Genomic DNA, 134,656 nt, shown 5'->3' with positions numbered 1-134,656 from the left:
ATTCACCTCCTGGTGTAATCTTCCCTAGAATATTTAAGAACTATGCTGTCTGTAGATAAAATGAGAGTTCCTGTGGACAGGATTCTCACCTGGCCCTGGTTGACTAGCTCACTGCACACCTGTGGGCAATTCATGGCTGTTGACTCTATATAAAGAGCTCTGCCCAGTGCTTTGGGCGCAACACAGTGGCAGGGCTGCAAGGCTGCAGGAGAGCAGAGCAGAGGCTGAAGTGGTGGCAGCGCCGAGGACAGAGGCCCAGATGACAGCTGTGCAGGACGACTGTACAGAGAGGCCCAGAGGACGGCTGTGTTGTCCAACAGAGGGGCCCAGAGGCAAAGACCGGCTTGCTGCATACAGACTCGCTCTGAGTGAATGGGATTCTAGTGACTGACCTGCCACCTGGAAATAAAGTTGGGTATAACCCTTTCACCCCAAAGAGCATTCTACTGTCAATTTTCTTTGGTCACATTGAATCCATAGTGAACTTGCCTGGGGCTGAAACCCATTGGCAAGACACTGTCCAATCTGGGAGCCGATAGCCACTTGTCACTATTGAACAATTAAAATGTGACTTGTCCAACTTGTGTTTACAATGCACACCAGATTTCAAAGACTTACTACAAGAAAAAAGACTGTAAAATGTCTCAATGTTTTTATTGACTGCATGTTGTAATTATTTTGTATACATTGAGTTAAATAAAATATTAAAATCAATTCACCTGTTTCTTACTTTTTGAATGTCACCACTAGAAATCATTTAATTACATATGTAGCTCACACTGTATTTGTTGGGCAATGCTATTCTAGACAGAAGTTATAGCTTACATTCTACAGAGGGGATGAAGGTACTAGTAAACAAGAGCACAGGGAAACAATGAGACAAGTCAAAAACTGGAACATTTTATAAGACATCTGTCCTAGACATTGAAAAAAATAAAAGGAGCCATTCTAGATTAAAAGAGACAAGAGATGTAACAACTGAATGCAATTCGGATTTTTTAAGTCTTTTTAAAATATATTTTAAAGACAACCTGGGAAAATGAAATATAGATATGATAGTAGATGATATCATAGAACTGTTGATTTTCTTAGGTATGATAATTGTATGGTGGGTATGTAGGAGAATGTCCTTCCTTATGCTTAGATTTCTGCTGAGGCTTTTAGTAGTGAAATGATACTAATATTTGCAACTTACTTTCAAATAGCTTGGCAAAAGAAAATGTGTGTGTGTGTGTGAGTGTGGAGAGAGGAAAGAAAGAGCAACTTTCTAGCAAAATGTTAATTATAGAATCTACAAATGTTTAAAAGTATACATTGTACTAAATCTTTCAACTTCTCTGTTTGAAATCGTTCATGATGAAAGGTTAGGAACAGGAGATAAAAAAAGAATGAATGGGAGATGCCGAAGTGGGGACAGTAGGTGGAGACAACACTTTGAAGTTTAACCTTGAAATGAGTGGGCAGGAAGGGTCAAGGAAAGTGTTTTTTAAATGGAGCATTGAAAGGGTTTAAATGCTAAGTGGGAAAGAGCCAGCAGAAAGGTAGAGAATGACAGATACAAGTTATTCTGGTCAAATTTCTGACTCATACCTGGGGAGATTCTGCGAGATTCAAGATCTCCCCAAGAAATGTTCTATCCCTCTCTCCCTGGCCCACACCTCCTGTCTCCAGGAGCGGTGAGACAGAAATCTTGGTGGTGACACCTAGTGGATTCAGAGGGCGCTGTTTAAATTTGTCACAACATTCAGCTCATCAAGTGGGCATCTAATTATGCGGGTATTCCTATCACTCTGAATTATTTCCACACTCTTGTTCATTGCTAGACCAGATTGGTGATGAAACGCTACAAAGTAAGTTCATCCTCTCCCCACACAGCAGTCTGACCACCTCTCCTATCTCTTGGCCACTCCCCACAGAGAGGCAGAACCTGGTTGGTGGGGGGAGGGACCAGAAAGCATAGTCCCCTCAGCTAAAGCCAGGTCTCCACTGCACGTGATAAATGCATAGTGGCCACTTTTCAAGGTCCTGGGGCTGTGTGGAGCTTAAACTGTGGGCTCTAGAGCCACAATAAGCAGGCTCAAATCCTTGCTATCTGTGAGATCTAGGGCTGGGGTCTTGGCTTCTCTGGGCATCTGATGAGAAATCTCTAGACATCAGTTCTCATCTGGAAAGTGGAAGTGATAGAGCCAACCTCCTAGGTTTGTTGGGAAGATTAAATGAGAAAATGCACATAGAGCCAAGCTTAGTGAGTGGCAAAGGACAGTCTTCCAAATGTCAGTTATCACCATCATCCCCAAAAGGGAGCAGATGCCTGATGGATCCAAAGGCAGCTGAGGTGGGGCTAAAGGGAGTAACACATACCACTTTCTCTGCCCTTCTGGAGAACGGAAACAGGGACAAAAGGACCGGGTCCCCATGATCCTGCTCCAGGACATGGAGCCCTTGATTGAGGGTGTGACCAGCCCCCTTTGAGGAGGGAAAAACCTGTCCAGCCTCCACACTTCTGGCCGCCCGAGTGACCAGTCCAGCAGAGACAGCTCTCAAGGCTGGCAATGCCCCCCAGTGCCACAGCCCTGACCTTCCACTTCCACACTTGGATCATCAAACCCTTTGCCTGTGTCAAGTCCTGGCTCATCTCCTCTAAGAAGCTTTCTCCTGTTGTCCCGCACCCCCCACCCCCAGCCCAGTAGTGAATCTCCTTGGCTTACTTCCTAGAGTGTTTATCCTCTTGTGTCTTGTCCCACTCACAGGGCTCCTATTTCAATCAACCTAATTTATTCATTCAGCAAATACGTATCGAGTGTCTTCTCTGTGCCAGGTACTGTTTTAGGTACTGTATGGTGAACAAGACAGACTCACGGAGCTAACATTCTGGTAGGGGAGTAAGCAAATGTACAAAGAACTATGGATGCTGTCAGGTGATGAATGTCTTAAAGAAATTACACGAGAGTAAGGATACATACAGGATAAAATACAGGAGAGAGAGGGATGGGATGGGGCCGGAGTGGTCAGGAAAGGCTCAGGGAAGAGCAAGTGATTCCCTAAACAAGAGGGGGTCAAGAGGGGACGGTTTAGGAGCAATAAAGTGGTCAGAGTGGCTGGAGTGGAGCATATGAGAGGAGAGGGGGTAGGAGAAGGGGGCAGAGAGAGGATTTTGATTTTAATTTTTAATCTAAGTGTTACTGAAAACGGGAGTTATGATCTCGTTCTAATTGAGTTTTAACATAATTACGGTAAATGTATAAATCTCACAATTCAGTGCACACACAAACCCACACACATCTGCATTACTACCTCCAGGTCAAGATACAGAATAGTTCTATCACCACAGGGGACTTCTGCATGCCACTTCCCCATCAGTACTCTCTCCTAGCCCCTTGAGTAACAACTATTTTATTTTTTATAGTTTTCTTACATTTATTCCCTGTCATTTGAAATGGATATATGCACCCATTTGAAATTTTAGTTTTTACATTTTCACTGACATATATGTTCTACACAGAATGCCAAATTTTCCTTTTTTGATGCATATCTTTTTTTAGGTACGTACAATAAAATGCACAAATTCGTGTATAGCAATAAATTTTGACATGCGTTTGCACTCATGTAATCATCACTCAGATCAAGATACCAAACATTCTCACTAGTTTTCACTATTTTTACTTCTATGCCAATAGGTTGATCTTGCCTGTTCTTGAACTTCTCTTAAATGAAGCCATACAGTATGTCATTTTATGTGTCTGGCTTCTTTTACCCAATATTATGTCTATGAGATTCATTCATGCAGACGGCAGTCATTTGTTCTTTTTTATTGCTATGTACTATTCCATTGTAAGTATATACCACAATCGATTTGCCCATTCACCTGGTGAAAGACACTTGGATTTTTTTCCAATGCCTTTATCATGAACAAAAGGCTGTGGTTGTTGTGCATGTCTTTTGGTGGACATAAGCACTAATTTCTATACACCCAGGAGTGGTAATTTAAGATCACAGGTCAGGTGTACATTTAGCTTGAGGAGATATTGATAGTTTTCCAAAATTGTTGTGCCAACTTACACTGTCACCAACAATGTAGAAAGGTACTCATTGCTACATATCCTCACTCATACTCGGTATTGCCGTTCTTTTTAACTGTAGCCATGTATGAGGTGATTCAGGTTTTTAAAAGAGCACAATGGCAGCAATATGGAGAACTATCTGGTGGGATTAGGAGTGGGTTAGAGAGAGGAAGCCGAGAGACCAGGTAGGAAGCTAGCATAGTCATCCCGGGAATACACGAAAGTGGCTTGGACTAAGTGATAATACAGGAGTCACAGAGAAGTGAACCAATCAGGATATGTTCTAGAATTGTAGCCCAAGGGATGAGAGAAAGGCATCAGGGTGAGTCCCAGATTCTTGCCTTGAAAACCTGGGTGAATGAAAGGACCATTTTCTGAGATGCCGAAGACTGAGGGAATAACAGATGTAGGACAAGGGAAGGACAAGGGCTCATCTGAGCAGCTGTTTGAGTGTATGATGTCTCCTGGAGCTTGGGCTCTGGATGTCCTACATCTCAGTGTAACAAGTAGGTATGGGCTGTGTGACTAGTACATGCTGTCTGGGTAGTGGCTAGAGCAATGTGGATGCTGTCTGCAGCAGGTGGATCTGCATTAGGAGTCCAGGTCTGTCCCCTCACTCACTCTGGAACTTGGACCTTTTGCTGAGACTGGCCAGCTTCCATCTTCCACCTTACGGTTAGACTTCATCAAGATCACATGTCTATGGCACCTGGAACATGGAAGAACTAAAACATTCACTTCTTCCTAGTTTCAGGCACTATGTAGCATACTCATGAGTTTGACACCTTGTCATCTCATCCACATTTTCAGAGTCACTCCAGAACAGCCCTGCTGAAGGGCCCAGTGTGCTGAGAGGCGGTCCCCTCTCCCCACCTCAGCCCTTCCCCAGCCTTGAAGAAACAGAATAGAGAACAGCAGGCATGTTGATTCATAGATTTTATCGGCTTTTTCTCCACCCAGCGGTTTCTGCAAAGACAGCTGAGCCTGTACAGTATACACAGTTCACTCTGTTAAAGCTGTGGGGAACAGGTGGAGTCCGGGAGGCAACCCAGGGCAGATGTCAAGGCTAGGGGCAGCCAGCAGTCAAGACAGGACCAGGGGGTCCCAATGTCTGAGGTGGCTGCAGGAGCTGGAGTGGGAAGGCTGCTGAGCAGGATCAGGAGGAAGGGTGACTGCGGAGGGATGGGCACATCAGCAGTTGCAGGGAGGGGAGGGAGCAGAGGCCATGGTCACTGTCTGTAAGGGATGCATGGGCAGCACAGGGCGCCTGTGGATGTGGGGTAGGGGTGGGGAGTCCAGAGACAATCATTGCAGCAGGAACAAGACAGGCCACTGTATAAAAGGGACTATACAACATAACCTATGATACAATGTTTACATATGATACAAGTCTCTTCCTCTTTGAGTTTTAAAAAATAAATTTACAATTCCAGAGCTTTTGGTAAAAACTATGTACACCCTCAGAGCAGGAGTAGCAGCTGCTGCTGCCCCTTCAGAAGGGAAGGAGGTGGTGCCAGAGAGGAGGGCGAGGCTGTGTCAGAAACCCTAGCCCAGTAGCTGCCAGGAGCCCTGGGCCCTCATCCCCGGAGGGTGGGAGAGCGAGGGGAGACAGAGAGGTCAGAAAAGCATCGCCAGGGTCCGGTTCTGCCTTCACAGTCTCTGCCACTCCTACCCCCCTCATCTGGGGGCTGCCTGTCCAGGTAGGAGTCCACCCCACCCCAGGGGGTGTCAAGACAGGGAGAAAGAGAACACATTGTTGGTGTCCCATAGGCATGCCAGAAGGGGGGTGATAACTCCCTTCTTAGCAGTGGGACACGCTAAAATCAGGAGTGTGGGCAGCAGGCACCCCTAACTCCTGATACTGCCACACCCCCAATGACTGCAATGCAGAGGGAGGATCCTGTGGGCAGCTTAGGCCTGTGTTTCCCTGAGCATCTTTTACCCTCTCAGCAGGGCCCACCAGGGACCTACCAGAGGCCTGAGTGGGGCCCACACAGGGCTGATGGACAACCTCTCCCACCTGCTGCCACTCCTTGCCCTTGAGAGCAGTTTGGGGCATGCAGGGCAGCAGGAGGAGCAGAGCAGGGAGCACGCCGGTGGGGCAAGCGCCCTGCATCATCCCAGGGGCAGAGCAGACAAGGGTAGCACCAAACAGAAGGACCCCCCCACAACACACATACAACAACTTCCCTCAATTGCTAGATGCACTCCTGCTCCTTTAAAGGGGACACACACACACATAATATTCTATTATGAAACAATATAATATTCTAGGGGTCCTAGCCCTGACCACAGAGAAGCTGGACAGGGGCAGAAAGGAAGGCTGCCAATCCCTTTTACAATTCTGCTCTGTGAGACAGGATGGTGGGCAGCTTTCCTTCCTGCTTGAGAAGAAGAGACTAGAAATTCTATCTCCAGAATAGACCTTGACCAGAGGAGACAGAGGAAGGAACTCTCTCCCCCACTTCCCTGCAAGGGCAGGAATCAGCTGCGTGTGGTTTGGGCTTGAAGGAGCGGGGAGAGAGGACTTCAGCAGGATGAACAGGCTTGTGAGTCTGGGGGTAAGTCCATCCAACTCTTTTTGGTGGGGAGAGAAGTTGCTCCAGGGGGAAAGGTGTCAGAGATGGATTAGGACATAGTGCAAAGTGCTTGAGTGTCAGGTGCCCAAGGACCCTCGTGGGGGGCCAACCAGAATTCTGTTCTCACTGACTGTTAGCCTCCAGCTTGTAGGAGAGCTCAAAGAGGAGGTTCTGGTTGTCTATGACCTGGAACTGGCGCACATAGGCCTTGGTCTGCAGGTGATGGGGTGAAGCCTCCATGTCCAGGCCTGGAGGTGTCAGGAGAGAGAGGTGTTCAGGTCCCCAGCCTCCCTTCCTCCTCTATACACAAGCCGGCTAGAAGAGAAGGGTGAGGACTGGGACAGACTTTGGGCAGGAGGGCCCCTGGGGAGGTCAAGGAGAGAATGGAGAACTGACAAGTCTAAGGAAATAAACATCTGAGCAAGTTGTCCACTCAGTCAAAGCTCTACCTGTAATGCTTTGAGAACCCTGGGTACTCACAAAGGGCTCGGCTCCTGTATTTGCGGATTGTCCTCACTTTTTCAGCCACTGAATGCTGGAAGATGATGGAATGAGCCTTCAGAGGGGCACAGAAAGATGTTCCCATCTCCTCTATTCTTCAACTATGTTGGTTTTACTCCCTCCAGTCCCCAGTCCAGAAGGGTCTCCAGAGGACCAAAGGAGGGGGTGTAACAGGGTGATGAGTGAGGGGGAGGTAGAGTGGCCCCCTAAGCTGCCTGTCAGCTTTGCCACCCGTGGGTTGGTTGCCACAGCAATGCCACCAGGGAGATAGTCAGGAGTCTGTCAGGCAAGCTGGGTGCCACAGAGGAAGGCTGCTGTCTTTAAGGGGTGCCAGGAGAGGGGGAGGGATGTCAGCCCCCACTCACGGGACTGGAATTGGCAGTGCCACTCACCAGCTTCTCAATATTCACCAAACCATCTACAAGGGTCCTACTCCCCTCGTGCAGGAAAGTCAGATCTAGAAGACAGGGAGAGAAGCAAGCATGAGGGAAGGATGATAGAGGAGGTCCAAGGGGCCCCTCACCTTCCCCAGGACCCACACAATCTGGGGGCTCCTCTCCAGGTGGGCACTCAGAGCCGAGGTGAGCAGGGATTACAAGTCAGACTGGGGCATGGAGGGTTTGGATAGAAGAGCACAACTTGGGAGTGACTCTTACCTTTGAGGATAAGAGGCACGAAAGGAATCACCGGGGGCTTCATCTTGGAGATCACTTCTCGGTAACTTTTGTGGTTCCTGCAGGGGTCCTAGCATTCCGCAGAAGAGGGTTAAAGGTACAGATAGGCTCAGAGTATCACAAAGATGACCCCCACTCCCTCCCTCAACCTCCTGCCCTAGATACATCTTTGATGAGAGAGAGTGTGCCTGGGTGTCTAGCTGGGGGTGTGGTGGGAAGGGGTTTAACTGTTCTCCCGTCTCCTCCAGGGAAAACAGGGGAGCACCCTCCCACCGTTCTCCTCTCAGTGTGTCTGCGTGTGTGGTTAGGGGGTGGAGGGCAGCACTAAAAACCTTGAAAGGGAAGCTTGAGGAGGAAGGTTTATCGGAACAGAGAATCTCTGGGATGCAAGTCCAGGAGCAGATAAAAGAGCTGAACCCACTTACTGTCAGGTTCTCAAATTTGCGGAACAAGTTCTTGAACTTTCCTGGCAGCTTCTGCAGAATTTGAAGGAAGAAGGAATGTCAGAATGGAGCTTCTTGGGTTTCACAGGAGCCTCTGGCTAATCCCCAGGTGTTAGAGGGGGAAAGGGCCTGAGTGTCTTGCAAGTTGATAATTGGAGAAGCAGGGTGAGGTCTGGGGAGCTTGAAGCAACCAGAGGAATGAATTATTCTAGGGAAATTGAGGCCTCTGCTTATGCATATGCCCTGCACCAAGGTGTCTTCCTGAGTGCTGGTTGAAATCTAATAGCCAAGTCTGCCACCCGGCCTGGGCTGCCTGCCCTGACTCAAGCCAGGATACTAACTTTTAACTAATTTGCACCAAGCTGTGTGCCCTTGGGCTGATCTGCCAGAAGAGGGCGCCTCCTTCCTATTGGCACGAAGGCCCCCATCTGCTAGCCTGAGTCACAGGAGGCCGCACTGGGGTGAGCCCAGGAGGTCAGGACCGAGGCTGAAGGCCAAGCTCCCTGAAGTAGGTCAGCACAGGTGGGAGGAAAGGAAAGAAAAGAGGTTCCTCACCTCCCAGGTGAGCCTCAGGCGGCTGACCGCAGCGTTGTCCAGCCCCATGACCACGGCGTAGAAGGACAGCAAGTCCTGGTTCTGCTTGCAGCTGCGGGGATGGGAGGCGGGGTCAGTGCGCAGTCAGGTGGCGGTGCGAGAGCCGCCTGGCCTCTGCACTCAGCGGCCGCGGGCTGACCGCACTCACATGGCCGCGATCTTGATGAACTTCTTAAGCAGCTGCGCGCGCTTGCCCGGGGCCTCACAGAGCAGCACCTCGGTGGCAACCCAGTGCGTGACCTCGCTGCAGCGCTGCAGGAGCAGCTCCAGGTTGGCGGTCTCCCGGCGGCCGCGCTCCCCGTGGAACACGTAGTCCACGAACTCCAGCTGCACCCACAGTGGCGGAGGGGCCGCCAGGGCATGGGGCGGGGGTGTGTGGATGGGAAGATGGCAGTGCAGGGCCGTGAGGACAGAAAGATAGGAGCGTGGGGGCCCAGAGGTGGAAAACAGGAAAAAAAATGGGATAGAACAACATGTGACAGACATGGGGGAAGAAACAACGTACATTAGCCATACTCTACCTTCTATTGGGCACCTATTAAGTGTCAGGCACCTGGGTCATCTAATAGTCATTATTGTGGCTGCCTTGTCTTATTTCTTGAATAGTGAATAGTTTTTCAATACCAACCATGGGTCAGGTTCTGGTAAGCAGCATTTGGGCCCAGAGCCACCCTGCTAGGGGGTGTCTCTTTACTGTTTGTTTGGGTTTTTTTCCAATGAGGTAAGAAAGGCTTAAGAAGGTTCTGGCAATGCATTGCCCAAAGGCATGCTACAAGCTCAGCATTTTAATCAGGAAGTTCAGCTGCAGAAGGCACCTGCCCCTAGACCTCTATAATGGCACATTTCTCCCTCAGGCCCCAGCCCAGCAGCAGCCGCAGTCCCCACCTCGTGCACACATCGGAACAGCTCCCAGTGGAAAGAAGTCAGGTGGTTGGCCACATCCTCAGGTTCCACTCGGTGGATCTCCGTGTCTCCAGGGGAGACCTGGATCTCCTCAGGGAGGGGCATCTGGTGGCAGGCAGGGGCATGGGCTGGGCTCCGCTCTAGGCTTGTGAGTTCCTGCTCACGGACCCTTTCAGCCCTGTTCCCTGACAAGGCCTTGTGAAGGAGTTCTTACCAGGGCCTCATAGCTGTCCCGCGTGCAGGCAAACAGGTGGCTGTTGATGCCCAGCGTAGTAAAGACACAGTCTTCAGTTGGCTGGAGAAGAACCTTCTCTGCAGGAGAATGAGCTGTTCTGCCTCAGCCCTGGCCACCCGAACCCACACACACCCTAGGCACTGTCACCATCCCATCCAGAATCTCCTAACCCCCACAAGGACGCATTTTAAACTAAAGGGACTCAGATTATCACCAGTTTATGCCATATTTATCTGAAAATGTTCAAATCATGATTTCTTTTGCAGGTATAACCTTCTTTTTACCCACAAGTCTTTCATAGCTCTTCTCTCATTCTATCATCCCTGTGACAATGGAAATTTTTTGTCCTGCCTTAGAGGAAAATAAGGCTCTGGCTACACTGTAGACATTGCCTTCCCACAGGGATTGGAGGCACACCTGCGTCTTGAGCCTAAAAAATATAGTATCTTAAGATGCTCAAGGAAGTTAAAAGATCATATCCCAAGGTGAGTAAGAGGCAAGCATCCAGGTCAGAATCCAAGTGTCCTGGACCAGTGCTTTCCAAACTTTAATGTGTATAGGAATTGCCTGGGAACTTGTCAAAATACCCATTCTGATTCAGCAGTTCTAGCGTGGGATCTGAGATACTGCAGTGTTAACAAGCTCCCAGGTGATGCTCATGTGGGTGGGCCCGGGACCACACTTGGAGTAGCCAGGACCTAGCATTCAGTCTTTACCCTTGCCATTGGGCACTGGGCTCGTGAGAGAGATGTGACAGAGATGGGGGAAAACTAATTTGCACAAGGATAGGGCCCATTAGCCAAGCTGTGGGCCCTGGGGCTGGATCTGCCAGAAGCTGAGTTGAGCAGGGATTTCAAGTCAGACTGGGTCATGGAGGGGGACTGTCATGTCTCCTCTCCTGGCTCCCTGGCCCAGCTCTTCCTGACCCTCACCTCCAGAGGAGGCCACAGCTACCAGGATGAGGGAATCCTCACGCCCTGCAGGCTCCTCCGAGTACTGCAATTTCTCTGTCACCGAGCCCAGAATGTCCTGCACAGACGCTGAGAGGCGGCTGCGTATGGTCACGTAAGAGTGGTCAGGCATGTAGACCCGGCAGAAAACTGGACAGAGACAGGAAGGTGGCTTTTCATCAGAGGGCAGAATGGCAGAACTGGGATAGTCCCTTCCAGGGCAGCTCTGTTTCCCACCCCTTCCCACCCCACCTCTTAATTGGTTGGCCTTTGAAAAAGATGCTGCTAAAGGACAGGTTTTACTACACAGGGAGACTTCACTGAGGATGCCCAAGATCCAGAGACCCACAGGGCCCCCTGAGCCACTCAGGAAGACCTTCCCCTTTAATTCCCACACTCACTCTCATCGGAGCCCCGGAAGGCCACTCGAGTCTGTAGACAGGAGTCTATCCGGCGGAAGTGGCGGAAGAGTGGCTTCACCTGCTTGCTGGGTGGCTGGCTTTCCTCTGGAACCCTAGCATGGACACTGGGCATCAGGAAGTCCTGCCAGGCATATGGGGTACCAGGCAGGCAGTATCAAGCAGGGATACCAGAAGTGGGTCAAGGATGCACAGCAACAGGCTCAGAAAATGGTGAAGGAGGTCGGAAGAGAGGATAATGACAACAATCCAAAGTGACCCAAATCAAATGCCACCTCTTCCATGAAATCTCTGATCCACTCACCCACCAGGAAAGGTCACTTTTTTGCATCAACCGCTGTAGGACATTGGACTAGTATTTGTTTATGCTCATGTCTTATATTTTCTATGAGATTGAAAGCTTTTGAGGCTAGGATTAGTTCTTACTGAATTTTTTTTTTCATCCTCCAGGCCTAGCACACTGCTTGGCACATGGCAGGTGTAGGTCATCAGCTGTTTGCTGAATTTTGCCAACAAGGACTTCACAGTCTGGGAGGGAGACAGACATGCATACAGCTACTTCTAACACAAGGCAGGAGGTGTTAGATGATATAACAAAGGTACAAAGAGTTATGTTGGCATGGAGGAGGGAGAAAGCTACTCCAGAAAGGAGGATCTAGGGAACATTCATTGAGAAGATGGCATTTGACCTGGGCCTTGAAAGACAACAGGAAGAGAAGGAGTTGTAGATACTTCTAGAATGGACCATATAAACGACAGCAGGAAGTTGGGAATGCACAGGAGTTCAGGCAATGTGGGGTGTGTGTAGGCAGTGCCATGGGTGGAGAGGATGTGGGAAATGAGATGGGAAGGATCAGCAGAAGGCATTAGGATGTTGCAACTCTGTCTTGTGGGCAGTGGGGAGCCTTGGATGTTTTTGGAACAGGAGCATGATGTCGTCAAGTTGGGAAGATCTTTCTTGTTGTCAGTATAAGGAGGGAGAGAAAGACATAAACCCATAACCTGAAGTCCTGGATAGGAGACTGTGCCAAAAATCCATGTGAGAGAATGGGGGTTATGATTGAGGGGATGGAGTGGAGAGAAATTGAAAGGGCCACAGGGATGGATAGATGGATGGCTGTGTAGATAGATGGATGGATGGATGCAGTGGTGTCCTGAAGCTGGTTCACACTGGCTCATAAGAGTGGATTGCTAAATTCTGGGGAATTTTGCCAGCTGGTTTTAAAACAGCTATTAATATATATGTGTGTTTTATAAACTTACAGCCAAACTAATACCAAAAAGTAGTTTTCTGATTGTTTTACTACATTGTACTACAATTTATGCTTCTGAGGTTATTTACATCTATTGTATTTGTATGGTGAAAACACCATATGTGCCGGCTACCACACATCTCTTCCCAACTTCACATTTAGGGATGTCATGGTGGTAGCCTGAAATCAGCCATGGTGGAGGAATTTACACCATGCGAGTCAGCAAAAGGTACAAATCAGGGCTCTTTTTCCTGAAGCACTGGTTGTTAAATATTTATCAGTACACCATTGGATTGACAAATAAATGGATGGGAAAATGGACAAAAAGGTGACCAGAGACTGTGCTTTGTGATACTCTCCAGTAAAAGAAAAGGCTGAAATAAAACTGGAGCCAAAAGGCTACAGGCAGCCCCTGTAATGGAGGAACGTGGGGGACTTCTTTCCTGTCCCTTCCCCCAGCCCATCCCCTCACTTCAGCTCCACTGTTTCCACAAGCTGGTGTAGCCTCAGTGTGTCCTCTCGGAGGTCCTGGTAAAGGGATTCATCCTTCATAATCAGCAGGTAGAGATCCTGCAGAGCAGAGGAGAGGGCAGGTGAGAGCAGGGGTCTTAGCCTAAGCATCACTCTGCAAGCACTGGGGTCTCCCTACCTTTGAGCAGAGAACCATGTAAGCTAAGGCCCACTGGCATCTCTTCCTTCCAGATACCCAGCTTGGGGAGTATGGCTCCTTCAAAGGGGCCCCCTTTCAGAGCTAATAGCTTGCTCACCCACCTTCTCTTCCCAGGCCCACCTTGATGATGCGGCCAGCCCCTTCTTCCTCCTGCAGCAGCCCCTGGTAGGTGTCCAAGAAATGAAGGAGCATGGCTAGACAGGCCTGCTTTCGGCCCAGCCCCTCGGGGCCCTCCATGCCTCCTGCCCAAACAAAGCTGACCCCTTAGTTAAGAAAAAGCCCTTGGCAGGCACAGTTGAGGAAACTGGGAAGGGAGCTGGGAGGTAATGGAGGCTTTAAACCACTCCCAGTTTTGGGGGCCTAGAGATTAGGAAGAAAGGAGGTCCGGGCCTTGCTGCAGCCAAGACTCCCTCATGCCCCAGCCCAGGTTTTTGCTTAGAGTAGGTAGGGATGACACCTCCTTGACCACACCCAGCTCCCCTCTGTTTGAATTTCACTTGAAGATACCCTGCCTGGACCCACCCACTCTCTGACAAGCCCATGGCCTGGAGCTCACAGCAGGCTGATAAAGGCCAATGGTGCTTACCACAGACCTGACCATACCTCAGTGTAAGACCTGGTCCTGACATTTGCAATTAGGTCCTAAAGTAACTCAGTGAGAGACCCTATGCTTACATGAGACCCTATGAGTAGCCCAGCCAGTGACTTATCTCCAGCAAACCCTACTAAAGCACAGCCATGACTTGATGTTTACAGCAGACCCTGTAATAACTCACCGGGCAGCCAGATGTTTAGAGCAATAATTCAGTGGGGAGAGATGCACTCTTAATAGATTAATAACACCTTGCATTTGTACAGGGCTCTGTAGTCTGCAAAGTATGCCCACATCTGCTATCACACAGATCTCCCCAGCAGCCCAATGGGAGGCAGGGCAGGTGTTATCTACCCCTTTTTAACAGAAGAGGAAACTGAGGCCCAGGAGGCTAGGTGATCTGCCCAACATCACACAACTGGTGAGTAAAAGACCTGGAACTGAAACCCAGGTGTGTTTTGTGGGGAAGGGCTTAGGCTCTGACCTCACATGTTGGGTCAGGGAGTTGCTCCCTCCTGACCTCCCCTTTTGCAAGGTCCACAAAAGGATATTACTGGTGTAGCTCCTGCAGGAATTTCTCCGTGGGGAGGAAGAGAGAATGGGTGAGGACGATGTCGTCCAACAGGATATCTGTAGAGATAGATCAATTGGTGCCACTGATGTCAGGAGGGGCACTTCTAAGACCCAGCTGGACACTCACACTCCCTCACCTGCCTCTGAGGGCAAGTTCTCATTAGCCAGAATGGAGTCCAGCCACCTGCCCCGTCATGCTCTGCACATGCGGGCACACACGCACGTGAAGGTTCTGGGCGGCTGCTGTGGGGGTGGGGTTGGCAGCTGCCAAGACAGCTGGAAGGAAGGAGGGGGTGCTCTTTGATGGCCATGCCTACTTCTCTTCAGTGTGTGTGGGAAGCTGGTCAGATAATCAATCAAACTTGAGATCTGCCCGAAAAAAAGAGGTAGACCACAGAAGTGTCTCTATATAAAGAAACTTCCAAACACAGGTTAGGGTCAGTAGAGTGTGTGTGTGTGTAGCCCTCTTCCTTCCCCACCCACTCCCTACCTAACAGTTTTGAGTTACAACTAGGCAGGTAAGAACCAGCCCTATTAAAAAGGAGAGGGGAGCAACTGCCATTTCTTTAATCCCAAAGCCTTTGACTAGAAACCCTGTGTTCTCTGGATGCCCAGAGATGGAAGGGTTAATTACAGAAGGGTGGTGGGGAGTGGTTCTCCTCACCACTCTTTTCCCCTCCACACCCCCATCCGGGCCTGGCTCAGCCAGTCAGCCAGGTACAAGGTCGTCCAGACTTGCAGCCAGCCCTGGGGTGGGGCAGGGCACCCTGGCACACACAGACAGGCAGAGTGCAGGGATGGAGCCAGGTGTCCTCACCAGGACAGGGTAGGGCCAGCTCTCCAGGCACTGCCGCAGGACAAAAGCAAAGCTTCTGAAGGCCCTTGGTTCACCATCCCCTGGCTTCCAATTCTAGCCATGAAGATAAAGGAGGAGAACCACCAAGATCCTCAACTTAACTATTTCATTTCACAAATGAGAGAAACCAAGGCCAAGAGATGGGAGGGACTTGCCTGGAGCCACAATAAGAACCCAGACTCTTGAGTCTTTGTTCTTTTCTCAGTATGCCTAAGGCAAGCAGTGTTAGGGTAGAGTACAGTGGTTAGATGAGGTTGCTTAGATATTTGAGGCTTTGGCCAGTTTGGGGGTCCCTTCGTAAGTACCCTCCTCCCACTCACCCTGGGAGGAAACCAAGATGGCTCAAGAACACTGGTTATATTGGGGAATATCAGAGTGGCAGGTTAAACTGTTTCTCATTCACTCTGAAACCAGTAACTCTGGGGATCCAGCTTGCCAGGCCAGATAATATGGTGACAATCCATTCAGGAGTCTTTCCCCAAAGGAGACTGAGCAAAGTCTGTGGTACTAGGCACCTGTGGAAGGAGAAAGACAGTTTCTCCCCCTTCCTCTCTGCCCAGCTATCCTGCTGAGTTCTTAAAGTGAGTCTCAGAGCCCCCCATGCTGACCCCCAGCTCCAGGGATGGGGACTAGGAATAGGGATGTCCAACATCTTTCCGATATTGTTATCTCGCAGGAGAGCTAAGCCAGAGCAAAGGAAGAAGAACACAGGGCAGAGTGGGAGAGATGCTGCTATGGGGGCTACTGTTTGGCGTCTGTCTCTTCCAAGGCAGGCTCTGGTCCAAAGCACAGCCTCCCCAGGGAATGTGTCATAGAGACAGGGTGTGTGGTGTAGGCGGGAAATTATGGTTAGGAGAGCTGTGTGTGTCTGATATTTTTTCTAATTAAATCCAAAAGGTGTCAGCTCCCTAGGGCAACTACAGCCTGAGCCAAGGAGAGGACCTAGGTCTTAAGAAAAATCTAGGAGAGTGGAGCCTCATCCCACACACTGAGGTTAGGGCTCCCTGCAGAGTTTTGAAACCAGTGTGAAACCCCCACCTTTAGGCTCTTAGTCAGGGCTCTCAATCCTCAGATGCTGCTGGGCTTAGTGAAATGCCCAGAGCTATGCCTAAAGACTCATGGGTCTTCTACCTCAGCCACTAACCAACAGTTTGGGACCTCAAGTTTCCTCAAAGTCCGCTTTGTAGGGGTGCTGGTGGGGAGTGGTGAAATAGTATTATCGTTTAGGGAATAAACTTCTCAGGGTGTGGTTATTATTATTTTTTTAAGAGGCCATGTGCCAAGATCTGCCACAGGAAGGGCAGGGGCTGGGAAGGCTCTGAGCCCCCTGGATGCTGCAGGGCCCTGATATCTCCTCAGCCACCTCTCCTCGACAAACACCTTCTGAGTCAATCCCCTACTAGAATGCCTCCCTCCCCGCAAGCTGCTGAGGACAGACAATGCATCCCTTTGCCTGAGCCCAAAAGGCAGCTTGGGCCCTGTGCCTGTCTGGCGCTGCCTGGCTGAGTGGGCCAGCCCTGTGCTCCAGGGCTTCTAAACAGAATCAGGGACTCCTGGAAGGTCTTTCAGCGCTTGAAGTGTGGCACAGGCTGCTCAGGGCAGCTTCCACCTTAGTGTGTCAGGCCTTAATTTTGGGCCACAGAAAGAGGCAGTCAACATCAGGGATCCATGAGTCTGTGAATAAAATGACCAGGGTAAAGGAAGCATGGCTTAAGGAAAGGAAGAGGTTCAGCTTCTCCAGCCAGTGGGTGAGGCTGCTACAGGGAGAAAAGTGGCAGTGCCACTTCTCTACTGAAAAAGGTTCGTTCTGTTCCTCCCATAGGCCTCTAACCCACTTCAGCTGACTACTCGGCCCCACACCCAGGCTCCGGCATAGCACCACCCCCACTCTCCAAGGGCGAGGAAAAGGAACCAGTGGCAACCCCCTACCCCGAGATGGACGAGCCAGCCCACTGCTTACCTGACGCTGCGCTGTCCCTGGTGGCCCCTCCGGCCAGCCGCTCCAGAACCCGGTTCAGAAGATGCTCCGGCCGCTCGGGGGCGCCCAGGGGGGCCCAGGGCGGGGAAGACAGGGGTTCGCCTGGAGACAGTTCATCTGAAGAGTACGAGGAAGGGGAGCGCAGGGGGCCCCCTCCCCCAAACGGCCCGGGCCCCGGCACCTCCTCTAGCTGCAGCCAGCAGGGCCCCCCGCTGCCTAGCTCCTCCGCGACTCCCGCCGGCTCTCCCCCTTCTTCCTCAGGGGGCGGCTCCAGCCCCGGCTCGGTGGGGGGCTCCCGGAGGAAAGCTGGGAGCAGCAGGCGAGACACGCTCTGACGCCGCTGCAGCGGCCGCAGTCCCCCGGCTGGACCGCCGCCCCCGCCAGGCCCCCCGCCCCCTCCAGGCCCGCCGCAGCTCCCCGGACCTCCGCCCGGACCTCCCGCCACCGTTCGCCCCGCCAGTTGCGATGTCTGCTTCTTCAAAAATTTCTCCAGCGGCTTCATGTCCACCCCCCCCCGCCCCTCTCCTCAGGGCCGCCGGGGGACTCAGGTGTCCCTGGCGCGGGCGGGGGGGGGCAGGGACGCGATGCTCAGAGCCGAAGGGGCAGAGCGGAGGGCCGTGCCGGGTGCGGAACTGGAGGCCAGAGATGCTCGAGGTTCGCTGGCCAGGGTCCAGTAGCCAGTGGCCGGGGAGGTGCCAAAGGGAAGGAGCGCCCGCTCTTAGTGACCCCCCATGCCGGCTACAGCGGCTCGCGGCCCGAAGAGTGGGTAGGCTGCGGGGCCAGTGCCCCCGGCTCTGCGCTCCTGGGCGGGCTGCGGCGGCAGTAGCAGCGGGCGGAGCGCAAGCCTGAGAGGACGCGGCGGCGGCAGCGGCAGCGGCGGCTGCGCTCCTGACCGGTTGGGGGTAGGTGGCAGGGCTCAGACCGCGCCCCCTCCCCCAGTCCCCGCCCAGTCCCCTCCCTTACCCTCCCAGGGCCCGCCTCCTGGGCCGCGCGAGGCTTAAATTTGGGAGCTGGGGCTGACTGGGAGGGAAACATTAAGGGACTGAATGGGATTAGGTATACAGCAGATGCAGAAATTAAGGGCCAAGGTGAGGGGGTGATTAAACAATGGAGAGGGGTGGTTCCTGTCTCTAAGGCTTACAAGGACTCTTAATATCATTTCAAAGAACCAAGGCAGGTTTGTGGCCTGCATGCCTTGACTCACCTACCTGTACTCAGGTACGGCCTACAAAAGATTGCTAATTTGGTGTCTATCACTCTTAACCCTGACAGTATGCTCTACGACCATACTCACAAGAATATGTAGTCTTTATCTTCCTTCTCTTAACAGGGGCAGGGAAGGCCTTTCAGTGGATTGGCATTGAAACTGGGAGTGGTGCCCATCTGCCCTTTCTGGTAGGGCACAATACGTGGGGAGGGCCTGCACTGTGACAGACAGGTACTGGCAGGCAGGCAGGAGCCAGGCAGGGAACAGCAGGCTGTGGCAGGTCTAGTTGGGGTGAGGAGAAGACAATAGGTGGGGGGAGGAGACCAGGAACAGAAGGGCTCCTGAGCCCAGCTGGCAGCAGGAAGAAGCAGGGCCATGGAGATGGGTGACAAGTTCCAGAACTGCCAACCAGCATCAGGCATAGCAAGCCCCTCCAGAGTTGACATAGCCATGGAAAGCAGAAAGTGGTGCCAAATTTGCACTCCAAATAATCCTTATTCTTGATGCCTGTGTCAAGAGCATTCTCTCTCTTTGGGTACAATACCTCAGAGGGAGGATGGGGGTATAGCATAGAAGCATGCTCAGTGTTAGCACATCAAGGTTAAGGTAACAAGGTGAGGGAGTAGCACAAGGTTTGATGGGTTAGGGCTCCTTGGACAATGCCCCACCCGTTTACTGTGCACCAACCAGGCAGGGACAGGAATGCTTAAGTCTGGGAGTGGTGATAGAACTGAACAGGGTGTGTACTACACACATGTCAATGTGTGCATATCTGTTCCTATGTATGCTAGAGCATGTGTTCACAGAAATAAAGCTTTGCACACCCATCTGTATATTTGGAAAGGAAACAGTTTTAGGAAAGAGCAGTTTTGGTTAAGAAGCTGGAACAGACATCTGAGTATCAGTTTCCTGGGCTTTCTTTATTGGATACCCTGATATCCAGGGGTTCAGAGGGGAAACTGGCTGGAGTGGCTTGGAGCTCCCCAGGCATTTTATGAACCAAATAAGAAGAGGTGAGGGCTCTACTCCCAGCACATGCCACAGTTACCAGATTAAGCTGGTTGCCTTGGTAACCTCCTCTCTGGGCAGGATTTGGGATTGTCGGTTAGGAAGGGGGAAGAACTGGGGAGTTGTGAAGGCTGGAAATATAAGGGGCAGAGAGACTTCTGGAAACTGGAAGCTTGGGGAGCAGGACTCTAGCACCCCTCCAACTCCTCAAGGATATCAGAGACTAAGTTTTAGACCTTGAATCAGGGAGGAAAGCCAGCATCATGGTCCTCCTAAGACAGCAGTGGTTTTCACCTGACTGCACATCACAATCCAGGGAACTTTTCAAAAATACTGATGCCCAGGCTACACCCAAATCAATTAAATCAGACCTTTGAGGTGGGGCCAAGTTTATGGTATTTTTTAGAAAAGTCCCAAGTGACTGAAATAGGCAGCTTTGAAAATCACTGCCCTAGGACAACTCAACTCAAGTGGCCCACAGATGCCAGGACACAACTTGAGGCCTCTTAAGTCCTTGCTGTGCTGAGTCTCCCAAAGGTAGAGGGCCTGTGTGCTTGACCCCAAGGGTAAGGAGGGTTGGCAGGGCATCTACACTCTATGAAGGCAAAAACAGGGAGAGAAGGTGGTATGTTTATTTCCTGTGAGGATATGAAGGCAAAACACTTTTGAGTGCCCAGCCCATAGGCCTCTAGAAGGGGATGGGGCAGGGCTACCTACAGAAAGTTGATCTCTCTGCCCCTCTCTTTCTGCCCATCAAGAGGCAGGATGGTAGGGCAGAGAACCTGGGGGGCTTTGCTGAGCTTGAGTTTCTTCTTGCTGAGCTGGTTACCAGGGCAACCGAGAGAGCAATGGGATCTAACTGCAGGCCTGGGGAAGCAAGAGGCCAGGGTGAGGGGGAAACATACTAACATACTCATTCCTCCAGTAGCCCATCCCCAAGGGGGGCTGGCATTCTTTGCATGATCCCAGCAGATTGGGCCCATAGTTACCCATCACTCTATGTGGGAGAAGGGGAGCAAACTGTTATGATTAGTAGTAATTAGCAATGGGGTTCAGGAGAGGCATGGTCCCCCAGCTATAGCAGCAGAACCAAGGTATCTATATACCAGGAGTTCCTACCATCATTTTTCAGATGCACCACTATGCCCATTCCCACAGTGTACAAAGATGTGTGGGACCCAAGAACACATATCACCAACTCCACGTTATATTCAGTTGCTCCCCCACACTGGGGACAACCTCTGTAGTAAGGTTCCACCCCATCCAGGATCTGGAGGACAGTTGACTTAAAGCTAGGAACTGCCCTGTACACTTTAGAGGCCAAGTGGCCTAGGTAACTGGGATGAACCACAGCTGGGGTCTTTCAATTGCCCCTCCCCTTTACCTATACTAAGACAGATGGGAGCCTTTCTTAGACTGTGGTCCTGGATACTTTAGTGCCAATTTGAGCAGTTACTTCTCAAGTAGCTAGCTAGCTACTTCCTTCTCATCTAGGACCTAGTACAATTGTATTACTTGGTGCATTACCTTGGGAAACTTGCTCATCAAATATAAAGGCATAAAGGATATGAGATGTTCATGTAGGTAAGCAGCATCTCACTAGTTTTTCTGTCCTTGAATTTCAATCTAAGGGACTGCAATGATATCCTGGTGTCCAAGTGACCATGTGATTAGAAAGGATAACTGATGGGGATATAGACGGACTTGCAGCCTTACAGAGGACCCTCATCTCTGTGGGCTTCCATTTCACAAGTCAGCTGGTTCAAGTTGTGACCGTGACTCTGTGGAACCAGGGGGGTCCTCTTCCTTCCTTCACGACTCAAGACTCATGCAAAACACTGGCAAAGAGGCCAAGTTTACAGTCTAAATTTTATTATCTCCAAGTCACAATACTTATACTTATCACAAATGTACACCCTTTAAAACAGTAACAAAACAACAACACACATGAAGAAATTCTTGCAATGAAACACAGCGGGCCAATAGAGAAAACTGTCACAGTGTCTTAAGGTCTGGGAATCTGGGCATGCTGCCCACAGGCTTGAGGAGACACCTTCAGGTTTAAGGCAAAGGGAACAGCCTACAAAAGGCACAACCACCAGCTACCCCAAAGAATCTCTTAGTTATTTCCTCCTTGGGGGTTACAGATTGAGTGCCTCTCCCCCCTCCCCACCCCACACCTGTGACTCAAAAGCAGTCAGGCCAGCTGCTAGAGAGAAGGAATAGCAATAGACAGTGACATTACTTGGGGAGACACAGCCACCACCTTCTCCCTTGGGTTCTGTAGGACAGGGATAGTGGCCAAGTTAGCCCTGGCAGACACAAGTGCTGCGGTAACAGCAGTCTCATCCATAAAGGCAGAAGAAGAGTGGTTCAGAGCCATGGATAGGGAGGAAAGGGAGGAGCCCTTGTCCCGAAAGTGGCTAGCTTCCTTAGGCCTTAAGCCCACGTATGGTATCTTCTGTTTGCAAGGACAGGAGAACTTAGGAAAATAACGTAGTAACATATAAAACATGTGTAGCAGGAAGGACATGGAGAGGAACAATTACAAAGGACAGGTTAGATGCTTGCTGGATAATATTTGCTTTGAGAGAGATGCATTGGTCCACAGCAACTGGAAAGGGGGTGTGGTAGGAGGATGGAAATAAGAGAAACAGAGCCATTTAATTCCATTTACCTCAAAGACTGAGCCCTGAGGACTGTGTGAATACATACCCCTAAGCTGTAAAGGCTCTCCCTCCACCCCACAAAAGCATCTGGTTTGCCCTCTGCCTCCACTGTAGAGACTCTGCCCTCAGTAGAAGTCTGAAGCCACCAGAATACTGGGACTGATAAGAGGCTCAGACTCCTAAAAACCAAAGTCAAGAAGGTTTCCTACCACACAGTTTGAGCTTTTCTCCACAATGGGACACTGTGCAGACAGCTATGTTTCCAAAGGGTTAAGAGAACCCAAGTATACAAGAACAGAGGTGGCCAGCCAAAAACAACAGGCCAGCTTTTTGAAGAAATGGTGAGGAAGACTGGTTGGTAAATTCTCAGTTATCTGGGATGCAGGAAGAACAAAAGAACCCAGAGGAGATAGCAAATCAGAAAAATCAACCTGTCTTTAGAGAGAAACAGAGAGAGAAACTAAAAGAATATTAAGAATAGCAAGCCAGGCTTTAAAAACGAACATCTTAGAAGAAAAAACAAATAGGAAGGAACTTCCCTGGGAGAAGACACTTGAATTTCCCAGGAGAAAGTGAAGACGAGCAAAAGACATGGGCTTCTAGATATAGACTTAGAAGCCTGGGATATCTGGACTTCTGCTCCTCTGAGCACAGCCAACTCAAGTAGAGTGGAGATGGGAGAAAGTCTATTCATTTCTCCCTTTTGCCAGCAAAGCCTGTCCTCAGAGGAAGGCAGGGGTCCTCCTCATTCAGCTGCTTGCTGTTAGGAGCCACCCTGTATCTTTGAAGCCCTCCTGGTAGTAGAGTCAGTTGTATTCTCTTCTCTCCTGGGTTCTCACCTCTGCTGTTCTGACAAGGGTGGGGAAAAGGGTAGAACCTTAGTGGTTCTAGCATTTACAAACTGTTTTCAAAAAGCCACATTTCTCAATAATGTGGTTTTTAAAGCAGTATCTCTGAGAAAACAAAATGACAACAAAAACCCACTTTCTCCTCCATGATGACCCTTAGAACTGGCTATGCTCTAACACCTCAAATTTAGATTGCCCTCTTCCATTTTTAACTTTCAGCATCCCAAATGAAGTTCTGTCAAGTTAACAATGGTTTCTACTTCAACCCTGGCTCAATGCATTCACAAAACACACATAAAGAAATTAGAAGATCTTGGGACTCCTTTAAGCCTCCTCCCAAGATATTCCACGATTACAACTAAAAGCATTAATTAGAGGATTGTGTGTCTTTTAAGCAAGTAAGTGTGTGTATTGGTTTTAAGAATGTTACAAGAGTCATCGTGAGTTGTGCACTTACTTTCATATGATGTTAGATTTAAAATATTCAGAAACTCATATTAACTGGAACCCCTGCTTACAACCTGTAATAGTAAAATTGAAATTTATCAGTTCATTAAAAACAAAACTTTTTTCCACAGAAACACATTCAGAAAAAGAGGGACATCTTCTGGGGAAAAGGAAAAACCACTAATGTAGGATGTGTTCTAGGCATAGGAAGAAGCTCTCATACCTCAGGTGGTGGGGGCTTGATGGTGACTGGCTGGGGAGTCCTCCGGGGTGGGGAGGGCTTTGGCTGTACCTGCTGCTGGGCGGGATTATAGTAGGTAACTCCTCCATATACCTGCGATGGAGCCTGGGACCCCAATAAGCCAGGAGAAGAAAAAATTAGGCATTAATTTATCCTAACTATGAAGAACAAGAAACAAAGTATGAGTACTGAGGAATTTATAATTTTTAAATTGCTAAGCTGCCCCCGACTCTTAAAGTGATTATTCATTTCTGCCTTAATAAGTCTGAATTATGCTCTGGTTCCTACTTCTTCAAATTACTGCCCATTTTTTTCTCATTCCCACCATCAGCTGACAAGCGGAAGAGGCTGAGCTCAGTGGTGACCTTCCATAGCCCAGACGGTATCATCCTGTTGAGAGTTAAGCAGTAGCACAGGGAGGGGTAGGGTGGCAAGTAGAATATAGCTTCTTTATACAGTTCAGTAAATAACACACATGGCCACCTAAGACATACCAAAACACTTGAATGAAAACACCATTAAAGAAATGGAAGAGAATAAACAGATGGGCATTAAATAAGCTGCATTTCCAGCTCGTGACCACCAAGAGGCAGCCTGGTGCCACATACAAATGAGTGACACTGAAATGTTCTCTCAAATTCCTTGAGCATCCTCCCCATAACACATTCCTATCTGATTTGAAGGATGTGTACCTAGAAAAATCTGCTCATTAGTCATCTCACCTGCGTGTTAGGATATAGATGAGGAGGTGGGGGGGGAGGCAGAGCCCCTGGAGCATATGGGTAACTTGGACTGCCAAAGTTCATGACGCCTGGAGCAGAAAAGTAAGCAGGAGCAAGCAACTGCTGAGGTGGTGGCTGTCCTGGAGACATGGACACTGGTGGAGGATAGAGGCCCGGATTGGGCAGAGGTGCCGGTGTCTGGTGGGGATGTAAACCTGAACAAGGACAAGAAATCAAAAACTGAGATAGAAAATAACATCATTTCCATGGGATGGCCTGGCTAGACTGCTCAGCACAAACAGGCTCAGGATAGAAGTCCTCAGGGTGGACCCAAAACGAGTGTATTGCCCAAGCGGCAAGGGTGGCCAGCTTCATAGGCAAGCAGAACAGAGCTCAGGAGGATGGGGTTTGTGAAGCCTCTCAACACACATCCTCAAGCATACAAGCAGAGGTGTAAAGCTTACCTGGATGGGGAAGGTGCATTTCTGGCTGCACAATCATGCCCTGAGGAGGCAGTGGGGCAGGGGTGTCACCATGGGTATAGATTGGTCCCTGGAACTGCACTGTAAGATACCACGTTGAGACTCTCATAAACTCTCACACTTCATATCCTAAGTCTCCTTGTCCCCCAAACCCTTTAAAAGATGTTCTTGATTATCCATGTGAAGAAAACAGCAACCAGACGATGTTTGATACCCACTGTGGGAGGTCAGAATGGAAACTCTGGAGGCAGCAGGCTGGTCTCTTAGTTCAGTTCACCCTACAAGAAATGTACCCCAACAAAAAAACAAACAAAAAACCCTCACAACTCACATGGATCATAATAATGTCCTTCCATGATACTGATGTGCACAGGAGGGGCAGGAGGCTCTGGCACAGGTCTTTGCCGCTGAGATGAATAGCGTTTGGCTCGCCCACCCTGGACACCCTGAAATAAAAATAGAGGTCTGAACAAGATCAGAGGGTGGACTCTCTTATTGAGTCCCACCCTCCTCCTCTAGGTGCTGCAAAACACTTAGTACATGTGAAGTATTTAAAAAGTATTTGCAAAATGGATTTAAAAACCAATGAAAAACATCAAGATTTGAACTTAAACCTTCTACCCTACCTTTCTGGAGACCCCTCCACCCCCCAAAAACACACATGGGGGTAATCAATGGGAAACTGACTTCAAGACCTTTTCTTGGTTTAAACAGTGAACCAGCTATCATATGCAGCCCCCTCCCCCATCCACCCTTTTCCCTTCTGTACCATTTCTTCTATCCGGTTAAACTGAGGTGGAGGTCCTGCTCCCATGTGTATGTGGTTGGGCATACCTGTAATACACCAAAAGAGTCACTGCTGTGGAGAAGACAGATGTGAATGGGACTAAAGATACCATCAAGAAAATGACAGGTTAAAGAATCCAACGAGGGAAATGGCTTTCTTCTTTTAAACTAACAAAAATTCCTTTTAAACTATCTCTGCTTTCTGTCAACACCAGCACTTGGAAATTTGCCTTCACTGCCTGCAATCATAATATAGCCATAATGCCTTTAAACATGAAAACAAATTGTTTCAGTGAGAAAATGCATGTTCAAATTTTTTCCCACCAAGTACTCCCCTTTATAGAATCGTTGAGATGTTGTAATTAGCACATTACATTATCAAACATACTGAAAAACCTCAGCTCTAAAGCTTCTTGAGCAACAACTAGAAAAGGGAGGGATGTTTTGTAAATCTGCCTGATTATTCCTGCCACAGTGGTCTGGACTAGAGTCTGGGAAGTGAGAAGATTCCTTTCTGGCTGAAAATGACTCATGACAAAAAAAAAAATGTTCTAGATACTGTCTTCCAATGGTAAGATATGGGTAAGAGCGTATATTTCTCTATTCAAAGATCAACTCTAGGTCCAGTTTAGGCTATGCTGGTTTTTGGTGCTCAATTATCATGCACATCAGAGGATACCTAAACTCCCAATCAAATGAGGATCTCCAATCTTTTAAGTTCAATTTAGATTTCAGAAACTAAGGAAAAGATCCTTTGAAGTACCTGATCTGTCAGCCCTAGTTTCTAAAACTATGCTGTCCAATGTGATATCCATTAACCACATGTGGTTATCAAAAGTTCAGTTCTTCAGTCACTCTGACCACATTACATGTATTCAAAAGTTCTTACATTACAGAAAGTTCTACTGGGCAGCTTGGCTCTAGATTAAGGAAATTAGAGAGACTTCCTTTCCAAAAAGATTATAAAATTCTCATCCAAATTAAAATGAGTTAAGTTTCTGCATTCAAACATTTAACCGTTAGCTCAAATAATAACACTGCTGACTCCTTCCACCTTTTCTATAGAGTGGTAAAGGATTCTGCACTCAGCAGCTCAGTATCGACAACTGATCAGTTAACAGTAGGCCAAATAGTGGGGGCAGTCTTGGGTAAAGATAAAAACTGCTCTCAGGTCTTTGGATCAATGTATCTATGAACTGTTTCTTCCAATTAGTGAAAACATAGATATTTGTCAGACAGTACATCCCTGAGAGACCTAAGTTCCATGTCCCTAAACCCAATGATGCAAACGGAAAATGCTATTCACTAACCCTAGGGTAGGTACCTACCCCGAAGCTCACGTGGTTGCAGGAAGGAAGGCTGCCCTGGACTCCAATTCTGTTCTGTTATATTTAGTTGTGCCACGTCCTGCTCAAGTCCACTGGTAGTAGAATCCACTGGAGTCTCCCAGTTCCCAGTCTTAGCAGGTGGAGGAGGAGGAGTTTCTGGGACTGAAGGTGCTGGAGTCAGCCCTTCAGGTGGAGGGGGCATCTCCTCTGCAACCTTGACTGCATCGCCAGCTTTGATTCTGGTTCTTCTTACCCGGGAATAGGATTTCTTCTCAATAGGCCTGTCAGGGGCTGGTGGTACAGTGTCAGGAGTAGGAGCTGGTACCTCTGAAACCTCCTCTTCTTTCTCAGGACTGCCAAGCACTTGACCATCTGTTTCTGGAGATGCATCCCTCACAGGAGTCTGCTCCAGGCGCCGTGACCGGTAACTAGTCTCGTGTTTAACAGTCTCACCAGATCGGCCACCACGCTGCCCACCAGCCTCCACAGGTCTAAAACCAGTACGACCTTCCTTGAAGCTCCCAGATCGAGAGTAATTCCTGGGAGCAGACATGCGGCCAGTACCTGCAGCATTCCTGTTGATAAATGTCCTTGGTGGTAGGATGCCCCCAGGACCCTGGTGGCGATGGGACTTGTTTGGCCGCTCACCAGTCCAGTTTGGATCTCTTTGTGGAGGACTCCCAAATCTGAATAAATGGAATGAAGAAAGTCTTAAGAAAGAAATAACAAGACACCAGTAGGGATGTAAAATGAAGGTCAGGGAGACTTCCCATATTCCTAACCCTTCAATTATGGGTTGGAATGGCATTTTAAAAAGCAGAGCTCCTTCTACAAATATCAGTAGTATAGGCTCCAAAATTTCTTCACCTGGGTTTCCGGATTCTTCGAGGTTTGATGTCATCGGGATTGTGAGCTGAGCGGATATCATAGCCATAAAGAGCAATGAGCTCCTGTCGGGACTTGGGAGCCTGTTCATCTTCCCGGAACTTGTCATGCTCCCAGCGACCTTCATCCTTCCATAGCTTTCGCTGACGACCCTTGGGTCTGAATAAAACCAGGGAAACGTGCCTTAGGTTGTCAGACTCTGCCAAGATGTTCACGGAACAAACAGGGTTGGGCAGGAAAACAGCAGAAACTTCATGTAGTCTCCCCATCTCCCAGAGAGATTATACAAAATGGGGTTTCCAAAAGTAAGAGTGGACCTAAGGGCCTGCTGGACTCAAATGTAACAGGAATAGAAATGAGGAAAGACTTCATTTCAAAAACTACTCAGCACCTTGGAAACACCTCTCAAGTAAAAGGCAGCCTATGTAAGTACTTATTTCCAAGCCCTTGAGACTCAGATTAAGGAAGGCAGTGGAAGTGCATCTGGATCCCAGCTCCTCCAGTTACCAAATTGTCTAAGCTCCACTTTCCTCATTTGTACAAAAGCGGCAATGTAATATTTACCCTAAAATACTGTGAATAGTAAATGAGATAATGCAAATAAAGCCCCAAACCAAGTGCCTGGTATGCAATAAGTACAAAACACATGTTAAGTAGTAGTAGTAAGTGGCTATTACCTGACTTCTTCCTCTTGAGTTTGCCCTCGAAGATCATGTTCAAAGAAGAGCCCTTTCCGGGGTATGTAAGCTGGGTTCTTCCGATCTTCATCATCATCCAAATGCTTAGGACCCTTCTTACCCACTTTGTTCTCCACAGGCTCTGTGCTCTCCTGGAGGACACAGGGTGCCTTATTCCCTCCCTGGTTAAAAGCCCATATTCCAGCCCCCAGACGGAGGCCTTCAGTGGGTACTGACCTGCCCATCCCCACTCTGCCTCTCTCCAGTCACAGTGCCTTTGGTATCAGACTTTTCTTCCTTCTCTTCTTTTGCTGAAGAATTAGCAGCATCATTGGCTTCTGATTTCAGCTCTACTTTGGAGTTTTCCTCTTCACTGTATTCCCCTTCTTCACCCTGAAATAGACTTTCCCTGTCAGCTGTGGAGATAAGATCTGAACGGCTCATTTTTAAATTTTCCTATCTTTAGGAAAATATTTTCTAACAAACTTTATAGTTATACCATGTTAGAATTAAAAGCAAACATGTCAGTAACCATACTAAAATTTCTAGAGGATAGGGACACTGTAAAAAAAAAAGGCACCTTAAAAAATATACATACATAAATGCTTATATAGATCCATTTATATAATGAATAGAGGGGACAGAGGCTTTAAAGTGCCTAGCAAACAGAAGGAGCTTTATCTTTGTTGACAACTTCTCTCCTTCTCCATGAACTGTCTCCTAAATATGTAATGCCTAATAATTGCACTCTTAAATTGTGAATTCTCTAATCTCAAAATGGCTTAAATAAGAGATTCCTAACCTTGTAGATTAAATGGACCCTTTTTAGGATCTAAAATTTTCATGGATACCCATGAGACAAGAGCTCAGTATGGTATCCACTGAGAGAACATATAACAACTGCTATACATTCAATAATATTTTTAAATACATTTATTAATGTATGTAATAAGGAATAGGACATAAGGGTAGGAGATGTATATTTAGTCTATAGATCATAAGAGCTGAGCTAGTCAATTTGTGAACTTGTGATTCCATGACTTCCCAAGGCATTACTTACCCTCAAGTTGGAAAATTGAGGCTTACATTTTTTTAAGTCTGTGATGTGAATACTCAATTTTCTGCAGCATGAGATCCCCTTAGCCAACAACACTGTCCAGAATTACAATAATTATAACATTTTGACTTAGAAAACTTTAAGGAACTTACACAACTACAGCACCTTACAAATGAAAAAATTAAAGCCCAAGTGCTCTCTCTCCTCCTCATCTTCTTCCCTCTCCTGCCACATCAAGATTAGATAATCCTGCCTGTGACAAAGAAAATGTTCGGTCTATACAAAGGAGAGTCCTTAGGCCTTCAACTAAATAGGGGCCACTGGAAAGTCTTAGGTAATAGAGGTATGGCTAGTTCTACGCAGGGACAAGGAGCATCTAAGGCTCATGCTAAGAGGACTGGCTTCAGAATACTGTTACTCTCATCTCCTTGTACTCTCAGGATTTGGAACTAAGAGGGCAGAGCTACAGGCTAGGGAGGTGAGTTTACAGTTCTGGGAGGACACAAAAAAATGGGCTCAAGGGAAGGTGGTCTAGTCCCCACTGCTGGGTTTTCAGGTGGAAGATACAGGTACACTGGTCTCTTATTCTCTTACTGGGTCTGACCCTTGACCTGAACTTGACCCTCCCATACCCAGGCTGGCCTCAGCAATCTGATCAAAGAGACTCACTGTGAGATTGCTGATGAAGCAAGAAGCTCTCAAGCTCGAAGTTTCTGCCCTTTCTTCAAACAGAGAGGAGTTGACTGATTGGGCCAGACAAGCCAATTCCCCATTCTTCCCTGCTCAACATCTGGGTATTTCAACCTCTAAGTGTTTTGGGTTAAGATTCTCAGAAAGGTGATACTATTATGAAATCCACAGTACTGAGAAAGGCTATTTGACCACACTTGTACTATAAGGATCAAACTTTTTACCCATAGCTTTTTAACAAAGTATCCCTGGTTCTTCCCATTTTCCCTCAATCACAAGTTTTCCCTTCTATTCAGATGCAGATAGGTGGGTGATAATCATTCAGTTCTTTCCTTCATCTATGTTCCCTGCAGGTTCTGATGCAGAAATTACAAGAATCCTGCTTGGTATGTGACTTTAATTCATTACCCGCCCCCCACTCCCAACACATTCAATGACTAAATTCAAACATCTTAAAATAGTATCAGCATGATTAATGATGAAACTTTCTTTTATGCTCCATCTCTCCTCTAGTCTGTAGTAGAATGTCAAATGAGGCAACTCTTTTATTCTAAATGACGAACTAATTTTGTTTCCAGGACAGGACAGAAAGACACAAAGAACATAGTGCTAAATATTTGTATAGTGCTCAGAAGACTCCAAATAAGAGCCAAAGTCTGGTCTAACTGAAGCCAAGGTGCTACGCTAGGGTCATGCTGCTTTGAATAAAGGCTGACATCAAAACCCTTTTCCAGAGACAAACTCCCCTACTGCTGATTCTACCCTTCAACAAATACTCTTCCCAACTCTAGCTCTCCCCTGAAGCAACAGCTTCCCTAGCAGGATTCTCCTGCAGAGGTTTAGCTGTTTTCCTCTCCCCACATATTTCAGAGTAAGAGGTAGAGTTGGTGTCTTCCTCATTCTCAGTGTCTCTTCCAGATTATGTCCTCCAGCCTTATTTTAAACTCTTGCTTCTCTGAAGCTCCCATCATCTAGCTATGCCTCTGCCTGGGCCCCTAGTGCCACTGACTTGAAGACTTTGGCAGGGAGCTCAGTGTTCACCTTCACTTCAGCCATGGAAATAGCCACACTCATTTCTAGTCTTAGCTGGAATTGCTATTTTTTTAAAAGTAAGCCTGCTACTCTTTAAAAACTCTTAAATATGCCAGACTTTGATCAAAACTGCCACATGCAAAGGAATGAAGTTACAGACCCTTGCCTCACTCCATATATAAAAATTAACTCAAAATGAATCAAAGATCTAAAAGCAAGAACTAAAACTGTAAAACTCTTAGAAGAAAACCTAGGATTTAATCTTCACGACTGGATTTGGCATGGATTTGGGAAAGGCTTCTTGGAGATGACCCCAAAAGTGCAAGCAATACAAGAAAAAACAGATATATTGGACTTCATCAAAACGAAAACCTGACACCATTAAGAGAGTGAAAAGACAACCCACAGGATGAGAAAAAAGATTTGCAAATCGTATTTCTGATAAGGAACTCATATCAAGAACATACAGAGTTCTTACAACTCAGTAATAAAAAGACAACCCAATTAAATAATGGACAAAGTATTTAAATAGACATTTCTCCAAGGTAGATACACAAATAGCCATAAGCACAAAAAAAATGCTCAACATTGTTAATCATCAGGGAAAATGCACATCAAAATGATACAATTTCACACCTACTAGCATGGCTAGAATAAAAAAATTAAGACAATAGCAAACATTGTTGAGTATGTGGAGAAATTGGAATTCCCATATATTACTGTTGGGAATGTAAAATGGTACACCACTTTGGAAAGCAGCCTGGCAATTCCTCAAGCAATGAAACAGCATTACCATGTATGACTCGGCAATTCCATTCCTAGGTATATACCAAAGAGAAATTAAAACACCTTCACACAAAAACTTGTACACCACTGTTCACAGCAGGTTATTCATAATAATAAGAAAAAAAATGGAAACCCAAATGTCCATAAATGATAAATGGATAAACAAAATATGGTGTACCCACACAATGCCATACATATTACTTGACCATAAAGAAGAATGATGTACTGATACATGTACAACTGGATGAAAACCTTGAAAACATGTAAGTGAAAAAAGTCACAAGTCCACATATCACAGGATTCCACCTTATGGAAGACTAGAATAGGGAACTCTCTAGTCACAGAAAGTGGGTTTGTGGTTGCTTAGGGATGGGGAAATGAGGATGGAAAACTCGGGGGTGACAACTAAAGGTACAGGGTTTTTCTTTAAGGTGATGAAACTATTCTGAAACTGACTGTGGTAATGGTTGCACATATCTGTGTATATACTACAAACCACAGAACTGTATACTTTAAATCGATAAATTGTTAAGGTATGTAAATTATATCTCAATAAAGCTGCTTTTTAAAAAACCACTCTTCTTACCCAATTATTCCCTTACCTTCTCTTCTCCAGCTTAAGACATCCAGTCCCTTGACCTTTCCACCTTCTCCCTATCAATCAGTCCTTTCCCACATTCACTTTCCTCTCTCTCTCGACTCATGACCCATTCATTTCAATCACTACTATGTAACACACTTGCCACTCCTGTGCTTAGAACTAGACACACTAAAATGTCCGTTCTTTCTAGGCCTACAACCATTACTGATGGGAGTTAAAAAGATCACTCAACTTTATACATCAGTGTGGCCTCCAACCTCAACTAGTCAAACCTCCTTTAGTCCATACCCTGCCTCTCGAGCAACCTCCCCTTTCTCGATGTCTTCCCTTTCACTTTACAAGGAAAACAAAACCAAGAAGGGAATACCAGCTTCCTCCCCACACAGTTTTCCTCCCTTCCTCTCTCTGTAACTACAATGGAAGAGGTTTCCCTTGTCCAGTTAGGTTTCTTCTCTTGTACTCAGTCAAGGACACCAGTAAAGTTATTACCTACCCTCTCCCTTTTTCTTTACCTTTCTACTTGTTTTGTCAGTCTTTAACAATTATTTGATTCTCTAACTTTAAAAAATAACCACCAAGCCCTCTCTTGACCTCACAGCCGCCTTTCCAGCTACCACCTCTCTAGCCTCCCCTTCACAGCCAAGTGTCTTAGAAGTTCTCTTGGAAGGTTCTGGGGCCATGGCAGCAGCATAGTTTTTGATCTCTTCAAATGTCCACATGAAATGAGAGCTTCCTAGACAGCCAAACCACAACTCTTTAAGCCCTTTAGACAACACTTACAACAGAACTACATTATAAGGTATCTCCCAGACCGCAAAATATAAGCACATTAAAATAAAACACCAAGAGCCACAAGACCTGCATCAGACTGTTATAAGTGCTGGAGAAAGCAGAAAGTAGTAAATGGACCTGGGAACATGAGAACCCTGAACTAATTAACAGATATTCAACAGAAAGCAAAATTGAGAACAATAGTTGAAACTAGTTAGTTTTTACTGTCTCCAGTAGCATGTGAGTTTAAGGGTTTTGCAGTAAGAAGGTCTAAAAGGGCTAGAGAAGTCTGACCCCTCTGAAATCTTGACAGTGACGACTGCCAGGAGTCCCTTCTACAACAGGGTCCACACTGAAGAGAACTGTTGAGAGAAGAGTCAAACTGAGCAGGAGAGGGACAAAAAGAATGAAAAGAGAAGCTCCAAAACAAGCTAGGGAAGAGAACAAAAACAGGAAATCTCAGAAAGCAAGTCTCAGTATTTTTTTTTAACACTACAGGTAAACAACAGAAGAGGGAGTGCTATGAAGTTAGAAAAAGCTACTCTGAGCCATACTTCCTTCTAAAACATCAGGAAAATGAATTTGATTTAAAAATCAAGAACAGAAAAAAAATAAAGGTCAAATCCCATATAAACTTATTCTAAGGGAAAAATAAATTAGTAGAATAGCATTACTACAAAGAAAGCATCCCAGAAAGACATGCCCACATCATATCAAAATTTCTATTTCAAAATGAGCTAAAAAGACTTTGAGAAAATTATATAATCACAGACAAACATCAGTTATAATTAGAAAAACTCAAAAATGAAATGGACTCAGGAAGGGATTAAAATTAAAGAAAAATCATTTCAAATACAGAATCTAAAACTAGAAGGGACAAAAAATAAAAAGTGAGAAAGAAAATATTTAAAAATCAAAAAGAAATAAGGAAAAAGATAAAGGATTATAGAGAGAAAAGGTCAAATACTGAAAAGAGGCAAAGAATATTTGTATAGGAGTTCCATGGCACACCAGAGATCTCATACCTGTGAACTGTCCCAGAACTGTCTGTCTAACAGAATTACTGGGCCTTAAAGAAAACATACTGGATTAGGCAGACAAAAACTGTAAATGACTTATAAGGGCAAGGAAATAAGGGGATCATCAGTCAGTTTTGACCAAGATAAAATCTCTCACTCACATGTCTGTCCATGGGTCCAGAAATACAGAGGACAGAGGGAGCACACTGAGTTGTACCACGAGTAAGCAATCATCAAAATCTTTCTGACTGATAAATTGAAAAGAAAGGGATGAAAAACTAACCTATAGACTATAACACAGGTCAAATTTTGATATAAGTAAGATTAAACTGTTGTGTTTAGGTATATATAATTAGTAACCAATAAAAAATGCAAGTAATGGATTACTATGACAGGATATCAGTGTTCTCTAATCTAGAACAGGGCTGTCCAAAAGGACTCTGGGATGATGGAAATATTTTTATTTGTAATAATACAGCAGTCCCTAGCCACATGTGGCTCTTGAGCACTTAAAATGCAGCTACTGCAACCAAGGAAGTGAAGTTTTAATTTGTTTAATTAAGTAGCCACCTTTGGATGGTGACTACCGTATTATCCAGAGCAGAATGAGACTCCTCTCTCAAACTTCAGATAAATACCACATACCACCACTTCAAAGTCACACAGGTCTCTCAATCTCAAAACATCCAAAATGTAACCCTCTGTCCTTCCTGAAATCTCTTCCTCCGATGGTCCCTTTCTTAGTGAATAACACTATTCATCAATCTGGGCATCCCATCCCTTTGACTCCTTAATTCAGGCTCCACCATCAGTCAAGAAGTTCTATTAGTACCACCTGAATCTCTGTCCAATCTGCCTCTATCTTGCCAGTCCCACTCCAAGTCCCTTCTTTATGGTACCAACATGTTCTTGCCCTATCCTAACAATGTCTTAACAGCTCTCCCTGCCTCCAGTCTTGCCTCATCCACAATTTATCCTCCACACTTACGCCTTCTTTCCTTGTTACTAAGATAACATCCAAATTCATCACATCCTGAATGTGAGTTGCTATAAATCAGTAATCACCAAACCTTACTGAATACTCCATATTGCCTAGCAGTCTTTCTGTTCTCTAGTGCTACTGCAAACATTCCTCACCCCAAAACCACTTATCATCCTTTTACTCTTTGCAAATAAGTTCACCATCAACTTCAGAGAAAATAAGTCCTTTCATCAATCTGTCAATTCCATGACCTAAATAACTTTCAATTCTGTTCACTTCTATTTTCACTGCCACTGCCACCACTCCACTCCATGCCACACCTACTGTCCCCAGTCTTACTCCCCTCAGATCAACTCTCTCCACTGCAGACAAAATATTTATTATAAAAATAATAATTCTAAAATTATATTCTGCATAAGTATCAACCTAGGATCATCACATAAATGTCTCTGAGTCTTCCCTCCCTCTACAAGATTCTGTTTCAGTACGGCTGGCTAGCTGGATTTTCTGATACAGGTGTTTCTTGTATCTGACAAACACTGCTTTGAAACCTAAGGCTAGGTACTGGCACAAGAACAGACCCACATACCAATGGAACAGACTAGAGAGCCCATATATAAACCCAAGCATATAAGGTCAATTAATACACGATAAAGGAGCCATGGATATACAATGGGGAAAAGACAGCCTCTTCAACAGTTGGTGTTGGCAAAACCAGACAGTTACATGCAAGAGAATGAAACTATATTACTGTCTAACCCCATACACAAAGTAAACTCAAAATGGATCAAACACCTGAATGTAAGTCATCAAACCATAAAACTCTTAGAAGAAAACATAGGCAAAAATCTCTTGCATATAAACATGACCAACTTTTTCCTGAACGCATCTCCTCAGGCAAGGGAAACAAAATAAAAAATGAACAAATGGGACTTCATCATGCTGAAAAGCTTCTGTACAGCAAAGGACACCATTAGCAGAACAAAAAAAAAACATCCTATAGTATGGGAGAATATATCTGCAAATGACATACCCAACAAGGGGTTAACATCCAAAATATATAAAGAACTCACAAGCCTCAACACCCAACAAGCAAATAACCCTATTAAAAAATGGACAGAGGATATGAACAAACACTTCTCCAAAGAAGAAATTCAGATGGCCAACAGGCACATGAAAAGATGCTCCACATGGCTAATTATCAGGGAAATGCAAATTAAAACGACAATGAGATATCACCTCACACCAGTTAGGATGGCCAGCATAGAAGAGACTAGGAACAACAAATGCTGGCGAGGATGCAGAGAAAGGGGAACCCTCCTACACTGCTGGTGGGAATGTAAACTAGTTCAACTATTGTGGTAAGCAGTATGGAGGTTCCTCAAAAAACTAAAAATAGAAATACTATTTGACCCAGGAATTCTACTCCTAGGAATTTACCCTAAGAATGCAGGAGCCCAGTTGCAAAAAGACATACACCCCTATGTTTACTGCAGCACTGTTTACAATAGCCAAGAAATGGAAGCAACCTAAGCATCCATCAGTAGATGAATGGATAAAGAAGATGTGGTACATATACACAATGGAGTATTATTCAGTCATAAGAAGAAAACAAATCCTACCATTTGTAACAACATGGATGGAGCTAGAGGGTATTATGCTCAGTGAAATAAGCCAGGCAAAGACAAGCACTAAATGATTTCACTCATCTGCGGAGCACAAGAACAAAGGAAAAACTGAAGGAACAAAACAGCAGCACTCACGGAACCCAAGAATGGACTAACACTTGCCAAAGGGAAAAGGACTGGGGGCGGGAGTCGGGGAAGGGAGGGAGAAAGGGAATAAGGGGCATTATGATTAGCACACATAATATAGCAGGGGTTCAGGGAAGGCACTATAGCACAGAGAAGACAAGTAGTGACTCCATAGCACCTTACTACGCTGATGGACAGTGCCTATAATGGGGTATTTGGTGGGGATTGATAATGGGGGGATCTAGTAACCACAATGTTGCTCATGTGGTATATTAATGATACCAAAAAAAATATTTGAGAAAATATTCCTCCAGTATTAAAGAAAAAAAAAAAAACAACTTAAATCTATTTCATATTATATTCTTGTTTAAAACTAGTATTTTCACTTCCTTAGAATAAAATCCAAATACCTTTTAACCTGGCTTATAAGGTATTTTAATATTTGGACTCAGACTCATCATTTACCACCAGTCATACTAAACTTTTCATATCCTCCAACTAATCATGCAGTCCATCCCTTCTATATCTTCTTCCCAAACAGTTCACTGTTTAGCAAACCCTGCCTAGCTAAGTCCTACTCATCCTTCAAGTCTGTATTTTAACATCCCATCCTCTAAGCATCTCTAAACACCCTAAATCCTGTAAGTTGCCCTTGTTATGTGCTCCCAAAGTACCCTATGCTTCCAATATCATGGCACTTACCAAACACTGTTAATTACTTGCTTAACTGTCTATTTTCCCCTCTGGCCTGGAATGTAAATTCTACAACCATGTCTGATTTTTATTCCAGTGCCTACCTAGTACAGCTTCTGGCACAGATCAGGTACTTAGTTAAAGAACAAGCAAGCCCCTAACAGCATGTTCCTAAATAATCAATGGATCAACAACCAAATCAAAAGAGAGATCAAGCAATATATCGATACAAATAACAACAACAACACAAAGCTGAAACTTCTGTGGGATGCAGCAAAAGCAGTTTTAAGAGGAAAGTATATAGCAATCCAGGCATATTTAAAGAAGGAAGAACAATCCCAAATGAATAGTCTAAAGACACAATTATCAAAATTGGAAAAAGAAGAACAAATGAGGCCTAAAGTTAGCAGAAACAGGGACATAATAAAGATCAGAGAAGAAAGAAATAAAATCGAGAAAAATAAAACAATAGAAAAATCAATGAAACCAAGATCTGGTTCTTTGAGAAAATAAACAAAATAGGTAAGCCCCTAGCCAAACTTATAAAAAGAAAAAGAATCTACACACATCAACAGAATAGGAAATGGGAAAGGAAAAATCACGACGGACCCCATAGAAATACAAAGAATTATTAGAGAATACTAAAAAAGACTATACGCTAACAAGCTGGAAAACCTAGAAGAAATGGACAATTTCCTAGAAAAATACAACCTTCCAAGACTCACCAAGGAAGAAACAGAAAATCTAAACAGTCCAATTACTGCAAAGAAATTGAATCGGTAATCAAAAACTACCCAAGAGCAAAACTCCCAGGCCAGATGGATTTACCATGGAGTTTTATCAGACACACGGAGAAGACATAATACCCATTCTCCTTAAAGTTTCCCAAAAAATAGAAGAGGGAATACTTCCAGACTCATTCTATGAAGCCGGCATCACCCTAATACCAAAACCAGGCACAGACTCCACCAAAAAAGAAAATTACAGACCAATATCCCTGATGAACATAGATGCAAAAACACTCAACAAAATATTAGCAAACCGAATTCAAAAATACATCAAGAGGATCATACACCATGACCAAGTGGGATTCATCCCAGGGATGCAAGGATGGTACAACATTCCTAAATCCATCAACATCATCCACCACATAAACAAAAAGAAAGACAAAAACCACATGATCATCTCCATAGATGCTGAAAAAACATCCAAAAAAATTCAACATCCATTCATGATAAAAACTCTCAGCAAAATGGGTATAGAGGGCAAGTACCTCAACATAAAAAAGGCCATATATGACAAACCCACAGCCAACATCATACTGAACAGCAAGAAGCTGAAAGCTTTTCCTCTCAGATCGGGAACAAGACAGGGATGCCCACTCTCCCTCTATTCACATAGTACTGGAGGTCCCAGCCATGGCAATTAGACAAAACAAAGAAATACAAGGAATCCAGATGGGTAAAGAAGTCAAACTGTCACTATTTGCAGATGACATGATATTGTACATAAAAAACCCTAAAGACTCCACTACAAAACTACTAGAACTGATTGCGGAATACAGTAAAGTTGCAAGATACAAAATTAACTCACAGAAATCTGTGGCTTTCCTATATACTAACAATGAGCCAATAGAAAGAGAAATCAGGAAAACAATTCCATTCACAATTGTATCAAAAAGAATAAAATACCTAGGAATAAACCTAACCAAAGAAGTGAAAGACCTATACCCTGAAAACCATAAGACACTCTTAAGATAAATTAAAGAGGACACTAACCAATGGAAACTCATCCCATGCTCTTGGCTAGGAAGAATTAATATTGTCAAAATGGCCATCCTGCCCAAAGCAATATACAGATTTGATGCAATCCCTATCAAATTACCAACAACGTTCTTCAGCGAACTGGGACAAATAGTTCAAAAATTCATATGGAAACACCAAAGACCCCGAACAGCCAAAGCAATCCTGAGAAGGAAGAATAAAGTGGGAGGAATCTTGCTCCCCAACTTCAAGCTCTACTACAAAGCCACAGTAATCAAGACAATTTGGTACTGGCACAAGAACAGAGCCACAGACCAGTGGAACAGAATAGAGTCTCCAGACATTAACCCAAACACATATGGTCAATTAATATACGATAAAGGAGCCATGGACATACAATGGGGAAATGACAGCCTTTTCAATAGCTGGTGTTGGCAAAACTGGACAGCTACATGTAAGAGAATGAAACTGGATCATTGTCTAACCCCATACACAGAAGTAAATTCGAAATGGATCAAAGACCTGAATGTAAGGCATGAAACCATAAAACTCTTAGAAAAAATCATAGGCAAAAATCTCTTGGATATAAACATGAGTGACTTCTTCATGAACATATCCCCCTGGGGAAAGGGAAACAAAAGCAAAAATGAACAAGTGGGACTATACCAAGCTGAAAAGCTTCTGTACAGCAAAGGACACCATCAATAGAACAAAAAGGCATCCTACAGTATGGGAGAATATATTCATAAATGACAGATCCAAAATACATAAATGATATCCAAAATACGTAAGAGCTCACGCACCTCAACAAACAAAAAGTGAACAATCCAATTAAAAAATGGGCGGAGATGCTGAACAGACAGTTCTCCAAAGAAATTCAGATGGCCAACAGACACATGAAAAAATGCTCTACATCGCTAGTCATCAGAAAAATGCAAATTAAAACCACAATGAGATGTCACCTCACACCAGTAAGGATCGCCACCATCCAAAAGACAACAACAAATGCTGGCTAGGTTGTGGAGAAAGGGGAACCCTCCTACACTGCTGGTGGGAATGTAAATCAGCTCAACCATGTGGAAAGCAGTATGAAGGTTCCTCAAAAAGCTCGAAATAGAAATACCATTTGACCCAGGAATTCCACTTCTAGGAATTTACCCTAAGAATGCAGCAGCCCAATTTGAAAATGACAGATGCACCCCTATGTTTATCACAGCACTATTTACAATAGCCAAGATATGGAAACAACCTAAGTGTCCATCAGCAGATGAATGGATAAAGAAGATGTGGTACATATACACAATGGAATATTATTCAGCCATAAGAAAAAAAAACAAACCCTACCATTTGCAACAACATGGATGGAGCTAGAGGGTATCATGCAGTGAAATAAGCCAGGCGGAGAAAAACAAGTACCAAATGATTTATTTCACTCATCTGTGGGGTATAAGAACAAAGAAAAACTGAAGGAACAAAACAGCAGCAGAATCACAGAACCCAAGAATGGACTAACAGTTACCAAAGGGAAAGGGACTGGGGAGGATGAGTGGGAAGGGAGGGAGAAGGGGGGGAGAAGAAAGGGGGCCTTACAATTAGCATGTATAATGTGGGGGGGGGCGCATGGGGAGGACTGTGCAGCACAGAGAAGACAAGTAGTGATTTTACAGCATCTCACTATGCTGATGGACAGTGACTAATGGGGCATGTGGGGGGACTTGGTGAAGGGGGGAGTCTAGTAAACATAATGTTCCTCATGTAATTGTAGATTAATGATAACATAATAATAAAAATAAAAAATAATAAAAAATCAAAAAAGAACAACCAGGCCCCTGCATGACCTGCCCCCTGCTCACAAATTTGCCTTTATTTCTGGTATCCACTCTATTCCAACAATGTTCCAGCCACACCAAACTATTTTTAAGTTTCCTCTGTCGTGTGTCTGGATTTTTGCAGCTCTTGTTCCCTTTGCCTAGAATACGGTTTGTCCAGCTAACTCCAACTTGTTTCCTGATCATCTAAGATGGATTCAGTACCTGGCCATTAACACCCTACTTAATCCTATCCCTCAGCAGTTGTCACCCTGGTTGCCTCAATGTATGACTTCCTAAGTTGTAGATTCCTAAAGATAGGAATTTTGTGATAGTGTTCACTGTCACATTAGAAAGTCTCTTAAGTAGTAAGAATTCTATAAAATTTACAGAATGAAGCTTTGATCCATAACACAGTTCCTCTTACATGCAACCCCATGACCCAAATCTGGAATTCAGGACTCTGTTCAACAACCCCAGGAAACAAACCACCATTCAGATAGCATCCCTCATAGTTTATCTAAACAAGTAAGCTCACAAAAGGTTGGCTTAGGGACACAACAGAGAAAACACCATCTATAAACTATGGGATGTTTCTGACAAAACCAGTCAAGAATCCTGCCCTTCTTAAGTCTGCAGACACTCAGAAAAAAAAAATCCAACTAACTGGCTTCCCTCCCTAGGCAGCATAAAACGAACTGTCAAACATCCTGTGAAGGACTTCAGGGTTTTCTCATTCTCTTATTTAGAACCTTATTTCTTCAAGTGAAAAGCAAACTACTAACTGTCTAAGACCTATGGTTTGAAAAGGCTTGCACTAAGTTTCCCTCACTCTAACTAAAGGAGCCCTTCCCTAACAGTTTTTCAGAAGCATAAATGAAAATGCACAAGAGTCATAACAAGTACATGGTAGTTTTGAATCACAGGTATGTACATGCTTTTAAAACACATTTTCCAACGCACACCCTAGGAAAAGGAACCTATCACACTCACTTCTGAGTCTTCTGCACTTTCGTAATCCGAGAGAACAGCTGAAAGAAAACAGAAATGTGTAAAGAAAAAGAACACAACAGAAATTCTAATACATTTTCTGACTGCTTGTTGTGAGAGAAGGACTCGTATTTAATTCAGGCATCAACCTATGAGGTAGATAAAACTATAGCCTCCGTTTACAGATAGGAAACAGGGTCAAAGAGTGACTTGCCCAAGAGCATACTGCTCTTAAGTATTATGCTACAAAGCGCCACCTTATGGCACCCTCCCCAAATCCTTAACGGTCTGAGACGATGTCAATTGCCGGAAATAAATTTATGGGCAAAAAGCTCTTGTTATGATGCTACTCACCATCGCCCTCGATGCCATCTTCACTCTCCTGAAGGAAAGGAGAAGACATGGGTTAGTTCTGTGATTTCCAAAGGGTGGTGAGCTGAAGACTCAACACAAAATGGTTGAAAAGGAAGATAAGGAAAGGTGTATATTTAACAAGCAGCATCCGAGAGAGGTCAGGTCTCCACCTCCAGTCCCAATTTCTGAATAAACACCCGCTTTTCATTCGCAGCGGCTCTGCCCTGCCCTCAGACCCCCAACCCCTCCTCTTCTCTTGGGGCTCCGGATCAAACCGCACTGGGATAGTGCTTCTCTTCTCTAACACAACCTGCCCCGGCGTCTACCATCAACTCGCAGCCTCCCATCACCTACGCCCCGCCCACGCGCACTCACACACTCCGACTCCTCAGCGCTCTTAGCACCCCCGCTCTCCACCCGCCGCAGATGGAGGGCGCCAGCTCGGCCTCCGCGCTGGGGAGGCAGAGAGCCGCTGCCGCCGCCTCCAGCGCTCTCGCTGCAGCTCTCCCCTCCCCGCGCAGGGGAACCGCCGCTGTCTGAGCCCGAAGCACCCGACTCTTCATCCTCGGTGTCCTGCGAAGCGCGCTGCCGCCGCCGGTCCGCCATCTTACGGAGAACGGCAGCCGCCAGCTAGCCACCTCCTTATGTGCCGCGCCTGTCGCAGGGGCTGCCGGGAGGCTCGAGAGCTAATCCCAGCATGCTTCACTTGCGGCTCTGACCGCCCCGCTTTTTAGGGGGAGGGGCTGGGGCAGGGCCGGCGCCCTGCAGCACGTTTGCCAGTGAGGGGGATTGCGCAAATCGGTGACGTGAGGGGGCGTGGCACCATTCCTCACTTGCCTTGGGTAGGCCCCAGGCGAGGAGAGCTGCTCTCAGGCAGTCTTTTCTGTTTCCCAGTCCGGCCATCTTGGGCTTTCCGAGTGAACGTCGTCGACCTGTCATAGCAACACTGAGGCACTGGAGCTGTTTCATGGTTTTCTATTCCCATTTATCTTGTCTACCTTCGTTTTAAGGAGATCATTTTGCTGCATTCGTTTGCTTGGTAAAATCACGGGTCAAGGTAAACACAAAGCCGTTGTGCTGCGTCGGATTTGCCACAGTAGCCTATTTTAAGCTAAAGGGCGAAGGACTTAGTGTTGCAGCGCTAGTGTTTTCCCCGTACACTTTTATTTCCTCTTCTCTCTTTATGTGCCTCCCCACCCCAGCCATCACCTCTCCCAAAGTGCTGGCCGGTATGATGCTGAACTTAACAAAATTTTAGAATCGATTTAAAAAGAAGAGATGATCATAGGAACCGGCGTTGGTTCAATCCTAACATGATCTTAAGGGTTACCAGACGGGTAGATGAAGGATGCTTTGATTTTGGCAAGACATTTCTCAACAATTTAAAAAATTACTTTCTTTGGACTGTAAAAAGGACACGAAAGATCCATGACCTAAGTTATTAGTGCACCTACAGGAGTGCACAATATAAAACAAAGTCACTATGGTGTAGCACAGGATTCTGTCCTGTGTAGTTTTCCAGACTATGGCCAAGGGTCCTGATGGTTGTCAAATATATAGACAGAAAGAAACAACCAGGCATTCCGAATGTCTTTAGAGATAGAATCAGGATCCAAAAAGATCTTAACTGTTTAAACAAGTGGCCAAATGTGACAACTTGTAACTCCAACTCCAAAACCAACTACCTGAGTTCAAAATGAATACATGACTTAGTACTTGTTGGAAAAAAAAGACCTAGAGGGTCTTATTGATCACAAGGTAAATTGATGCAAATAAGTCTGCCAAGTTTAGTGTCTAAATGATAGTCTACCACTTTGCCTTTCAGTTATTTGGCCTGAGTTCCCATTTTCACAGGAGCAAATTGTTCACTCATCCAGAGGGAACTGAAAAATTAAAAATCATTTCTTTTGAGGAACAAGTGTAAGATCTCTGAATGTTTACCATGAAGACTTAGGATAGCCACAGCAATCTTTAACTATTCCAGAGACTATGAAGAAGAGAAATTGATCTTTTTTCATCACTCGGAGGCAAAGTTTCATGAAGTTACAGATTTTGTCAGTAAGAATTTTCTAACATTTAGAAAAAATGTATAGGACAGAAACAAAATATTGGAGCAAAAGCTGGGCTTCACTTGGAATGTTGTCAAGGAGAAATATATTAGGGGTCAGGCTAGATGACCCAAGGTCTTCCCAACTATGAGGTTTTCATTCATTTAGACACCAGGCACCAAGTATCCTACCCTATAATCTCTTGTTTTTAAAGTTGCCAGTTACATGAAAAGAAGCACATAGAAGAAAGATGAAACATATATAGTGCTCATACACAAATGTTAGCAGATACACAAAAGGGAAAATAGTGTGCTTTTCAATTTTATGAAAATCGATTTTTTTCTAATTTTTAAAATCAACAAGCAGAATTATTTAATGCTTCCCAATAAATCTAATAAATTGAAGCAGAAGTTCAAAAATTAACAGCCACAATAGTTTATTTACAGTTGAACTCTTTATAAGATATTTACAAGACAACCAATTTTACACGTCAGAAATGGTATCAAAAGTATGAATTACAACACAGACAACAATATGAAATGGGCATAAAACAAAGCTGAAGTGGACAGACAAGCAATTTCTCTTTTTAATTTAATAACACTAGCTTAAACTTTGTTAAAGAAACAAAGAACTATGTTTTAGGAGAATTGCAGGGCATTCAGTTGAAGATGGAATTTCACAGTGTTGTTTCCCATGTAGGGAAAAAATAAAACTAATTTCCCCCCCACACTCTAACACACTGTAATTCGCTTTTGGAACTTTGCTAATCTACTCTCAAACCTCCTTCTCAACAAACCTCACCTTTTCCAAATGAAAGGAGAATTGATCTAGAAGAGGGAACAATAAAATAAGAGGTCCTAAGTAGAGGGAGAACCAAGGAAATAGAATCCGCTTAAGTCTGGCTAGATAGCACCTCATGGATTCCTCTTAGTCTAGCTCAAATTCATAATCTGAGGAGTGTCCCAGGTAGGGCACAAACATAAAGATTAAATTTGCTAACCCATATCCAAATCAGGAATCCAACAAATGCTGAAAATCAAGAAGAAACTCAGAGGAATCAAGGAACAAAGTAAAGAGACACTGATTGGTCTTTTTTCTTCTTGGGCACATTATAGAGGAACATATCATAGGTCAGAGTAGGAAAGCCAAACAGCTTGTCATATTAAAATGATGGAAAACAAAGAAAATTGGCCCAGTTTTTCTAGAAGTCTCCTTTCTCTCCTTAAGGTGTGAGATGAGAGCCCTTACTGGAGTTAAGTCCTATTTCTCTACATTCTTGCTGCAATGAAGTTCACAGCAGGTTCCCTTGTGGAGAGCCCACTCTCCTAAGCAGATGGAGTTACAAATGAAAACCCATAGCCACACACACACACACAAAGGAGAAATAAAAGCAGCAAGATTATCCAAGAATACTACGTGTGCTGCCGGAACAATTCCTTTAAAAGTTAGGAACACAGATCAACATCTCACAAAAAGCTTTAGCAGTGGGAGGCCCCTGAGGAACTTTGTTTTTCTTCACACAATGGTATCCCAGTCTCTCATACTCCACCAATGGGCCAGCCACACACCCTACATACCTTGGCTTCTCCTCTAAAAGTGCTAATAATCTGGGGACATATTCTCTTTAAGGATAAAAGCCCCTACCTTCTAGGAGATTAGACCCCTACTTGTTTTCACACAATAGTCCTAAAGACTAAAGAAAGGCAATTCCTATATATTTAAGACCAGAGGTCTTGGCTCTATTTCCCTTCCAGATAGTTACAGGGATCTTACATTGAGACCAAAGTGGCCTGGAGCACTGTCCTGAAATTTTTTTTAACAACATGGGGGCAGGTAGGTGGGTTAGGAGGAGACCAAGATGGTACATGTACAAATTTATTTTTACAACGTGAATGGAGAAGCTCATTAGGTATATCTGTTTCAAGATCTAGACATTTGCCAGCCAAAGGAAGCACATTATTTCCACATACACTTCCCCCCCACCCTCCCTATATCTCTATCCCACCACCAAGAGCTTAGCTAAAAGGGTAGAGCCCAACTAAGGAATACTTGAGAAGTGATGTGACACAAGGACGTCTATACAGGTTCTGCCATGCCATTCCCAAATGCCAACTACTTTCATTTAGAGCCATAACTTGTCCAAAACTAACCATTTCTGTTCTCTTTTCCAAAGATTTTACTTTTTGAGGGGTGGGGATGAAATTGTTATCCATTAACTAAGAAAATAATCACAGCCAAACATCCTTTCCCATATAGCTGTATCACAGAATATTCTTAAGAGAATAACTGTCTTTTCAGACATTTATCTACCAGTTCTCCAATCTCTTTTCTACCCTGTGAAGATGTCTTGCTTTATCATTTCACTTTTTATTCCTCTTCTGGTCCTTAAGCTCATGGTGAGGTTTTTGTTTTGTTTTAGGGTAAACACCACTATACTCAAACTATAAGGAAGGGTATACCAGGGTGAGAAGAGTGCCATGTAGGCACAACTCCAAAGGCAGGGGTTGCTTCATCTTCCACAAGTTTAATGAAGAGAGCCCTTTTACCCCTTGAACATATGCAAATGCATAGAAGCAGACCCCTGAAGCTTCCAAATCTGCCATCCTATAGATTTAGTTTGAGAGCTCATTTTCCCGAAAAGAGAAAAGAAATTGCAGTCACCTTCCATAATTCACAATTAGCCCAATGAAAGCTTATGTGAAGTCAGTGATGAAAACAAAACCAAGATCAAGGGAGTATGGAAGGGCATTATCAGCGAATGAAAACATACATAAGGACACAGGTCACATATACAGGTCTCTGCCACTCTTTGGGAATGGCATGCTACAACTATCTGAAGACAGAAGGTTCTTGCCAGCCCAGCTATTTCCTACATGTCCGGTGAGGTGTTTGCTTCTTCTGGATCTCCAACCTGCATCGGCTACGCTCATCCAACCAGGGCAGCTCAAAATTTCTGGCAAAAAAGGAAATCAGTTTGAAAGACTACAAGGTATTTAGTGTGGACATTAGAGAACTCCAAATATACTTTATACCTCACCACTCCTAGCCCTGACTCCTAAGTTCCAAGTTTGGAAAGTTTTTCCTGTCTCAAAGCCAGAGCAACAGTGTGCTAGTTAATTGATTGAATAATCTATTTCTAACTCAAAAAGCAAGCCTCAAAAAGCTGGCTTGGGAATCTTATCACTTGCAAGAGCTACTTATCTAGGTAGCCTCATTTTTGTGGAAGAACCATGGCTAACCACCTGTTGCACCTTATCTAGGCTTTCATGAAGTCTGAAAGGGAGGTAAAGTGCAGACTACCTGAGAGGGAATGGGGAGAAAAAACTTTATACTTACTGTGGAGTTAATTTTGGTAATGGTTGTCCAAATGCTACAACAGGCAAGAAGGGGGTAATCATCAAACTTTCAACTATGAAGAAAACCAGATGAGACCTTATTAGTGATATAGATGAGATATGCCTAGCAACTATACCCACTCCAAAATGCTGTTCATTCATTCAAAGCATGTTGTATCCTGGAGACTTGCACCCTTTTTCTTCTTAAAAAACCTACTCTTTTAGACAGACAAAACTTACCATCATCTGGCTCAGGGAAAAATGAGGTAACCTCAGGCTCAGATTCCTGAATTCCTTTCTTTTTATACATTCTGAGCTGCAGTCGCTGTAAAATTCTTTGTTCCCTGATCCTCTGAATATCCCATCTGGGAAAACAAACCAGACAAACAAAACAAACCCAACATTACTGAAAACCTGCTCTATAAAAGCAACTCATACAATCCATATGCAAGGGAGATTTTTGCTGACTCTTCTTGATTGGGGTTGGGTAGGGGGGTCTTGTATAGAGAACTGCCTGCTATTTAGGTTTAGTTGTCCAAGTCAAATGTTGGTGTTCCAGAGAGTGGAACTGAGAAAGGCCATACATGAAGAAAAAGAGGCCAACATCTTCACCTACAACAACTACCACTTGAAATTAAGATAATGAATTGGGAAGCCAGTAATGTCAGAGTGCTCAGAGGCCCAGGACTCTCCACCATCTGGGCGGGCATGGTCAGGTTCCTGGGGCTCAGCTATTCCCAGGATGAACATCTCTAGCTTTACCTTTTCCTTCTCTTCTCATCCAGCTCCAGTTTTGCATGCCGCTTTGCAAACACACTGTCATCCAGGTTCTGTGTGAGGAATAGCAGCCAATAAGCTATTTATCACCATGTGACACATGTATGCTAACTCATTTCCAGTTTCCAGGAATGTAAAATCTTTCACCTTCACGTCCCACCTGAGTCTGTGAGTTCTATGGATATCATGGGAACCTCCTGGTAACAGAATCAACAAAACACTTATTCCTTTTCCCACCTCTACCCCCTTTGCAGAATCTCCAAATGTCAAAATCATTTCTGTAACTTTCTGAGGTGAAAGTCATATCAAACTGAAATAACCTGAGACTGTCATAAACCCTCCCTACTGCCATACTTTGTGAAAATCTGAGTTTAAAATAAGTATCAAACTTTTAAGAGTCAAATGAGTTTGGAATATATAATTTTGTTGCTGAGAAGTACATGCTAACTTTTCTACTTAGCATGAAATCTAGCTTTGTTTTGAAGACTCCTGAGCTATTTATTTTTTGATAAATCACTTAACCACTCTGGACCCCCATTTTCTCATCTGTACAACAAAGAATTTGGACTAGATAATCTCACAAGTTCCCTCTGGCTTTAAATTTTCATTAACCCATTTATACAGTTACTACAAGATATTCGAGTTATATCCCCATTTCTACTCTCTCACTCCTTTCCACTGACAGGTCTTGGGTACCTACCTCCAAAAGGTCTGAAGGATTTGGGTCCCTTAGAGGCTCTACTGAGTGGTCCCTCCAAGAAGGAACTGAAAAAAAGAAAGAAAAAGAAAAAGAAAGGGAGGAGGGGTGGAACCACCCTTAAGTCCAAGGTCACAAAACCCTACTATTCACTAGGACAAGAGGTTTCTCCCCAAATAAGACCAAGTTACCAAAGTGATAGGAATCCATTCTATGGCCTCGCCTGAAGCCATATTCAGTGTCCTTGCTATGATATACAAGAACCTAAAATGCCATTGCAGTCTGCCCAACACAGGATCACAAAAAACCCTAAGCCAATACCTGACAATTCACATAATGGATGCTATTGCAGTTCCTGAAAAACAACTGAAATTTGCAGTCATTTTGAAATCTACAGAGTAATCATACACCAAGCAATCTCACTCTTCCACATCCAGCTGATGGAGAATGCGAGTCCCAACCATCCACCATCCCAACAACCCCCACCCCAGCCCCAGCCAGCACGATTCCTATTCTACTCACCAGCCAAGACTGAAGTTTCTCCTGCAACACTTGATGGCATCAGACACCCTAAATAATGCAGGAAAGAAGAATCATCTCAGTGTAAAAAGAAAAAATGCCCATACCCAAAATGGAGGAAAGGATCATCACTGAAGTTCTCACTAGGAAGCCATTTTGGTTTTTGAGTTGTTCTTTTGAGAATTTCTCTCTGGGGGAGGGGAAGAGGGAACAACAGACAAAAGAAAAGAAAATAAGCCCACCACTTTTTTTTTTACACTGAGACGACTTCTTTTCTTCATTATTTAGGGTGGTTTCCCTGCAACAGTTGATGGCCAAGGATATCAAACCTTAAACTCAGAACATGGCAGGTGAGTAAAAGTTGACCCTATTTTTCAAATAAAAGATCAATGTTCTCAAAACTTACATATGTAGTCTTCTTAAACAGCTCCCTCCTCCCTCCAAACAACTACCTTGCTGGTCCAGCCTGAACAACATGCACAAAAGACTTTGGCTTCCTTAGAACAAGCCATTGAGACTTCCTCTTGAGATAGGGGCATCAAGAATAAGGATTGACACATTTGTTCACAACTCAGGCTCCTCAAAGGGCTGGGATCCCCCCAATCAGACTCTTTCTGTACTGCTATGCCCACAGTCTTAGAGGTGTTTGGGATTTTCTGTACTAGGGCAGATAGGGTTTTCAAAAACAGCCAGTCACACAGAACAGCTCTGAACCAAGCCATTTCCCAATTCCGGATGGGAAGTTGCTTCACAGTTTCTCTTAAGTTGTTACACAGCATTGCCCTGGCAGCAAGAAGGTTAACCATTAAGGATGAACTTGTTCAACTGACTGAACCAACAAAAAACCTGAACCTAGATCAGGATCCTGGTCTAGCTCATGTACTCAAATGTGAGGCCTAATGAATTTTAGATAATTAAGAAGAGTCATCTATCTTCCCCACTTTTTTTGTCATCAGAACAGCCAAACAAAGCCTGGAGAACGCTCTTGTCTCTTTGGAACAGATTCCCATCCCCATCCCTGCTAAGGCAAGACACAGTGGTAGGAACTTGAGGCTGTGGCTCTACCCAAGGCTTCCCCCCAGCATCACCCCAGAGCACCCACAGTGACTGTCATAGACTAACATTACATGATTAAAGACACATTGCAGTTACTGATTGATGTAGGAATAGGGGAGCATCTCTGTGTGGAAGCCATAAAGAAAAAAGGGAATGAAGACCAAGGTCCCACACCCCACACCCTCCCAAAGCAGCTCAAATATCCCAAGATAGTCCTTATTGTTTGAAAAATAGTTTGTAGACCATTTTATTTAAATATATGAACAACCAATGGGCTACTGCAATCCAAGTAAACTCTTCACATTTAGAACCTTTGTGAAGTATATAGTAAGATAAAGTAAGACTGTTGGTCTTTGGCAGATTCCTCCTGCCCCCCAGACCGGGACATAGAGATACAGATAAATGTTTATATTGTTAAAGAGCGGAGGCCCAGGTGAAATTCGCCACCCCAAGCTGGCTCCCCAACCCAAAAATTACCATTGGCCCCTGAGAATACCCAAAGACCACCCTCCCAGATTTCACACAATATCAATTGCAGGAACAGTCGTGCATGGCAAAGTATAAGTTCTATGCATTTCACAGCACAGAAAACCCTTCTTTCAGAGGGCATGCAAGTTGCCGGAGATTACACCCCCAAGTCTGGTGCTCTTGTGGTGAGCAACTTACTGGCAAACACATCTCCCAGTGTTGTAAGCAGGCAAATACATTGAGCACATTTTGCTGTAATTCCATCTATTTGCAATGCCTGCACAGTGTCTGTCTCTGGCTGTTAACTTACTCATTCTTGACAGAACTCTGCTTTATTGATTGCACTTTTTTAAAAATGCCAAAGGCATTTTCACACTTGTTAGCTTGACCGCCACCACTAGGGTATAAGAGCAAGTGTTCTCTATGCCTTACTTGCTACAGTCTCCTCCTTCTTTGGAGAGGATTCCCGTAATGGTAACGGTGATGGGGGAGGCTGGTGCCAACGACACAAATACATTTCTGTGGTGGAAAGGTACGGCAAATCTTCTATCTCACTTGAGAAGGTTTTCTCCTTGGGATGAGTGCTGGGTCCCTTCTGGGGAGTGGAGAGTCTTGGCGGGGTGTCCACTGAAGACCGGGGCTTTTCTGGAGTTTCTTGGCTCCTCAATTCACGTTTACAAACAGTTTCAGATAAGGAACCACAGGGTTCCTCTTTAATGGGAGAGTGCTTAGGAGTTTTTGTTTTGACTTTTGAAAATTCAGGAGCCAGCTTTTTAACAGGAATCTTTCTTTCTGTACTTCCAAATGGAGATTTCCTATTAGATAGGGAAGAAAACATAAAATGTATTGACTTTTGAATAAAATCTGATTTAATTACATTTTGGGGCAAGAGAATAAACTAGTTCTCTTGCCCCAAAGTGACCAGTATTCAGGAATCTAAATAACTGGGTTCACTTGTCAGTCATGAGCAAGAACAACCTCATGCTTACCAGTATATATTATAGGTCCTTAGTAAATGTTTGTTGAACAAACAAGTTTCCATGTTTAAGAACCTCTGATAGTATCCTATTGCCTACTGTATCTAGAAAGGTTCCTATTTTATTCAAGATCCTTTAGCTACATTAGGAGCCACTACCTTGTCACCTATTTCAGTCTTGTTGACCAGATACCAGGCTCTTATTTTTCCCCCCAGCCTCATACCATGCTAACTACAATCTCAGTTTCTTTCCTTTTGCTGTCTGTTGGCTCTTTTTCTCCCACTAATCTCTCCCTACCAACACACACTCCTAGAATGCCATCTCCTTTCCTTTTTACCAACCTAAATTCTATACTTCTTTTTCAAGATCCATCTCCTCCTCAATTTCACTATTCTAACTCATAATACTCTTTAATGTCCCTGAATCTTACAAAACTCAGTTTGTATCACTGTTCTCTATCTGCATATTTTACTGCAGTTGAATTCTGAGTTTTCAAAATTTTATGCCATCCTTACAGCTAGACTAATTTCTTTGAGTCCAAGGACAGTTAGATCTTACTTTTTTGTCTACCAATGCCTAACATAATGAATGAATTTAATACTTCCTAACTAAAAATGAACTGCTATAGTTTTAAAAGCTCAGCTGTCCCATTTGTTGCCCATTCTGTTTCTGATGTACTCTGCATTCTGTGATCACTACTGTCAAAAAAGTTCCTAACAGATGTTTCAAGATATTTTCTCAGCATGGAAGGCTCATAATTTAGGGTATGGTTGTATTAAAACTAATTCATAAATCCCAATCCCCTACTCTCAGTCACTGAAAACAAGTGTCCTCATCATGTCCAGACAGTGTAACAAAGTTATCAGCACACCTTTTGTGTCCCTTTCCACTCCGCCCACATGAGAAAGGCTTGGGAGGCAGAGTCTGGGATGTCTCCGAAAGCTCTGGCTGGCACTCCAGTTTAATTTTCTCAGATAGGTCCGTTTCCTCTCTCTCTTCAGTTTCATAGCCCTGAAACAGCTTGTGTCTTTCTTTCTCGTTATCCTTCTTTACCAGCTGCATCCGCCTTTCCATACGTTCAATCCGAGCAAGGAGCTAGAAGAGAAGTGGCAAATGCATACTTAAAACAGAAAAAAAATAAACACAGGTACTTATTTCCATTTATAAATCAATATGGTCTTCTGCCTCTTTCCATGGATCACAGCAATTTATTTTTAGTAGGCAGACATTAACCGATTAGTTTTCCTTAAACACAATAGAGAAGACAAGGTATACTGCTTAATTGTAAGGGCTAATCTAGTTGGGGAGGAGCATGGGGGAATTTGTAGTTCATTCCTCTGAAAGAAAATCTTCTTCACTGGGAGGGGTGACAACATGCCTTTTAAATGGCATGGTCTCTGCTACTGCTAACCACGTGGCTCCAAGTCAGTTTGGGAGTTTCCAGAATTAACCTTTATGTTCTTTTAGGAGGCCCTAAGGTTCTCCAAATCCTGTCCTCTCTACCTCCACTCCTATAAATGCTATACACAAAGGCAAAGTCCAACCAGTACATTGAGAAGGAATTAAGAGCTCATAAAGTACCACTATGGATTACAATGTTATTTGAAAGGGGTAAGTCGGGGGTGGGGGTGGGTGCCATCTAAACAATGAATACTCAATTTGGAAGAATTATAATTGAAACCAGTGCCCATAAATCACTATTGATAATGATAACATGCCTATTGCTTTGCATTTGCAATAACAGAAAAAATACCTATTTATCTAAATATTGATTAAAAACAAAGTCTCTTAACTCTAATTAAGGAGAGAACTATATAAACAGAAAATGCAAGTCTATTATCATTGAAAACTTCACATTAAAGTGTTCTAAGGTGCCAGCTGTGCTTATACCCTATAACAAGAATTTTACTTGCATTAGACAGTGATATTAATGTTGTCTTCATTACATCTACTTAGTTGCACAGATTTCAGTAGAGGCCAAACAACAACTGGAATAAGAGAAACAAGCTTAAGCAACGCTAAGACTGCAATACACAACAGAAGCAACAAACGCCAAGTTTAGAGACACTCTATCCTTAACTCACCCCACTTTTCTTGCCTACGAAAGTCTGCAAAGGGGCCATTACCTCAGGAACTGAGCAGAAACCTCCACAATCAGCAGAGTCCCCCTGTCAGCCATACTCTCCTTTCATCTTGTTTTGATTCACAGCCTTACTTAACCATGGTTTGTGAGTGACATTCCCTTGATTTCTTCTCCTTCACTGGTCCATCCCCCTGCACCCGGGTGAGGATATGTGTTGTAATTACAGTACCATCACACCCCTAGACTGCAGTACAGTAGCTGAGCACTGCCACCTCCATGTTGAGTAACTTCCACAAATCAACACCATGAGATATTTTAATGAGACCTGCCCCAGCTCCCATTCCACCTTGCAGAATGCATTCTCCAATAAACAGCCGCTGCCTGATGCGATTCATTTGGAAAGCAGACAACATGAATAGCCCTCTGCTCCCCTGCTCAGCCCTTGGTGCACACAACACCGGGAGAGGGTGGGGGAAGGAGAGAGGCTGCTGCAGCCTGAACACAATTGTAGAAACCATGTTTATTTTTAGGCAGCTATAAGGTATGCTAGCACAGTAATACCCCACCACCACAGCTTCCCTGATAACTGAAGGAATATGTTTTAACACATAAGGTACCCTTTGCTACTGCTGCAGTGAAAACAAGCCTAGATAGTCATGCTCCTCAGAAATACAAAGAAATGATAAATGACTTTCTTATTACCTTAAGATTCCAGAACAGGGATTTGGAGGGATGGGGGAGTCTACTTAATAAACTTTCTTTCCCCTGATGCCCTTAAAATCTACCAGCCTCTAAACACCATGCTTATACAAGGGAGCTAGTCTATGGGTCATGTTCTATAACTGAGATTCCTATTAAAAACTGTCTGAAATCAAAGGCGGTGAGTCCCTTAACATCATTTAGGAAAACTTAAATAGGATTTCACTGTGAATCACCTCTGCTCTTCTGCCAATTAAAAAGCCTACTACCCTCCTATCTAAAGATGCTACAGCAATGCAACAGCTGCTATGTCCCGTTCTTCCAGAATGGCATTTCTTACACAGAAGCTCTTTTAATTTTAACCCCTTTCGTAAGGCCACCACATATTCATCCCACCTTTTTATTTTCAACTCCCCACAAATCAGGTCTTTTCCCACTCTAAATGTCTTTCCCACAAGTCTGAGGCTGTCATTTTAAATTAACCCTTTGGCTCCTGAAACCTCCCCTCCCCCACTCTGAGAGGTTACCCTTTAACCCTTCCCTCCCATCCAACGTGTTTGTGAGCCTCGCTTGCAAGGCCCCGGCACTTAAGATACTCCTTTGCTGGTGGCCAACCTCCTTACCCCTAACCAAGGGATACCTTAACCTCCTACAACACCCCCGCCCCCGAGCATGCGCACAACTCGCTCCTCACCCCCAACGCACGTTAACCCCTCCCGTACCGTGTCTCTTTCTGACTTCAGCTCCTCGATCTCCTTTTCCTTGGCCTGCAGCTGCTGCTGCTGCTGTTCGATGAGGTCCAATTGCAGCAGAAGGATTTGTTTGAGGCAGGCGGCTTGACTGGAGGCTCCCGAGCCGCCGCCACCCCCAAGAGGGCTCTTCCTCATACTCTTCCATCTGCCCTCGCTGGCCGCCAGAGTCCCGGCGGTGGCAGTGGGCGCGAGGGGTGGCGGCCCAGGCAGAGGTAGTGGTGGGGGTCCCGCCGGGTCCGAGGCGGTGGCAGCTGGGGCAGCCGCCCCACCCTTGTCCCCAGCCCAGGGCGTAGGCTCTTTGGCCGCCGCCACGAGAGAGCCCGTCTGAATGGGCAGCACCGCCTGATACTTGGGTCGGGGACTGCAGCCGGCTCCGGCTGCCGCTGGCTCCCCCCCAATGCCGGCTTGTTTGGTGGCCGGGGGCGGACAGGGCAAGGGCACCGAGCCGCCCCAGCTCTCTTCCTGCTGCCCGGGGGCCCCGGCCGGGAGTAACAAGCTCCGGCCCTTGCCGCCGCAGCCGGCCGGGGAGGGCGCGGGGCTCCCGCCCTGGGAGGAGGCCAGCGGGGGCCCCGGTTCCTTGAGCTTACGGTGCCGGGGGAGGAAGTGGGCTTCGGCCGCCCCGGGCTCGTCCTCTGGCCCGCCCAGCGCCGCAGCCCGCTCGTAGTCCAGTCGCTGCTCAGGATTGCCGCCGGCAGGGGCCGCGGCCGCCTTGAACACTGCGGATCTCATGGTCATAGTGGTCCGGGGCAGCGCCGGGGACCGCGACGGAGGAGGGGGTGGGAAAGGGGCGAGGTGCGGGGGGTCGAGGACGGAGGAGGGGGAGGGGAGTTTGGCGGGCTCGCCTCAGCAGTGCGACAGCAGGCCTCGGTTAGTGCGGCTTCTCCGGGGCCCGGGCGCCATCCCGCCGGCGTGCGGAGAAGTGGAGGCCGCGGCTGAGGCCCGCCGCCGGCCCATGGGGGCCTCGCCGCCGCCTCTGCTGCCGCCGCCGCCGCCTCCTTCGCCTCAAAGGCAGGAGCTCGCACCCAGCCGCCCCCGAGCTCATCCCCGGAGCTCGCTTCGGCCCCCCCTGGCCCGGCCGGGCCCGCCTCGTCTCCCCACCCCACACCCCCCTTCCCCGCCCCGGCCCCCCGCCCCGGAGCTCGCCTCAGCCGCCCCGAGCCTCCATTTCCCCCCCCCCTCTTCAGGAGGGGTGGGAGGGATGGGTCCGCCCAAAGCCCTCCTACTCCGAGAGGGGGTCTGTCGCTTCCCTCGGGGGTCTCTGCCGCTCGGGGTTCCCTCCCCCCCAGTCACTCCCGGCGCCTCAGCGTTTCCCTTTAAAAAAACGGAGCCGCTCGTAGCCGCCACAGCCGCAGCCGCCGCCGACAGGAGGGCGCATGCGCAGGGAGGGAAGCGGGCGGGAGCAAACCGGGCGCTGAGAGGATAGAGGCGGGCCGCACAATTGTAAAAGGGGCCGCCGCTGCCGCCTCGAGGGGGACGGGAGGGGTGCGGCCGCGAGGGCTCCGGGCAAGGGGGCCCGGCGAGGGGATGCCAGAGATAAGGGGCTAGGACGGAGGCGCCCGCGGAGGCGCGGGGTGAAAGTGGGCCGCCGGGGAAGGGTCAGTAGGTGGGAAGAAAGGGCGAGGGCGGTGTCTGGTGGATGGGGAATACGGAGGCTCCCGGAGGAAAAGGAGCGCGAGAGAATGTAGTTGAGAGGAAGGAAGGGGCGTCAGGAGGCAGATGCGACCTCCGTGGAAGTGTAGCGGGCGCTCCAAGTCCCCGGCCTGCGCTGGGCGGCCCCTTCCCCGGGCTTCCTGGCAGCCCGCCTGGCCCTCGAGGAAGGGGCCCCGCTGCCCCGCACTCCTCCTGGATCCGAGTCAGGATTCAGGCTCCTCTTGGAGCCTGTGGGTGTTTTCTGGGGGGTAGAATTCTAACCCCTCCACTCTCTCCCTCCTCAGAGCCCCACACTTGTATAGGAGAGAATGAAGTTCTTTGTCTCTAAGGGATGCAGACGAGAACGGAGGGACCTCTGGTTCCCAGAGGGAGGAAAATCCATGATGTCTGCTGCTGAGGGAGTTGTTACCACAACCTCCCTGGAATGTATTGACAACTACCAGCAGTTCTTCCCCAACGGCCATCTCCCCGGCCTTCTTAAGCCACTTCTAGCATCTTCTGGAGGTTCATGAAGGGTCGAAGGGAAGAAAATCAAGAAAGGGATTTTTACCTTTACCGGGAATAGGAATACTTCAGGGTATTCTATACTGAGCGCTTACGATCTCTCAGTGTTCATTGTGTGTGTGTGTGTCTTAATTTCTAGACAACTTCAGCCAACAAGTCCTCACATAATTCATGGTGGAAAAACTTTAAATAGTTTTAATTGATTGTTTTTCTTTTCTGTTGAAGGTTGGTTTGTTTTTTTTCCCTCAATCCATATGGAGATGACTAACATTCTTGGCCTAATGTGAAACCCTTTAATTAAACTGCCTCTTCCTTGTGGACCCAAAGCATGAAACACTGGGAATTTTAAACGAATGGGTGTAATGTGTTAAGAAGCTAAGAGAGCCCCAGCCCATTCCACCAGATTGTATGGCCACAGATCTGCAAAGGAAGTACTGGCTCTAGACTTTCAATACCATCTCTACAGTGACAACACCCAAATCTGTATCTTCTTCCTGGACTCATCCCCTAACTCCAAAATCGTATGTCCAACTAGGAGACCTTCCACTTGCATGTCAAATAGGCATTTCAAACTTAACATTTAGAAATCACACTCCTAGATTTCCACCATCCAAATCCTGCAGCTTCTACAACTTTCCTCTCATTCTCTCTCCCATATCCAATCAGTATTCAATCCCATTGCCCTTCAAAATATATATCCAGAATCACCCACCTTCGCTACACCTCCACAACTTCCACCTTGGTCAAAGCCATGATCATATCTCACTTTTTTTTTATTACTGTATCCTTGTAATTAGTCCCCCGGTTTCAACCTTTGCCTTCCACTCACTACTCAAGTCCCTCACAACACAGCAGCCATCGTGATCCTGATAAGAAGCAAGAGAAATCATGTTCTTTCTCTGCTCAAAACCCTCTCATGGCTTTCCATTGTACTTAGAATAAAAACAGAATCGTCATCATGGCCAATAAGATCTGGCCCTCTAGTACTGTTCTCTGACTTCAACTCCTGCTACTCTCTGCCTTATTCACTCCTCCTGCCACATCTGTCCCTTTACTTTCCTGCAAACACACCCACATGTGGCATGTGTCTGCTCTGGTCCTTTCACTTGCTGTTCCCTCCCCCAGGATCACTCTTCAGATATCGACATGCCTTCCTCTGTCACTTCCTTCAGCTCTTCACTAAATATATTTTCATCAGACCTCTGGCCACCCTGTGTAAACTCACTACCCCTTCCAAACTCCCTCTTCCCCTTTCTGTTTTATTAGTCTTCATAGTACTAACATATTTTACCTTGCTTAATGCCCTCCCACTAGAATGTAAGCTTCATGTTTTGTTCACTGCTGTATCCTCAGCACCTAGAACCATACCTGTTACAAAGTAGGCACTTAATAATTAGTCATTGAATGAGTAAGTAAACTGTTTAAATATGTTCAGAGAAAGCAACTACCCTTGCCCTTAACTTGGTTGAATGTAACAGTCATAAAACAATATAGTATAAGAAATAGTGAAACCTAGGAAAAAATAAAGTTGTCTAGGACCACAGAGAAGATAGAACATACTATCTGGAAGGTATTGAGGAAGTGGCAACTGAGGTGGGCCTAAAGGTTGAGGCCATAAGAGGACACTTCAAAAGGATGAGAATATTGCAAAGGCATGGGATAAAAAAGAAGGTTTTGGGGTAAATGGGAGAAGTTAGCTGGAGTTTAGCTTGGATAGGGGGGAGTATAGGGGACAAAGCCAGTAATGTGGGTTGAGACTAGATTATGAAGGTCTGAAGGTCCAGTTAAGGAATGGATAATTTGTCAGCGAAGGTGAAACTGAAAGATTTATAGCTAAGCCTGGAATGATAAGATTTGTGTTTTTGAAAGCTAACTTCAATATTTGTATTTTTTATGAAGCCAAGAGGCAAGCTTGAAGACTAGTCCAGGTGTGAGGAGTGGTTAATCTAAGGTACTAATGGTGTGGAAATTTGGAGAAATGGCAGGAGACTCACTAGTTATGAGCAAAGGCAGCAATCACAGTCCTACCGCGTACTAGCTATACATTACTTACCTCTCTATCCTGGTTTCCTCAGTTGCAAAATGACCCAAACAACAGGTTTATTGTGAAGATTAAATTAGTCCATGTAAAGTGTTTTTCATAGTGTGTGACACCTGGGACTACTTGAGAGTGTAGTTACCACATTATTATCAATTTACAGAATTTGTTGATCAACAGAAAGTGGGGAGGGAGTGGGGGAGAGAAAAGATCAAGATTTCTAAGGCTAGACAGATGGCAATATCATAAACAAATTGCGTATGTTTTCCTCACCAGACCAAGTAAGGTCCTGGACCAGCATCATCAGCATCACCTGGGAACTTGTTAGAAATGCAAATTATAAGGCCCCACTATAGACCTAATAAAAGAAAATTGGGGTAGGAATCAGCAGTGTTTTAACAAGTCCTCCAGGTGATTATGATGTATCTCAAGTTTGAACACCTGTCTTGCCTAAAGGTTTCAGCCCTGGGCAAATTCACTCTTGATTCGGTGAGACTGAAAAATGACAATGGAACGTTCTTGGGGTAAAAGGGTTTATACTCAACTTTATTCTCCCAGCAATGGCGGCGGGTCAAGTACTAGAATCCCATCCACCTCAGAGCTAGTCTGCATGCAGCAAGCTGGTCTCTGCCTCTGGGCCTCTCTGCCCCCACAGCCATCTCAGTCTCTGTCCTCAGACCTGCACCACTCCAGCGCCTCCTTGCCTGCAGCCCAGAGCACTGGGTGGAGCTCTTTATATAGAGTCAATTATAACATATTACCCACCTGTGTGTAGTGAGCAAGCTGACCAGGGTCAGGTGAGAATCCTGGCCATAGGAACTTCCATTTTCTCCACCACACCACTGCTTTGGAGTCTATGTTATGGATTGGCAGACCTATTCTTAAGGGCTAGATAGTAACTATTTTAGGCTTTGACAGCAATGGGGACTCTTGCACTATTCGACCCTGCCATTGTAGCCCAAAAGACAGTATGTAAACAAATAAGTGTGGCTCCTGGTAAGTGATAAAACTAGTGGTATGACCATACTAGAATGACAGGTGGGAGACTCAGTGAAAAGCAAAGGATCTAGTATGAGACTGCAAGCAGCAATCACTGTTCCACCATTTTATAAAATTTTATTTAGGGATACAAATTTGAATTAATAGTTTTCATGTGTTGTGAAGTACTTTGTGTATTTTTCAACTATTTTAAAATTCTAGCTTGTGGCACATACAAAAACAGGCATTGGGTTGGGTTTTGCACTCAGGCTGTAGTTTGCCTACCACTGGTCTAGAGTCCAATAGACCAAACTGAAGCCAATCTACAAAATGGAAAAAAAATGGCACTATATAGTACTCATGTATGTCAATGCAGGATGGTTTAGAACTAATATTTATTCTGAGATTACATGCTTCCAATTTTATGTGTTAAAATGCACTTTTCTTTGTGAAAATGATGGTGATAGTAAACCATATTTGGTGGTGGTAGTTTTTTAATGTCCCTGCCTGACAAAAAACTGGTGATCCTGTATCAGTCCCCCATTTTTTTTTTCTGGAATCTTTGTAACTCTGAAATCCAAAGTCTAGGATTTCACTGCTCCAAACTAAGTAAACATGCTTTTCTCCTCTAAAACCAAAAAGCTGAAATTTTTGGATTGGAGGTGTGATCTTGATTTTAATTCACAGGATGAGGTAGATAAACCACCATAAAACTGAACCCTGGAAAGAGAAGCTCTTCTGAGAAGGAAAGAGAATTCTTGGTTCTAAACCCTTCAGTTTTAAATTGTGGTAATCCCTGAACTAAGACATAAAGACAATATGAGAGTAAAGGCCAACAGGAGGAGGTGGGGCTGCTAGCTGTAAGGGAGCCTAGGAAAACCTTAGGACCCATAAATTAAGTCCCTAAACCATTCCCTATTGCCCTCTGGCTAAGGGTATGGACCGGAGTTAAAGCCAACACTTTCACCATTCCTCTGAGGCTTTTAGAAGGTTAATTCCATTTCCGTGACCTACATTCTTTGAAGGGAATGTCTATGGCTTGGAAGGAGCAGGTAACAAGCCCTTTTCATTACCTGAATGGGTCTTGGTTTCCCCACACCAGAAAGAAAACTGATATAAATCATCTTTAAAATTGAAATAATCACCTTTAAATAGTCCTTCCAGTTTAAAGACTGTATGAAGCTGTGTTTCCTAACAGTAGGGCAGAGCTAGGTAGTAAAATGAGACTTGTTTTGGCTTCTTCCAGGGAGTGAGGATTCATCTATGCGGCTTCCTGAGGCTCTTGGAAAGCTAAATAAAGACGGGTTGCGTGGCTGGCATTAGCCCAGCCCTACATGGCACCGAAATGAGACCCACAAGAGACCATGGGTAGAGAGATCACCTTTCCCTTCTTCGGGAAGCTGGGGGATGGAAGCCGGTATGCAGCCACGGTTCTGGCTCCGCAGCACCGCCGGCTCACAACTCTTTTCTGGCAGAAACCCCAACCAGCGTTCCAGACCTCCGCGAGCAGGATGCTCGTGTGCTGCTCCCCTTCCCCCCGCTGCCGGGGACCTCTCCAAGCGCAGGACGCACTCTCCTTGCTGCCTGTTTAAAAAAAACAGAATCACAACTCAAGGTTGGGCATTTTTCTCCCGTTTCCAGCCCCGCCAAAACTTTCAGTGGGCCCCGCCCACTCCACGTGGCCCTCCCTTCCCTGTCCCAGCAACCCTTGCGAGAACCCCCATACCACCCCCAACACGTGACCAATTGTTATGTTTCCTTCCTGGGGCTCCCTTTTCGCTGGCACCAACTAACGACTGAACAAAAGTGCCCCCTTCAGGGTGAGCGTGGGGCAGCAGCCTGGGGAGGAGAGGAAAGTTGAGGACTGTAGTACAATAGGGGAATGTGACTGCTTCAGCTTAAAATGATTTCATATCCACATAGCTCAATGGTTAATAACATTAAGGATCACACAAAAGATGAAAATTCAAAAAGGATATCATCAAAGAAAACTGCTTTGGGAGTGGAGTTGGGTAAAGCTTTAATCCCTAGCTACAAAGTTAGTTACCTCTGTTCCATTTCCCCTACTTTTTTAGTGATGTTGGCAGAGCTGTCTGAGATATTCAGATACCAAACAAGAACCAAGAGTTCTGTAATTATGGGTTGGATAATGGGAACATGGCCCCTCCTAGGGTGAGGGTTCTGCTTCTTGTCTCCTTCACCACCTTTCCTTCCCCAACAACACTGGAAGTAGTTCTCCTTCTTTGGGCTCATATTCCTTAAGATGACATAAAATATTTCCAGAACAGAGAAGAGAGTCTTCCTTCTTTCTCTCCATTGGGAAAAATTTCCCTGGACAGGAAAGCATAAGATCATGTTGGAGGAAGAGGGACTGGACAGGACAGCAAAATTAAGTCCAGTGGGAAGGCTTGATGTCCAGAACAAGGGGACTAACCAGGAAAATCTAGAAAACAGGTCAAGTGAAACCAAGCAGAGGGAACTGGTTTCTTTGGGGAAAATTCTGAGCTAGGTTTTGGCCATTTTCCTTCTTGTTCCCACATGAAATATGGTTGGGAGATTGGGTAGGGAATTAGAGTGAGGGAAGGTATGTTGTTGGAGGCTGACTGGAAGAAGGGGTTGTGCATCAGGCAGTGCTCAGAGAAGGAAGGGTAGGGAAGGATAAATTTAAAATCAGAATGATCACGGGACCATTTGCCCCATGAAAGTCATAGAGGTCATGAATAGTAGCCAGTCCAATAGCTACAAGTCCTGGAGCCCAAGGAGGGGGCCCTCATTGTAGCCAGGAAGCATACTACCCAGGAGCATGTTAAGGAGCAATCCATGCAAGGGAGGAGTCCCTGACAACTATTTTCAAGGGAAACAGCCCCAAAGCTATCAAGCTAGAGTATTAAGGATTAGGGACACTTGCTCTTCTGTAACTCGGCATTTGCCTGCACTCCCATTTCCACGTGCTATTGCCAGATTCCTGGGCCTAGTGGAAGAAAAGGGAGAGAGGCTGTGGTGGACAGACAGACGGAGACCCTTAAGGCTCCTCCAGCCCACTGCAGTTCCAGATTTTGGCCACTCGAGGTCTCCCGAGCTCAACCACAGCCCCAGAGTAAGGGAAGGAGAGAGAGAGAGAGAGAGAACCTCTAGAAAACTGTGGGATGTCATTGATGACTGTGAGCAGGGAGGTGACCTAGGGGTCATCTGCTCTGAAGCTGTAGACCCTTTGCGTGGTCGTTTGGAAGGCATTTAGCCTCAACTGTTCTCTCTAAAAGGGACTTGTGGCAGTGGAAACTAGCTCCCCACCTCTTAACCCTCACCCCATTCTCTGTGGTCATTTCCTCCACTGTGCATTTCCTTCTCCTCCCCTATCCTGGTGGTAGGAACACCACCACCCTCCCCCACCCTTTGGCCTGTCAGAGTCCTGAGGAATGCTCTCACCCTGGCTAGGTGCCAAGCTGCGGACTTCCTGGGCTTTGGGGTGGTGCTTGGTGGAGGGGAAGCCCTTTGGACAGGACAGCTACAAAGTCCTGAACAGCCTGTGTGCTCTGGAGGCTCACTCATGTTTGGTCTCTCTCTCTCTCTCTCTCTTTCTCCTCTTTCTGCTAAGCAAAAGGCTCATTTGTCATTCTCTGTTGCCACCACCTAATTTCCTTCCCCCACAATAGGATTTCTTTGCCAGGGCAAAATATACACACTCTGGAGCTGGTGGGCATCCCAAACACTGTGAGAGAGGGAAAGCACCTATTTCAGAACCTGCCTTCTCTGTTTCAGAAAGCTGTAGCTGGGAGGAGAGGTTCAGCTGCCAGGGACCTGAGGTAAGAGGTTTATTAGAGGTAATTCACCTGCCTTCTGGAGCCTTCTCAGAACTCTTGGGTCTAAGGAAGTACTTCAGTCTCTACATAGTGAAGCCTGGGAGTGGATTTCTGCGTATCTGACCACCTTCACTCAGCCTTAGCATGTCCCTGAAATAAATCAGCTGAAATCTGAACTCACGCGTCCACATCACTGCCAAGGAAATCTTTCCAGCTAACTGCAGCAGACTAACTTGCAGGGGTGGGTTCAGCAAGAATGAGGAGCAGACAGAAACCACTCCTGAATCTAATGAATAGAGAACAGATCTGTCAAGAGACCTCTGGCTCATATCCAAAGGGTCACTGCTCAGAATGTTTTTGCATTTGGGGATTGGAGAGTCTTCTGATATTGTCCACAAACGACAAAGTGAGAACTCAGTCCTGTGATGTCCCCTGCCTCACAGTCCCGTCCCTCAGTGCAACTTTTGCAGCTTGTCTCCCTGACGTCACCGTCTGTAGACCTGTGCCAGATTCCCAAGTTCCTATCTTGAAACTTCAGCCCCCACACTGAAGGCCTAGAGGAGAGAGCCAATGTAGGTCACTGAAGCTGAGCCTGCAGGGCCGTCTGCTCCTTGAACCTTGAGCCTTTTAGGCACAAAGAGAAAACCAGGCAGAGAAGTGAGAGAAACAGCTCTCTGAGAATCAGAAGAAAGCATTCCTGAAAAAGTTAAGCAGGGAGAGGCTGGGAGTCAACTGGTCACACCTGGGACCTCTGCTTCCTTAGGGGTACCTCTGCTGCTTAGGAGCTGCATGTGATGGAGGCGGGAAGGCCAAAAGAGGGGCTGAGCATGGCTCCAGGACTTGGTTTTTCCCCTAGACCCCCACCTTGCTCAATTGTCCATGTAAGGGAACTCTTCTGATTGGTGTCCATACCCCATTCTCCAGTCACTTAATTTCCAGGTTTGGGTTTCATTCTCAGGAGCCTTTGCGTTTTGCCTTAGCGTCCCTCTGCTTCCTGTGGTCAGTTTCTGGGTCTCAGGAAGCTGGAGTAGGCCAGGGTTACCTCCACCCTCCCCATTGAAAGACTTTTCCTGCTTGTTATCTGTTAAACTCATATTGCCCCCTGGGTACTTTCAGCCCTCTGGGACCTCATTCCTTTTCTTGGCTGTCCCTACCCCTGCCTCCAAGATCCCAAGGAGTGTGTGTTTATGTATGTGTGCATTGTGTTCATAGCTTCTTAGTTATGCATGGGGACTCAAGGACCTATGGCTGTCACTAGCTTGGGGTTCCCATAGCCAAAAAAATAGACAAGGGACCAATTTCCACCTCTAGCCTCAAAACAATTTAAACTTCTCTAATAGGAGTCTCAGGACAGGAAGAAAAGTAGGTAAGATGGAGACAGGATAAGTAATTGCAATCCTAGCCTTCTACTCATCCTTTCCTCATTTCCTTCCTTCCCCCTTTCAGATCTCAGCTACTCATTCTCCTACTACTCATTTACTCTCATTTCCAGAATCCTTGCACACAGTAGGCACTCAGTGAATGCTTTTTACACTGAGTCAAACTGAATCTGGCTTTGCTTTGTGGGATAAACTTTGAGATGAAGAAGCACAAAGAGGGAAGGTGGACATTCCCCAGATTCTGGGCTAGATTCTCCTACAGGACTGATTGCTAGGGAACAAAGAGCTTTGAGCAGTGATTCTCAGACTTCTGCATGAATCACCTGGACGGTTGCTTAAAACTCAGACTGCTGGACTCTACTACCAGTTTCTGATTCAATCAGCATGGGAATTTGCAAATTTTAATAGTTTCCCAGGTGATGCTGACCCCAAATCCCTGGACAAATCCTGGGATCACCAGTGGATCCCGAGAACCATTGTGTTAGGGAACCACAACCCCTCACCCTAATGCTCACCATGGGGACCTGGGTTGGTGAGAATTGGGAACACGTGACTCCTGCTCAGTCCTCCATCCCAACAGGTTCAGGGATCTAAGAAAGATAGGGCAAGCGGGAGCAGAAGTAGGTCTCTGTCTGATTATCCATCCTGTCTCTTTTTAAATAGTCCATTGACTCCATCCTTATTGAAAGTCACTTCCCAAAAACATGTTTTGCAGCAGCAAAGGAGCACTAGGAATTTCCTGTGGTGGAGCAGCGCCAGTGTAGGGAGGGGAGAGGCAGTGCTGAGCGAGCGCCTTCCCTTGGCTCGGGCAGGGCCACGTGCCCCACCCCCTCGCTTGCACATGTCTCTGCCGCCACTGCCGCAGCAGCCGGCCTGTTTATGAGCGAGTTGTTGTGGTAGAAATGGAGCAGCCTGCACATGCCCAGGCCATGTGACCCCAGCAGCCCGCGTGAGCCTTGAGCCGGCACAAACACACTCAGCCCTGTCCTCTGCTGGCCAGGGGAACAGGAGAAAAGATGGGGAAGGAGTGAAAGGGCAGTGGGCTCCCTTCTTGTCTCCTGGCTCTTTATACTGTTTCAGTCTCCTTTTGTCTCTCCGAGCCACCACCAGGGGAGCAAACACCCAGGAAGAAACGTGATTTTCCCAGGCATATTCTCCTCCCAGGCAGCATTTCCCCAGGCATATTCTCCTCCCAGGCAGCCCCTTGGCTTTTACAAAACCCAGAGCCCTAGGCCCTAAATAAAAAAAGGGCCTCCCCAAGCCAAGAACGCAAAATGGCCAGCCCCAGCCCTGGAATTACATGCTGATGTCAGCTCGGAGCCAAGACTTGGTTTCCCTGCAGCCTCGGCTCTCCACATCGGGCTACCTGGTCCCCTCTTTCTAGGAAGGATACCACACAGAGATTTAGCAAGTGCCCTTTCTAGCATTAAAACAAGGAGAGGTCAGTGACACAAAGCAAGGGCTCTTTCTGCAGCAGTGATCTGTGGGGTTAGGGATGGGAAGGGAAAGTCTGCCAATTGGGAATAGGGAGGAGCTGAGGGGAGGAAGAGGGGATCTGAAAGAACTACACACTAACCCTGGGCCAGCTGGAGAGCAAACATGGGTGTGAAAGACAAGCTCAGCCTCCATACCTCATGGAAGTGTCCCCTTCCAGCCCCATAGAATCCTACTCTCATCACTCTAACCCCAGACCCCCACTTCCAGCCCTCACCCCAGCCCCCTGCCTGTGACCCCATTTCTGAGCAGCCTGTTCCTCTTGCTGGGATGTGAGACTGTGCTGGAGTCAGGCGGACAGTAGGTTAGCAGGAACAAGCAAATGAAACGAGCACGACCCACATTTCCTCATCGCACCAAAACTTCGCAGATCCTGCATTGCAGAGCTAGCTTTTTTTTTTTTTCAATCTCAGCTGGGCCCCTACACACGTCTGTATTTTTGCAACCAGCACAGATTTTTTTTTCAGGGTGCAAACTGTGCATTCTGATGAGCCAAAGCTCCTTCCTGCCGCATTGAAAATCTCTTTGGCAAATTGCTTTTCCCCCACCACCAATTTAGAAGAAGGGGAGGGATCCCAAATTTGTGAAGTTGAATCCTCTCTCCTTTCACTGCCCCCTCCCCCAATATACTGCAGTCTTTCCAGCCTAACTAACAGCTGCAGACCAGGAAAGAGGGACGGGAGGAGGGAAAATAAGCCTTGTTTCTTCTTCTCATGCAGGCTGAGCTGGCAGGGCAGGGGTGCTTTTTTTCCTGGACAGCCCATTTCCCTCCCCATCCCAGCCAGTGTTTATGTAAGCCTCCCAGAAGCTACACAAGGCTCCTGATGCCTGCACATGCTGTGGCTCCTCTGAGGTCCATCCTGCTCACGAGGATTGTCATGAGCCTCTGGCCTCTGCGGGCAGCTGCAGAGAGATCCACTGAGGCCCAAGGAATGGGGAGACCCTGTATAAGGAGACGGTTTGAGATAGAAATTGGGGTAAGGGGTGGAGGTAGGCAGGCACACAGGCATCCTTCCACCACTCCCCACACACATTCCCCTGCATCTCAGTGCTACAAAGGCTCACAGACAGCCAACAGACAGGTTAAGAACCTGGAAGATGACACCAGTGGGTTCCAGCAGCAGCATAGCAAAAAGTGGCCTTGGCGTAGCATGTGCTGTATGCCACCACACCCCAACCCAGGAGGAAGAACCCCTGCCAGAAAGAGGGCAATCTGGGGCTTAGTTTTCCACTGCCAAGGACAATCCATGCCATCTCCCAGATCTTGTGTTGTGCATGGGATCCTAGGCTCTGAAAGGGGGACCCTCCTTCAGGTTCCCTAAAACACCTGCCAATGAAGCATTGGCCCAGGATGGTGTGTGGCTTTCAAAGGGCTATTTTTAGAGGTGCACGTTGCTCAAAGAGGTAAATAGGGAAGCAGGATGTTGTTTCCTTAGGGCTTTTTATACAACTTATGTCTTTTGTGGCTTTCCACACTTTCATTGAACCAATCGGTTAATATGTCCCCTGAAAGGAAGCAGCACAGTGTTTTAAAGGGCCCTGACCTACCAGTTGCACATCCCAAAGTTAGAGGGCTAGGGGAGAACAGAGATCAGATGCCTGCTTCAGTTTCTCACCTCTGTGGCAATCCATGTGGAAATTTATGTTTGTAGCCCCCCGTTCTGGCCCCCTTTGACCTTTACAACCAACCACACAGGAGAATGTGGGAGGGAGAGAGGGAAGAGTTTAAGGGAGGAGGAAGTGGGGTTGGAGTTAAAAGAGGGCTTATGGGAAGCTGAGGTATTTGTGGGGACTGGAGCAGCGTGCTTCAGGCTTCTCTTGGTGACACACCTCACTTCCAAGCACCAGCTCAGGAAACACCAAGGTGAGCTCACAGCTCAGACATTCCACCAGAATAATCATTCTCTCCAGGAAGGGCAGTGTTTCTAGTGGAAAGAGTTTTATACTCAGGCCTGGGGTTGAATTCCCAACATTTCCATTTTCATTGTGACGTTGATAGTAGTAGTTCTGAGAGGTAGCAGGGGGAGCTTTAGCCCTTCCCCAAACTTCCATCAACTCCACCATTTTTGATGTGACATCTTCTCAATCTTAAATGCTTCACTTCCAATACAAAGATAAATAAAAGACAAATATATTTTCAGTATAAGACAAAATCGCCTAGTCTCTGTACTATCTTGGGTAAATTAATAAACATCTCTAAGTCTCAGATTCTGTCTCTAAAATGAGATCTACAGCATAGGGTTGTTGTGGATATTAAATGAGATAGTGTGTATAAGGCACTTGGCACAGTGCCCAACATACAGTAGGAACTTAATACATATTTACTATTTCCTTTTCTTGGAAAAGGGAATAGTAAGGTAAACATAGACTCTGAGGCAAAACATATCCACGAAGCCCAGCATTGGATCATGCTTTACCTTCTCTTTCTCTATCTCCCCCAAAGATAAAATTTAGCATAGACTCTGACCCTCATGTTCTTGAAGTTTCCCCAAGACGTCAAAGCTGTGAGTGGGTTAGGAAAGATAGTTGGGCCTTTTAGAGACTAGGAAGAAGATGTAGAAGGGTAGAGAATGAGTCTCTCCCAGGCACATGGCTGGTTCCTTGATTTGGGGGCATCCCACAAGTTTCTATCCAGGTTTACATTACTTGGGAAGGCAGGTTTTCCCCTGGGCAGTGGCTCGCTTTGTGAGAAAGAAGAGGGAAGGGAAGGTATCTACTAAAGTCTGACCTGGTTTCCAGCAAGGACTCATCTTCAGTCAGTCAGTCAAGCAGTAGGCCCAAGATTTGGGCTGCCCAGGATTTTCCCAGGGTGTTACCCTGTTACCCCAAACAACCTACTGGCAAGGAATACAGATCTTGGATCAAACACCCACACCCACATGTACTCACACATGAAGCCTCTCATATAATCACATGCACACTCTGACCAGAACTAGAGTTCTCAATCCCTTCCTCCCTCTGTTTTATCTCTGCTGTTCTCTCCAGTCCACAGAAATCCAGGAGTATTAGACATATTTGAAAACACACACACACACACACACACACACAGGATTCAACCCTACGCCTAAATGCTGAGAATCCCAGATGCTGAGGAATCTGAATAGAAGTGTGTAAAACATGGAGCCAGAGCTATGCCTTGCTGTGCCAGGTCTTCTATGTGCATCTATTCCACATGGTTCCAATCTGAGCACTGCTCATGAGGAGTCCAGTTCTTTCTTGGGATGAATTTGGCTGTGGGAGGGATGGTTATGTGTGTGTATTTGTGTGTAGAAGTGAACTGGAATGTCCAGCTGGCAGGAGGGTGGGAGGCTGTGTTGAGAGGCACCTACTGTCTTAAGTTCAAGGTTGAAGTCAAAGAGGGGCCAAAGTTAGATTTTACTCCAGGTCCAAAAAGCTAGAAAACTCAACCTTTTCTCCCGCCCTTTGATGGCTCTGGATCCCATAGTTTCTGTACTTCTCCCAGCAGCTATTGGCAGAGACAGGAACAGGGTGGAGAGACTAGAAGTTTCTGGAGTCGAGAGAGTTCTGCCTCTTTTTTCTTCTGTATCCTTCTCTCCAGTTGTAGAAGGAAGATGTATACCTTCTCTCCAGTTGTTAAGAGAAAAGAAGGGGCCCTATTAAGAAGTGCAGAGGAAGGAGGGGATAGAGGTAACTCCCCTCCTTTTCCTCCTCCCTCCCAGTCTCTGCCTTCATACTTCAGATAGACTGCAAAACAACCCAGCTTTGTGCCAAGAGCTAGGCTGACTGAATTTCAGCACTCCCTGCTTCTGCTTCCTCTTCCCTCTCACTGGCTGCAAACTTGGGGATGGAGTCTTGATCACGGGCCCTTCCCCTGTAGGGGAAAAGACCAGCAAGTAGACTGGGGTGGGCAGGATCACCACAGCAACAGACAGAGCTGTGGGCGTTAAGGAGGGTCCAGGACCACTAAAGGGAGTGTGCCAGTGGTGGTGCTGGGGCCAGTGGGGAGCTGCAGGTCATGCCAAGCTCCCCTAGTGTGAGAAGAGCTCTGGCAGATGCATGGGCTCTCAACCTGGCTCTGATGAAGAGTCAGGACGGGCACAGAGAGCATGCAGTATTGTACATGGCAGCTCACCTCCCAGCTTTCCCTCCAGAGCACGGAGAGAGGAGGGAGAGGGGGTGGAGGCTGAGTTCAGAACCCAGTTTTCCTGAAAAGCCTCTTTCCTTGTTTGTCCTGGCCCCTCCCAGTACCTCCCACGCTCTGCTGCAGCTTCCCAGCTCTGGGCCAACTAGCTAGGAGAGGCCAGGAAGAGCCCACTGCCCTCCCTCTCCCTCTCTTCTTGGGGACGGGGAATAAAGCTAAAGCCCAGGGCATCCCAGGGAGCCCATCCTCTCCTGGGAGTCAGGGGGTCAGTGGTCAAGATAGCTACCCAGCCACCCCCACTTCAGTCAACATTATGGTCTTTTCAGCTACTCACTTCCTTACTGCCCAGCTTACTCTGTCCTTTTGCCCACAATCTTCCTTTTCTCTACCTCTTTGGTGGCTGTCACATTTCTAGGCATCCATCAGTGCTGCCCTGGTTGCTGCCTGGGAACAAGTAGAGAAGGGCTTTCTGTACAGAACCCCCTGCCCTCCCAGAGGCACTGGGACTGAGGAGGAACAGGCAGGAAGCAGCAGGTGGCCCAGGCTCACCTGACTTCCATCTCTCCCCACAATGCAATCCTCAAATGGGACAGACCTCTACCTGAGACCCATTTTCACCAAGAGGGCAATTGCTGCTCTGAAAGGAGATGCCGTATGTTTCCAAACCCTGTTCAGTGTTTCACTTGTGCATCTGCCCATTTCCCTGATGACACTAGGAATGCATGTCTAACTTCGGGCCAGTAACTTCTTCTAAATCTCATTTTCGTCATCTGTGAAGGAGAGAGGACTAAGATGATCTTTGTGTTCCCTTCTAAGTTACCTTTTGTAGAATTCGCAGCTACTCTCAAGTACTGGGGGTGGTGTGTATGTGGGAGATGGTATCACTCTGCCCCCAGATCCCTGCCTCACCTCTAGCCCCATTACTTTACGGCTTCAAAGCACTTTCATCATAAAGTTCCCCTCCCCTGTTTTTTTTATTTCCCAGACAAAGGGAAATGACTCACCTCAAAGTCACCTCGAGTGAGTGGGGTGGTGTCATACAGGCAAACAGGGAGTCCCTAAGGACATCCTCACCCCCATGGCAACCCCTTTCCCTAGGGGTGTTCTCCCGAAGGGGAGTATAAGGGAAAAGGGGTCATTTTTCCTTTGGTTTCAGGACTTAGCCCTGAAGCAGAAGTTCAGCTTAAGCTCCTGACTGGGGGATTAAGCTCCCTTCCCTACTGGTCATCTCTCATTTTGTCACCAGTAACCTCAAGGCGAGGTCAGTCCTGCAATCACGTGAAGCCCTCACGTTTGCAAGGTTTGCAGAAAAGGCCCATTAACTTTGATCTCCAGGGAACAGCCCAGTTTGTCAATTCCTTCCCAGGAATTCACATGCCTCTGCCATACAGGCTTTCCAAACACGCCACCGTGACTCTTCAGCGCACCCCACCCTACCCCGTTCTCAGCTCCCTTCGGGCCCCAGTCACAGCTTCTGCCAAGCGGAAAGGGGGAAATATACGCAGTCCGCCTGTTTTGCCAGTGGACTACAAATCCCGGCAGTCTTGGCGTTACGCAGGCGCACAGAGCTCAACGTGCCTGCTGCTGGAAAAGTGTGTCACTGGGGCACGAGGCGCTCCCTGGGATCACATGGTACCTGCTCCAGTGCCGCGTGCGGCCCGGGAACCCTGGGTTGCTGGCGCCTGCGCAGAGCCCTCTGTCCCAGGAAAAAAGGCTGGGGCAAAAGGCGGCTGAGATTGGCAGAGTGAAATATTGCTGCCGAGGGAACGTAGCAGGGCACAAGTCTCTCTTCTTTGCGCCTGGGTGCCCCGTTTCTCCCCATCACCTACTTACTTGCTGACTGCAACCTCTCTCCCTGTGGGACTTTTGCACCGGCAGCTCTAGATTCGCTACCCTGCAGCGCTGTGGAGTCTTCAGGCAGTGACATCCCGTGCACTGCAGAGACCCGACCTTCCTTGCTTCCTTTTAGCCAGAACAACTTTAGGCGATTCCCCTTCCTCCTCCCCCATACTCTTTTTGCCCTTCTCATGCAAATCAGACCTCGGTTACTTCAGCGTCCTACCCTTGTGCAGGGCTGCAGTTCGACCACCACAAGACCTTACTGCAGGGTGCCTCGGATCCTGATCGTGAGCCGAGGGGTCCAGTCCTCACCCTCAGCCAGTGCCAAGGGGGCGAAAGCGGCAATTGCAGCCTCCAGTTTGTGTCAAGGTCCAGTTTGAATGACCGCCCTCAGCTGGTGAAGACATGACGACCCTGGACTCCAACAACAACACAGGTACTGAGATTCCTTTTACTATCATCATCCTCCCTCTGTCACTGTCCCCTCACTTCCATCTATGTCTTAGAACAAGAGGAACTTTGTAAGGTACTGGGAACTCCCTCCTTCCGTAGATTTGCTAACATGATGGGGATCATAGGCTGGAATTTCCAAAGCGGGTTGTTCAGCCTGGGAATGCGCCAGGAGGCTCCCCACCGCCACCCCTGAGTCCCAGTGCTTCTTTTAGCCGAAGCACTCAGATCCTGGGGAGAAGGAAACGTTGAGCGGGTACGTATGGTGAGAGAAACAGTTTAGAGGGGCTGGGAGCTTTTTAACAGTGCCCCCAAACGCCCCCATCTGTCCATCCCCTGCAGTGTGGCATGCCTGGCCTTCTCGGAAAGAGAATCCCTCTTTCCTCTCTTCCTCTTTCCCTAGTTTCCGCAGGCTCGAGGGAGCCTGAGAAGCCGTGAGGCGATCGGGGCTCCAGGTAGATGGGGCCTGGGGTAGGGTCGAATCTCCCTGGGGAATCCTCAGGGCGCGGCACCTGTGGAGCCGGGAGAGTGGTGCTTGGCCCCAGGGAGGACACCCACGGCACCCGGCCTGCCGGGAGGGCTCACATGGCTGCGGAGCCGAGCCCACGTGCTGCGTTTGTTTTCATTCAGTAGAAGCCGCGGCCGCCACCCCATTGGTGGTTGCCTCTCGGCCCCGTTACATAATGAGCTCCGCCCCCCAGGTCGCCCGGGCAACGCGTGTTCCCATCTCTCCTCCAGTCGGTTCTTCTAGCTTAGCTCGCGGTTGCGGCCCGGCCCAGGATCCGGACGCTGGGGCGGGGCGGGGGCGGGGCTGCTGCTGCGGATTGACGGGAAACAGAGAGGGCGGGGCCTCGAGTTCCGGGGTTCCTCGTTGGGGATCCACGTGCAAGAAGCACACGTGGAGCTGGTACGTGAGGCCGGCTGAGGCCCGGCTCCCGCCCCGCCCCGCTGAGATCTGGGTGAAGCTGGGCTGACTCACCGCACCCGCCTGCCTCCTTTTCCTGTCAGCCTGCCGGGCACCCCCTCCTCCCTATCACCAAGCGGAGTAAGATGGAGCCATCCCTAACCTCTCATGGCCTCATGTTTACACTCCTCAAAGGGACCTCACATCTAGCCACCTTCTCCTCATTCCTTTCTTCTTTATTCTGTTTGCACCTACTTCACTGTACTGCTTTTAGACTCAGCTTCTCCATATTCCAAATTCTTTCTGTTCTCCAAACATCTTAGTCCTGCAAACACTGCCCTCCCCCCACCACCAAACAAGCTGCAGTTTGCCTCCTAAGGGACTTCCCCCAAACAGCTACATTCCAGAATCACAGCTGAACGGATATTAACTCTGTTTCACCTTTTTTTTTTTTTTTCACAGAAAGGTAAACAGACGCAGAGAGGGGAGTTGATTTCCTTTAGGTGGTGATAGATGTAGATCTAAAGCCAGACTCTTTTGAGCATGCCCCTCACTTCCAAGTTGGAAGTCTCTTCGAATGAAGGTCTTACTCCCCTTCTGGGGTTGGGTGAACTAGGTCAAGTTCATCTGCCACCTAATGAATATCCCATGTCCCCACCTCAGTTCTGAAACTGTAGAGGCTGATCTGTTGTGCAACTGCTTTACAGGGAGCTGGGTTCACCCTGACCAACCTTGAGCTATTTTAGGGTTGCCCTGCCCAGCTTAGTGTATGTCAGTGGGTGAGCAAGACATGTGCTTCTGGAGGCAGGTGGTGTGGCCTGTGTCAATTCACATGTGTCCTGCAATCCTCCCTTTTCCCACCCCACCCTTGGTGGGCCAAGTTAGGTGCTTGGGAAAGGTGTGGCAGGTAGGTCACCTTTTTCTCCTTTTAATACCATGGGAACATGGCCACCTAGTTGGTAGTATAACCAGAAGGCTGAAGTCCCTGAATGGCCAGAGAGCCAGGGTCATTGCCACCAGGCTGAGAGATCTGGAAGGGGGAATTTCAAAGCCCTAGGTTGGACAATTTGTCCTTTGTGTCCACCTCCTGCAACTTGCACTGTTAAGTCTTTCCTGGATCAGAGGGAGGGTCCACTTTGACTCTTGCTCTTAGAGGTGAGGGGAACCAGGGTAGGCAGATTTTCAGTACTTTCAGGACCTTAGGAGAATACATCTTCTAGTTTTGAGAAATCTGTCTTGCTTTTGTAAGATCTTGACTTTCCTCATGGCTGGCTAGCTGGCCCTCTGTGGTCTCATCCCTGGAATGGTCTTGGTGTTAAAATCAACAGCTTTTTTTTTTTTTTTTTTTAAGACTGGCCATTATGAACGGGTCTCAGCTGCTCGTCCCATCCTGAATTCTGCCACAGACAACAAAGTCATTAGCTGCAGTGCATACACCCCAGGAAGGTGTCCAGGGCAGGGGGTTATGTATATGAGATGCCCACAGAGGTCATGTCACTAGGGAGGCATCTCACACAAGGCAGAAGCTGAATGTACCCTGCAAAGGGTCATGAGTGAGGGAGTTGCTCATTGTGGCTCTTCTGGGGACTGCAAGATGTGGTTCCACATGGTTAACTTCTGAGCATCCAGCAATGTTTCGGGGAGACAGGTGGGGATGAGCAGAGTCCTAGGACCAAAGATACATGGTCGCTGACACTCCTTTTCCTTGTGTTCTCCTGCCAGGTGGTGTCATCACGTACATTGGCTCCAGCAGCTCCTCTCCAAGCCGCACCAGCCCTGAGTCCCTCTACAGTGACAGCTCAAATGGCAGCTTCCAGTCCCTGACCCAAGGTTGCCCTGCCTACTTCCCACCATCGCCCACTGGCTCCCTCACCCAGGACCCAGCTCGCTCCTTTGGGAGCATTCCACCCAGCTTGAGTGATGATAGCTCCCCTTCTTCGACATCTTCTTCATCGTCATCCTCCTCTTCCTCTTTCTATAATGGGAGCCCTCCAGGGGGTCTGCAAGTGGCTCTGGAAGACAGCAGTCGAGTGTCTCCCAGTAAGAGTGCCAGTAACATCACTAGTGAGTATATTTCCAACTGATTGGAGGGAAGGGAAGGCAGCCAGGCCTAGGTTGAGAGTTGGTGTTCACGTGACAGTTATCCCAGGGCCTACCGTGGCCCCAGGGATTTCTGCTAGAATTGCACCAATTGATGTCTGTCTGGCCCAGTCTGGTCATTCAGGTGCCCCCTATACTGGAGCTCCTCCCTAGCTTTCCCCCAGAATCTGCAGCCCAGAAGACCTTCATATCCCTGACCACGCATATAGTCCTGCTCACCCACTGCCCCTCTCTTCCTTCAGAGCTGAACGGCATGGTGCTGCTGTGTAAAGTGTGTGGGGATGTTGCTTCGGGCTTCCACTATGGCGTGCACGCCTGTGAGGGCTGCAAGGTGAGGCAGTTTGGGAGTGAGGGCAGGGGGCAGGTGACCTCCTCCCCCAGGACATAGAGACCCAGCCTAGACAGAGATGCTCACTAGCCACCCCTGCCCCCCAGGGCTTTTTCCGTCGGAGCATCCAGCAGAACATCCAGTACAAAAGGTGTCTGAAAAATGAGAACTGCTCCATCGTCAGAATCAATCGCAACCGCTGCCAGCAGTGTCGCTTCAAAAAGTGTCTCTCCGTGGGCATGTCTCGAGATGGTGAGGCAGCACTATTGCTTCACAGCATCCCCAAGCCCTCCCCCTTCCTACCACCCAAAGTTTCTGAATTAATCCCTCCCTTTCAAAAAAGTCCCAAACCGAGACACATCATGCTGTCTCATTTGCATAGGGGCACCCATATTCATCCTCTTGGGTAAACACACATTTCTTTCCCATTAGTGCCTTTGTCACTCCAACCACAATCCCTACTTGGAAAACCTCCTCAATAGGCGTGGCCCTGCCAGTTTTAGTTTTGATGTGGAACCCCAAGCCTTCAGGGTCTTGCCCTTCAGGAGGAAGGAAGGAAGAGAAGCATGTGAGTGTGTATGAGAACTTCCTGACATGGCTCTCATCCTGTCACAGCTGTGCGTTTTGGGCGCATCCCCAAACGAGAGAAGCAGCGGATGCTCGCCGAAATGCAGAGTGCCATGAACTTGGCCAACAATCAGTTGAGCAGCCAGTGCTTGCTGGAGACTGCACCTACCCAGCACCCAACTCCAGGCCCCATGGGCCCCTCACCACCTCCAGCTCCAACCCCTTCACCCCTGGTGGGCTTCTCCCAGTTCCCACAACAACTGACACCTCCCCGATCCCCAAGTCCGGAGCCTACAGTAGAGGATGTGATATCCCAGGTGGCTCGGGCTCACCGAGAGATCTTCACTTATGCACATGACAAGCTGGGCACCTCACCTGGCAACTTCAATGCCAACCATGCATCGGGTACCCCTCCGGCCACCACTCCACATTGCTGGGAAAATCAGGGCTGCCCGCCTGCCCCCAATGACAACAATGTCATGGCTGCCCAGCGTCATAATGAGGCCCTGAATGGCTTACGCCAGCCTCCCTCCTCCTATCCTCCGGCCTGGCACCCTGCCCCTGCCCACCACAGCTGTCAGCAGCCCAACAGCAATGGGCACCGTCTGTGCCCCACCCACGTGTATCCCGCCCCGGAAGGCGAAGCACCTGCCAACAGTTCACGGCAGGGCAACTCCAGGAATGTTCTGCTGGTGAGGGCACTGGGGGTGAGGGGGGCAGGGGGCCTGGGAGAATGAATTTAGTATAGGGCAGCTGGGTGTGCCCAGAGGCTAATGCAGGGATATCCTCTTCCCAGGGGAGGATGCTCAGCCCTACAGTAAGGGCTCTGCCTGGGAATCCCTGATCTCTACCTGGCCCCTGATTGCCACTTAACCTGACAGACCCATCTTCCAGGGCCACATCTCCTCATCCAGGCAGAATCTGGGGCCCAGCCCTGCTGGGGGAGCCCATCTGAGCCAGCCCAACTGATATTCTCCTCCTCAAATCTCTTCCTCTTCCAGGCATGTCCCATGAACATGTACCCGCACGGACGCAGTGGGCGAACTGTACAAGAGATCTGGGAAGATTTCTCCATGAGCTTCACACCTGCTGTGCGGGAAGTGGTAGAGTTTGCCAAGCACATCCCCGGCTTCCGTGATCTTTCTCAGCATGACCAGGTCACCCTCCTTAAGGCTGGCACCTTTGAGGTGAGTGACTCTCTGTGCTCCCTGCTCTTGACTTTGGGAAGGATCCAGCAGCAGGCTTGGCATCTGGGGTAGGCAGGGGCTCTGAAAGACTTTGGAACCCAGCATCTTTGTCCTTGCAGACTGACTGATGAAGGGGGGTACAAAATTCCTCCCACTCCTGGCTCAGGACATTTGGGATGTCTGTCATCTCAGCTGGGGTCTAATCACAACCCATTACCTTAAACTAGCCCACAGGGTACATTGCTACCCCCATTCTAGACATGAGGCAATAAACTTTGGCAAACTTTTGTGACTTTGCCCAATGTCATAGGTAGTGACAAAGTTGAGACTTAGATCCAGGCCTGCTAGATTCTAAAGCCAGTGGGATGTTTCCCATCCTTCCACCTGTTCCTCAGATACTACCCCAACTCTTCACTGAGAGATCTAAGTCAGAACACCATAGGGGGGATTTGGCAACTGCTCCTCCCACCTACCCAGGATGATTGACCCTCGCCTTTAGGTGCTGATGGTGCGCTTTGCATCACTGTTCAACGTGAAGGATCAGACAGTGATGTTCCTGAGCCGCACCACCTACAGCCTGCAGGAGCTCGGCGCCATGGGCATGGGGGACCTGCTCAATGCCATGTTCGACTTCAGTGAGAAGCTCAACTCCCTGGCGCTTACCGAGGAAGAGCTGGGCCTCTTCACCGCGGTGGTGCTCGTCTCTGCAGGTAGGTCAAGCTCTCGCCTGAGCCTGACCTGGGGGAGGAGGCGGACGCAGTTCAATTCAACACACCTTTTATGGAGTACCTACTCTATGCCAGGCCCAGCACTGGGCACTGGGGATACAGACATGATTCAGACACATCTAGCTTGGGAGACAAGACTCATGCCCAACTAATTATAAAACAGTGAGATAAGTGTCACAGTGGAAGCATGAACCAAAGGCTTTGGAAGCACAGACAACTATTTCTGCCCGGGGGAGCTGGGGAAGGAGGTGACACTTGAGTGGGGCCTCAAAGGACAAGTAAGATATTGCCAGGCAGAGAGAGGGGGAAGGGCATCCCAGGCAGAGGGAACTACAGAGCAAAAAGCAAGGGAGCTTGGACATGTTTGGCCTGCTCTGGGCAGGAGAGTGGCCTTGTGGGGTGAGAGGTGACCAGCCTTGCTGAGCCTGTGCTCCCAGCTCTCAGGCCCCTCCTGCTTTTGGGACAGAGGCCTGGGAGAAGGAGTTGTGCGCCCCCTCCTTCGCCATCAGCCCTCTGAGGGGCCTCGGGGAGAGGCTGTATTGCCCGCCACGTCCTCGCAGACCTCCGGTTCCTCGTCAGAGGAGCTCAGGGAGCCTGCCTCACTGCTGTCGTCTTCCCCACAGACCGCTCGGGCATGGAGAATTCCGCTTCGGTGGAGCAGCTCCAGGAGACGCTGCTGCGGGCTCTTCGGGCTCTGGTGCTGAAGAACCGGCCCTCGGAGACTTCCCGCTTCACCAAGCTGCTGCTCAAGCTGCCGGACCTGCGGACCCTGAACAACATGCATTCCGAGAAGCTGCTGTCCTTCCGGGTGGACGCCCAGTGACCCGCCCGGCCGGCCTTCTGCCGCTGCCCCCTTGTACAGAATCGAACTCTGCACTTCTCTCTCCTTTACGAGACGAAAAGGAAAAGCAAACCAGAATCTTATTTATATTGTTATAAAATATTCCAAGATGAGCCTCTGGCCCCCCCGAGCCTTCTTGTAAATAACTGCCCCCCTCCCCCATCACTGAACCTCCCCGTCCTCCCCTATTTAAACCACTCTCTCCCCCACCTGACTCTCCAGCCCCCCAGTTTGTTCTGTTACTGTCTCAAATCCAATAGTTCACAGCTGAGCTGGCTTCTGTGGTGTGTGCTCGTTTGGGGGATGGGATGGAAATACTGCCAGGGCTGGGGGCACACCTCTCCATCTGGTCAGTTTGTGGGGTAGGTACTTTGCCAGCAGATGGGAGGATACAGGGAAACAGCACACAAGTCTAAGGGGGGGTGCCCACGGGGGTTATTTTCATCATATATTTATTACATAAATATATAGTAAAATAGACGAGCAACAATTACCATAAAAATATCTTTCTTTAAAATCCTGACCCAAAACACAATGGGGTGAAAAATCGCACATAACAGACATACTGATTGTCAACGTGGGGCAGGAGTAGGAGACCCCCACAAATCACCCCTACTGGCCCCACCACTCCCTGGGAAAGGGACCTACCTCCTTCCCTGTTTCTGCCCACAACCCCCCACCCCCCACCCCAGCACCAGCTTCTCATACATTCAGTAGCGCCTCCAGGGAGTGTCCCCCTCTCCCCACACAGGAATTCCCAGGACAGGAATTACTGTCCCCTTTATGGACGGTGTCTGTGTCACATGCCCTGCCCTCTCCCAGCCCTGTAGACCTGCCACCAGGGGAAGGGGTAGGGGCTTCTCCGCCCCCACCCTCCCCAAGTCTGAGCAAGGAGGAGGCTGGATGAGGTATGTGTGTTATGAGTGATGGGAGGGGGAATACTGAGATGGAGAGGTGGGTGGTGGGGGTGGGGTAGTGGTCATGGCTCTGGCACCCCCTTGTCCTGGCCTGGCCCCCTCAGCCTATTCCCAGCAGCCCCTCCTCCCACCAACACTGCACCTTCTGCCCCACCCTGCCTGCCCTAGTGCCCTGGGCCAATCCTGGGGAAGGCATACTCAGCACCCACATCAAGGCCATCCCCCTCATTAGCACCAATGGCCCCCAGGAGAGGGCCCTGTCCCTCATTTCCAAAGCAGGACTGGGACAGCTGCCTCTCTAGAGCAGGTGCGTGGCACTCCTGAGTCCTCCTGGCTCCTCCCCCACCACGTGGACTTGCTCACACATTCTAGTAGAGAAACACACACACCCCACATCACGGAGGGAGGGAGGATGGGGTCAGGTGTCAGGGGGAGGACTGGGGGATCACAGCTCATATGACTGGGGAGGCAGATGGGAGTTCCCAAGTGCCTTTAAGAGGCTGAGCCTCTGGCAGGCCTTTTCTCCACCACTGCCTTGGCTGAGAATGGGGACGGAGGGATGGAGGGAAGGAGGGACGGGGAGACAGCAGACAGGTCAGGAATTCCAATGGGCCCTCAGGGGTGGGAGGAGGGTACAAGAGGGCTTAGCCATGGGACTGGAGAAATAAAAGAATCAGTACCCCAGGGGAGAGAGAGAGGATAGAGAAAGCACGGGAGCCCACAACCCCAAGGGGGGCGTGGCAGCACATGCATAGGTGACAGCAGGTGCTCTTTGAGGCCCCCCCCACCCATCAGAACACCTGAACAGTGGGGGGAGGACATGCCCTGATGGGCAGCACAGCATTGCCTTCCCGTGCGTGCATATGTGTGTGTGTGTGTGTGTAGGTAGGGGGCTGTGGCAGGCTGAGGGTCAGGGTGGCAGGTTCCCCACTGCTTAAGACATTTTTGCCCCAATAGTGCAAAGCGCAGGAAGCCCTGGCGCCCCTTCCCCCCACCCCATTCCTCATGGCTTCCGGGGGGCATCTATGTCCACCCATCCATCCCTGCCGACATGCAGCCCTGAGCCCAGGGCCCTCTGGTCTGCTGTCCCTCCCCACCCTCACCTCCCCTACCCATGGCAGGGCTACCTCCTCCCTCCCTCTCTCCCCTACAGAGTGGGTGATAGCCAAATGGGGGAGGAGGAGGGCAGCTCACCCAAGTGCAGACCAACAGAGCACTCCTCACCAGGAGGGTGGGAGATGACTCAAGCTAAAGTCCCTGAATTAGAGAAAAGAGGGGAGAGGGGTCCCAGGGGCAAAGAGGCGGCTGGCCTAAAGAGCTTCAAAGGAAAAAGGAGGAGCACCAACCACCCCCTCCCCCGGGGCCCCAGCTAAGTGCCATTTATCTAAGCACCCCCATTCTGGTGCCTACCTGCCCAGACTCTGGGTTAGTGCATTGAGTGGGAGTGGGGAGGGGAGAGGGCAGAGGTTAGAGAGAGCCCAGAAGACAGACGGGAGACAGGGTCCTAAGGAGGTGGAGGCTCTGGGAGAAGCTCCCGTGCACACACACCCCCAACTCCTCCCCAGTGAACAGCATCTGGATTGTAGCTAATACTGCAGGCGTGAGGAAGGCGGGAGCTTGAGCCACAGTTTTTCCTGTGTGGGTGCCAAGGTGCAGAAGGAGTGGAGGGCAAGGAGAGGCCCCTGGGCTTGGGCACTTGAAAGGGAAGCTGTGCAGGCAGCAGGGCAGGCTGCTGAAGGGCCAGCTGGCATCCAGCGTGAGAGGTAGATGGAACTCAGCGGGCACGAGTGGCAGAGAGCAGAGGGAGTAGTGGGGTGGGGGTGCCAAAGGGGCACGGTGTGGGGGGCAAGGCAAGGGAGGTGGCCAGGACCCTGTTGTATTAACTCACAGCTCTGATCGGCAGCCCTACCCTTGGGGACTGAGGATTGGGGCAGTTTTCTGATTTGGGGGGAGGAGAGGCAGCTCTCAAAGTGCTTGGGGGTGGTAGGGGCCAGCCTTGTTAATAACTTAATATCATCTCTCTTTATCAGTCGCTCACGCTCTCTTTTTTTCTTTTTTCTCTCTGTCTAGTTTTTCTTCATTAATCTCCCCTTGCCTGGTTTCCAAAGTGCAGTTAAGAATGACTATAATTTTTAACCTCCAGGGGAGGAGCCAAGCCAGGCCCTTCTTTGCATCTAGGAACTGGGGAAGCAGAGGCCCTTAGCCTGGAGGGGGAGCCCAGGCCAGGAACTGGACAGGGAGTGGGGGCTCTCTCTTGTGTGTGGGCAGGGGGTGAGTTGGGGGCATCTTCCCCTGCTACACATCCCTCTGACCCCTATGGTCGAGATGGCTTATCCCCTCTTAGATCTCCTCTCTTCCCCTACCTTCTCAGAGGACAGGCTCCTAGGGACTGCTGGGCACGGTCCCCCAGCCTCCCACACTGTCCTTTCCATAGCAAGTTCATTTGTGTGCCCTGTCCCAGGGCTGGAGGTTCTGAGGAGGGACGGGGCAGTGCGGGGATGTGTGTGGGAGCTGAATCTATCCGAGGGTGAGAGGAAGGAGAGAAGAGGTGTGGGGGGCCTCCCTGAGCCCCCAGCTCTGCCCCTTCTCTCCAGACTCCTCCCCACCAGCTCCGCACACCCTCTGGCCGCCTGAGGCTTTAGACTTCCTGATCCTCAAAGACCTCGAGGAAGAGTGGGGGAAAGAGTTCGGTGGGGCACTCGACTTTCATGTGGAGGAAGCGGCTGGCGTGGCAGGCCCCGATCATGCGGAGGTCAGTCACCTTCATCAGCAGCTTGGGCCAGAAGTGCGGAATGTTGTGTTTGCGGTGGTTGACGTAGTGCTCGAACGCCAGTAGGTACGCCTCCTGACTCTTCTCGATCTTGTCCACACACAGCAGGCCCGAGCGGTCTGCAGGGGAGGATGGGGAGAGGGTGAATGGGCGAGAGTAGGCAGAGGAAGGATGCAACCTCAAGAGGCCAGGGCTAGGGGACAGAGAGGCACGGCAGGAGGAGGGGTAGAAAGGGGGCGAGGGGCAGGGAGAGAGGATTGGGGGACAAGAGATGGAACTGGGAACAGAGGTAGGATGGGTGACAGAGAAGGGGACAGAGGATAGACCTGGTGACAGAGATGGCCTGGATGACAGAGGTAAGCTTAGGGAGCAGAGAAGCCAAGGAGCAGAAAGATGGTAGGGTTAAGAAAGGAGGAGAGTGACAGGCCCCCAGAGCCCAACCAGGCTTGGGACCCTGGAAGCTTCTGGCTTCCCAGTCAGTCAGCAGGTACCTGTTGACATTAGCAGCACAGCCTGCAGCAGAGCCACTTCCGTGTCATCCAAGTTAAAGGCAGAGAGTGACTTGCCCAGTTCAAAGATAGCGTCGGAGACCACGCCCAGGCCGCCATTCTTGAGCTGCTCTCGCTTGACAGCCATCTCCCCACTCAGCGTGAGGGTGTCGCTCTCTGGGTCATAGCGGACAGCCGCCCGCAGGGACATGATCTCCATGCAGCACCCCTTCAGGAGGATGATCTGGTCTTCACAAGGCAGCTGTGGAGTGGCAGAGTCACAGGGACACTCAGCATACCCTTCCCCAACAGTGTCCTCTGGGTGACCTCAGCGAGCTGCGAGACCACCACTGGCCTCAGCCAGTAACACATACATGACAGCTAACCTGCACTGGACTGTGGATACGCCCTATTTTATTAAACCTTACAATTATGCCTATGAGTTGGGTCCCATCATTGTCTTCATCCCCACTGCAGATGAGGAAAGTGAGGTAAGGGCTCTGGTCCAGGTCACACAGCTAGAAGGGCAGTCTGTCCCCAGACTTAAGAGTCAGGCAGCCACGTAGACTTGCAGGGAGAAGGGCAGGGAGGGGCTGGGGAGGCTGGGCCGGGGGAGCCTTCTGGTTCCGTAGGGATCAGCTGGCTGTGCATGTGTATATACCTACAGGAATTGCTCCCTGTGCAGAGAACCTCAGGTGAGCACGTGCTGGGATTCGGTGACCTGGCCAGCTGCCTCAGGCTTACCTCCGTGGCTCTCGTCCCATCTGCCACTCACCTCGGAGAACATGGGCAGTTTTTTGGCAAAGTCCACCACACGAGTGATGGCTGGGGTGATGATCTTGGTAAACTCGCTGAAGGCCTCTAGGTCCACCTTGTCTCCGTCAGGCATGGAGACGATGGGTGATTGGCCAATGTCATCCGGCTAGAGGGAGAGATGGGGGTCAGCTGGAACTGCAGACCCCTTTCAACCTCTCACTGAGTCTCCCTGCCCACCAGGGGGAGCTCCAAGGCAGCTTGGGGAGAGGGGCCACCAATATGTGGGGACTGGTGCCCCAGGCCTAAGGCTTCACCTTCACCTTAGGGCAGAGAATTAATTGGCCAGAGCCAGGGCTCTGAGTCAACTAATAGTAACAATGACCATAACAGTAATAGAAGTAACATCATAATAACAGACAATATATTTACTGAATATTTAATATGTAGCTAGGCATTTGCTACAAGTTTTACATGTATTATCTTATTTAATCATCACCATGACCTTATAAGGAAGACATTATACTTATCCCCATTTCACAGATGAAGAAACCGAGGCATAGTGCAGCCCAAGGTCACATGCCTAGTAAGTGGTATAACCAAGATTTGATCACCCAGGCATTCTGACTCCTGTTATACACACGCGTGCTTGGCATCAGAGCTATGCTCTTAACACTGAACTGTGCCACCCACTGGCATACTCCACCAGGAACCAGATGCCTGTTTTCTGCCTTCCTCCACCATACACAACCAACCGTCCATTTCCTTCCAAGCTGACCATTCAGTTTTGCCAGGGCCTAATACAATGCCTGGCACCTTGCGGGTGCCCTGAAATATGTTACATAACTGTGTCCTTACCCTCTCTTCCAGCCACTGTGGGCAGGAAAGATGCTGCCTCTGCTCACTGGAAACTCAGTGAGGAAGGCAAAGCCCTATCCTTATGGAGCTCCCGATCAGATGGAACAGGCAGGACCCTGATAGCAGCTACATACATACAAGTGTACAAATCAGGATCACTAAGTTGTGGCAAGTATCAGCTTTGGGTCAGACTAAACTAAGAAGGCTTCCTGGAAGGGGCAAGGCTCTGAGCTAGGTCCCATCTCTGGTCACGTGGCTGTCACTCTCTCCTTACCAGGAATTTCCGCCTCTGCTTCCAGTGGCTGCCCTGGGCATTTGTGCTGCGATGGGCCTCCGTGGCAACATGGATCAGGTCCCACTCTTCGGGAGTGGGTTCTGGTCGCTGCTGCAGTGATCGGATCATCTCCTCCTTACGTCTCCGCTCCCGGTTCTGCTCAATCAGTTTGCGCTTGGCCACTCGCTTTGAGTCATCTAGAACCACTGCCAACATCAGAGAGACATAAAGCCCTTTGCATGGCACTCTTTACAACCTGCTCAGAAACTACTCTTCCCAGCATACATGCTGGGGAAACTGAGGGCCAGAGAGGTTAAGTAACTCCCCAAGTCACCTAGCAGTTGGGTGGCTTAAGTTGATCATAATCACTGGGATGACACCAACTCCAATTTGGGCTGATCCAGAGGAATATCATGCTCTGGTCTAGAAGGTTATGACGACACTGGTTACCAAAAGACCCTGCCATCCAGTCCCTAGTCGATGAAAGATGTCATCTCTCACCCAGAAGTGGGGTGCCTTCTCCAGTGGTCAGGAACACTGTGCTTGGTTGGGGCACTCAAGACTTACTTTATTCAATAACCCTATCATCCTAGAGAGTGAAAGGCAGGTAGAAATGGGGCCCAAGCACAGGGCCTATAGAGGAATCCTGTTTCCTTTTCCCTAGGGATAAGGGCAGCAGGGGCCATGATTCTGAGCATCCATTCTATCATCAGCCTGGCCTGGACTGTCATGCTGCCCTTTGGGCCCTGAAGGTACCCTGGAAGGGAGCTGCTGTATGTGAGCCCAGCCCCACCCACAGCCACCTGGCCCGACACCCCCACCCTTCCCCTTACAGTCCATGGCCATGCCCACGGCAATGCACTTCTTGAAGCGGCACAGCTGGCACTGATTGCGGGTGATCTTGTCAATGACACAGCAGCTGTCATATTTGCAGGAGTAGGTGGGATGGAGGTTCTTCTGGATTGTGCGGCGAAAGAAGCCCTGGGGTGGGGGGAGACGGAGCATGTTATGATCATAATCTCCCCTTCCTGAGCCAACTAGGCAGTTCTCTGGGGCTGGGAGATTGGTGAAGGCCCCCAGCATCCTCCTGACACAGCAAGCCCAGGATCACTGGGCTCTCCTGAGCCGAAGGACCTTGAAAACATGCACCCTAGCCCCTAGGATCCTGGTGGGGTGGGTGGTACATGGGTAGCAGTAGTGAGAAGGTAAGGATGAGGGTGAAGTGGGGAGGTTTGAGCCTAGGGATGGTGTGATGTGCTACGACAGCCAAAGGAACAGCAGCTTTGGAGGTCCAATTAATACCTTATTTTCTATCTTGCTAAACAACTCTGAAAACAACACTGACCCCAAAGCCATTCCCAGACATGCTGCCTGTTGCCCAAGCAGGTGGAAGTAATGAATGGAGGGGGTCAAAAAGTCAGGAAAGGCACTGGGTATGAACTGTAGCTTTAAAAGAAAATGTTCAAGTTTATGTATCAGGTTTAATCTTTGCTTTAAAGGAAAAACCTCAAGAATCAAGATGGCAGCAGTAACACAAAGAGCTGATATGTGCTAATGCTGACTACAAGGCCTTTTCTTTCGTGCATTATCACATTTACACTCATGTCAGCCACAGGACGTAAGGTCTCTTACTATCTTCATTTTGCAGACTAGGAAACTGAAGCTTGGAGAGAATAAGCAATTTGCCCAAAGTCATATGGCTAAATGGGCACCAGACCCAGAACGAGACCTGAGGTATGAGACACAAGGTCTGAGCTCTCAGATTCTGGAGCTCATTAAAATCACTTTTACTAAGCGCACTTACCAAAAATACAGATTCCTGGGCCTCACTCTAGACTTACATCAGACTCTCTAGGGTTGGGGAAGGCATTTCCATCTTTTTAGGATGCCCCTCTGTGACTCATGTCCTTGAGGATGAGGATCCTTGCTATATGTTACCCTGCTTTGTATTGTTTCCAAGACCACTGCTATGGGGCCCTAAACCCCTTTGGTCATGGTTTGGTTGACACTAAGAAAGGAACCTGAAGACGTAACATCTTTTTAAATATTTCTGTTTCTTGGAAGATCTTACATTTCCAGGAGGTGATGATCCAGAAAAACCCCTGCAGGTTGAAATGGCCAAAGTGAGATCTAACTAAGGCTACCCCATCTATGACCTTGTTCCCTCTGCCCTTGTTCCCTCTGCCCTTGTTCTCTGGGCCCTACCATGCCCTCCAGCACTGCTTCTCAATCTCTCAGGCACAGCGGAAGCAGCTGGGGAGCTTGTTCCCAGGCAGATTCCTGGGATGCATCACAAAAGGCTCTGCCTGAGTAGGGTTGGGATGAAGCCCAGAGATCTGCATTTAACTAGTCCTAGAAGAGGTCCATGAACCACATTTTGAAAAATAGTGATGTTTATTTCAAGTCTTTCTCTGCTAGGCTGTGAGCAGCTTGAGGGCAGGGCATGTACTACATCCCTCATACCTAACACATTGAATGGATGAATGATAGCTGAGATTTATTGAGTGCTTTGTATGTTTCTGGCACTGTTTTAAATACTTAATGTGCAAGATCTCATTTAATTCTCCCAGCAACTCTATGAGGTAGGTAGTATGATTATCCCATTTTATAGATGAAGAAACTGAGGTTGAGAGAGATTAGGCATTTTATTTTCAAATGGCAGAGCAGGAGTTACAAACGAACAAATAAATCAGAAATGAGAAAGGATGATGTAACATATGGGCTTTAGGTTACGTATTTATAGAGCTGTCTGCTGTGCCAGGTGCTGAGGGCCCTAAAGGGAGTGAGATGGGTGCTCAGGTGACGGGAGAGGGGCAGGAGCTGGCTGGTCCATACCTTGCAGCCCTCACAAGTGATGCAGCGGTAGTGATAACCAGTTGCCTTGTCCCCACACACGACACACTGCTCGTCTTTGTCCAGGTAACTAGGGATATACCCTGGGAGGGAGGAAAGGAGGCAGGCAGGCGGGCATGGCTTAGGCTCCCAGCAGAGAGGTTCCTACACTTTTCCAGCCCCCAACTTTTCCTTCCTGGCCACCCCCTAGCCCAGCCTCCCTGAAGGTTTCTTTGTGTCCAGGTAGAATCCTGGAGACACATCAGAGATCATCCCCTTCCCTAAGAATATGGAGAATCCCAGTATTCCGAATGTCCATCCAGGGCTTTTTTCTTGCTGCATCTGAGGGGCAGGGGATGCAGGAGGAGGAGAAGTAAATGTCAGCAACTCACTTCAGGGGAATACAGCCCCCAGCCCTTAGCTCAGGCCCTGATTTGGGTTGGAGGGCCTCAGGCAAGAGTATTATGGGAGAAGGGAAGAAGTCCTGGCCTAACCTATCCTCGAAGGCTAGGGGATACCCCACATCACCCTTCTCACCTCCAGACAAGTCTGTCCCAAGCTGTCTAGGAGGCTCTCCCCATGGGACACAGGAGTTGCTGGTCCATGCCCAGGCCTCAAAAGAGGCCTAGCCTGGTTTGGTGGGGTTGAGGGCATGGGGGAAGGGCACACACAGCCAGGCTCACCTGACATGCTGGTTTTCAGGGAACATTGGCCGTTCTTTCTTTTTCGCTTTCCATCTGGTGACCTGGCACTGAATGGGGGTAAAGTGGGCAGAATCACAGAGCAGTCTTGGGCAGACCCTTCTCATCCAATAAGCTTATATAATCACCGAGGCCTGACCCTCTACCTTGCATCTGCATTTTACTTCTCACTCCCAGGTCAGCTGACAAAACTGAGAAGGGACCAGCTATCTAGAAGCTTCAGGGTGATAAGGGGCTTGGCTGGGGCACAAGCATATTCTAGGGCCTCAACACACACATTATAGAATCTTAAATATCCATAATCCATAAGATATCCACATATTTAAATCTTTAGTACATGACACATATGCAGAAAGAATCTTCAGGACATGGTTAAAGCTATTTAACTTTTATAACACATGTCTATATAAGACCATAAGACCCGTGCATATGAATAACTATGCAGCCTTCAGTATAAACTCAAGCATGGCAAATAAGCACCAGGATCTACATATCTATGCAACTTTCAGGGCATTCTCACTTAAATGCATTATATGACCTCTAGAATATGCCCATGTGTTTGTTACACAACCCTTTGGACAGGCACCTAGTAATACCACCTCCCTCCCCCAAGTGAACATATTGCTTGCTTCCTGGGTCATGTACACATACTAAATAACTGCAGGAATTGAAAACATATAGTGACTGCCAACTGGAACCTAGAACTAAAAATATTAAACTAGGGACCTATTCCAGAATCACCCTGTCCACAGCCTCCATTTAACAGAGTAGCAAACCAAGGCCCCACCTGTGCCTAGTGACATTGTGCACTGGAGTCAGAGCCAGAACAAGGACCCTGAGCAAGGACTCCTTGCTAGGTATTAGCAACCCTCACTGCACATATATGTCACCAGCCTCTCCACATACACGTTACATAACTTCGGCAGACTCAGGTTACATAGCCTTTTTACATGCATGCATGGATTGTATAACTTCCTACACCCACCCTGCATGTGGCATATTACAGGGCCCCTCCCCCTGGAGCCTGATGTAGCTCCCAACACACTGACACAGTGACCTTGGCCAGGGTCACAGACACAGACAACTCTGTGTTCCATGCCCCCTGGAGATTAACCCTGTTCTAATTTTTAGAGCAGCTGGAAGGTCAGATCTCCCTACTGCCTCCAAAAGGGGTGGGTGCGGGGAACTCCAGACCACAGAGGCAACAGTTGAGCTAGCTGGTGGTCTTTTAACAGTTACTAGACTCACAGCCTCTGGGTGCAGTCCCAGGGACAGCCACAAGGTGGCGTGGGGACATGAGGAAGGGGAGAAAGATGGAGGAGGGTCTGCAGCTCTGGAAGACCAGGACCCAGCATTCCCACCTTTCTCCGAGTTGGGATCCTAGGCCCACACGAGTCTGGGCAGGGAGGTACAGAGGTTGCAAGTGAGAGCTCTGCATTGCCAGGCTAGACCTTTTTTTTTCAGAGCCCCCCCTGGAGTTAGGGAGGCTTTGTGGGGGAATACCCCGGGTGCCCTACTGAACAGCCAGCCCCATCCACTTCCTCCACCCATCCGGGGACCCAGTCTTGGGCCCCAGGACTTTGCCTGGCCAGGCCTCTGGCCTCCTGGCTCAGGATCTGGTTTCCCAGGCAACAGCCACACTGCTCCCCAGAGTATCCCATCCCCCACTCTTTCCCTGGCCATAGGCACAGGCTGTACCCAGCTCCTGGGGCGTCATGCCAACTGGGACAGAGTTCTGTGTCACTTGGAGCTGATGGAGAGGCAGAGACCCTCCTCTTTGGGCAATACAGATCGTAGGTAACCCATTCCTAGTTGTATATGCAGGGCTGATGCTTCCTCCACGTGTGGGCAAAACCTTCAGCATCGGCATTCACCTCCACTTCCTGGGAGGAGCCCCATGGCAGAGCCCGCCTTTGCCCACGAACAAGGAAGAGATTGTGGGGCTCCCAACAGGTTCCAAATATAAGCACAGGCTGCGACCAATAGTTACTGGTGCATGTGCTCTGAAATGTCCTGTCACATGTACCATGGCTTGTGGACCACACACTAGTGGTCAGATGTGAACAGGCTGGTAGGGAGAGGAAGAAAATGGCAAGGCTGTTTGTATGGCACATGCTCAGGTGAGGATGGCTTAGGGGATGTGGAGGGGGGCATTTGAGACTGCCCCACATTGTCAAGGGAGGGGCCACATGCCTGCTGCCTGTAATTACTCCACTCTGTACACCTCCCCCCTCCAAAATGGACATCTCTCAATCCAGGTGCCTAATTTCCTGCCACAAGTGAACATGACCCATCTATTGGGCAAAGGTAGGCAGCAGGCTTGCTGGCTCATACCCATCCCCTGAGAGATGCTTAAAAGAACAAAGCTCAGTTTCTTGTGCCCGTTTGGGTGACCATGCCTATTGCCTAGGAGCTGGCACAAACTAGTCACTGGACCCGTTACCTGTTCTCCTCTGGGTCTGACCCACACTCCACCTTGCTTGGCTTCTGTTCCATTCACTTCAATTCCATCCAGGATGCCCTCCAGCACGCCAAGAGATTGGGGTGGGCACACTGGCCCCCCCAGCACGCCCACGGGCTGCCCACCCCCTGCCACCCAGGCCCTAGGGCACAGCACCCATGGTGCTCGCCTCAGCACATGGCCTTTCACACCATGCCCTGTGCCCCAAGGGGGGCGGGCGGTGAGAGGGGCCAGGAGGTGGCAGGTGGTAGGGCTGAGGGGCAAGCTGAGTCCAGGGGGATCCTGGGCTGGGGAAGTAGCTTCAGAGTCTTGTCCTCTCCAGAGGTCCCTGCAGAGAGAGGAGAGAATTAAGGGTAAGGTGGCGCCACAGTGGGAGTGGGGGTGGGAGTGGTGGAAGTGGGGGGATAGGACTCCTTTGGTGGCAACATTTTGGGCTCTCAGAGCTCAAAACAAGATGGTGGTGGGTGTGGAGGGCAGGCACAGGGAGAGGATCAGGATAACCCCTCAGATCAACAGGCACAGCAGGCAAGACTGGAGTTCCACATCCTAAGCCCCAGACATGGAAAGGGATGGACGGAAAGAATGAGGTAATCCACGCACATGTCTCGATCCTCACATTCAATCAAGTGCCTGGCCCTTCATAAATGTCTATTAGGAGTTAGCTATTACCACCGCTCCAGGCAAGTTTTCCTAAAACTATTGGTATTATAGGAGACCAGAGGTGAGCCCAGGCATGGGGGGGAACAGTGAAGGAAGGGTGGGGTGTGGGGCAGCACACAGGGATCATGAAAGCCACCTGAATACTCAGGGAGAGAGATGGAAACAGTGGGGAGCTGACCGCCACTGCTGCTGGCTGAGTTATGGTTCCCCAGCCTTGGCCCCCCAGGGATGCCCAAGTTTCCCATACAAGGTCCCCAATCACACTTTCCAGTCTGGGAAGCAGGCTTCCCAGTTGGTTTAGCTGAGCTGCCACCCCTCAAGATGGAAAGGGGAAAGGGAAAGGGAACCGTTAACTGCTTAGACAACAGGTGCCCTCTGAAGTGGGCATCAGAACTTTATGGGTGAGAAAACCGAGTCCCAGAAAGCTTGGACAGTCATTCAAGTTCACACAGCTAGTAAGCAGGTGGTTCAGGGATTAAAACCTCAAAGCCTGGCTTGAATGCCAGCCTCGTTCCACTACCTGGGGTCCAGGGCCATTCCAAGCTGAGCCCACCATTCCCTCTACACTGTCCCTCTGACCACAAGCTGGAGACCCAAGGCTTACTGTCTGCACACACAGGCAGGTGTGGGCATGTGAGAAGGGGACAAAGGGTGCAGCTCCCCACAAACAACCTCCATCACGTGGCTGCTGCATCAGAGACCTCGCCCCTGGGCCCCCCAGCACCCTCCCCAGGAACTGATAAGGAGCCAGGGTGGGAGCGGAAGGCAGAGATAAGTCAGGCCATTGGGCAGGGCAATGGGACAGGGCGTCTGTACCCAGGCAAGCCCCCAGTGTGGGGGGTGTGGCAGGAGTGCAGAGGGGTGGCCCAGTCTGCCTCTGATACCCCCACAGACCAGGGCTGGGCACTGGAGGTTGGAGGAGACTGGGGGCAGGGGCAGAGGCAGGGGGCGTGAGCAGGGAGCCTTAGCCCAGGGAGCCGTCAAGAAAGTAGGTCAAGTTTTTCTTGGCTTGTGGAGAAATTCCTGTTATAAATTTATAATGGCGTAGCCAGCCCTAAGGGGTGGAGGTAGGGGGAGGAGAAGGACTGGGTGGGGATGCCCAGGGCCTGGGTACTGGGTCCTGCTCCTCCTAGCCGGAGCAGTGAGGGTTAGGGGGCTAGGGCTGTCGTGGGGATTGGGCTGGACAATGGAGGGCTATTTTCTGTCACCTCTGTTTCCACTTCTATCTGTGCCCAGCGAGGCTTCCTTTGGTCTGTCTGCATCTGAATGTCTCTCTCTCTCTGGGTCTCTGGGTCTCAGTGTCTCCCCGTCTCCCCCCAAGGCTGTGCCTCGGTGCTTGGCACACCCTGGCTGTGGTGCTGCCCCCGCCTGTCTCCTGCCCACCTGGCATGCTGCCACCACTTGTTTACAGAAGCTGGAAAAATCCACTCGCCAGCCAGAGGCCCAAGTGCCCCCAGGGAGGGGAGGAGGCAGGCACAGGAGTGGGCATGCTAAGAGAGGGGCAGCTCTAGGGAGAGGACCCTGGGGGCAGGCGAAGAGGGCCAGGGTGTGTGGGAATGGCTACTAGCAGCTGTGGGCCAGGCTGGGCCAGGAACACCAGCAGCAGCCACATGGCACCCACAGCTCCTGCCCCAGGCCATAGCTCTGGAGGACCCCCTCCCCTGCCACTCCTGCCACTGCCAGTTGCTACAGGGCACACCTGGGGTGGTGCCAACCTGAGCCACCATGTTTATTTTCCCTTTTTCCTCCCCAGCCCAACCTTACCTCTAAATGTGTCTGGGCACTGCCAAGGGCTTGCACGTGCCTGCGGTGGGGAGGGCCACGCTCCCTCTCTGCCCCACCTCTGTGCTGAGCTGAATGGTGCTCCGGCGCCTCCAGTGCTACCCAGGTTACTGCTGTTGGCAGTGGGCAGAGCAGCAAGGTGCTGCTGACAGCGCTCAGGACACCCTCACCTGGCACCTAGCAAGAGGCTGGGAACCCCGGGGACTCCTCTCCTCTCTCTAGGGATGTACCTGGGCCTCTGAGGCAGCATAGAACAGGGCCCAGCAGGCGGGGAAGCACAAACCATGTGAACCTGTGTCAGCTATGGGCAGAAAAAGGTCAGCATGGAAGGGGAGTATCCATCCCGAAGGGCAGCCTCTCTCCCCTCCTCCTGGAGTCCGGCTTAATTCCTCAAGTTCCTTCAGAACACATGCCCTGAAGAGGTGTGCGCTCAGCCCCGAATAGGGAGAGGGAGTGGAGCTATATGGGGTTCTGGGTCTAGGCTGGACAGACGGATGGCAAGACCCACCCGTTGGCTGGCTTGGCCACCCACTCCCTCTTCATCAGATAGGAGATGCTGGGTGGCAGTGTGGGCAAGGTGCCCGTGGAGGGGGAAGCATTTCATTAAGCTTAAGTGCTTCTGCAGTGTGTGTGTGTGTGTGTGTGTATGTGTGTGTAGAGGGGGGTACAGAGACAAGAGGCTCATGCGGCATCCATGGGCACCATGCCAGGTTCCCACTGCTGATCTATCCCACTCTGCAATCCTGGAGACCCAAGGGACTCCCCCAAAGGACTCCTGGGGCTGCCAGAGGGGACTCTGCCTCCAGAATCTATCTCAACTTCTATACTTCTCCTGTGCCTGCTCTTGGCTTTGGCCCCACCTGTCTGGGGCCCCTGACCTTTGCCCTTAATGCACTAAGCCCAGTCCTCTTCCTTACCAACCACAGAGGGAAAGACACACATATAGAGGGGGCTAAGAAAAGGGAAGAAAGGGGAGGAGAAGAGGGGTAAAAGGGATGATGGGGGAAGAAAGACGAGGAGGGGCCAGAACAAAGAGATGGGCAGGGACGGGTTAGTGCCAGGATGGCCATGAAGCAGAGGGACAGGATGGAAGGCGGCAGCAAGCCGGGAGCCGGGGAGAGAAGGGGTGAGAGAGAGAGAAGAGGACAGACGAGGGGTGGAGAGACAGATGGAGGAGAGGGGAGACAAAGAAAGGTAACAAAGAAAGATGGGTGAGGGGTGCTTCATGCCCCGCCTAAGTCCCACCCTGTGCAAGCTGGGGGAAGGGGGAGTAGAAATGGTTTCCACGGTGACAGCTGGTTCTTGGTGGCCTGGCATGTGGGCTATTAATAGTGCTGTGGGTAGGTTCACACCTCCCTCTCCCCTTCCCCTCTGCCTGCTGCTAAGGTGGGGGGGGATATTTCCCCCCATTCCCAATTACCTGGCATCAGTGCCCTGGCCCCACACCACGGGAGCCAAGAAGGGGGATGCTAGGGGCCTGGGTGGCCACTGCAGCCCAAACATACACAGGGGCATGCCCGGGCAAACACAGGCATCTGTGTGCAGACACGGCCGCCCGTGCCAACGTGGGCTCCCATGGGCAGCCACAAACACCAACAGCCCCTGAGAGTCTGGTGATGGTGGAGGTGGCAGCCCCAACACAGGCCCCCACACTGAGGGATGGATGCCTCTCAGGGCTGGATCTCTTTCTCCTTTCCCAGACCCCGGCTCTCTTCTCAGGTATGGGCTGAGCGGGACTGCCCCACCCAGCTCGCTGTTCTCCTAGTGCCAGGAAAGCTAGGAGTGAAGGTGGGGAGGGAGGCACTGTTTGGCAGGTGAGAGATGGCAGAGGAGTGCTGTGACGCAGGCACCAGCTTGGCAAGTGGGGAGCCGCACAGGCAGCCTTCCTTGGTGAGCTTGTGCAGGGCTTCCACAGAATGGGGTTCTAGAGCCTAAGGGCAGGGACCCTCGAGTCTGATCTAGCCACTGTGGGCCCTGGAGGCTAGAGGGTGGGAGATGGGGGTGGGGGATGTAACATGGGGGAGACTGGTCACTTAAACAAAAGATCCTCTCCCCCAGAGAATGTAACAGGAAACGTCCCCCCTGCCGGTCAGGGACAGAAAGACACCAACAGCAGCCTTGACTTGGGCCAGATTCCCAGTCTTAATATCAAAGACTGCGCTCCCCTCCACACCACCATAACCTCAACCACCTGCTGCTCTCTTCCCCTCCTATCTTCCCAGGGCAGCTCTTGGCAGCTCTAGTCTGGCATCAAGTTGGGCACCTCCATCCCCTATGCCCACCTACGATGGTTGTGCCCACAACCACTCTCAAGAGCTCAGCCCCTTCCCTGTCAACCCACAGAATTTCATTCGCTCTGCCCCAATTCCCCCCAGGAATGGAGGTGGGAGATGCACTTAGCCAAGAAGGCAGAGTTAGGAGCACCCCGAGCTGGGCACGGCACATTCTCCCCTCCTCCCCCCCAGCAGCCAGCCGGGTAATCGGAGCTGGGGCAGCTGAGTGCTGGAGGCACGAATGTCATGTGGCCAAAGCGCTCGCTGCAGATGGCATCACGGGCACAGGGCTCGGGGTCCTCCCCTCTCCCCTCTCCTCTTGCGAGGAGGCCCTTGAAAGGAGTTGTCTGCCAGCCCTGGGGAGATAACCCAGGGGGAAAGGGAACTGCCGAGGTGGGAAGGCAGGGATGTTACCCCAGGCACCCCACGGAGGCGGGAGCTAGCCCCCACCCGAGGAAAATGGGCAGGGAAAAGGGGAGGGTGAGAGGGAGACAGAGGGAGAGGGGGGGGAGAGAGAGAGAGAGAGGGAGAGGGCGGAAGGAAGGGAGGGGGAGAGAGGGAATGGGGAGAGAGGAGGAGGGGGGTAGAGAAAGATTGAAAATTTTGTGTATGTGTGTTTGAGGGAGGTAGAGAGACAGCAAGGAGGAGCGAATGAGCGCTGGAGCAAGTGAATGCAGCTGAGTCTCAGGCACACACACGGACACGTGCAGACACACACATCCCGCATGCGCAGAGCTGCAGGCTCCCTGTACCCTTCCAGCAGATACTGAGTCCTCCCCAGCCCACACATGCACAAAACACGCACACATGGATGTGCGCGCAACACACCCACTCACTGCTGTGTACAAAAACGCGGATAGCGACCAATAGCCAATAGCCTCGGGTCTGCGTTCCCCTTCCCCCGCCCACGCTCCTGGGTCCAAGAGAAAATGGAACAGGCAGCCAAGGCTCTGGAAGCTAAGAGCTCATCTCTTCCTTACAAGAGGAAGAGAGGACGAAGAAGAGAAGGTGGACTGGAGGCTGGTCCAGTCCCGCTGCTCTTCGTCACCGCTAGGTTGTAGCTGTGCCTTTGGTTCTAATCCTAACCCCAGACCCTTGTCCCTAGACTGAGCGCTCACGCCCAAAGCAGGGGAGCAACCAGAACATTTCCTGGGCACCAGTACGTGCCATCTTGCACCCCTTGTCTACCCAGAGAACTTCGGCACCCTCCCTCCGGACCACTGCACACAAAGGCACACAAGAGGGAGGAACCCTTTGGTACCCCAGCCTTGGCCTGCCAGGAAAGAGGGCAGACAGCACCACATGCCTGAAAACCACGTGTCCCCCACCATACACCAGCCCTGTGCCTCCATGAGAGACAGAACTGTCTCTGGCTGCACGTATCCCCACCCTGCAGCGGGCCAGGCCCTGGGAGGACAGGAGAATTTACAGGCATTGCTTACCATAGCAGGACGCAACACGGACTGAACACAGGTGTCACCCTCACTCTGAGTGAGGTAGGCATCCTCGTCTCCAGATGATGGAAACCCAGGCACAAAGTCAGTAACTGGTGAATGGCAGAAACCCAGCTGCCCAACTCCCAACCAGGGCTCTTTCCACAAGGTTTGTGCTTGCCTTTCTTCCCAAGAGGTACAAAAGGTGCCTTTGCAGCCATGGGAACTAGAGTTGAGATTAGCCCCCATTCCAGAGGCTCTCCAGTGGCCCCACCACATGGCACCCCACCATTGTCCTTGCTGTACCTTGGGGAGGGACTGAATAAATGGGATTTTCAGGAGGGGAGGGTATCTTATCACCAGACTCACAGAGGGAAAGAGACAACCAAGGACAGACCCTCGATTTTAAAGTGCCACGCCCACCACAGTGCTCCTTAGTGCCTGCAGCCGCCATATTAATGTCCCCTTAAGCAGAAGTGGGGAACCTGGTGTCTGTCCTGGCTGATTCTCGATGGTAGGTAGATGGAATTTGGGATCCCCAGGAGAGAGGAAGATATTCAGAGTACTCTATAAGTAAGACAGAAGAAGGCTTGGGGAGAGGAGCCTACTTTCCTTATATCTCTCCCCACTCCCAGTGCTCAGCCTTTTCCCAACAGAGATGCAATGATACCCAAACATTCATGCATGTGCTGCTAACTGGGGAGGTGTGTCCCAGTCCAGTATGCCAATGGTTCCTTTTAAGCAGCTAAAAGTTGAAGATTAGAGGAGGCTAGGCAGGGGGCACCAGGTTGCAAAAACTTGTAGGGGAGAGACAGGTGACATGAAGAGCAAGGAAGCTGTAGATTAGGGACCCACTATCCCCACCCCTCACCCCCATCCTATTCCTGATGTCTGGGAGATTTAATTCTCCACCAGGCTTCTCCAAGAAGCCCAGTGGATGCCAAACCCCCACAGGGTTCCTCATTGTAACACATTCACGGCTTGTTATGCACCAGACACTTTTTTAAACAATCTATATATTTTAACTTCCCTAATCCTCAAAAAACAGAATAAGTATTATCATCCCCAATCTACAGATAAGGCAAGGGAAAGGTTAAATTGCTTTCCCAAGGTTATACAACCAGCATATAGTAGAGGTGGGATTCAAACCCAGGCAGTCTAAATAAAAAACAAAACAAAACATAAAAACTTGTTCTTAACCATTACAGAATATTACCTGCTAGAGGAATGATACCTCTTTTTTTCATCCAGCTGTGTTCCGTGACCAAGCCTCAGTTTCCCTTTCTATAGCAGCCCATGGATTCTCTATGGTAGAATCACTACCAGTGCCTCCTCATCAAAATAGGCCATGGCTGGAGACAGCCTTGGGGCCTCCTGGGCTCTGGGCCTTCTGCCCCAGTGCCCCCTGCTCAAATTCCCTCTCTAGAAGAAGTGCTCACTCTGCCACTCTGGGCTGGAGACTGCACTCATGGGAGAGGGTCTTACTCAGCCCCACTGACAGTCTGGGCAGCTGTACCCTCAGAACCAGGCTCTATGGCCAGGCTAAGAGGACACAGCTGTGGGCATCTCCGAGGTGGGTCTCAGCTGCCAGGGGTGTGGAGAAAGGCCATTTTGAGTCCTGCCATGGGCTCTGTTTAAGCTGGTCCTGCCAATTCCCGCTATTGCCCATGGGGGCCATTATTTTCCAGTGGGTTAGTGTGGTGGAGATCCTCCCTGCTGGCCTGTTTAGGAACTAGCTGGCAGTAGCCTGCACACTCAGGGCTTCCACTGAGCTGGTGTACCCTGCTCAGCCTGCCAGCCTAAGAGGTCAGCATAGGCAGTAGCTGACCCCCTCCCCTTCTACCCACTCCCAGCCCCCAAAACTTGCTGGCTGCAGCTGCAGCACTGAGGAAATGCAGGATGTCCTGAGCAGCCAGCCGAGCCCCCCACCCCCCCACCCCAACCTCTGGTTGACCCCAGAGGCAGGGCAGGCTGGGCCGAGGGGTGGGGTTTGAGTATTAACAACTGGAAAAGTATGAAGAACATCACTGCCAGTTCCCAGCTCTGAAAAAGGAGACTGTGGCAGAACAGAGACAAGAACAGGGGTAGACAGGGGTAGCGAAAGGGTGACAGAGAGGTACAGATTGGCAGAGAAGCAAGGAGGAGAATCAGACAGAGCAAGACAGCAATAGAGACAGTGTTAGAAAGAAATTCCAAGTCAAAAATACACATCACTCACCCAGACACTCAACAGCATACAGCCACCTAAGAAAGGCTTCCAAGTTTAGACAGCAGGGCAGAGGTGGGAAAAGGGGCCAGATTCATGGGGGAGGCAGGAACTCAGCTGGGGGCGAGGGACTGGCCCCAGGAAAGGCTTAGACAATGACCCCAGCAGGAGCAGCTAGATCTCATTGGCTTTTAGGGTGGGGATAGGGAAGGCTCCTTAAGAGCCAGCTCTCCCTAAACACCCCGGTCCCCCAGCAGCCAGGATAATCCCAGCTGCTGGAAGTCACTGGACACTGCTTTAGGCCCATGACTCGGCCCTCTGGAACCCCCCTGTCCCTGCTCTCTTTGCTCTCTTCTCTGTCCCTCAAAAAAAAAAAAAAGCTGAGCCTAAAGGAAGAAGCTTGAGGGAAAAAGCCTCTGTGTGTGCATCTAGGAGTGTGCCTGACCACACAGGTACACTGTGAGCATCTGGGGTTGTCTGGACATAACTGTCAGTGCAGACCTGTGACTGTGTGGACCTGAGCCTTATGAATCACTGGATGCACCTTCTTCTGCACCTGAGTCCCTGGGACTGGGTACAAATGAGTGCACCTGTGTCAGGAGAGCCCACAGCCAATCAATTAATAAGTATTCACTGAGCACTTCTGGTGCAGGCTCTGGGTGGGATCCAGAGCTCCTGGAGTGATTCTCCCAGGTCTCAAGGAGTTCACCTTCTAGTAGGGTGGGATGACAAGTGATACAGAGAATGTTATCTTGAAGGTATGCCTTGCACCATGATGCAGGGAAGTCTTTTCACACAGATGAATTTAATTTTCTTGGCAGCAGGGGTTTTGTACACTGAACCTCAGAGAGCCACACTAACAGTCCAGGAAAATACTTGTTGCTAAGTTGTGTATACATGTGTTTATGTATAACTGCATTTGCATTTGACTGAGTGACAGCGACTGTCACGGAAGGCGATGATGCCTGTGTGACTGAGCTCATGTGAGCACGTGTGTGCCTGTGAGTGACAGGGTCTTTTGTAATGTGTGGCTGTGTGCAATTGCTCTGTGTTCATGCATGCGTGCGATAGTGACTTTTTCTGTGTGGGTGACAGCGACTCCTCCTTGCCCATGTGTGTGACAGCATCTCCGTGTGACCCTGTGCGTGGGTATGTGCATGGGCCAGTCTCCCTGCTCTTGGTCTCCCGTGGGTGTGTCCCACCCCTCTGAGCTCCCCAGTGCAACGGCAGCCTGCCTCTTCCCTTGTCCCCATGTGGGTGTGTCCAGCAGCTCCTGTCCTTGAGTCTGCTTGGATGTCCCTGGCTGTGCATGTGGCTAGCTGTGTGGGCATATCTTTGTGTCTGCATATCACATTTGCTTCTCCCCTCATCTTGGACAACAGCCCCCTTCATCCCTTCCCCCTCCTGGGACCAGAGCCAGCACTGAGGGGCAGGCTCGCAGACCACTGGCTTGCTTTCTGCCCCCTCCACGCCTGGAAACGGTGGCTCTCTCCATTGCCCCTATCGTGCCTCCACCACAACCTAGACCTTTCTCTCACACCGGACAAGGGAGGGCCCCAGGCAGAGAAGGGGCACCAGAGACACGTTGCAAGGGGAGGGAAACAAGGGGTGTAGGCACACACAGCACAGGTTACAGGTCCATTCCTCCCTCTCTTCCCCAACTACCCTAGCTTGCAACTCTCCTAAATGTCTTGGGACCCTCAAAATATACTCCCTCCACAATACGTTACCCCCTCCCTCAAGCCGCATTTTTGCAATTAGGAGTGTTGCAACCAGAGAGCCATGCTCAATTGGGGCGGCGAGTGAAGGGGGGGACTTCCCTCTCCCAGGGCCCGTGCAAGCCCACCCCCCACCCCACTCAGACTGCCCTCTGCAGCTGGAGGCAGCTTTGCAAAGGCCACTAACTCGGCCTCGGCCTCGGCCTGGGAGGCTAGGGGTGGGGGCTGGGGGGGCAGACCTCCGGCGCACCGTAAACAAACCGCGGCGGGAGGGGGAGCTCGGGTGGCCGGCAGTGGGGCCGGGGCCGGGAATGCGCAGCAGACAGGCTAGACAGAGGCCGGACGGGCTCTCGAGGGGGGGGCCTGGACGCCATCTCCGCCGGCGAGCCTCGGGGCCCACCGACCTCTTAGCAACACCTCCCTTCCCCAGGGCGTAAGTTGCGGGCTCCCGGGCTGTGACAGGGTCGCTGGGGCGCCGGGGCAGACTGAGGCTGGCAGCAAGTACCCTCCGGGCGCCCCCAGCCCGCCTGGGAAACCGCCACCGAGCCCCGCGGCTTTGCATAATCAATCGCGAAGCATTTGCATATTAATGCCCCCTCGCTCCCTCCCCCTTACCTCGGCGTGGCGCGCTGGACCCGGCTGGGCAACGACGCAGGGTCTCAGCGCCCCGTTACGGGGGCGTCCATGGGGGGCCAGTGGGGCCCGGGCCGCCCGCCTCCTGCGCCCGGGTGTGAGTGCGAGTGAGCGCGGGGGGGGGGGCGGGGGGCGAGTGTGGCGGCCCCGCGGCTCCTCCGGCAGAGGCGGCGGCCGCTCTTGGCTCCTCCCTCCCCCGCCCCGCTCCGGCTGGGGCTCAAGCTCCGCGCTCCCGGCCGGCTCGCGGCTGCTCCCTGCAGGCCGCCTCGCCGCCGCCGGCCCCCAACCCCCGCCCCCCGCCGCACCCCAGGACCCCGGCCAGTTGCCCGGCAGCCCCTCGGCCGCCTCTGCACCAGCCCCGCTCGCCCTCGCCTCCCCACTCCAGGAGTCTCCGGCAGGAGTGGTACTTGGTAACATATTTTGGAAAATATGTCATTTAAAAAATAGCCGGTGCTTTCTAGACGAATTGGAGGTTTTGGGGTTTGCACCATGGGATGGAGAAAGGCATATCGACGAGTGCCTGCACCTTCTAACCCGGGGCGGAAGTCTAAATGCTAATCCCTAGGAGTTTGTTATGAGTTCGGGTCCCTTCTTCGCCCTTACTGTGTGACCTTGAGCAAATCATTACAGTTCGCGGGAGCAATGCTTCTTCAGCCTTAAAACACGAGGGTTGGGCAGGTGACCCTTGAGGCCCTTTTAACTTCATTCTTTTAAAAATTCTTTTGGAGGTTTCCTCCCCATTCCTCCCCATTCCTCTCTCATTTCTAACATCATTACCTGATCCGCTGCCTCCCCTTTCAAATGTCACTCTCCTTCTCTGTAGGCTCTTTCTATTCATTGTCATCAGCCATTTCCTCAACAATCTGGTCCCCTTGCTGATCTGGGGAGGGCGCAGGGGTTGTCCTATGGCCTCAGCTCCCAGCTTCATGGAAGTGGTATTTCCTCCTGTTTGCCCCCACCAATATCCAGATGGTACCAGGGTCAATCTAAAAAGGCCAGGCTGCATAAAAATTGATCCGCCTCCCCAGAAAAGTGGGTCCACTAGACAGACCCACTCCCCGTGCATGCATGTGTGCACACCTGCGTTCACGGACATAAAATCATTCCAATGACGCCAGAGCCCCTTTCAGCTCTGATCTCCTAGCACCAGGCAGAGCTCTAATTACCCCAGCACCCACCCCTGGCCCCACCGGTTCCCCTGCTGTCATTAGCCCAGTTTTACCAGAGGGGGCCACAGCCTTCCCCATGGTTCCCAGGGTGGGGCCCTGTCTCCAGTCTGCCCTTGGGGAGGGGCATGTGTGTGTATGTGTGTGTCTGTGTGTGAAGGGGAACTGCTGTACCAGTCACCCAGTTTATACTAGGCAGACTCACTTGCTCAGTGTGGGGTTCTAGCCAACGGCCTATCTAAGCTGAGCGGCCCATGCTCATCTTAGTCTCAGCTGCCTGCATCCTCAGCTCTGTTGGAGCCACTTCTCTTACAGGGGTAATAGGGTTTACAATGCATGGGAAGGGTCAGGCCTCTCTCGGGACCCCCTGGAATCATAGGGATGAGAAGGGGCAGCTGGAATGAAATCCATGGGATGCAGAGTGGAGTGGTGGTGATGAGGGGTATGCAGTGGGTGAAGGGAGTCTGCAGCTGCAGTGGGGAGTTGAGGCTGCAGTGTGCAGCCTCAGCACAGTAAGTGAACCTGTGGGTTCAGCCTGGGCTTGCAGTGGACGTGCAACAGCTGCACATGGGACAGGAGGCTGCATGGTGCAGAGTCAGGGCAGTGGGCAGTGTGAGGCGCATTTAGAGTGGCTGACTGCCAGTTGATGCCACCTCCTCAGTGGTCGAGGTTGGCTGAAGTCCTGGGGAACAGAGCTGCAGTGTGCAGGGCTCAGGGTGCACACTGTATGACTGTCCAAGGAGTTGGGAGAGAATCCTGATGCATGGGATGCATCTGTGAGATAAGCTACATTTATACTTTGCATCAATCAGGCTGCAGCAGGAGGGAATGGAGAGGTCTGGCAGTAATCAGGATTAGGGCAGGATGATAGAGTCTAGGGGAAGAAGGTAAAAGTGCTATGGTTTTGCCTCCCTTCCATGCCAGCTTCCCCCACCACCTCTCTCTTTTTATGAAAGGCCCTAAAGATCTTAGGTTGGGGAGTCTTTTTGAAATCCTAGTCTCAGAGCCATGGAAAATGAAGTGTCTCCTGATCCACCTTTTATCCCCCAGAAGAGGAGTGGAGCATCTTGAACTCAAAGGTAAATTTACTATTCCCATCTTCTCTTTACCTCTCTCCCTTTCCTTGGCTCCTAGTGTGGGCTGGCAATAGACCTGGGCAAGGGCAAAGTGAAGGGCACTCACTGCCTCCAAAGCAGGCATCTCACCAGATGCCAGGATCCAGCCCAGATCCTAGGCAGATAACCCCTGCCCCTGTGCCACATCATCTCCCTTTCCACCCCACTTACCCTGCCTACCCCCATTTCTTGAAGCTTCTAGCTCTTAGTCTCATTTCGTCCCCAACTTCCGTTCTCTTCCTGCCATGAAACCCCTACTCAGGCGTCTCCTCTCATTCCCCCCACCTCTGCTTCAGTGCTGACCAGGGAGGGAGGACAGGGAGCAGGAGGGTGGGGCACAATAAGGATGGATAGAGGCTCTCCAAGGTGATGTCTGACAGCCCCCTCCCTCTTAGATGCTGGTTGCCCAGGAGGCAGCAGGAACAGCCTGTTCTCTGGGCTTGCTCGGAACGGAGCCGCTATGCCCAGGCCCCACCCTCTCTCCCTTCTTCCTTTCTTCCTTCTCAGACTGTTGCTAGGGAGCACCCCAAGATTTCTCAAGGGTCCCACCCCTAGAAACCAGAGGATCCAGATATCTTTCTGAAGAGCTTCCCCCAAAAGCCTGAAAGCCAAGACCCCACACAGCACCCTCCACCCCTGCCAAGAAGCCTCAAGCAGTTTGGGGGAGCAGGGCACAGCCCCTCTACCAGCCTGTCCTGGAATTACCTCTATGACTTGGGCCTCAGTAATTCCCCTCCCCCATCTCATCTTGACCTCCTGGGCTCTAAGTGATGTCAGCAAGTGATGAGGTGTCCAACAGGCTCCCCTTGACTGTATCACTTATTACAGATGCAGTCCACTTATTGCAGAGTTCTGGGAAGACAGCAGAGGGAACTGAAGTACCACCAGCTAAAAGAATCTAAAAACAGGTGTTTCTCCCCTTTGTGATCTTTAAATCAAGAAAAGATGGTGGAAATCAAGAAAAGATGGTGGAAATGGAGAGGAAAAAAGGGGGACAGCTTATGGGAGTTGGGGATCAAGGGACGGACAGAGATGAGAGAAGAGAAAATTAGTGAACAATTGCCCTGCTAAAAGTGGCCGTTTAATGCCCTTCTGTCAATCATCTTTGTCCCATCAGGTGCTATGGTTAGGGTCATAAAACAGGGGAGCCAGGAAAGGGACACAGTTCAGGCTGAGCCTTGCTTTTGGTAGCTGAGGAAAGAAGTAGAAAATAGCTGACACCTTCTCCAGGTTGTCTTTCAGGGTTTCTCATACTTTTATTAATTCATTTGACACGTTTTTTTTTTTTTTGGAGCATTTTGTATGTGCCAAGTATTGGATTACCTAACTTTCTCAGCTTCTGTTTATGCTCCCACATAGAACTTGCTCATCCTCCCTTGGCCAGTGGGAGAGAGGAGAGGAGGGGTAGGAAGCAGTCCCCTTTACCGCAGGGTTTGGGTCGTGCCATACTGCAGCCTTCCTCCTCCAGTTAAAAGAGCCACCAGGGCAGGCAGGTGAGGAGGCCGAGAATATAGAGTGGCTCTCAGGACGTGGAGGGAAGGGCAGGCTGACCTCCCTTCCCTGCCACCGTCCAGGTCTTAGAATCCTCAGGAACTCCTCTCTCCTCCTCTCTGCTGTGTGTGGAGTGTGGAGAGGGAAGGCATCCTTAAGGATGTTAGTGAGGAAACTACTCCACAGATTCATTCAAATTTTGCCTTTCATTGTCCTGGCTGGTCTCTTTCTGGGCTCCTGGTGGGGACAGTGGGAAGACAGGCACAGAGAACTGTGGGGGATCCAGGAGCTGTCCCTGAGATGGGGCCACCATGTAGGTCTTTCCCCCATTCTCCCCTCCCCCAGACAGATAGAAAGCAAGGATTCTAATGCGAAGACTGTTGGGGGAAGGGAACTGGTTTGGAACCCGCTGTGTATGAGTATGTGGGAGCAACTCACTTTCTTTTCCCATCCACCTGCTGCCAATTAACTCCCCATAGTAGGGGGAACCCAGGCTTCCAAAGGAAAAGATTCCAGTTCGGGGAGGGGAATGACTCAGTTTCCCTATGGAGAGAGGGGAAGCTGAAACACTTTGTTCCTTGTATGCTTACCAAGTATTTCAGTGTTTCTGGGTGTAGATGCCTTTCACTTTTCCTTCATACTTCTTTCCATCCTACATAAAGAATGTGCCCAACCCACTGGACACCCAAAACTGTTTCTTTCAGCCCCTTACCCCACCCAAGTCCCCACTCTGGCTTAGTGCCTTTTCTGCCACTGCTCTGGTGTTGCCATGTCACTCTGGCTGGCCTGCTTCCAGCTGCCTGTTCTCCAGCTAGACTACCCTTCCCCAGCCAGACCAGCCAACAAGATGAAGAGGTTGGGGCTCAGGGATAAGAGAGTAGAGGTGCAAGCTCAGCTTCTGTCAGTGAGGAGGGAGAGGGAAAGGACAGCAAAAAACAGTGGAGTAAGAGGGCTTGTTGAGGGGGGCTCTGTGGGGGAGAGTTTCCTTGGACACCCAGAGGGGTATGGGTATCCTCTTCCCAACTGGAGAATTATCATGGCAACCCCTCTTTCTGGTGGGCAAGTCAGAAAGCTTGTGGGTCGTGGGAAGCTATTGTAATGTGGAGGGAAGAGGTGGTGTACAGAAAGGCTCTCTCTGATATTATAGGCTAGAAAGGCAGGACAGTCAAAGTAGAGAAACTGAAAATGGCCCTTCCCAAGAGTCCTTGTACTCCCCTGGGAGCCCAGTCCGTGGAGAAACACTGTCAAGCTGCTGATGAGTGGCAGGGGGACAGAGAAGGCAGATGGCCTGACTAACGAAAATTGCCTCCCCTGCCACTGTGAGGGGGCGAGGATCCCCCCACCCCCTATCAGCCAGGCTTCTTGCCAGAGGGAGATGGTTTGAGCTCAGAATATCACTATTAGCAGGGCCCACATATTCCCCACTCCCATGTGGTCTGGACCTGACACCCACTAACTCAGTGAGGCCAGTCACAAGCTGACAGCTTCTCTGCAAAAGGGCCAGTTTGGGCCACGAGGGTTGGGAGGGAGTCATACTATCCATGAATGGCTCAGGTCAGGGTGGGGGGTGGGTGGGGTGAGGCTGCTGTGACAGCAAAGGAAAAATGAGAGGAGGGGAGCAGTCAAAGGTAGAGTGAGGGTCGGGGAGAAGAAGGGAGGGCAGGTGTGTGAGAGACTGCAAAGAAACTGGTTGTGTATGTGTGTGGCTGGGGGAGTTTTGAGGTTGAGTGGGAGGAGTCTGGGTTCCTTCTCCTTCCTGCTTTGGAAGCTTTGGCTACACATATTTGGCAGCTGTTTTGTATAAACTCCCCAGTGGTGTCACTTGGGCAGGCACAAAAGGGAGCAGAATTGAGGGGGATGTGGGTGGGAGTATGGGGAGGGAGGGAGGCCATAGGCAGTAATGACCTTACAGGGATGTGATCTGGCCCTCCTCCAGCTGGGCTCACCCCTTCAAAACAAGAGTCCTCATTTCCCTGTTTAGACTATGCTCCAGATACCCAGGTTCCTATTATTCTTTCTCTAAGGGCCACAAGTTTTTATCCAGAGCCTGAGTGAGATGCTCTCCCATATTCATCCCCCTAATGATTGATTTTGCCACTGAAAGGGCAGTCAAAGAATGGTTGTTGGGAATACAGATGGAACTTGGATTCATGGATGGGGATATAAGACTTCTCAGGGTATGGACGGGCAGACTCAGGCCCCCCACCCTGAGTCATTTGTGGGTGGTACGGCTCCTTTCCCATCCCTCATGGCCCAAACCGCCTCTCTTTGAGAGAGGCTGTCAACTCTGTGACTGTTTCTGACTGAGTTAGTGGGTGTTGGGTCCAGGCCACATGGGAGTGAGGAATATGTGGGCCCCGGGGATAGTGGTATTCTGAGCTCAAAATAGGGGTGACAGAACACTGGCTAGGGCCTCCATGTTTACTCTCATCCTGGTTGTAAATGTTAAAGGTGACCTGTGTACAGGGCAGAACGGAGATGAGGGCTATGTATAGGGAGGCTCAGACATGGGAGCCAGAAGTGGGTAAAAACTGGGGAGGGGTGGAAGAGGGCTAATACCCGAAGTCCTGGACATAATTATCTACAATATGATTCCACAGGATAAGTGAAACATCACACTGTTTTTAATAAACTTAAAAAAAAAGAATAGTTTTAGATTTATGGGAACAAATCTGAAGATAGTAGAGTGACTCCACAAACCCCACACCCAATTTTGCTTGTTAGTAGCATCTTGCATTAGTATGGTACATTCGTTACAATTAACAAACCAATACTGATATACTGTTAGTAACTAATGTCCACGCGTCATTCAGATTTAGTTTACACCTAATGTTCTGTTTCTGTTCCAGGATCTAGGATACCAAGTTACATTTAGACATCATGTCTCCTTAGGCCTTCTTGGCTAAAACAGTTTCTCAGACTTTCCTTAATTTTGATGACCTTAATCTCAGTTTTCTCCTAACTTTTCCCTATATTCAAGCAGTATGCAGAGCTAAGAGATTCAGGGAGGACTGCCAGATTCAGGGTGAAGTGATGATGTGTCAGTAACTGACAGAGCCTTGATACTGCCTCTGGAATACAGATGTGCAAATGAAAAGTCCGGTAGACTTAGGGGTGTAAAAGAACAACAGCAACAAAAGGTTAGGAAAGAGAAAACTTGTTGCGGGAACAATGCTACCCACACCTTTGAGGTGCCTATAAACTAGCGGGTATTGAAAGAGTGTCAGAATATGATTGAAATGCCCGGTCGATAGTTACGTCACTGGGAGCCGCAGGATTGCAAGTGGCCCTTCGAGAGCCCTTCCCCATCCGCCCCTGAGCCTCCTTGATACCTCAGCTCCTACAAGCCTACCGGTAAAGAAGAAAAACCATGTGGACTGACTTCACGGCTAGCCCCTTCCAACCAACTACAATTCCCCGAAGGCATTGTGGAGGGCGCTTTCCCTTGCTGCATTCCTATTGGTTTATGCGTGTTACTCCCAGCCAATAGAAAACTAGCTCTTTGATAAGTGCCAAAATGGCGACACCTAGGACCCAGAGCTAGGCTGTGCGGTAGGCTCAAATTTGGGCGGGGGGGGGGTCGATGAAAAGGAAATAGGGAATTATAGTTCCAGAGTTGGGGAAGGTGGAGGACGTGGGGGGAAGAAATCTGGATTTGGCTGAGGGACGCAGCCAGAGCTAAGGGCGTAATTGGGCAACCGAAACTAGCTTAACCCCTTGCTGCTCTCTTAACTCTTTGTATTAAGCTCCTTTGACAGTGGTCTCTTAGTGCTCCAGTTTCTTAATGATCCAATTTATGGAAGAATGGTTCAGGAGGGAAAAACCTAACAGGATCCCTGCCTTGCTCCCATCCCCCTTTTTTCCATTCTAGTTCCTCTGCCTCCCTTAATTCTTCCCCGTTCAACTCTGCCCTTTCCTGTTCTTTTCCCTCAGAATCACGTCTCCTTCTCTAGCTCAGTTTCTCAAAGCTGACTGCCAGTGGCCCTGTCTCCTCGAAGTGAAATCATGAAAGTGGTGAACCTGAAACAAGCCATTTTGCAAGCCTGGAAAGAGCGATGGAGTGACTACCAGTGGGCAATCAACATGAAGAAATTCTTTCCCAAAGGAGCCACCTGGGACATTCTCAACCTAGCAGGTCTCAAGTGAAGTAGGAAGGAAGGATGGGAGGGCTAAAGCTAGAAAAGTTTAACCACCTAGTCTTACTTTGTTATTCCCTTTGCAGAAGCACTACTGGAGCAGGCCATGATTGGACCTTCCCCCAATCCTCTCATCCTGTCCTACCTGAAGTATGCCATTAGTTCCCAGGTAAACTGTTCCACCTATTTTAGAGAGGTTGAAGTGAGGTTTGATGGTAAAAGGCAGGGTACAATTAATTGTCAGCTCACACTTTGTAGGGAAGTTTGTTTAAACACATTACTTCTCTGAGCCTTGGTTTTCTTGTGAAAATAATAACACTTCATTGGTTGTGATGAATATTGTATTAACTTAATCTATCAATCAATATTCACAAACACTTGTATCTGCAGAAGAGTACCATAGGCCCTGAGGATATAGCTATGAACAAGACCTGATCCCAGCACACAAGAAATTTAGTGGGTAATACAGACATGTGAGTAAGCAGTCAGCCACAGGATGGGTGGTGACTAGCCTACCATATAGGTCAGGTTGGTACTATGGGAGTATGTGGTGTGGGGTGGGGGTGAGGGTCAGTGCCTAACCCAGTCTGAACAGTCAGAGAAGGCTCTCTGGGGAAGTGATGTTTAAATCAAGACCTGAATGTTGAGTAGGAGATAGCCAGACAGACTGATGAGAGTGTACAAAGCAGAGAGAAAAGCATATGCAAATGCTGCAAAGCAAAAATTAGCATGATATTGTTTAGCAACTGAAAATAGTTTGGTATGACTAGAGCAGTATTTTTGGGCTTAGAACCCTTTTTTATTCTTACAGATTATTGAGACTCCCACAGAGCTTTTGTTTATATGTTTTATATCTATCCATATTTACATTTTAAAAATGCAAACAGAAATTTTAAAAGTACTTATGAATTTCTTTAAAATGACAATAGAAAATCTATTACATGTCAACCTAAATAACATTTTATGAAAGCCATATTTTCCAAAACAAAAATTTAGCAAGGCAAGTGACATTGTTTTATGTTTTTGCAAGTGTCTTTAATGTCTGGCTTAATAGAAGGTGGCTGAATTCTCATATTTGCTCCTACATTCAGTTTTTGGAGTAGGCTATTTTGGTTGAAGTACAGGAGAAAAATCTGGTCTTACACATCTGATACTTAGTTTGAAAAGGAAGGAGTATTTTAATAAGCTTTTCAGATAACTGGATATCCTTTTATACACTAAAATTCAACCATATCAATGAACTTTTAATACTCTATTACATTAAAATCCATTGACTTTGAATAGACCTGTTATCCATACATGATTTTATGATATTATGAATTGATCATTTGGAAAGTATCCATTCCTAAGTTACACAGATATTCCATTGTTCACACATTTAATTATATATCATCGACATCTCTTGGAGCTTCTGGAACATTCCATATACATTTGTGAGAGAATGAGAATGAAAAAGGTAAATAACATCTTAGTAGTATTTTAAAAATAGTTTTGACCTCAGAGACCCCCCAGGGTACCTGGATCACGTTTTGGGAACTGCTGGGCAAGCCTTTAAGGAGGGGATGGGTTTATAGAGAGAGGCAGAGGTTAGATCATAAAAGACCTGTGGTGATGCAGAGTCTGGACTTTACCTGAGGGTGTTGAGTAATCAAAGGGTTTTAAGTGGAACAGTAGTGTGATAGGATTTATATGTAATCCTATGCAAAAAAATGCCCAGATCTTAAGATTAATTCAGTGAGTTTTAGCAATTGTATATACCCATGTCACCAACATCGAAAGTAAGATATGAGCATTTCCATTTTCCCAGAAAGTTCCCTCTGCCCCTTTCTAGTCTGTCATCCTATAACCACTAAAGGTTTTCTTATCACCATAGATTAACATTGCCTATGTCTAGATTTCATAGAAATGGAATCATATAGCATCTTCTTTTGTTTAACATACATGTTTATGAGATCTATGTTGTGTGTATGTCAGTGGTGGGTTCTTTTTTTAAATGGCCAAGTGGTATTCCTCAGTTGGCACATGGTGCTGGTACTTCCTTTTTCCTCTTGGCTTTATGTCCACTTCTCATGTTGTACATACTCATCTACTTTACTCTTTTTAACTACTGCATGATGTTCCACATGTACTCTAATTTAGGTTTTAATTTTTTACTGTTACAATCACTGCATCACTGGAAATCCTTATATTTCCCTCTCTGCATATCTGGGAATAGTTACGTAGGATAGCTACCTGGAAATGGAATTGCTGGTTTGAAGAGTACTCAAGTTAAGTTGTACTAAGTCCTGTCTCTTGCCCTCCAAAAGGATTTTAGCAGTTTACACCCCTGCATAGTGCTTGGCAGTATTTCCCCACACCTTTCTTATGCTGGATAGACTCTCTTAAGGCTCTTTTCTAGGGAGGCAGAAATTGCATCCTGTTAAGAGTTTCGATTTCCCTGAATGTGATGTTGAGCACATTTTTTCATATGTTTATTGGCTCTCTAGCTTTTCTGTGAATTACTTAGGTATGTCACTTGCCCACTTTTCTATTGTTTTGTTATTTATTTATTTTTGGTAAAAGCTTTATTGAGATATAAATTCCCTATTATACAACTTACCCATTTAAAGTATACAGTTTACTGGGTTTTGGTATGTTTAGCTATTACCACAGTCAATTTAGGACATTCTCATCACCCCAAGAAGAAATTTTCCTGATTTTTAAGTATCTTTCAATATAATCTATCTTGTAATCCTTTCTGTTACATATATTTTAAATTTTCTATCACTTAAAAAAAAAGACTTTTTAATTACCATACAGAAATTTTTAATGTTTTCGTTGTCAGATTTAATCATTCTTTTTGTATATGTCTTTTGTCTTGCTTAAGGGCTTCCCTGCTCCAAGGATCAAAATGTATTTGTCTCTAATTTTTGCCAACATTTCCCTTCTATTTTTTATACTTATTTTGTCTGATGCATTTAGAATTTATTGTGTGGTAATGACAAGATCCAAATTTTTGTATCTATTTTTCAAAATAGATGGACATTTGGCTCAATTACCTTTATTGAGTAGGTCATTCTTTGTCACATCCTAAATTCTTATATAGACAAAGTATATGACATTCTAGTATATTTTATTTCATTGCTATATTTGTTTTTTGCACCAGTACTTTTCTATTTTAATTGCTATACCATTATAGAATGTTTGCTATCTGGTTGGGCATGTCTTCCATTCATTGTTTTGTTTTTCAAAAATTTTTTGGTGTTTTAGGCATTTTCTTTTCCAGACACATTTAGAATCAACATTAAATTCCTATAAAAAATACAATTGTATTTTGATGTAGATTTTCTTGACTTTGTGAATTTGGGGAATTGGTGGATTAATTTTAGAACGATCAGTCTGGCTATAGTTTGAAGAGTGCGTCTGAGGGAGGTATGACAGAGGCAGGAAGACCATTTAGTCTGGCATGTTTTTTCTCTAAAGGACCAGATAGTAAATACTTTCTGCTTGTGGGCTGTATGATCTCTGTCACCACTAGTCTGTCATTGCAGCTCAAAAGCATATGTAGACAATATGTAAATAAGTGTACATGCTTGTGTTCTGATAAACTTTATTTCCAAAAAAGGTGATGAGCCAGATTTGGCTCGTGAGCGATACAGTTTTCCAACCCCTGATTTAGACTATTACAGTAATTCACATAAGAGATGATACTAGCATAAACTTGGGAAGTGGCAACAGAAGAAAAAGATAAATTCAGAACAATTTAGGAAGTAGCATCAGGATGATTTGGTGGGCATGAGAGAGGAAAAAATCAAGACCAGTGTATAGGTTTCTGTTTTGGGCAACTAGATGGCTGATGGGACTGGGAGGAGACAGTGGGAGTAGATTGCAAGGACTTTTGTTAGGGTCAGGGGTGGCAATGACGTGTTAGATGTGGGCCTTGTTAAGTGTTGAGGTGCCTGTGTGGGCTGTCACCCAGAAGACCTTCAGGAGGCAGGCGAACATAAATGTCAGGAACTCAGAAGAGGTCTAGACTGGAACTTTTGATGATTTACCACAGATGGTAATTGGTTAATTGAAGCAATGGGCAGGGATGAGATTGTGGAGAGTGAGCAAAGAAATGGCCCAAGTCTAATTTCTGAGGAACCAGTCACATTGAAGGAACACCCATAGGAAGAGAATTCCTCATAGGAATCTGAGAAGAAGGAGTCAGTGAGGAGGGAAGAAAAGCAAGAGTATGTGGCATCAAGAAAAGCCAAGGGAGGAGAGGACCACAGAATGAGCCAGTGTTCCCTGGTGTTAGATGCCAGGAGAGGTCAGAGAGGTCAGAACTGAGAAGTATCCACGGGGGGTGGTGAACAACAAGAGTTTGTTGATGAGCTTGGTGAGAAGATTCACAGTGTTAAGTACAGAAGGGGTTGCAGTGGGATGAATTGCGAACGAGTGGAAGGTGGGGAGGTAGAAACAATGAATGTAGAGAAATCTTATGTCTGAAGAGCAGGAGAGAGAGGGTGGTGGTTCTTTGGAAATGTGGGGTCTGTGGGGAGTCCTTTTAAAAATAGAAGAATCTTGAGATAGGACAGGCAAGAGGGGGAAAGAGGCTAAAATAACAGTGAGAGAAATAAATATATATGAAGGACCTGTATGAATGTAAAATGCTACCCAAAATTAGTAATTTATTCTTCTTTCAGAGTCAAGAGGGCTCTTTGGTCCAGTGCTGTGCATGTAGGGGGCACTTAGGAGGAATTTTAGGTGTGGAGTATGAAGAGCAGAGTCAGTGAGACAGCAGCTGCAGAGTCAGTCTGGGCCAGCCAGGTGCCCAGCGAGCTGCAGAGATCCCAGTCTCAGGAACATGATACTATAGAGCTTCTCCATTGGTGGGTATACTAAGGCTGGAATAGGTTAAATCCTGCTGTGAAAAACAGTTCACCATGTGGGAAGTATTTTTAGGCCTGTAGAATAGCAGTGCTTTACTGAGACTGTTAACAAAAATTCACTGAACAGAATTCTGAATTTGGAGGCCATAAATTGATAATAACTACTGGTATCCTCAGAACATACAGAACTGGGGACTTCTTCTCTGGTAGTTTGGGGTCAGTTTCTAGTGGGAATATCCAGCTCCCCCTTCAGGTTGCTAACCAGCAACATTCAATTCTCTGCTAAGCTCTTGCTCTGGGGACCTCAGTTATACATAAATAAATACCCGCCTGGAACATCATGGCCTTTCTGCCCAGGCAGGCCCCCAACTTTCTGATCACTGTCAGATCGCCAGCTGTGCCTTCACAGTGCATCCCGCTGAGCAGAGTGGCACTAAACACTGATTGTGTATCGAAGTCCTCTATGTGTTTTGCTCCTGTTTGTCCAAGAATACTAGTTAAAGATGTCTGAGCAGAGAGCAGTCTCATCAGGTGATAAGGAAACTGTACAAGGAAGGCATTGCCGTGCATGTAAAACTCACCATACCAAGGTGGTTGAGACTGACTTAGCTTTCTTCTTAAATCTTTGGGAATTTCTGTTCCTCTAGGGAAGACAACCCATGAGGCAGGTGATTATCCTGACAGTTTCTACCTTTGTATTCTTTTTCTTTTTCTTTTTGGTGTATTTTTCCACTTTATGATTTTGAGTATACAATTGTAACTCTTTTCTACAGGATTATTTGTAGTTTACTGGCATACTGTAATTACTTTTTAAAAATATGATAACACAGAAGACTTTATAGAATTTAATTTCATTCAGGACAAATTATTTCTCTTGAATCTATACTTCCAATGTTATGATGGTGATGAATAGGTTTCACTAAAAGAAATTTGTTTTAAGGTACAATTTTTTCAGAATGCTAGTTAGTAGAATTCATCAATCCAAAGCAATAAGAACTTACTGAGGGCCTACTATGTGCTAGGCCCTGGGCTGGGTGCTAGAGAAAACACACAAAAATTCAGTACTATTTCTGTTCTCAGGGAGCACACAGTTCAGGTTGAATTTCTCAAGACACATTTTGGAAATACTAGTTAGATGAGATTTCTTGGTCAAATAAATTTGAAGAGTGTTGCTTGTTTCAGCTCCAGTCATCTTAGAGATTCTCATTGTATATAAGTATACTATGACTCAGAGAAGTCCTACCGTAAAGTTCTGTGCTAAAAGAACCTTTTACTGACTTGAATGTAAGACATGAAACCATAAAACTCTTAGAAGACAACATAGGCAAACATCTCCTGAATATAAGCATGAGCAACTTCTTCCTGAACCCATCTCCTCAAGAAAGGAAAACAAAAGCAAAAATGAACTCATGGGACTACATCAAACTAAAAAGTTTTTGTATGGCAAAGGACACCATCAACAAAACAAAAAGGCATCCTACAGTATGGGAGAATATATTTGTAAACGACATATCCGACAAGGGGTTAACATCTAGAATATATAAAGAACTTACACACCTCAACACCCAAAAAGCAAATAATCCGATTAACAAATGGGCCGAGGATATGAAGAGACAGTTCTCCAAAGAAGAAATTCAGATGGCCAACAGACACATGAGAAGATGCTCCACATCACTAATCATCAGGAAAATGCAAATTAACACCACAATGAGATCACCTCACACCAGTAATGATGGCCAGCATCGAAAAGACTAAGAACAACAAATGCTGGTGAGGATGTGGAGAAAGGGGAACCCTCATACACTTCTGGTGGGAATGTAAGCTAGTTCAACCATTGTGGAAAGCAATATGGAGGTTCCTCAAAAAACTAAAAATAGCAATACCATTTGACCCCAGAATCCCACTCCTTGGAATACAATTTATCAGACTCAAAAAGACATATGCACCCCTATGTTTATCAGAGCACTTTTTACAATAGGCAAGATATGGAAACAACCGAAGTGTCCATCTATAGATGAATGGATTAAGAAGATGTGGTACATATATACAATGGAATACTATTCAGCCATAAGAAAGAAACAAATCCTACCATTTGCAGCAACATGGATGGAGCTGGAGGACATTATGCTAAGTGAAATAAGCCAGGCGGAGAAAGACAAGTACCAAATCATTTCCCTCATTTGTGGAGTGTAACAATGAAGCAAACCTGAAGGAACAAAATGGTAGCAGACTCACAGACTCCAAGTATGAACTAGTGGTTACCAAAGGGGAGGGGTGTGGGAGGGCGGGTGGGGAGGGAGGGAGAAGGGGACTGAGGGGTATTATGTTTAGTACACATGGTGTGGGGGATCACGGGGAGAACAGTATCATAGAGAAGAGACATAGTGGATCTGTGGCATCTTGCTTCACTGATGGGCAGTGACTGCACTGTGGTATGGGTGGGGACTTGATAATATGGGTAAATGTAGTAACCACATTGTTTTTCATGTGAAACCTTCATAAGAGTGTATATCAATCATACCTTAATAAAAAATTAAAAAAATAAAAATAAATAAAATAACCTTTTACTTTAAAGAAAACTCTTTTTTTATGTTTATTCCAGGGTTTTTCAAATTTGTACCACACAGAAGCTCTGTGTTTGTGCATGTGCATGTGTATGTGTGTAAAATTTCTTAATATCTTGAACCTTTGGAATATCGTCACAAAGAACTTTCTACAATGATAGAAATGTTCTGTATCTGCTCTGTCCAGTACAGTAGCCACTAGGCATATATGGCTGTTGAGCACTTGAAATGTGGCAAATATGACTAAGGGACTGAGTTTTTATTTTTTTTAATCTTTAAATTTAAACAGACACACGTGTCTAGTGGTTTCTGAGTTGGACAATGCCGCTTTGGAAGCTTCTTTAGGAAATGCTTATTTAAGGGTATGCTTTTCCTGGTTCATTCTACAAACATTATCTACCGTACATTCATGGTGGTCCCTGACTAAAAGCATCCTTGTCCTCAAGTGGCTCCCAGTTTGATGGGAGCAAAGCCACCTGGCTGTGTGATATTGACTATAAGAGGATTACTTGGAGCACAGAGAGAGGATTGCAGCTTTGGGTGGGAGTTTGGGATTGATCAGAGAAGGTTCATGGAGGAGTCCTAGAGAATAAGAGTGAAACCCACTACCTATTTCAAGGTGCAGGTACTACTACCTGTTCATTGGAGGAAATGTTTATCTCCAGTTCTCCAGATAAAATCACTCTTAATAGAAGTTGTACTGGTCAAGTAAGCTCATCCATTCTTGTCCACTCTTCTGCCCTCCAGCAGTCAGGTGAGCCTCGTACCTAGTGGACACTGAGTGGCATGTGAACATGGGTCATGGCACCTTTGGATGTATCAAAATCATCTCAGTGAGTTTATGCTAATGATGTCATTTACAATGAGTCTGAGAGAAGCCAGAATGAGGGCAATGCCTAGAGTTACTGCCTTTGTTTCAGTGGGTTGAGGATGGCCCCTTGAAGGGGTCGGGGTTTTAAGAGAGCCACAGCAATGGTCAGTGGCAGTATTTGTTCCTCTCAACTATGTGACACTACTTGTCTGACCTTTATCTCTCTTCTTTCCCTCCAGATGATCTCCTACTCCTCTGTCCTCACAGCTATCAGTAAGGTATGACCATAACCACCCAGGAGCCAGGTGGGGACAGGGGGAAAGAGATACGTAGTGACAGGCAGGTAGCACGTGATGTCCCTGGCTGGCACTGCCGCCTTCTATTGGAGGGAGGGGCTTCCTGGGAGGTGGGGGCTGACCATTAGAAGCCAATTTCCACTGTTGAAAAGATGCCAGGTCTGCAACCTGAGGTTGGAGGAAAGATGCAGGCACCCTAAATGTGCCATCTGCCTCATTTGGGAGACCAGGGGTTGACTGGGGTATTTTTGTAGCATTGCCACTGTTCTTTCCACAGTTCGATGACTTTTCCCGGGACCTGTGTGTCCAGGCTCTGCTGGATATCATGGACATGTTTTGTGACCGACTGAGGTAATGGCAGGAGGGAGGGGCTCACAGCCTTCCAGCATTATCTTAGCGTAAGAGAGAAGCTCCTAGCACACAGACTGAGACAAACCCTGTGGGCTCCCACACTTCTTGCCACCTGCTCATCAGCATCCACCCCTCTCCAGCCTTTTCTGCATATTCCCATAGGACAAAAATGCCTTTTCTCTATTTAGAATAGCTCGTTTGAAATCTTGTCCAGTGCAAGCCAGTGGGGCTGTCTTCCGCAGGACTTTGCTAGCTTCCCAACTCTTGTCCTGAGTAGGGGAGTGCCAAGCATTCTGGGGAACATTGGTATGGGACAAATTTCAGCGTTTGGAGCAGAGACAGATTGCGTACTTTCCTGCAGCTGTCACGGCAAAGCAGAGGAGTGCATCGGGCTGTGCCGGGCCCTGCTCAGCGCCCTCCACTGGCTGCTGCGCTGCACCTCAGCCTCTGCGGAGCGGCTCAGGGACGGACTGGAGGCCGGCACTCCAGCCGCTGTGGAGAAGCAGCTTGCCATGTGCCTGCAGCGCCTGGAGAAGACCCTCAGCAGCACCAAGAACCGGGCCCTGCTCCACATCGCCAAACTAGAGGAGGCCTGTATGTCCCCTGGTTCCCCTGGGCCCCACCTGCCATTGCTCCCATAGCCGGTTCTTTAATTGAGAGGGGATGCCATCCCACTTCTTTCCAGGAGGATCTGAAATCATCCCACTTCCTTTTTTTTCTCCCCATAAGCATTGCATACATCCCAGGGACTTGGGCAGGGTGGCACCCGAGCCAATCAACCAACAGGTATTTACTGAGCATTATTATATGCCCAGCACTGTGCCAGGTGCTGGGGGTGGGGGGTGGGGGGCTGTTGAAGGAGCATGTAGCAGGGTCCCTGCCTTCAACAAGTGTACATGCTAGTGGGGAGCAGGACTAGTGTGTAACATACATGGAAAAAAACTGGAGGACAGACAAGCACACTATCCATCCTCGTTTCGTTCTCCATGTAACTGTTCGTCTAAAAGCACATGACTCTTGTGTTGGAGCATTGTCCTAAAACAGCCTTTTAAATGTGCCTGTCTGTTGTCAGGCCTGTTGTGCCGTACACCTCTTGACCCAAGCACAGATGTTAAATACTGGAATACTCCAGAACCTGAGGTCAGACAGCTCCCTTGGTGGGAGGGAAGACTCTGGTATTTCTGGACCCGGGGCCCGAAGGCCACAGTCTTGCTGTGGCTTGGGACCACTAAGGATCACTTGTTCTCCAGTAAAGAAAATGCTAGAATGAGTTACACCCAGGTCTTAAGGGCCTGGTTGGAGAACTTGTTATGCAGTTAGTATATTTATTACTTTTTCAAGTATGTTGTATTGCCCTGTGAAAAGTCCAGATAGATGATCACTCCATAAAAATGGGCTATGTTGATGGTTTCTTACCTATCTTGGCCACTTAGGAAATGTTTATTGGCTAAAAAAAAATGAATGAATATTTAACAATTTTAATGGCTCTCAGGTCTTATATCTTTTTGTTTTTTTCCCTGTGCTAAGTGGAGGTTAATGGGCTGGTTGGTGCCATTATTCATCTTTTGACCCTCTGGAGTTGTAACTAGGCTAAGTGATTTATAAATCAGTGCTAAAAAATGCAGTATAGATCATAAGTTCAGGCATTTAGGGGGAGAGATCAGTGGGTTGAACCAGTTGGGTAAGTTGTTAAAGGATCTGGGACTTGAACAGAGTCTTGAAGGATGGCGAGAATTTGAGAGGTGGAGATGATTAGGAGGGGCACTTCAGAATGGGAGGGCAGGGAGGGTGCAGGTCCAGACAGGGTGTGGGTGAACGCAAAAGGCTGTGAGAATCCCGCTTGATTGGGGTGGAGAGTGATGGCCACCTGCAAGGCTGGCCCACTCCTGAAGTGGCCTGTGGCTGCCTCCCTGTTCCAGCCGCTGGACTCCACACCTCCACACCCCCCATCGCCTTTCTCTGCCACTACCCGTGTTAGACCCTACCTTGTCTCCAAAGTCAGCTGCATACATCCCCTAGAAGTTAGGCCCCCGGGAATAGTTTCCAGGGACTTCGCTGTTGTGCTCACCCTTCTTCTAGAAACAGTGCATGCTGCCCTCAGGCCGCTGGCCTCCACATCACCCTTAGGGCAAACCTCCCTGTATGGTTTTATGGGCCTAAGGGGTGTCAAAGTCAAGGACTTCGGGGCCAGTCTCTCCCTGTCCTGTTTCCCATCATGTGTCTGCATTTCCTTTTGTTCATCAGCCTCCTGGACTGCCATTGAACATTCTCTCTTGAAGCTTGGGGAGATCCTGGCCAATCTCAGCAGCCCCCAGCTCCGGAGCCAGGCTGAACAGTGTGGCACGCTCATTAGGAGGTACTCAGCTCCCAGGGTGATTGTGGTGGAGGGAGAAAGGAAAGGCTGGAGTGTGGGTGAGACACTATGACCCCAGCCCTGCTCTCACCTCCCCTGCAATGCTCCTTGGCTCCTCAAATATTATGCCCTGTGTGTCTGCTCCCCTCAGCATCCCCACGATGCTGGCTGTGCACTCTGAGCAGCTGCATAAGACTGGCTTCCCGACAGTCCATGCGGTGGTCTTGCTTGAGGGCACCATGAACCTGACAGGCGAGACCCAGCCGCTGGTGGAACAGCTGATGATGGTGAAGCGCATGCAGGTGGGAAGCCCAGAGTCACTTCCATCTCCCCAGGCGGGCTAACCATTTGGGGGCAGGAGGAAGGATTTTTCTGGTTCTTCTTGGAAGAAATAGCGTCTCTCCTGATTCATGGAGGAAAGTAGATACCCATCCTGCCTAGTCCTGCCATTTCACCTGCCATCCCTGATTCTTGCGTTAGAGTCAGGGAGTGCAGTCTCTGACTGCACATGGCCCTCAGGGGCCTTCAGAAGATTAAGGGGACAGGCATCCTCTTAGGCCTCACTCTCTGGATCTTCAACAGCATATCCCCACCCCACTTTTTGTCCTGGAGATCTGGAAAGCTTGCTTCGTGGGGCTTATCGAGTCTCCTGAGGGTACAGAGGAGCTGAAGTGGACTGCTTTCACCTTCCTTAAGGTACCTAGCATGTGGACACCACAGAGAGCCAGTCTAGGAATGGTTTCAGGAAAGCAGTGACACCCTGGCCCTTTGCCCTGTCTTTCTCCCTGCTGGCATTGTGCCCAGCCTGCCAGGTCCCCCCAGCACAAGTTCCCATCGATTATCTTCTCTGAAAGTCCTTGAGCTATATTTAGCCCATTTGGCAAGCCCCTGCCATTTCTTAGCACCCAGGTACTGTTCAGCTCAGTCATCAGCCAGCTGGGTGCAGGTCAGTTACGGGAGCCAAGGAAGCGGGCCTCAGTCCTTGAAATGGCAGCTCCACTTTTAGCTTGTGGCATTTCCTTACTGAGCTAGCAGAAGTGTGGAGTCCCTGTGGCCTGTAGGCTGTGGGCACCAGCCTCCTAAGTACGTGTCAGCTTTCTGATTTGGTTCTAAGAGTGCTTTCACCTCCAGGGCAGGAGTGTTCCTGTCTGTCTGCCCAGAGCAGGGGTACAGAGGGGATGCCTTTAGTTTTGGGTGAAAAAGAGAAGAAACTGAGCTTCCTGTTTTCCCTCTGCTTACCCTCTAGATTCCACAGGTTTTGGTGAAGTTGAAATATTCCCATGGGGACAAGGTGAGTTGAAGAAATGAGATGGAGGGGTAGCATGGGAGGAGGTAAATCCTTGTTTCCGCCCTGGAGGAAAAAGGGCAAAGGCACAGTCAGTTAGGCGCTAGCAGGGCAGTAGTGTGTTCTTGTGCCCAGGGCAAGGCTGGAAGTGTGTGTGTCCCTGTGCCTCTGTGTGCATCCACACGTGTGCCCAGTCTCCAGATGGAAGGCAGCCAGGCCCTCAGGAGGCAGGGTTGCCCAAGATGATCAGGGCCGGGGGGACCACGCAGGAGCGCTGACGCTTCATATTTCTCCCTGTCCAATTGCTGGAAGCCAGTGGTGGGCCTGACAGGGTTGTAGGCTCTTACGTCCAGTAGGGTGTTCTTCTGAGCCTGCATCCCAGGCAGTGGGTGGAATGGAGGACCTAGAACCCAGGTGGCAGTTTCTGGCTCTTTATAGGACTTCACCGAGGATGTCAACTGTGCTTTTGAGTTCCTGCTGAAGCTCACACCCTTGCTGGATAAAGCTGACCAGCGCTGCAAGTATGAATTCCCCTGCTCACCCTGCTCTCCCAGAAGGTGCTCTGGGCTCTTCTCCTGCTCTTTGGTGCCAGAGGAGCCTCAGGGCATCATCTCCTGTTTGCCTGCTTGGCTGGGGCAGAAGGCAGCAGCCCCATAGTTGCTGAGTGCTTGAGCCACTCTAACTTCCCTCAGGCGCCTGAATGTTCTTCATCCTGGAGGAGGGAGGATCCGGGGCAGGGGCCCATTGCTCCCACCTTGTGATACTCCCCCGTTTGCCTAATCCCCTCGTCATTTTTTTCCCTCACAGCTGTGACTGTACCAACTTCCTACTCCAAGAATGTAACAAGCAGGGGCTTCTGTCTGAGGCCAGTATGACCAACCTTATGGGCAAGCGGTAAGTGTGGTCCCTTTGGCTGGCCCATGGTTCCCTTGACCTCCTCCTCTTTCATCTACCCTGGGCTGCTGCGTGGCTCTTGCCCTTGTGTCTGGAGTTCAGGTCACCGGTGACTGGGGCCATGCCTAGCTTTACCAGACAGAGGAAACACCATTTTTTCTGCACACCAAGGGTTTGCTTTGTGAGCAAAGTAGAAATCCTACATCTTCCTTTAATCTTAAATGAGCCTTTTAAATAGATGTAATGACCAGTGACCAGTTCAAGCAATTGCAGTATTAGATATACTTTCATAAATGTCACCCTGCCCCCGGAGACTTCCCACCTCTTGTGGGCCTGGACTAGTGAGCAGGTCAGGAATTTTTCTATTCCTCTTCCCTTCTTTTGGCCAACTGGTTATGGCCACAGTGCAGCAGACCGGGAACAGGCACCCCAGGCAAAGTCAGGAGAAAATGCCAACATCCAGCCAAACCCCGGGCTGATCCTCCGGGCAGAGCCCACTGTCACAAACATCCTCAAGGTGAGTGCGCCCATCTCGTGCCGCCATCTCTTCCCTCTTCCAGTTTTTGCCTCTGCTTCCAGACAAATAAACAGAGGCCACAGACCTTCTGACTTTTATACATAATTACTTGGAAGTAGAGAAAGGAAGAAGGCAAGGGAAGCCACCATCGAAAATGAACATGTTGCTGTCAGTCTCAGCGAGCCCTGTGCTAGGCGCCTTCACTCGCTCATGTGGAGACAATGTAGAATCTCACATTAACAACTGGGCACACTGGGGAGCAGTGGCCTTGCTCCCCCCAAGTCCACCACCCTCATCCCAGTTCAGCTGAGAGGGACGTATCAGAGAGCAGGGATAGATTTGAGGAATGGTTTTCCAGATTGGAGTCAGAAAGATGTAGGTTAAATTAAATTGTAAGTCATGTTATCCTATTTGATGGACATATGTAGGGAGGGAAACTGCAGCTAGGCTGTGTGTAGTGGGGGGTGGTCTTCAGCGTCCTTCAGGACTCGATTTCCTGTCATGTCTCCAGACAATGGATGCAGACCACTCCAAGTCCCCAGAGGGGCTGCTGGGGGTCCTAGGCCACATGCTGTCCGGGAAGAGTCTGGACTTGCTCCTGGCTGCTGCCGCTGCCACTGGGAAGCTGAAGTCCTTCGCCCGGAAATTCATCAAGTAAGGAAGGCCAAGCCCCGTACCAGGGCCAGGGAGGCATGTCTGAAGGAGGAGCTAGCAGAATAGGGGTGAGGCGCTGGGGTCTGGGTCTCCGCAGAAATGTCCAAGGCAAGGCAGAGAGCATCCTAGCTGGAGACCTGGGGAGAAGGGCTGGTTCTCTGGATATGAAGTGCTCTCTCCTCTTCAGCCAAGGGTGAAGTGGTGTGTGATGAGGTGATGAGGTGTTAAACAGTAGGCATCGAGGGATCCCATGTGTGCCCAGTTGTTAATAAGGGGCTCTTGAATTCTGTTGACCTGGAATTTGATATATAGAACATTGTTCCATTCAGTGAGTCATTCTCTAACTCTTGGAAATCTTTTAAAAATAGGTGGAAAAATTATTTTTTCTGTAGCAATGGTATTTAATTTTAGCCCGTAATTTAGACTCCAGTGACCACTCCTCTGAGTTGGTGTAGTCCCTTGACCCTGGCTGCTGCTCAGCCCTCGCCCTGGTTGCTGTGACCTGTCTCCATTCCTTCCACAGTTTGAATGAGTTCACGACCCACGGCACTGAGGAAAGCAGTGAGTTCAGCTCTGCCCGTCCCCAGACCCACTTGGCACTAAAGGAGGGGTGCAGAGGAAGGGAGCAGGAAGCAAGAGGGTGCCTTTGCTCATCCTGGGGAGGCCATTTTTCTCCACTGAGCAATGACTGAGTGGAGCTTTCAAGGAGCCTGGAAAGAGGGAAAAGATCTCCCAAAGCCACCCTTTGTCTCTTTCCCTCCCACTTTGTGACCTGGTTGTGTATTAGGAGAAAGGAAGGGTATCAGGAGTCTATGATTCTAAGGAAGGGATGATGTTCCAGTTGAGACTCAAGAAAAGGATTCTGAGCCTCAGGGCTTTGAAGGAGCCACTTGGTCCCTGACCTTCCTTGAGTCAAGTCCTGATCCCCTCCTGACCCAGAAAAGGACTTTGGCCCCTACCCTAGGCTGCAAGGTCAGCCTCCTTATCCTTCACAGCCAAACCAGCCTCAGTTCGAGCCTTGCTCTTTGACATCTCCTTCCTTATGCTGTGCCACGTGGCCCAGACCTATGGCTCAGAGGTAAGTGAGGGGGAGCAGTCAGATGAGGGACAGCGAGTGGGTGGGGCAAACAGGAGAAAAATAACCAATAACTTCCTTACCTCGTACCCCCCATCAGCTTCCCAAGCCAATTACTTCTGCTGGTTGCAGAAGTTAGGTGTTCACCCAGGCAAGGTCATTTGGTAACATCCTGAATCCTTCAATGCCTATTTTCACTGACCACTAGGTGGCAGCATAGCACCCATTTTTCTCCCTGGAACCAATTTGTCTCCAGTTCTTTAGTCGTGGAAGGGAGAAGCTGAGGCTTTTGCGGGGTGGTAACAGAGGTGTAGGGCGCTGCACCATCCCACTCAGCTGGCAAGTCTCCCCTCTTTTCTCAGGTGATTCTGTCTGAGTCAAGCACAGGAGCAGAGATGCCCTTCTTTGAGACCTGGATGCAGACCTGCATGCCTGAGGAAGGCAAAATCCTGAACCCCGACCACCCATGCTTCTGGCCCGACTCCACCAAAGTGGAGTCCCTGGTGGCCCTGCTCAACAACTCATCAGAGATGAAGCTCGTGTCAGTGGTCAGGGTGCCCACTCCAGGGGTGGTGGTGGGGGCCGGACCAAGACTCTTTCCCTCAGTCTATCCCTCACTCCCCAGTAGTGATTTTACTCCCACCCACACCCCTGTAGGCAGATGAAGTGGCACGAAGCCTGTCTCAGCATTTCAGCAGCCATCTTGGAAATCCTCAATGCCTGGGAAAACGGGGTCCTGGCCTTTGAGTCCATCCAGGTAGCTGTGCATTTCCAGCAGCCTTCTCTCTTCTCTGAGACACAGAGTCAGTCTTTAATTACTTGTTATATTTTGGAAGAACAAGGGTACCCTTAATCCAGGACCTCATGTTTATATTGATCTTCCTTGTAATCATAGTCTTAGCTGCTCCCTCCCACCCAGGTAACTGGGGAAATCAAAATGGTGAAAAGAGGTGTGGAGTGTGGTCCAAGGCTTCACTGGCTGCACTTAGCTGCCCACAGAGGCCAGGGAAAGTGATAGCCAGGGAAGAGGAGAGAGTGGCCCCAATCACCCTTTTCCCCTCCCCCAGAAAATCACAGATAATATCAAGGGGAAGGTTTGCAGCCTGGCAGTGTGTGCCGTGGCTTGGCTTGTGGCCCACGTGCGGATGCTGGGGCTGGATGAGCGTGAGAAGTCGCTGCAGATGATCCGCCAACTGGCAGGGCCACTGTATAGTGAGAACACCCTGCAGTTCTACAATGAGAGGTCAGTAACCCGTCCCTTCCCTTCTGGAACTCCACAGGTCTGCCATGAGAAGTCAGCGCCTCCAGTCACCAGTAACCCCTCTTCTCTTACCTTCCCAAACATTCCACTTATTTGCTCACTCACACCCTCTCTCACTCATAATATTATTCACCAACTAACTCACTAAACTCAGCAACATTTAGTGTATGAACCTGAGCCAGAAGTGCGTATAATCCAGCAACTGCTGTGTCCCAGAAGTATAGACCCTAAACAGCTATGATTCCTGCCCTCCGAGAACTCAAGTTGTGAATAACTATCTTGCCAGAAGAACAAAGTGATTCTCTCAGCTGTATCGCTATCTAGGAACTATGAGCCCATCCTTCGATTTTACAGGTCGTGGGCCTACCCACCCCTCTCAGCCCCCAGCAGGGCATCTTTTGGGACATTTTCCTGCCTCAGCTTTTCAAGGACTTGGAGGGCCTCCCTGGTGACTTCAGCTATGTTGTTCAGTGCTGTTGGTTCATTTACTTGTCAGTTAGACTTTAGTTTTTATATTTTGGCAAACAATACATAACATAAAATTTACCATCTTAACTATTTTTAAGTGCACAGTTTAGTATTAAGTAATTTCACAATGTTATGAAACAAATCTCCAAAACTTCTTAATCTTATACATCTGAAATTCTGTACCCATTAAGTAATGACTCATCAATTCCCCCGCTTCCCCAAGCCTGTGGTAACTACCATTTTACTTTCTGTTTCCATGGATTTGACTCCTTTATGTACCCTGTGTAAGTGGAATCATATAGTATTTGTCTTTGTGACTGGCATATTTCAGTTAGCACAGTGTCCCCAAGGTTCATCCATGTCATAGCATATATCAGAATTTCCTTCCTTTTAAAGGCTGAATAATATTCCGTTGTGTACAGAGACCACATTTTGCTTATCCATTCATGGGTCAGTGGACACTGGGTTTCTCCCACCTCGTGGCCACTGTGAATACTGGCGCTGTGAACATGGGCATGGACCAACCCGTAAGTCAGAAGGGACACCTCACAGGGCAGCCATCAGGATGTCTAATAAGGGAGAAGTGGGAGCGCTGAGCTGAAATGAGGTTGGGAGCGTCTGTAGGTCACTCTGGTTTTCCCCCGCCTCCTTCTTTGTTCTTTTGTTCTTCCTTCAGCATACTCTCCTCACACGTAACGGAGTACTTGTTCTGACATAATTCATTCTACATACCCTGACTCCTTTCTGAGTGAGGAATAGTGGGAAATCTGTGGCTCCATCATGCAGGTTAGAAAAGTGACTCTGCAAGTCATAGCAACTTTCCCAGAGCCAACAGCATTCCAGGAACAGTTAGCACTCAGCCCCAGCTTTGTGTTCATAGTTGAAGACTTTTCATGAGAAAATCCCTGGATGTACACTTCTATTTGCCCAGCTACCAAGGGCCGGGAAGAGCTTTGTGGGGCAGCCCTTGGGCCCCTGTTCTGGAAGTAAGAGTTTACTTTGGAAGCAGGCCAAGGCTGGGCGGGGACCTCCGTAAGCACTCAGCCCAGAGGGAAGTGTTCGTATTTATTTATGCCAGAGGATTGGCAGGGTTCAGGCCTGGGGGATGGGGTAAATTGGAGAGAGAGAGACAAGTGTGTATGTATCACTGGGATAACCTGGGGAAGGAGGGCCCCCCTCCAGCCCTCCCTCCTTCCCGGGCTCTCTGCCCAGCAGGCTATAGTCCTGCCAGGAGCAGGAATGGTGGGGTCAGGTCTGCAAGGGGTGCACAACTTCCTTCTACCTCCTCCTTCAGCATATATTGGGGTTAACTCCCCAGGAATATTTCCGTAATCCAACTCCTGGGAAATGTCTGGTCTGGTTGTTTCCTCCCAACTCCACCCTGGCTCTTGAACCTGGTGTTACCTAAACCTCAGGTCCTGTCCCCTCCCCCAGGGTGGTGATCATGAGCTCCATCCTGGAGCATATGTGTGCCGACGTGCTACAGCAGACAGCTGCGCAGATCAAGTTCCCATCCACGGGTGTGGATATGATGCCCTACTGGAACCTGCTGCCCCCTAAGCGACCCATCAAGGAGGTGCTGACGGACATATTTGCCAAGGTGCTGGAGAAGGGATGGGTGGACAGCCGCTCCATCCACATCTTTGACACCCTGCTGCACATGGGAGGTGTCTACTGGTTCTGCAACAACTTGATTAAGGTACGGTACTTGAGCGGAGTGGCTGTGAGCCAGACATACAGGTTAGGGGAGCAGGTGTCCTCAGGTACCAGGAGACACTGTAGAAAATACCTGGGAGGACCAGGCTCGGTCCTGTCCTCTGACTTCCCAACACCAAGTCTGCTCAACTGGGCTTGTCTGAGGGGCCTCTAAAGTGCTGTGGCCAGATTCCTTGGAGTAGAGTCTCTTCCTCACCTCCCGCTCAGCTCCTGGGCTCTGGCGCGGAGTGAGGGGTGGAACAGAGCGCCCAGGGCTCTCCCGGCATGTCCTCCAAGAGAGCTGGGCTGGAAGGGCAGCAAGGTCAGAGCCCCACATTCAGGACCCTTAGCTCCTGAGCACCACCTCACCTGCCCATCAAGGAGCTGTTGAAGGAGACGCGGAAGGAGCACACGCAGCGGGCAGTGGAGCTGCTCTACGCCATCTTCTGTCTGGACATGCAGCAAGTGACCCTGGTCCTGCTGGGCCACATCCTGCCTGGCCTGCTCACCGACTCCTCCAAATGGCACAGCCTCATGGATCCCCCTGGCACTGCTCTCGCCAAGTAGGATTCTATCAAAGCCTCAGGTCCCCACAGCCCAGAGTTGGGGTGCCCCTTGCCTGGGTGACCCAGGGTAGCTGGGCTGTGGGTAGGTCATCAGTTGGGGCCTGATGAGCATGAGCACAGAAGCCCCCTTTGGAGCCCCTCTGATTTTACCTTCTTTCCTGGAACCCTTTGCCAGGCTTGCTGTCTGGTGTGCCCTGAGTTCCTACTCCTCCCACAAGGGACAGGCGTCCTCCCGCCAAAAGAAGAGACACCGAGAAGACATTGAGGTAGAGGACCCCTCTGTTCACTTCTGGTGGGATTGCCCAGCAGACATTTACTGAGCCTCCTGTGGTGCGAGGGGCCTTCCCAGGCAGAGGCGGTCAGCGTGGTCCCTGCCCGTGGGCGGCTGTGTCGGCTCAGGACAAGCATCTGCAAGGGTGACTGTCAGGGCCTCTCCCTGGGACTGTGGGGATGGTGAGGGATGGACTGAGATGCAAGGGAAGACGACCCTGCTGGAGATGCTGAGCTTCGGCTCTTTACCCTAATGACGGGAAATGTTAGGATCCAGGGGTGGGTAATGGTGACTCTCCCGCCCTCCAGGATTATATCAGCCTCTTCCCCTTGGATGACATACAGCCCTCCAAGCTGATGCGACTGCTGAGCTCCAGCGAGGAGGACACCAGCATCCTTTCGAGTCCCAGTGAGTCTGTGGCCTGGGCTGGCTGCCTGCTTCCTTCCCTGGGAAGTCACTTCAGCCCTAGAAGGCTGCTTTGCGGTAATGCCCAGCCACAGGCTTCTTGGCTGGCTGGTCAGAGAGTGTGTGGCAGGAGTTTGTCCCATTCTGTGCCCTATGGCTGCTCTGTTTCCTTCCTGTGAGACTGAAGACTGCTCCAAAGACTGCTGGGGATCTCTCCCTGAGGGCTGGAGCTCTTCTGCCCAGTCCCAGCCTAGTTCTGGCCTTGTCCCTTTTTCCTGCCTCTTTCTTACTGCAGGGTTGAGGAATTAACAAGTTACCCAAGTGAGTTCAGTGCTTCACAGTTTGCGCCATTGACTCACCAGCTCTGATCCGCCCTCCTCCCTGCCCCACATCAGGCCCTGAGGCCGGGAGCAGGCCCTGGGCTGGGACTTGGGGCTGCTCCCCACTCTTCCTGCCTGAAGAGCACCCCTCCTCCACCTGGCTCCATGGATGTCATTACCTTTACCTGCCAGGGGTTCCTTCTGTGCATGTAATTTTTCCTGTTTCCAGAGATTTTCTCCTGAGTCTACAAGTTTCTCCCAGGGCTTTTAGGGGCTAGGGGACCAGCTGTGCACCTGAGCTGAGGAGAGAGACCCTGGGTGTTCCACCTATAGACTGCATGCCTTTGGTTGGTTTCTTAGCAAACCTGACTCTCAGTTTTGTTGTATGTAAAATGGAGGTGCGAGGATTCAGCAGCTTGATCCTCGTAATGCCCCACGTCTGCCTGCAGCACCATCAGATGTCAGTTCTCTCACCTCCTTACGGAGAGCTCTGCGCTGGGGGTCCCTCTGAGACTTGGGTCCAAGGACCTCCTCCGGGCGGGCTCTCCGAGCGTGGTGGGTGAGGGCTTCCCCAGGAGCGCAGGTCTTGCATGCGGGCGGCCGGTTGCTCAGTGCTCCCCCCACCTGGCCCCACAGCCGACCGGTCCACGAGCAGCTCCCTGTCAGCCTCTCAGCTCCACACAGTCAACATGCGAGACCCACTGAACCGAGTCCTGGGTGAGTCCTGCTGCCCGGGCTCCTGAACCAGGGCCGAGGCCTCTGCAGCGGGGGGCCTCCTGGTGCCCCTCTGCCGCCCTTTCCCGCCTCCTTCCTCCCTCTCCCCTAGCTGCTCACTCTGGTGTCTCCTGGCTCCCAATAGTTCTTCCTCTGACTCGCCTCAGTTTTCCTTTCTATGCTTCCTTCCTCTTTTTGATGCTCCCATTCTGGGGGGCACTTTAGCGTTTCCTTCTTTTCCCTTTTTGGTCCCTCCTTCTCCCAGAATCTAACCTCTTCTCAAACCCTTTTCATGGACTTCTCCTTCTCCCCCTACCCCACTGCCGTCCGTACAGCCAACCTGTTCCTGCTCATTTCCTCCATCCTGGGATCGCGGACCGCGGGCCCCCACACCCAGTTTGTGCAGTGGTTCATGGAGGAGTGTGTGGACTGCCTGGAGCAGGGCGGCCAGGGCAGCATCCTGCAGTTTATGCCCTTCACCACTGTGAGTATTCATTTCCGGGCCAGGGTCTGGCTCCCCCTTCCTGATCACATGGCCTCAGCAAGTCTTAGCAGAGCCTGGGGCTCAGGGGCCAGCCCTCAGAGTAGGGAGGGGGCCTTTGCCCTCCCTGGACTTTGCACCTACCACAAGGGACCCTGAGAGCATCTGTCTGTCTATCTGTGGCAGGTATCGGAACTGGTGAAGGTGTCAGCTGTATCCAGCCCCAAGGTAGTTCTGGCCATCACTGACCTCAGCCTGCCCCTGGGCCGCCAAGCAGCTGCCAAAGCCATTGCTGCACTCTGAGCGGCCTGGAGGGGCCGCAGGGGCTGGCTGGGGAGGGTCCCAGGCCTTGGCACCTCAGCAGGGGACAGTGAGGAAGGATGAGACATCATTGCTCATACCCACATGATGTAAGCCCCTGGCATTTCCAGATCTTTCCCCTACTCCTGACTTCTGACCTCTAAGACATCTCCCAGTTTCTGTCTTTCATAATTTCCTCTCCCTACTGCCAGTACCTGAGAGTGTGAGCCCCTCGTTCCTCCACTCAGGGTGCTTTCACCACACCACATGGCCCTCATCTCCCAGGAGTGGGTTTCCTTCTGGGACTTTATAGGTGCAGAGCACATGTGCATATATATATATATATACACACACGCACATATGTTTTTGTTGTAATACTTGAGGGAAGTTCACCCACCTACTTGTAAATAAAGATCCTGTGGATCCCTTTGTGACTAAGTGCTGGCAGTGCTTGTGTCCCATGGGTGGGGACAGTGTTTTTCTCCTTGGAATCTCACGTGCTATGGCCTGGGGAGATCTGAGCCCTGTGGTTGAGGAGAGGAGTTTGTGCCTCAGCAGGGGCAGCACCGGGCAAGGCCGTGAGCAGCTTCCCTTCCTTCGAACCAGCTTGGGTGTTAACGAGTCAGCACCTGCCTGCTGCCTTCCCCCACTGCCCCAAAGTCAGACTGAAT

General features: G+C 48.8%; 6 protein-coding genes, 1 long non-coding RNA gene and 1 other non-coding gene across 19 annotated transcripts; 3 read left to right on the top strand and 5 right to left on the bottom strand.

Moving 5' to 3' along the window:
• Nucleotides 1-4,984: 4,984 nt before the first annotated feature.
• Nucleotides 4,985-18,186, bottom strand: RAPGEFL1 (Rap guanine nucleotide exchange factor like 1). Of its 2 annotated transcripts, XM_017671065.3 has the most exons (15): nt 17,264-18,185; nt 14,426-14,504; nt 13,403-13,538; nt 13,085-13,182; nt 11,342-11,454; nt 10,923-11,090; nt 9,970-10,067; nt 9,738-9,860; nt 9,001-9,179; nt 8,814-8,904; nt 8,241-8,291; nt 7,798-7,885; nt 7,534-7,598; nt 7,121-7,175; nt 4,985-6,888 (listed from the first exon to the last, which is right to left on the bottom strand). In XM_017671065.3, the coding sequence occupies exons 1-15, from the start codon at nt 17,781-17,783 to the stop codon at nt 6,764-6,766; spliced, it is 1,989 nt and encodes a 662-aa protein (XP_017526554.1). In that variant the 5' UTR covers nt 17,784-18,185; the 3' UTR covers nt 4,985-6,763. The 2 variants fall into 2 exon arrangements, with proteins under 2 accessions (XP_017526554.1, XP_017526555.1); XM_017671066.3 differs by lacking the exon at nt 10,923-11,090 and having other exon boundaries at nt 17,264-18,186.
• A 3,160-nt stretch (nt 18,187-21,346) lies between these two features.
• Nucleotides 21,347-43,554, bottom strand: CASC3 (CASC3 exon junction complex subunit). 2 transcript variants are annotated; one of them, XM_037022668.2, is made up of 14 exons: nt 43,257-43,554; nt 42,882-42,909; nt 42,531-42,568; nt 28,819-28,974; nt 28,582-28,733; nt 27,887-28,063; nt 27,020-27,705; nt 25,675-25,739; nt 25,237-25,351; nt 24,888-24,986; nt 24,424-24,638; nt 23,684-23,806; nt 23,471-23,534; nt 21,347-23,014 (listed from the first exon to the last, which is right to left on the bottom strand). In XM_037022668.2, exons 1-13 carry the CDS (start codon nt 43,485-43,487, stop codon nt 23,511-23,513), a joined length of 2,109 nt encoding a protein of 702 aa, XP_036878563.2. In that variant the 5' UTR covers nt 43,488-43,554; the 3' UTR covers nt 21,347-23,014; nt 23,471-23,510. The 2 variants fall into 2 exon arrangements, with proteins under 2 accessions (XP_036878563.2, XP_073091666.1); XM_073235565.1 differs by having other exon boundaries at nt 21,347-23,009.
• A 1,794-nt stretch (nt 43,555-45,348) lies between these two features.
• MSL1 (MSL complex subunit 1) lies at nt 45,349-57,674 on the bottom strand. Of its 2 annotated transcripts, XM_017642482.3 has the most exons (9): nt 56,263-57,674; nt 53,630-53,853; nt 52,214-52,596; nt 50,261-50,308; nt 49,742-49,806; nt 49,027-49,094; nt 48,505-48,629; nt 48,266-48,338; nt 45,349-47,882 (listed from the first exon to the last, which is right to left on the bottom strand). In XM_017642482.3, the coding sequence occupies exons 1-9, from the start codon at nt 57,025-57,027 to the stop codon at nt 47,792-47,794; spliced, it is 1,842 nt and encodes a 613-aa protein (XP_017497971.2). In that variant the 5' UTR covers nt 57,028-57,674; the 3' UTR covers nt 45,349-47,791. The 2 variants fall into 2 exon arrangements, with proteins under 2 accessions (XP_017497971.2, XP_017497972.2); XM_017642483.3 differs by lacking the exon at nt 50,261-50,308.
• Nucleotides 57,675-61,574: 3,900 nt separating this feature from the next.
• On the bottom strand, nt 61,575-73,733 carry LOC140849130 (uncharacterized). Of its 2 annotated transcripts, none has more exons than XR_012130759.1 (2): nt 70,864-73,733; nt 61,575-70,235 (listed from the first exon to the last, which is right to left on the bottom strand). It is a non-coding gene; the product is annotated as an uncharacterized lncRNA (long non-coding RNA). The 2 variants fall into 2 exon arrangements; XR_012130760.1 differs by having other exon boundaries at nt 61,575-70,230.
• Nucleotides 73,734-73,987: 254 nt separating this feature from the next.
• NR1D1 (nuclear receptor subfamily 1 group D member 1) lies at nt 73,988-81,294 on the top strand. Its single transcript, XM_017642478.3, has 8 exons — nt 73,988-74,512; nt 77,153-77,494; nt 77,773-77,861; nt 77,966-78,110; nt 78,474-79,117; nt 79,427-79,612; nt 80,112-80,322; nt 80,964-81,294. Exons 1-8 carry the CDS (start codon nt 74,482-74,484, stop codon nt 81,161-81,163), a joined length of 1,848 nt encoding a protein of 615 aa, XP_017497967.1. The 5' UTR covers nt 73,988-74,481; the 3' UTR covers nt 81,164-81,294.
• A 322-nt stretch (nt 81,295-81,616) lies between these two features.
• Nucleotides 81,617-104,094, bottom strand: THRA (thyroid hormone receptor alpha). The gene is made up of 9 exons (XM_017642479.3): nt 103,923-104,094; nt 93,218-93,563; nt 90,757-90,824; nt 90,077-90,177; nt 88,075-88,222; nt 87,242-87,447; nt 86,132-86,278; nt 85,360-85,618; nt 81,617-84,987 (listed from the first exon to the last, which is right to left on the bottom strand). Exons 2-9 carry the CDS (start codon nt 93,268-93,270, stop codon nt 84,737-84,739), a joined length of 1,233 nt encoding a protein of 410 aa, XP_017497968.1. The 5' UTR covers nt 93,271-93,563; nt 103,923-104,094; the 3' UTR covers nt 81,617-84,736.
• On the top strand, nt 103,595-134,424 carry MED24 (mediator complex subunit 24). 8 transcript variants are annotated; one of them, XM_017642471.3, is made up of 28 exons: nt 103,595-103,740; nt 106,063-106,185; nt 111,646-111,847; nt 111,935-112,017; nt 120,319-120,357; nt 120,653-120,726; nt 121,088-121,320; nt 121,456-121,512; nt 122,971-123,082; nt 123,231-123,381; nt 123,662-123,775; nt 124,326-124,370; nt 124,803-124,885; nt 125,172-125,258; nt 125,664-125,775; nt 126,287-126,429; nt 126,953-126,990; nt 127,425-127,507; nt 127,867-128,045; nt 128,162-128,261; nt 128,572-128,747; nt 130,668-130,932; nt 131,310-131,491; nt 131,670-131,760; nt 132,074-132,173; nt 133,127-133,207; nt 133,540-133,688; nt 133,872-134,424. In XM_017642471.3, exons 3-28 carry the CDS (start codon nt 111,718-111,720, stop codon nt 133,986-133,988), a joined length of 3,024 nt encoding a protein of 1,007 aa, XP_017497960.1. In that variant the 5' UTR covers nt 103,595-103,740; nt 106,063-106,185; nt 111,646-111,717; the 3' UTR covers nt 133,989-134,424. The 8 variants fall into 8 exon arrangements, with proteins under 8 accessions (XP_017497960.1, XP_017497963.1, XP_036878565.1 ...); XM_037022670.2 differs by having other exon boundaries at nt 103,602-103,740; nt 106,157-106,185; XM_073235564.1 differs by lacking the exon at nt 103,595-103,740 and adding an exon at nt 104,336-104,350.
• On the top strand, nt 127,243-127,346 carry LOC118969587 (small nucleolar RNA SNORD124). The gene has a single exon (XR_005062458.1). It is a non-coding gene; the product is annotated as a small nucleolar RNA SNORD124 (small nucleolar RNA).
• Nucleotides 134,425-134,656: the final 232 nt, after the last annotated feature.

The sequence above is a fragment of the Manis javanica genome, chromosome 4 (assembly GCF_040802235.1).
Source record: "Manis javanica isolate MJ-LG chromosome 4, MJ_LKY, whole genome shotgun sequence".
Taxonomy (NCBI): Eukaryota; Metazoa; Chordata; class Mammalia; order Pholidota; family Manidae; genus Manis; species Manis javanica.
The sequence above is the reverse complement of the archived record's forward strand: the minus strand, read 5'-3'. Positions and strand labels throughout refer to the sequence as shown.

Excerpts from the sequence above, each read along its gene's own strand:
- RAPGEFL1 (XM_017671065.3), bottom strand. The coding sequence starts at position 17,783 with ATGAAGCCGCTGGAGAAATTTTTGAAGAAGCAGACATCGCAACTGGCG. Across the intron at positions 14,505-17,263 it reads CAGGGACAGCGCAGCGTCAG|ATATCCTGTTGGACGACATC; the intron begins GTAAGCAGTGGG and ends CTATCTCTACAG. Across the intron at positions 7,886-8,240 it reads GCAAATTTGAGAACCTGACA|GACCCCTGCAGGAACCACAA; the intron begins GTAAGTGGGTTC and ends GCGGAATGCTAG.
- CASC3 (XM_037022668.2), bottom strand. The coding sequence starts at position 43,487 with ATGGCGGACCGGCGGCGGCAGCGCGCTTCGCAGGACACCGAGGATGAA. Across the intron at positions 25,740-27,019 it reads GCAACCACGTGAGCTTCGGG|GTATGCCCAACCACATACAC; the intron begins GTAGGTACCTAC and ends GGTGTATTACAG. Across the intron at positions 24,639-24,887 it reads AATGCACCTTCCCCATCCAG|GTTTACATCCCCACCAGACA; the intron begins GTAAGCTTTACA and ends GTCCTTGTTCAG.
- MSL1 (XM_017642482.3), bottom strand. The coding sequence starts at position 57,027 with ATGACCATGAGATCCGCAGTGTTCAAGGCGGCCGCGGCCCCTGCCGGC. Across the intron at positions 49,095-49,741 it reads ATCCTTCAGACCTTTTGGAG|AACCTGGATGACAGTGTGTT; the intron begins GTAGGTACCCAA and ends TTCCTCACACAG. Across the intron at positions 47,883-48,265 it reads TTACCAAAATTAACTCCACA|AAATTTTGAGCTGCCCTGGT; the intron begins GTAAGTATAAAG and ends CTTTTTTGCCAG.
- NR1D1 (XM_017642478.3), top strand. The coding sequence starts at position 74,482 with ATGACGACCCTGGACTCCAACAACAACACAG. Across the intron at positions 74,513-77,152 it reads GGACTCCAACAACAACACAG|GTGGTGTCATCACGTACATT; the intron begins GTACTGAGATTC and ends TTCTCCTGCCAG. Across the intron at positions 80,323-80,963 it reads GGTGGTGCTCGTCTCTGCAG|ACCGCTCGGGCATGGAGAAT; the intron begins GTAGGTCAAGCT and ends TCTTCCCCACAG.
- THRA (XM_017642479.3), bottom strand. The coding sequence starts at position 93,270 with ATGGAACAGAAGCCAAGCAAGGTGGAGTGTGGGTCAGACCCAGAGGAG. Across the intron at positions 88,223-90,076 it reads TCACTTGTGAGGGCTGCAAG|GGCTTCTTTCGCCGCACAAT; the intron begins GTATGGACCAGC and ends CCCCCACCCCAG. Across the intron at positions 85,619-86,131 it reads AACTGCCCATGTTCTCCGAG|CTGCCTTGTGAAGACCAGAT; the intron begins GTGAGTGGCAGA and ends GCCACTCCACAG.
- MED24 (XM_017642471.3), top strand. The coding sequence starts at position 111,718 with ATGAAAGTGGTGAACCTGAAACAAGCCATTTTGCAAGCCTGGAAAGAG. Across the intron at positions 120,727-121,087 it reads ATGTTTTGTGACCGACTGAG|CTGTCACGGCAAAGCAGAGG; the intron begins GTAATGGCAGGA and ends ACTTTCCTGCAG. Across the intron at positions 128,046-128,161 it reads TCATCAGAGATGAAGCTCGT|GCAGATGAAGTGGCACGAAG; the intron begins GTCAGTGGTCAG and ends ACACCCCTGTAG.